The sequence below is a fragment of the Vigna unguiculata genome, chromosome 6 (assembly GCF_004118075.2).
Source record: "Vigna unguiculata cultivar IT97K-499-35 chromosome 6, ASM411807v1, whole genome shotgun sequence".
NCBI classification, from domain to species: Eukaryota; Viridiplantae; Streptophyta; class Magnoliopsida; order Fabales; family Fabaceae; genus Vigna; species Vigna unguiculata.
The window spans coordinates 17,368,078-17,512,256 of record NC_040284.1 but is presented as its reverse complement, the minus strand read 5'-3'; the positions used below and the strand labels follow the sequence as shown (position 1 = coordinate 17,512,256).

The 144,179-nt window shown below is 30.0% G+C and overlaps 12 protein-coding genes across 15 annotated transcripts in view; 6 read left to right on the top strand and 6 right to left on the bottom strand.

The window, feature by feature from the left end:
* Window positions 1-8,095: 8,095 nt before the first annotated feature.
* Window positions 8,096-9,809, top strand: LOC114188657 (UDP-glycosyltransferase 72E1-like). The gene has a single exon (XM_028077232.1). The coding sequence runs from the start codon at window positions 8,122-8,124 to the stop codon at window positions 9,673-9,675; it is 1,554 nt and encodes a 517-aa protein (XP_027933033.1). The 5' UTR covers window positions 8,096-8,121; the 3' UTR covers window positions 9,676-9,809.
* An 8,855-nt stretch (window positions 9,810-18,664) lies between these two features.
* LOC114188839 lies at window positions 18,665-19,455 on the bottom strand. The gene has a single exon (XM_028077496.1). It carries the CDS (start codon window positions 19,295-19,297, stop codon window positions 19,013-19,015), a length of 285 nt encoding a protein of 94 aa, XP_027933297.1. The 5' UTR covers window positions 19,298-19,455; the 3' UTR covers window positions 18,665-19,012.
* Window positions 19,456-42,828: 23,373 nt separating this feature from the next.
* LOC114188704 (peptide methionine sulfoxide reductase-like) lies at window positions 42,829-46,668 on the top strand. Its single transcript, XM_028077321.1, has 3 exons — window positions 42,829-43,036; window positions 45,165-45,691; window positions 46,131-46,668. The coding sequence occupies exons 2-3, from the start codon at window positions 45,332-45,334 to the stop codon at window positions 46,380-46,382; spliced, it is 612 nt and encodes a 203-aa protein (XP_027933122.1). The 5' UTR covers window positions 42,829-43,036; window positions 45,165-45,331; the 3' UTR covers window positions 46,383-46,668.
* A 12,073-nt stretch (window positions 46,669-58,741) lies between these two features.
* Window positions 58,742-63,932, top strand: LOC114188100. Its single transcript, XM_028076622.1, has 3 exons — window positions 58,742-59,326; window positions 60,720-60,848; window positions 61,760-63,932. The coding sequence occupies exons 1-3, from the start codon at window positions 58,928-58,930 to the stop codon at window positions 63,323-63,325; spliced, it is 2,094 nt and encodes a 697-aa protein (XP_027932423.1). The 5' UTR covers window positions 58,742-58,927; the 3' UTR covers window positions 63,326-63,932.
* Window positions 63,933-65,443: 1,511 nt separating this feature from the next.
* On the bottom strand, window positions 65,444-67,949 carry LOC114186670. The gene is made up of 4 exons (XM_028074647.1): window positions 67,517-67,949; window positions 67,310-67,408; window positions 65,880-66,052; window positions 65,444-65,773 (listed from the first exon to the last, which is right to left on the bottom strand). Exons 1-4 carry the CDS (start codon window positions 67,917-67,919, stop codon window positions 65,579-65,581), a joined length of 870 nt encoding a protein of 289 aa, XP_027930448.1. The 5' UTR covers window positions 67,920-67,949; the 3' UTR covers window positions 65,444-65,578.
* A 2,412-nt stretch (window positions 67,950-70,361) lies between these two features.
* Window positions 70,362-80,520, bottom strand: LOC114187079. Its single transcript, XM_028075206.1, has 18 exons — window positions 80,263-80,520; window positions 77,496-77,683; window positions 76,753-76,857; window positions 76,574-76,645; window positions 76,240-76,387; window positions 75,591-75,673; window positions 75,126-75,181; window positions 73,989-74,119; window positions 73,816-73,906; window positions 73,656-73,721; window positions 72,930-73,152; window positions 72,289-72,390; window positions 71,955-72,040; window positions 71,759-71,881; window positions 71,514-71,583; window positions 71,331-71,422; window positions 71,103-71,207; window positions 70,362-70,843 (listed from the first exon to the last, which is right to left on the bottom strand). The coding sequence occupies exons 1-18, from the start codon at window positions 80,421-80,423 to the stop codon at window positions 70,730-70,732; spliced, it is 2,016 nt and encodes a 671-aa protein (XP_027931007.1). The 5' UTR covers window positions 80,424-80,520; the 3' UTR covers window positions 70,362-70,729.
* Window positions 80,521-92,974: 12,454 nt separating this feature from the next.
* LOC114188480 (protein MAIN-LIKE 1-like) lies at window positions 92,975-93,678 on the top strand. The gene is made up of 2 exons (XM_028077052.1): window positions 92,975-93,493; window positions 93,565-93,678. The coding sequence occupies exons 1-2, from the start codon at window positions 92,975-92,977 to the stop codon at window positions 93,676-93,678; spliced, it is 633 nt and encodes a 210-aa protein (XP_027932853.1).
* Window positions 93,679-97,482: 3,804 nt separating this feature from the next.
* LOC114189008 (pentatricopeptide repeat-containing protein At1g06270-like) lies at window positions 97,483-99,887 on the top strand. Of its 3 annotated transcripts, none has more exons than XM_028077703.1 (3): window positions 97,483-97,703; window positions 97,984-98,230; window positions 98,685-99,887. In XM_028077703.1, the coding sequence occupies exon 3, from the start codon at window positions 98,739-98,741 to the stop codon at window positions 99,765-99,767; it is 1,029 nt and encodes a 342-aa protein (XP_027933504.1). In that variant the 5' UTR covers window positions 97,483-97,703; window positions 97,984-98,230; window positions 98,685-98,738; the 3' UTR covers window positions 99,768-99,887. The 3 variants fall into 3 exon arrangements, with proteins under 3 accessions (XP_027933504.1, XP_027933505.1, XP_027933503.1); XM_028077704.1 differs by having other exon boundaries at window positions 97,984-98,278; XM_028077702.1 differs by lacking the exon at window positions 97,984-98,230.
* Window positions 99,888-103,828: 3,941 nt separating this feature from the next.
* LOC114189107 (dipeptidyl-peptidase 5-like) lies at window positions 103,829-112,045 on the bottom strand. The gene is made up of 18 exons (XM_028077814.1): window positions 111,687-112,045; window positions 110,753-110,940; window positions 110,104-110,208; window positions 109,921-109,992; window positions 109,355-109,502; window positions 108,819-108,901; window positions 108,389-108,444; window positions 106,839-106,975; window positions 106,659-106,752; window positions 106,497-106,562; window positions 106,201-106,423; window positions 105,540-105,641; window positions 105,233-105,318; window positions 105,028-105,150; window positions 104,728-104,797; window positions 104,541-104,632; window positions 104,318-104,422; window positions 103,829-104,244 (listed from the first exon to the last, which is right to left on the bottom strand). Exons 1-18 carry the CDS (start codon window positions 112,043-112,045, stop codon window positions 104,128-104,130), a joined length of 2,226 nt encoding a protein of 741 aa, XP_027933615.1. The 3' UTR covers window positions 103,829-104,127.
* A 5,041-nt stretch (window positions 112,046-117,086) lies between these two features.
* Window positions 117,087-118,990, bottom strand: LOC114186867. Its single transcript, XM_028074911.1, has 3 exons — window positions 117,924-118,990; window positions 117,753-117,836; window positions 117,087-117,373 (listed from the first exon to the last, which is right to left on the bottom strand). Exons 1-3 carry the CDS (start codon window positions 118,576-118,578, stop codon window positions 117,267-117,269), a joined length of 846 nt encoding a protein of 281 aa, XP_027930712.1. The 5' UTR covers window positions 118,579-118,990; the 3' UTR covers window positions 117,087-117,266.
* Window positions 118,991-129,285: 10,295 nt separating this feature from the next.
* Window positions 129,286-135,024, bottom strand: LOC114188131 (heat shock 70 kDa protein 16-like). Its single transcript, XM_028076672.1, has 10 exons — window positions 134,870-135,024; window positions 133,191-134,497; window positions 132,676-132,888; window positions 131,892-131,987; window positions 131,658-131,804; window positions 131,128-131,328; window positions 130,669-130,815; window positions 130,459-130,587; window positions 130,235-130,365; window positions 129,286-129,759 (listed from the first exon to the last, which is right to left on the bottom strand). Exons 2-10 carry the CDS (start codon window positions 134,358-134,360, stop codon window positions 129,678-129,680), a joined length of 2,316 nt encoding a protein of 771 aa, XP_027932473.1. The 5' UTR covers window positions 134,361-134,497; window positions 134,870-135,024; the 3' UTR covers window positions 129,286-129,677.
* A 7,865-nt stretch (window positions 135,025-142,889) lies between these two features.
* The window catches only part of LOC114188824 (1-acyl-sn-glycerol-3-phosphate acyltransferase-like), a 2,720-nt gene continuing 1,430 nt past the window's right edge, over window positions 142,890-144,179 (top strand). The window contains exons 1-2 of one of the 2 annotated variants that reach the window (XM_028077472.1): window positions 142,890-143,132; window positions 143,715-144,053. In XM_028077472.1, coding sequence (XP_027933273.1) covers window positions 143,730-144,053 — 324 coding nt within the window. In that variant the 5' untranslated portion in view covers window positions 142,890-143,132; window positions 143,715-143,729. The remainder of the gene's footprint in view (window positions 143,133-143,714; window positions 144,054-144,179) is intronic. The other variant, XM_028077471.1, reaches the window with a different exon arrangement.

Here is a 144,179-nt window from a genome sequence, read left to right as displayed (position 1 = left end):
CCCAACTCAGACCTCGTATCAAAGATCCGACCGGTCAGAATGAAGAGCAATGAGTTCCGAACCTGCTGTAAAAATTTCAGCCCGATCCAACGGTGAACGAATCCGCAGCACCGAATTTACTGCAACAGCTCTATGAAAAACGTGAACAGAATTTCCCCTCTACCTCTCCCTCTATGTGTTAGGGCTTTCAGTGTATTCTGACTCTATTGTTCTGCCTCTCTCTTTATTTTATAGTCTCCTCTCCACTAGGTTTAAGTGAGACATGGGCTTCTCAAATTTTGGGCCTTTTCTCCACATAGGAAGGGAGCCCAATACCCAACAAATCTCCCCCTCACAACTATGTGGAGATAACCGCCAAACCGGCGATCTCACAACAAACTTCAAACTTTCCTCTTGGCAATGCTTTAGTCATCATATCAGCACCATTATCATCTGTATGAACTTTTTCCAACTCCAACAACTTAGCATCCAAAGCATCACGTATCCAATGATACCTCACATCAATATGTTTGGATCTAGAATGAAAGGTTGGATTCTTACCAAGATGGATAGCACTTTGGCTATCAACGAACAATGAATAGTTATCTTGCCTAAAACCAAGCTCCTGCAAGAATTTCTTCAACCATAATAACTCCTTGCATGCTTCAGTAATAGCAATGAACTTTGCCTCTTCAAAACACTCAGGTTCTCCACCGTCAGTTAATGTTATGTACTCATCACAAGAATACCTTGTAGAAGGTTGTTCCTGTCTATTAGACCTCCTGAGTTGGACTTGAGGTGATTCAGGTATATCACCAAGATCATCATCATCATGTTCCTCTTGAGCATCATCAATTGGAACCTCTACTCCACTTCCAACCTGTTGATCATCAACATCACCATGTTGCTCATTGTCTTGAGCTTCCGTTTCAACATTTTCCAAATTGTGAGCGGGCAACCTCATCGGATTACCATCAGTGAGATTATTGTCTTTCTCGGGTGTGGTCTTTTCCACCTTATCAATGTCTTCAATGGTCTGGTCTTCCATGAATTGTACATCACGGCTTCTAACAAGCTTCTTCTCAACAGGATCATAAAACCTGTAGCCAAATTCATCCTCACCATAGCCAATAAAGATACATTGCCTTGTCTTTTTATCTAACTTGGATCTTTTATCCTTAGGAACATGAACAAATGCCCTACAACCAAAGACACGCAAATGATCATAGTTAACATTCTTACCAAACCAAATTTTGTCTGGCACCTCAGTATTCAAAGCAACTGCGGGACTGAGATTAATAACATGCACAGCTGCAAGCAATGCCTCTCCCCAAAAGTGCTTAGGCAACTTTGCTTCTGAAAGCATACATGTAACCCTTTCAACCAAGGTCCTGTTCATCCTCTCCGCTAGACCATTCAACTGAGGAGTTTTAGGAGGAGTCTTCTCGTGTCTAATACCATGCTGCCTGCAATAAACATCAAAAGGTCCACGGTACTCACCACCATTATCACTACGGATGCATTTCAGCTTCTTGCCTGATTGCCTCTCAACCATAGCATGAAATTCCTTGAATTTTTCAAGTACTTGATCTTTCCGCTGAAGAGCATAGACCCATAGCTTCCTGGAATAATCATCAATAAAAGTAACAAAGTAAAGTGCACCACTAAATGACTTTACCTTTAATGGGCCACAAACGTCAGAATGCACCAATTCAAGCAATTCTGACTTCCTTGAGGGTGGATGCTTCTTAAAAGATACTCTGGTTTGTTTACCAGCCATGCAATGAGAACATTTCTCCAATTCTGCATTTCTCAATCCCATAAGCACATCCTTTTTAGTTAAGCGGTTAAGCCCTTTCTCACTTATATGACCAAGCCTCCGGTGCCACAAAGATGCCTCCATATACATAGCATTCACACTGTCTTTAGCAACCAAAGCTTTAGTCCAATACAATTTAGATTGTTTCTCCCCTCTGGCCATAACCAAGTTACCTTTAGTGAGCTTCCATTTACTAGAACCAAAGTGATTGTCATAACCACAATCATCAAGCAACTGCACAGAGATTAAATTAAAATGGACATCCGGAGCATGTTTGACTCCTTTAAGCAACAACTGCACTCCCATGTTGGTTTGCAGGCAAACATCACCAACACCAATCACTTTAGACTCACCATCATTACCCATCTTCAACACTCCAAAATCACCAGAAGTGTAAGATGTGAAGAACTCCTTCCTAGGTGTAACATGCAGTGTAGCACCACTATCAATAATCCACATGCTCTCATCAGATACAAGATTAACGGACTCAAAGTCACGAAGAAGAACAAGATCACCATCTGTAGCAGTAGTGACACGATCATCATCATCATGATCATTCTCTCTCTGTTTGCCCTTCTTGTCTTTGTTCTCCTTTTTCCACTTAAAACAGTATTTCTGAATGTGCCCAGTTTTATGACAAAAATGGCACTCTAAATTCTTGTATCTTGACTTGGACTTGCTCCTACTCTTCTCTCTACCACCTTTATGTTCCTTTTTCTGACTTCTCCCCCTAGCTTCTGTAACAAGCATCTCAGACTGAGATGAAGAACCATGTGCCTTCCTTCTCATCTCTTCATTAAGAGCACCGCTTTTTGCCATCTGAAAAGAAACAACACCATTCGAGGCAGAGTTTGTAATTGAAACCCGAAATACCTCCCAAGACTGTGGTAGAGTATTAAGCAACCATAATCCCATAACTTTGTCATCAAACTTTATGCCCATTCCTGACAATTGATCTAGGAGCCCTTGAAACTCATTTAAGTGATCAGAAATAGAAGAATTCTCCCTGTACCTCAAATTCATCAAGTAATTTAACAAATACAATTTATTATTGCCCGACTTAGAAGCATACAAAGACTCAATCTTCTCCCACAAAGCTCTGGCATGTGTCTCATTAGCAATATGATTATAAACATTATCTTCAACATATTGCCGAATAAAACCACATACCTGTTGGTGCTCAAAGTCCCATTCTTTTTCAGACATAGAATATGGCTTCTGTGTAGCAAAGACCGGAAGATGCAATTTCTTGACAAATAATAAATCTTTCATCTTGCCCTTCCACAAATGATAATTTGTACCATTCAAAGCAACCATCTTTGCATTTGCCTCCATCATTCAAGCAAGTAAATATAGCCCAACCAAGAGCTCTGATGCCACTCTGATGGGGAAAACAACAACAAACAATATACCAGAGAATGCAGTGGATATAATTTCCCCTAACTTGCAAGAATCTATGAGGAGCAATAATCAAAGAGCAGCAATAATAAATCACCAAAAGCACAAATAAAGGCACCAAGATTTTTAACGTGGAAAATCCCTCAAATCAAGGGTAAAAACCACGAGTCGTCCAGACCAAAGAAATAGCTTCACTATGATCAACAAGAGTACAAAAGAGTCTTAATCAATAGCACAAATTAGTGCCAGCACCCAACCAAATAACAAAGCAACAAAGCTTTCAAATAGAGAAGAACAAGAGAGGAAAACCTCTAAAAATCACTGCTGCAGTGCGAAATTAATATCTCCCAACTCAAACCTCGTATCAAAGATCCGACCGGTCAGAATGAAGAGCAATGAGTTCCGAACCTGCTGTAAAAATTTCAGCCCGATCCAACGGTGAACGAATCCGCAGCGCCGAATTTACTGCGACAGCTCTATGAAAAACGTGAACAGAATTTTCCCTCTACCTCTCCCTCTATGTGTTAGGGCTTTCAATGTATTCTGACTCTATTGTTCTGCCTCTCTCTTTATTTTATAGCCTCCTCTCCACTAGGTTTAAGTGAGACATGGGCTTCTCAAATTTTGGGCCTTTTCTCCACATAGGAAGGGAGTCCAATACCCAACATATATATATATATATATATATATATATATATATATATATATATATATATATATATATATATATATATGGAAGAAATTACGAATTCAAAGTGAAAACATGTTCTTGAACTTTGAAAACCACTACATGAAAAAAAAAATATTGAGTTAAATGATGTAGAATTAGAGCCAGTCAACAATTATGTTCTCTAAAACTGCAACGAACTCTCACCCTTTATTGAGCTGGTAATTTTATTAAAATATACATGCATATTATCGTGGCTATGTACAATTCATTATAACAATGTAACTTATCATCAGACTACACAAACATGAATTGGAGAAAGGAAATTCACATAAATGTGCAAGAGAGACATCAAAGAACATTTATATCGGTTGTTCAAACAATATGTAAGAATTAATTCATCCTTTGTGGATATTATTATATAGCTTAGACACATGTACCTCATATTTTTCCCTGACTTCCATTTTTGAAAAGGGGAAGTGACAAAAGACTAATTGAGTCATTATTCCAATCATAGGCCAAATTCATGGGTTTTTCGATGTTTAAGTTATTTGTTAAATGGTTGAAGGTTTAATGAATAGGATCTAGCCAAGTAGTGTATTATGTTAAAGACACCAAAGACCAAAATTTGGTAGTAGTAGAAGTAATAGCGAAAGCTAAGCCACATTAGTAGAGGAATTTATAAAATTAGTTGTGTAAAGATGACAAAGACGTTAACTCAATCTCGTTTATATCTAATTCTTGAGATAAAGACTATGGGTTTTCATTGGATAGAAATGACTTAGCTTAATGCTCAACTAATGGAAATACTTGATGTCTATGACAATTATTTATTACAACTACAGATAATAGAGTATTGTTGTATATTAATTTATATATGTGATGAATAATGTTTATTATTTTTAATGTCAGAAATTTAAATGAATCATGTGTATTTAATTAGAAGAAATAGTTGTCATAGTTGGTGGTGACTTTATCCTTCAAGTATTGGTTAAAAGTTTGAATTTGAACACTATTGTTTTAACTTATTTAGTTAAATTTACTTTTTGAATTGATACAATGGAATTGGCAGGGGTGTCAAAGTGAGCCAACCCGTCTCACAGAGGTCGGCTCACCACAGGTTGAGCTAAAAAAGGGTTAGTTCAACCTGGCTCACTTTTCTAGTAAGGCAGAAATTTTGTAACCCGGTCTGACCCATCACGGGTTGATGAGTTAGTGGGTTGACTCACTTACCATTTTTTTTTCAATTTATTTTATATATTTATTACATTATAATGAGTGAATTAACTCATTTTTTTTTGTAATAGTGGAATTAAAGTATTTACTTAATTATCGAAGTATAATTATAAAGACGGTAGTTAAATATTAAAGTATCTAAAATATCAATATATATAACTTTGCAAACAAATAAATCAAATATTCACACTATTTAAATATTATAGAACAACACATTATACTATTTAAAAATATGAAATTGTGAATCTGTATAATGAGAAGTAATAAATAACTATAACAATTTTTTTAAATTGTAAAAATTGTTGGTGGGTTAAGTGACCTTCAATCCGACTTGAACTCGTTTAATTCGTGGATTAAGTGAACCGAGATCAATTCAATCCACTTTTAAAAAATTAAAATTTTCTCAATCTAATCCCACTCAAATCTATGATGAGTCAAGTTAACTCACAGATTAAAACCGATTTTGATATTTCCATAAATTAGGAAGGACGGATTCGTGAGTGCTTATTATATTTTTATTCAAGGATTTAAAAGCAATTAATTAAAAGTATGAATAAGCGCAATCTCGACTGAAGATTTATGAAATGTAATTATGTCATTTTAAATGAGAGAAATGTAAATACGAAATGTAAAGATGTAAGTATGCAATCGGGATGTTATATATTATATGTAAATATATTTTAAACTAGAGAAATGTAAATATGAAATAAGAAAAATTATTAAATTTTCTTGTAAGAAAAAGTCAACGGTCGGTTCATTATTAATTATCAATGCTGATAAATGCCTTCATTGATTCATTCATTAATTTCCCTGCTCCTTGCTCGAATTAAATATTTTCAATTTCGAAAGTCAACTGTCTGTGAGGTCACACATTCAGAACGAATTAATTTAAAAAAAGTAATTTGGTAAAGAAAAAAAAACGTACACCTTTATTTCAATATCATATTTTAGACTTTTAATTAAATTAATATAGTATTTTGATTAACTTAGTATAATTATTAATTAATTTTTGTATATGAATTAATTATAACAATATTTTGATTAAATTAATATAATTATTGCTAATTTTATATATGAATCAATATGTCAATTATAGATATTAAATTGTCACCAATCTTGTGATAATATGAAAAAAAAAATTATCACTTATTTATGATAGAGACACATAATAATTTTTTTTCAAGATTACGATAATTTAGTTAAATCAGTTTAATCTTTTGGTTAAATTAGTATTAAAGCAATATAAGTTAATATATGCAATTTTAGTAATTTACACTATTTATTAAAAAAATTATTATATTTTATTAATTATACTTATACAAGATATATATATATATATATATATATATATATATATATATATATATTTTGACATGATTTGTCAATTATACTATTTTAATTTTTATCTATCTTTTCCATAGTAAAAAAAGTGAAGATGCGTGAGAGAAAAATCTTGTATATGTAAAAGAAATATGATTCATATACACCAAAAGAGTGTACTAACACTTGTGTTGTTTCGAGCGAGAGAAACACAACAAGCGAAAATTTGCAATGAAAGTTCAAATTTCAACGTAAATAAGCACATATAACAAGGCGATGTTTTAAATTTTCTCTGCATTCATGCGAAAACTTGTGAAGAAATCAAGTAAACATTATACATATATTATATTTTAGGTAATTAGTTTTTATTATTTTTTATAATAAAATAATATAACATAATAAAAATGATCAAATATAAATTATAATGATTTTAAATAATAGATGTAAATAAAATAAATAATAATAATTACAATATAAATAATAATAATAAAATAAATAATAATATCAATATTATTATTATTATTATTATTATTAATCATTTAAGTTTATCAATCAAAACATTTTTTTAATCTATTAAATTCATTACATCACTTTTAATAACTTCGATATTTCATTTCAAATCTCTTATTTCTTATAACTTTTGTCTTAATCTAGATATTATCACTCTCGACTCTCTTCTCCCTTAAACACATTATCTCAAGAATTTAAATTCTTCAGTGACTTTTTTTATGTTATTTTTCTATGTCTTCAAATTGATGTTTTAAAATATATTAATTCTTTTTTAAAGTTATAAAATAATGTGTTTTTAATACTTAGTAAGCAAAAGACAACAACAACAAAATCCAATAGAAAAATTGAACTTCTCTCTCAAATCCATCTTAAAAAACAAAAACACCCATGGACTTACATGTTTCAAGCTATTTTAATAGTGTTTAGAGGAAATTTAAAAGAATTCATCGTTCATATATTCGAAAAAAAAATTTCTTCTATTAGAGTACATTGTATTAAGAAGAATACTTTAAATTTAATTCAACCTTACAAATTCAGTTTAGTAAAATCATTACAAAAAAATTGAATAAGATATAAACCTTTTTTATATATATAAATTGATATTAGAACGCATTTAAGATGTTTCGAAATTCCAAATTCGTTGAGACATTGTTAGAGTCTATCGATGTACTTATGAGATTTGTTCGCTTTTGAGTTTGCTTTTGAGATTTTGTCGTTAAAAAGCACTTTAAAGGATTTAAAGAAAAAGAGATATTTAAATGATCCTTGACCTTAACTCCTAAACAATGTAGAACTATTAGGTGTCCTAAGTCGAGAATTAAGATAATTTTCGTCCCTATCAGTAGGATGAATCATTACATTATAAGGTATTATCCGGTTTTGAAAACTTCAATTCTGTCAAAAATTTATCTCTAGAAGTTTATCATTAGATAACTTTTCTAAAGATAAAAGGAGAAAAATATATTTAACTTAGGTTTGTACTTTTGTGTAAGGGAAATAGAAATGAAACAAGAACAATATTTCATTAAAGAAGTAATATTTATAATATTTTTATTTGACCAATGTCTCAAGAATACCATTATCATATTTAGAAGGGTTCATTTATATAATTTCCTAAAGTCTTGTATAAACTTAAAAAATGAAAACTTGTTGAATGAGTATACTGCAGTATTATGTATATAAATAATCTCTTATGAGAATTAAAAGACGAAGAAGAAAGATACCAGAGGTGAAACTGAGGAACCTTGAATCGATCGTAAGAGAGATGACAGCATCAAAGCCACATGCAGTTCTTCTGGCAAGTCCCGGCATGGGACACATAATTCCGATGGTGGAGCTAGGGAAGCGCCTCCTCACACACCACTCCTTCCACGTCACCATCTTCGTCGTCACCACCGATTCCGCAACCACAACCTCTCAGATTCTCCGACAAACATCCAACCTTAGTTCCCTCAACATTGTCCATGTTCCTCCCATCGATGTCTCCGACAAACTACCACCCAATGCTCCCGTAGAACTACGAATCGGGTTAACCATAGTCGAGTCTCTTCCATTTCTAAGCTCCTCCATCACATCCATCAACAACTTTCCTCCTCCTTCAGCTCTCATCGTTGACATCTTCGGTCTTCCAGCTTTGCCCATAGCACGTGACCTCGGCATGCTAACCTACGTTTACTTCGCCACCAGCGCCTGGTTCTCTGCGGTTACAGTTTATTTTTCGGATACCAACAAGAAAGTTATAGAAACACACGCCGAAAGCCGCCAACCGCTTTCGATTCCCGGCTGCACGCCGGTCCGGTTCGAGGACACGCTTGAATCGTTTTCATCTCCGGGAGGGATCATGTACGAGGGTCACCTTAGAGCGGCAAAGGAGATCGTAGCCGCTGATGGAATTCTGATGAACACGTGGCAAGATCTGGAGCCTGCCGCGACGAAGGCGCTGAGAGAGGATGGGGTTTTGGGACGGTTTACGAAGGGGGAGGTGTACGCGGTTGGACCGTTGGTGAGAAGCGTGGAGAAGATACCGGAGGGTGGAAAGAAAGGTGGGGTTTTGCAATGGTTGGACGAGCAACCGGCTGAGTCGGTAATCTACGTGTCGTTCGGGAGCGGTGGGACAATGTCGGCGAACCAAATGAGGGAGGTGGCGTTGGGGTTAGAGCTGAGCCGGCAGAGGTTTGTTTGGGTGGTGCGGCCACCTCGCGAAGGTGACGCGAGTGGCGCGTTTTTCAACGTGGCGAGTGGCGTTGACGCTGCAATGAGTTACTTGCCGGAAGGGTTTGTGGAAAGAACGGAGGGGGTGGGGGTTGTGGTCCCCATGTGGGCCCCGCAGGCGGAGATTCTGGAACATCCTGCGACGGGGGGTTTCGTGACGCACTGCGGTTGGAATTCTGTATTGGAGAGCGTGGAGAACGGCGTTCCCATGGTGGCGTGGCCGCTTTACGCTGAGCAGAAGATGAATGCTTTCATGCTGTCGGAGGAGCTTGGGGTGGCGGTGCGCGTGGCGGAGGAGGGCGGAGGAGTGGTGGGAAGGGAACAGGTAGCGGAGGTGGTGAGAAGAGTGATGGTGGAGGAAGAAGGTGCTGCCATGAGGAACAAAGTGAAGGAGCTGAAACTCAGCGGAGAAAAAGCATTGTGTATGTTTGGGTCTTCTCATCACTCGCTTTCTGAAATGAGGAAAGAGTGTGAAATTCATGTGCAAGCTTCTTCTTCTTCTTCATCTTCATCTTCAACATCATCACCATCTTAATTATCTACTTCACTTCGAGTCTTTTCCATTCTTCAATCTCTTTTGCCTGTTAATGGCTATGTGACACTGTTTCGCAATTATCTCAGTTTGGATTCAACATAAATATTACCTTATCAGAAACTTTTATGTTTTCACTGTCTTGTTCAAATTCCTGATTAACTTCTTTAATATTTTGCGAAAAATATACGTATAAACCTCTTTTTTTGTACATAATTAGTCTTTTCTATTTCTCCTCTTATCACGCATATATATCTCATAACTTTATCTAATTTTATCTCTTTTAACATATCTTATTTTCTCTTTCGATGGGTGAGATTAGGGATGTCAACGGGGCGGGTAGGGTACGAGTAGTACCCGTACCTTACCCGCTGGATAAATATCTGCCCTGTACCCGTATCTATATTCGTCGGGTATCCGTTATGCGAGTATTCGTCTATTTTTTTCATATCCGCGGGTATCCACGGATACCCGCGAGTATTTACAAAATTATTTAAAAAATAAATATTTAATCATAAATTTAAATAAAATAAAATACATCATTGTCATAAATTTTAAATAAAACTCAAATAAACTCAAGTCCAAATAATTATAAAAGTAAATATAAAATGACGTTCAACAAAATGAAAATTCTTTAATTAGTGTTTACATCAAAAAGTCAAATTGATTCCTAAAAAATAAACAAAATAAACAAATAATAAACCTCAATTACCACATCCTAAGTATTCTTATTTTGATTCCATCATTTGACAACAAACATACCATAAATGTCATTGTCCATTGTCTATATTGGATTTGATGTATATGCCCCATTTCAAATAAAGGAAAGAGAAGAATGTCAAGGGTGTACTTGGAAGAAGACAACCTACCAATACTTAGAAAAATGAAGACAGAATATTTTTTACTAATATATATATATATATATATATATAAGGGTATTTTTGTGAATTAAAGTTTAGCGGGTACGGGTATCCACGGGTACGGATACTATGATAACCGTACCCGCCCCGTTAACATGCGGGTATCAAAAATACCCATACTCGCGGGTAGCGGGTATCCATTTTTAATATCTATTTTCTATCCGTTATGGGTTTTATCCGCGGATACCCGCGGGTACGGATTTTTTTGACATTCCTAGGTGAGATATAAATATACATGAAATATATTTATCTATTTAAAAATATACTCCATTAGTCTACTTATAGAATTAAAAGATGTTAAATTCTCATATAAGGAAATTAAAACTTATTTATCGATTTGAAAATATAACAGCTACTAAAATGAAGATTTTTTTATACTATAAAACAAAATATATTTTTAAATTATTTTTTCTGTCACTTTTTTTGACCTATCGTGTAAAATGAGGTAATTAGTCGTGGGTTGAAAAACTTTTAAAACGAGTTTTTAGTTTGTTTGTTGTACACGAGAGACATGAGAATATTTCAAAATTTGAAAAAAAAATACTATGTAATCAAAGGAGGACAAATAAAATATGTTATAGTCCATGATAATGTTATTTTATGAAGTTTAAATAATCTTGTACAACTCTTTCATTTCATTAAGTCAATGATTATAATTTATAATTAAGAAGTTGATACAATATTCATACAGACTGTTCAACATACACTGAGTCATTATTACACAGATCAGCAGTTTTCTAATAAATAAGATATATTTTCTTATATCTTATGAATTATTTTCCTTTTATAATATGAAATATATATTTTAATTAACAGACTACTGTATAATTTTAGTTAACCAGATTTTGAATAAATGCAGTGAGAGATCTGGATTGATATCATCCTAGGATATAAAATAATATATCCAAAATTTATACATTTAATTATTATTACTAATACAATAAACATAAATACATAATTTAGGATAACATCGGAGAATACTCTAGCCAATAAAAAAAATTAAACCAACTAGATTAAAATCTCCTTGAATTTTTTTTTAGAAAAATGATAGTTTTCAAGTTGTATTTGATATGTACTCCATTTTAAATAAGCTCTTCAAATCTCATCTTGTGACTCGTGGCTCATTGGATATTTCCATATTTGAAGATGTTTTTTTTTTGGATTACGTTCCAAAGAATTAATATAGAAGAGTTGAATTTGTCATGTTTTCATCTTCACGAGTATATTCCCTTTTATCATTTTTAAAAAATGAATTTATTATTTTATTCTTCATCAATATACCTATTGAAAATAAAATAAGACTAAAAAATAATTTATCATAATCTAATAAAAGTAGTTTGAGAGACGTAAATACTAAAAAAAAATTCGATGATAATCAAACCACACTTAAAATCTAGTTATAAAAAACACACAGTACAATATTTTGTCTTCTATGTTCATAAAATAAAAAATTAATATACAAGAGGTTCATTAAATAAATAATAAATAATTAAACTAATATTTCACTATCAAGTGAGATTAGAGGGAATTACCTTCTTCGTTATTTCTTTGAAAATGGAAGACAACAACTTAGAGATGAGAGCAAAAATAGTAGATCTTTTTTATCTTCAGAAACAAAAGAAAATAGGTTAGAATGGGATATGTGAACAATTTGTGAGAAACTCAAGACATGTAATGGAACCACAACTAAAATCCAATTATAAAAAAAATACAGTACAATTTTTCTTCTATGTTCATAAAATAAAATATTAATATAAAAGAGGTTCATTAAATAAATTATTAAACTAATATTTTACTATTAAGTGAGATAAAATAATTAGCTTCTTATTTTCTTCTTCGAGAATGGAATAGATCGGAGGAGAAATAAGAACAAAAAAATAAATCTCTTTCTCTTCACAAATAAAAAAAAAAACATATGAGAATGAAAAATAAGAACAATTTGTGAAAAACTCAAGCCACAATAGAAAAAAAATCTTAATAAATCTTTTTATTCTTTATTTTTTATTATATTTGATTTTATATTTTACTATTTATTAACTTTAATTATTATATTTATAAAAGAAATAAAATATTTGATTTAATTATCATTAATTTGTAATATATTATCTAATATCTATAAATAAAAAAAATAAAAATACCTATAATATAAAAAAGTTTCAAAATCCTCCGCCACTGATATAAATAAGTGAATACAATAGAAAAAAAATGGTTAAAAACCACTGTATGGATATAATTTCTACATATGAAAACACCAAAAAAATATATAAAATGTAAAAGCATGAAAAAATTTAATTCACTTTTAGAAATCATCACAAGAAATTTTAGAAATTTATAAATAGAATTTGGTAAGTAAAATAAATATTTGAAATGTAGAAAAAATGGACAAAAATACTAAAAAAAAAGAAAAGAGATACTAAATAGTGAAATTTTGAATTTAGGATCCCTGACCTCATTTGGATGTTGGCCACCATAATAGAAATCCAATTTCCAAAACTTTGTAATTCTGTGCATCTTCATTCGAGATCCACAAAAATATATACAAGTAGAAGTTGCTACAAAATAAATTTGACTTAAAAATCATTTTTTACCTATGTGTTAGTCAATTTTCCGATATTAGTATTGGTAGTCAAAACTAATATAGGCCAAAGATAAAATGGAGTAAGCTGAAAATTTTGTGGTTAAGAAAAACTCTTAAATTAAAATGCAAATCAACAAACGCGAAATGCATTTAACAATGTCCAACAAAAACTAGTAGAAACGAGAATGCAATGAGCAATATCTAGCATACACATTTAGTATCTCCAAAACCAACGTTTTCCACAAACTACATTTTAAAATAGGTATCTCTTTATTCCTCTGTTAATTGTATTTCACAATCTCCCTTTTCAATTGCAACAAAATCATTAACTTTCTCATTTCTAGCCAATGTAGAACTTAGATTCACACTTTCTTTTACTGGAGAGATACAACACCAATGAGACTTTAGTCCAACCACATAAAACATTGACACCACTCTCAACCCAAAACCTTAAGGCGATAAATTTATGGGTCTTTATTCTTATATAGTGCTTTACTTTCTCCTTTCTAGCCAATATGAAATTTATACTCATACTTGCATTCCTAACAATTATGATTGATGGATTTAGGACTGTCGTAATAAATATTCATAATTTATTATAAAAAATGTCATGGAGTCACTTGTTATGACGGGAGGACTTAAAATCGATGTATTAAGTACTTTTAATTTATTACAAAAATTTCAATGTGTCACTTATTATGGTGGGTGGATATAAAACCGGGGACAGGTTTATTTGGCATTTATTGATTGCATATTTGTGAGTATCTTATCATTGAACATGATACTAGAATAGATAACTAATTGATTGTGCATCTAGATATAGAGTACATCATTGATCATTCATAACATAAAAATTTTTATCATTAAGGGTTCTTATTAAAGTTTGGACTTGCTGCTAAAGCATTAAGGCTTGTTACATAAGGTGTGAATGCTATAGTAGGAATTAGAAGACTATTTTTGGTGTTTTTGATTTGAATTGGATCATGAAACCCAACCTGAGTGAAGCTTTTATCTTATTTTCTTCTCAATCAAGTTCTTTGTTTTCATTTTACCAATTCCTTTTAGTCTTTACAATTGAACTATGAATTGATTTTATTTTATTTTTATCTCAACCTAAAATGTAAATGCTTGAGCTTGAGAAGCTTCTGGACCAGTGGGCTCATAAAACTCACTAGGATAAGCGGTATTATTAAACCAGACAAAGCAACAAGCAATAAAACCAAAAACAGATAAAGCTTCCCGCGTGCCATAAATGGCCTACAAATAGAAAGAATCCTAGAACAAAATGAGAAGTAGCTAACCAACTTCTAGGAGAAACATAATTGACTGCATTAATCTCTGTAGCTACGCCACCCACGAAATTTAATGAACCTAAAGGAGCATGAGTCATATATTCCGCAGAACGACGTTCCTTTATCAGAAACTAACCAATTAATTTAAATCACATTAGTCCTTATGGAATATGATATATAGATTTGTGCATTGTATTACTTGTGCGATTTGGTACACTTGTCTATTTTGTAACAAGTTTGTTTTTTAAAAAAAAAAAGGCTTAAAAATTAAGAGAAATAGTTTCGTTATCAGCTCCACGGTGGACATCAATGTTTCGATTCCAAGTCTGATGATAGAATCATTGTCAATCACCATACATCCGAAGTATTGTCCACTTTGAAGTATGTGTTTCGTCATGATTTTGTCATCAAAACACCTCTCAAAAAGTGAAAAAGTATTTAAACCATTTTAAACCTCAATTTCCGATACTAATACTAACAACATTTCATATAATTATAATAAAACTAAATTGTAATAACGAATTTTTTAAAGTTTGTTACAAATTAAAGTATAAATAAAAATTATAAAAGTGATAATCTTATGTGGTTTGATATTGTAGCAAACCTTGCAATAATTTTTATTTTCTTTTTACATAGTCAATGAACATTATTAAATAGAAACAACATTCAAGATGGAACCTAGTAACAATACCACGTCGCAGCCCATACACAGTTCACATGGCACTACAATGATTAGTCACACTAAAATAATGTTTAATTGCCAAATGTTATATAAGCTTTTCTAGCAAACAAATTTGAGTTATTCATCACACGTTTTACCTGAAATTAAGACATAGAATGCAAGGTTGACTAGGTCCAATCTAATCCGAGTACTCTTTCAATTCATAACAAAGCCCAACCCGAGTAAGCTCCCACGGCCCAATCACAATCCAGTAACTAATTAACGGTTTTTGCATTCTTAACCCCGTTATTACTACTACCTTCATCTTCACATTATTAATTGAAAGACTAAAATACCCTTCGTTAGTGTAGTATGTTATTGTCCTCACTTGTGTTACTGTGAATTCAAATCTTTTACTGATTTTTTTTGTGTGATTCTTTATTGAACATTAATGTTAATATATTATGATTTTTTAATGTATTTTAAAACATTAAAATCAGTATATTTTGGGGCCTTTAAAAAGCCTAAACCCTCCATCAGAACGATGGTAAAAAAAACTAGAAAATTTTAAAAAATGGGTACTCTTGAAGTTGCCATTGAAATATACTATAGAGGGTAGAAGGGTCACTTTCAAATTCGTGGAGTGACAATAGTAATATATGGGGTGCATGTAGTAAAATCTTGAATTAAGTTACCGATTGACCCAATCTTCTTTATTCTTTTTTATTCACATCCCTTTGACTAAGCAAGTAATTTATTTATTTTTTCTGTCAAGAATTTCTAGAGTTAATGTTCAGAGACTAATTCCTTTTAGAATAGTGAATGGTTATTAATTCAATAAACTTTCCAACACAATACAGATTAAACATAAATTTCTCCGCGGTTTATTGACATGTTCCCTTATATGTAAACTAATTTTTTGGACATGTTTTATATTTTACAAAGATTCTTTCTTCAGCTAAAGTTGTTGAAATTAAATGTAAGAGTTTGAAATGAAAATAATAATTGGATTTGAAAATAGCTTTCACATTTGTATATAATATAATTTTCTCAACCATAGTAACGAATTAAACTACGCTACTTCTATTATCATGAAGGAACAATGTTTATGAATATGTTTTTAAAGGAAGAGAATATTTTGTTACTTACAAGAACGATTAGTTTTGTATAAAATATTTTCATGAAGGAATAATATTATGAATATTGTTTTTAAAGGAAGAGGATATTTAGTTATTTAAAAGAATGTTCAGTTTTGTATAAAACTCCTCTAGGGAAATATTATGGGGACCTTAATCAAAGTTCATTTTGTTTCTTTGTGTTTTTACAATTTTTTATTTAGTTATAGACCTTAAATGATTATTAGTTAATATAAATATAAATAGATTAAGCCAATGAGAATATAAGTTTAAGTACAGAAATATAAGTAAAAATACATTTTGATTTTATAATTTTCATCTCTAATAAATTAATATTATTATCATCAACCTTATGAATGCACAGAAACTATTTTGACACCTACACATTAGGTGTGGGTAAAAATAATTTTATTTTGAAAATGTTTTTTTTTTCCTGAAAATGTTCAATTTAGGGTTAAAATAAGATTTATTCTCTAACTTGTTTTAAATTTTAAATAAGCAATTTTATTTTACCTTTCAACGTTTACAAAAATTTGCCCTTTAATCTTATTCGTTTCTCACATTAAAAAAAAATATATAATACATTTCTCTAACCATTATTATTTTAGGTGTTGATTACACTTCTTTCTCTTTCATTTGAGTCTTCTCATCGGTTAACAAATTAATTAATTAATTCTTTGATGGTTTTCATTTAGATTCGTTCAGAAGAACTTATCATATTATGAAGAATTTTATCATTTAAAAAACAACATCTACAAGGTGAATCATCTTATTATTTATCTTACCCATACTATTCAAAATGTTGTAGAATGTTTAATTAGTCCAAAGATAATGTGGATGGAAGTAATATCATATTATTTTTTTGAAGTGATAGGGTATGAGATGGTTATATATTTTTTTCTTCTAAACTATATAATTTTTAATGGAAAATCAGTTTTTTTTTTTATTTATCAAGAATGTAATTCTTGCATTTGACAAACTTATAATATAATTTACAATTTGATTATTCTATAAATTATTTATTACAATAATACGTTAACAACTACTTAAATAAAATCCAAGCATTTGAATATAGTATTTGATTACAAGAACCTCACATCCTTAAAAAGCTGAACAAAATATTTAATTTTTAATGAGAAAAATATAGCATTATTTACAATATAGTGAGACTAATTCCACCACCAGTTTTTTTTTTTTTCTTTCCATACACAAGGTTGAAATTGGAAAATCAAATAGGTGACATAAACCATCAGACAGCTAGCATTTGAAAAACATACAAAACAATACGTCATGTTATAAAATGATAATTAATTGAAGGATGTAATTTAAAATTAGGAATTTCATTTATATAATTAATTTATTATTTATGCATGTGTTCACTGTCATAAATCAATATAAAAAAATCATAATTTACAGGACTTAATTAGTGAACAATTAATAAACCAAACAATTAAGAAGGGTAATTAGAAATTGGAAACTAAGTTAAAAAAAAAAAAATAGGGTACTGAGATTTAGTATCGAAATCAAATTTGGGAAGTATATGGTCAAGTCAACAATTACAAGAACAAAAGTGAATACATCTTTATGTACCCTTTCTTTGCATACATCGCAAAACCTTTAAAACACTAACTTTGACAGATAATTATTAAAGAAAAGTGACCTAAGCGAAGGTGCTTTGCTAAAAATTTTTTATATTTTCTCTTAATTTTGTTTTGATATTATTTTTTTTAAAATACTTATAAATTTTGTTGAGAAAAAAAATTTACAAGAAATTATTACTAATTGTTTTGTAAAATGTTTTGTATAAAACATTTTCCGCAACAAATTTTATAAAAAATACTTATAAATTTTATAATTTCATAAAAAATAATATTCACGAATAAATTATCTATCAATTAAAATTTAAAATAAAAATGACAGAAAAAAAATATTACCTTACAACTTAAAAAAAAAAATCCTATATAATATAAAAATTTGTATTAAATGAGATTCATCAATCTAAATACCTAACATTTCAAATCAAAAGGCGCAGTTAACTCTTAGTTTGTAACAAATCTAAGTACTCTTAGAATGCTATAAGGCCAATTTGTCAAAGAAAATCCCAAAGGGTATCCATATATATATATATATATATATATATATATATATATATATATATATATATATATATATATATATATATATATATATATATATATATATATATATATATATATATATATATGCATTTTCCGTTCAATCTGATAATGATATGCAGATAACAGCTAACCACCCTGCAATCACAAGGTACTGACTGCATAATATATGCAGCAGATCATTCACCATAAGAAAAATAAAACAAAAAAAACTGAAGTTATGAGTACATTTTTAATCAAAATAGAAGTTTTTAAGTTGGAAGTAATGCAGATTAATAACAGTACAAATCAATTCTTATTAAAAAACAGTGCTATATCTTATCAAAGTGTTCAAGTATACTCCTTCCAAGAAACTCATGAAATATGAAGAACAAAAAAAGAGAAGCAGAAAAAGGGAAGAGAGGAAGAAAACTAAGCAACAATCCTCAAAAAGTATAGCAGAAAGGGCACTCCCTATAGTTTTTGTATGTACAAAGAACAAAATCTACAAGCACATGCAAGCACCCTTGTTTTCCCTTATATATATATAAACCTCAAAACTCTTGCATCATGATGATCACAATAAGAATCAGGATTGACCCAACAAGCCAATTCTCTTTTTCATCATCATCATCATCATCAGTCCTCAGGGATGCTCTGAAGTGCTGGTCTCCATGGCCGTTGAAGTGCTTGGAAGCCTCCACTGTGATCCATCAACTGAGACAAAACCTGCTCCACCTTCAAGTCCCTCACATCCACTTTACTCAACAACTCCTCAAGCTGCTTCTTACTGATCTTGATCTTCACCTCCATCGTGGTGGCGCTGACAGCACCAAAAGATCCCTTATCTGCTGAAAAATCCCAATCCTCATCATCATCACTGTCATATCTGCAAGACGATTGGCTTTTCAAGCAGTTTCCCATTTTGCAGAAAGCTCGAGAGTGTGCTTGTGCAAAAGGAGAGAATGAAAGAGAGAGAGAGAGAGAAGAAAGAGGAAGAATGAAGGTTTGTTTGTTATGTTATGTTATGATGAATGAAATGTTTGAAGAAAAATGTAAAGAAGGATAGAGGGTTACAGAGAGAGTTGGAGGATATATAAGAGATGGGTGGTGAAGGAGAGAGTCACATGAGAATGAGTCAAACCTAATATTTTCCACGTAAGGGGGTGTTTGGTTGTGTGTGTTTTTCTTTCTATCTTCTCTTACGTGGAAAAGTTTTGGTCAAATGGAACCCACCGTGGAAACTGGCGGCTTTTGGCTTTTGCGTTTGCCTTTTCTCTCCAATGGAAAAGGAGCTTTATAGAGTAGTAGTGTGCATGGGCATAACGTAATATTATGCTCTGAATTTTACCTACCAATTTAGTACTGTTTGATTTTTCAATAACCTATTATTCATATAATTGATTTGTACGTAAATCCCCTGAACCCCAAATGTTTAAATGGAATTTTTTTATATTTTAAATTTGAATTAAACTATTGTTTTAATAGACTTTTGTATATACTAGTGTTTTAAACTATTGTATATTTTTTGTTTAATTTATCATTATCTATATACAATTAAATATTATCTCACATATTGATTTTTTTTTAAATTTTAAATTTAATTTATAATTTTAAAGCAGTTGTAAAATGACCATTTGATACTTTATGGTCAATTTTTTGGTTGTCTTTTTCAATCAAAGAATTCACCGGAGAATTAAACAAAAAGCATATATGCATAACATGTATTTACGAATTAAAGAAAATCATATTTACAAATTTTTAAAATTTATTTAATTAAGGATTAAATTTATTAATATAAAAGCGTATAGCTATAAATTAAAGGAACTAAAAACAAATTGTTTTAAATAATTAATGTGTTCCTTAAATATACGAGATGATATTAATTCAACCATTAAGAATGAATATTTTAATTTAAACTCCATAGATGTAAAAAACAAATTAGTTTCCAATATTACAATCTAATAATAAAATAGTCTGTAGTTTATTATGTTAAATTGATTGGTAAAATTATATTTTAGTAACAAGATAATTTCACAAAAATAATTACAAGATGATTACACCTTTAATCATTTAAATAAATAATTTACTTATTTAAATACTATAATAATTTATTTTAGTACTGAATTAGAAAGCACGCCTATGTCAGCATAAGTTACTGTTTTTTACAACAATATATTCGTTATTCTTAGCCTTTTCCAACAAGGAAAATAATATTTGTCCTTAAAAAAAGTCAAATTGACTGCATAAAATTATTTTAAAATAAAATTATTAAAAGTTATATATTACCAAAATAATCACTAATATCTTCAATATTACATTTCTTTTTGTGTTTTAAACATGTCAGTCGTTATAATTTTAATATCTTCTGAATAACTAAATTTTAGTTTTTTCTTTTCTTTTAGAAAATAAAATTATATTTTTCAATAATTAATGCAACCCTTCTAAAAAATATAGAAACTAAAAATATTGTTGTACCCTACCAAACAAGTTTGCAGAGCACGTGATTCATGAAAAATATTCTCGCACGTCAATTTGGAAACATCATTTATTGTAATAGTTTATATTCAATTCGCTTTCTGTAAGAATTACTGATTTTTTTTAAAAAAAATATTTACAGTATTATTAAGAATGTTTTGCAGCATATACCAGTTTTATTTTTATTTTTCTTACAAAACAAGTAAAATTTTATAAATTAACTACCATTATAGTTATGTTTTCATACTTTCATTTCATCTGAACTCCATACGGTTTTACTCTCAGATGTTACATTATTCCACTCAAAACTGTCCTTGATGGTTCAAACATTTTTTTCCTTTTTTTTAAATTTTTTTATTGAATATTTAATTGATTGTACATGTTCATTATAAAAGTAAAATGAATGTTAATTTTTAGATTTAATTGTTTATAATTTTATTTTTTATTTAAATGATGTATGTTTATAAAAATAATCATTGAAAGTGATAAGAATGATATGAATTTGTAGTCATAATTTTTTATTATACATAAACAAATAATCGTTTAATTTGCAAATTAAGTATTGACACATATATTATAAACAAATATCCTGACTATTTTATTATATAAGTGATGAAGAAGTTCACGAACATTGATTCATTAGTGTTGGTTTCGTTTAGAAATTTAAATTTTGTATTGGATCAAATGTCGCTGAAACATTCATATGAGTATTCCAACAAGTGTCATTTAATATTTTGTTTTTGAATGAATGCATATTTTTAATATAGATATATTTATGATATGTATGGTTGTTGTATGTTAGTATTTGAATGAACTTTAATCTTTATAATTTGTTAATTAGTATTTTTTTCTATACATTTTCTTACACAGTGAAAACTTGTTTCAATAATACTTTTTGGCTTGTAGGTTACAATAACATTATACTGTGTATACAAGTAAATAAGTAAATATAAGTATATCGAAAAACATATGTTTATATATATATATATATATATATATATATATATATATATATATATATATATATATATTAAATAATTTATATCCATATATTTTTGTATACGTATAATATACACATCCATTATTGGCTTTAGACTAAAATAAATAGTTCTGTGAATTCTATAAAGTTTTAAATACATATGAAAACACTAAGAAGATAATTTTCTTAAAAATAGATAGGTATAAATACATATTTGGTACCCAAACTTTTTCGGAAAGTTCAATTTGGTACCCGAACTTTAGGAATGTTCAATTTGGTACCCCAATTTTCTAAAAAGATTCAATTTGGTCCTCTCCCTTAAGTTGGAGTTAACACCGTGTTCGTACAGGACACGTGTCAAGCCATGAAATTTTTATTTTTTTTATTTTTTTTTTCAAAAAAATTAATTTTTTCAAAAAAATTAATTTTTTTTTCCAAAAATTTAAAAACTGCCACGTGTCAGCTTATCATCGTGCCACGTGGCAGCTTACAATCATGACACGTGGCAGTGTAATATTTGTTTTCAATTTAGTACCCCAATTTAAATTTTTGGTTCAATTTAGTACCCCAATTTTTTAAAATCATCCAATTTTGTCATCTTCCATTTGAGACCAAATTAATAAATAAGCTTAATTACAACCTATATATACATGTTACAATAACTTTTTCTAATATATACATCAAATCATTTCACCTAAATACTTAAATTATTTTATTTTTTACATTTTAACGTTTGTAATTTTTTATACATGAAATTTTTTACACTTGTTATGATTAAAATAATTTGAATATTTAGGTGTAGTGATTTGATGTATAAATTCAAAACAATTATTTTAACATGTTTATATAAGTTATAATTAAGCTTATTTACTAATTTGGTCTCAAATAGGAAAGGACGAAATTGGATCATTTTAAAAAAATTGGGTACTAAATTGAACCAAAAATTTAAATTAGGGTACTAAATTGAAAATAACTATTACACTGCCACATGTCATGATTGTAAGCTGCCACGTGGCATGATGATAAACTGACACGTGGCAATTTTTAAATTTTTGGAAAAAAAAAATTAATTATTTTGAAAAAAAATTATTTTTTTTGAAAAAAAAAATAAAAAAAAATAAAAATTTCATGGCTTGACACGTGTCCTGTACGGACACGGTGTTAACTCCAACTTAACGGAGAGGACCAAATTGAATCTCTTTAGAAAATTGGGGTACCAAATTGAACATTCCTAAAGTTCGGGTACCAAATTGAACTTTCCGAAAAAGTTTGGGTACCAAATGTGTATTTATACCAAATAGATAGTCTCAATGTTCTTACGAGACTAAAACATTTCACAAATCACATGTGCCTAATTTTTAGTGGATTTAGAGGATAAAATGAGTGGATTTGGAGATGAATTTTGTGAAAGTTAGTGAGTGATGTAATAGATTAAAAAAGAAATTAATAGATAGAATTTGAAGATTACTAAGATACCCTTGATGATAAAAATATATGAAATGATTTGTTGATTAGTTAAAAATATTAAATTTTAAAAAATATTATTTACTAAATTTTAATAAAAAATAATAAAAATATAAATTACATTAAACTATTATAATTATTATTTTTATAATAATTACTATTATTTGAAATATTATTATATATATATATATATATATAATAAATATTATTACACACATACCACCGGTTATGTAACCGGTGTCATTCACAACACTGTACCAACACTGGTTATATAACCGATGCGCAACCACTCACAAAGCACTGGTGTCCTCCCGCTCACACACCACCCAATCTTCCCACCCCACACTGGTTCACTCACACACCCACACCCACACATCTTTCATTCTTGACACTCACACACTACTTCACTCACACTAGTGCATGTTACAACTTCATGTTATGTTCACCTTAAAATAACACCACCACTTACCTTTAAACTTGAATGAGAGGCAAGCATGGGAATGTCCAGCTCCAAACCCTTCGAGGAACATTCACAATCACACACGCACAAAGCTTCCCATTTAAAGGCAAACTTGAAACCTAACCAACTCAAGCAAATTCAAACGGAAAATCTTAAATATGGTTATATCAACAATCTTCAGGTGCAGCAGGAATCTTGGCAGTGGGAAAAGGAAGTTGGGAAAAGACGTAAGAACAGTTGATACACACTCACGTGTTTGGTCAAAATTATCCACCTGCAGGGTTAATTTAGTAAAATGAATGATAATACTCTCAAATCGTGGCATATCTGCGAATTCGCTCTTGCAAATTAATGCACATCCCCTAAAAAAAAAAACAACTATCCACAAATTCATCAGTGCAAATCAAGGCAGACAGTGTTATCCATGCATTGGAATCCTGCCTAAGTGTAGTCTAATCATAGATACATTACATGCTTTTAGTGTAAGTATCTTAAGATGCGTATTCATTTTGAGCTTTTTTTTTTTAATTATATACAAATTATATAATAAATTTTAATAATAATTATCATAAAGTTATAAAAGGAGTGAATCTAATACCTCTTATGCATAATTATTAAAGTCATAACATAAAGTTAGTCTTGGTTAATTGATCGACAAAATTAACACATAATTATTTATAATTATTTATAGAGAGCACATGTGCAAACTAAAAGATATAATAAAGGTCGAAATTGGGTGGTTTTAGGTGTGAAAAGTCAAATTAGGAATATAAAGACAAATAAGAAGTTGAGGTGTGAGTGTGAACACAAAGGAATCTTTGAAGGGAATTGTGGGTGTTAATTTGGTTGCTCAACTCTTTTCATTTAGCTCACCCAAAAGTACTTTTTTTCCTTCATCATAATCCTAATTTTCCATGAAGTCTCTATATGCTCTACTTAGGAAAATTTTATCTTAAAGTATAAATTTATACACATGACATGAAGATGAAATAACACTTTATAAACAATTTATGTAAGAATAATTATAATTATGCACTTCTATTATTTATTAAGTTAAATATGTTTTTCATCATAATTGTTTTAAAAAATTGTGTTTCATGCTTAAATTAAACTATATAAATATATTGTTATTACAATTTATAAAAATCATATAAAACAACATTTTTAGCAAATGATATGGAAAATATTATATTATTTCGTGGTTTATGTAAGAATATATTACAAACTTTTATAACTTTTATAAAGAATAAATATAAAATAGATATATGTTATTTCTTTCGGTATACTAATAGTGATACATTATTTAAAAAGTCGAGATAAATGAAAATTTAAATATTATTTTATTTTTCAATCCTTCAAGGCAAATGATATACAGTTTTTTAGAATAGTTTTTTGAAAAAGTATATATTAACCAAAATTTATTAAGTTGATTTAACGTGGCACACATTGATTTCGTGACGTTTTTTTTCCGACAAATTGATCGAAAAGAAGAACTTTTTTTTTTCCAATACGTGAATCATTTTATTTTTGTGTTTTTCATGTTATTATCTTATTGTTTATTATGTAAACTTTTGTATCAAAAAGAACTTATTTGCATTGTGGTGTATAGTATATTATTGAATATTGATAATGATGTAGACAATAAGATAAAAAGTATATATAAAGTAAAGCAATTTGATGTGCTTTCACTTTAATTAACATTCAAATATTCCACAAAGAACAAGTTGGTGAAAAGCAAAATCGAGCCAACATACATTGTCTTTTGACTCTAAAACATTCCTTCTATATATTTTATATTGCTACCACATGCTTCTTCAAGTGGCTCAGAAAAATAACTTTAATAAAATAATTGTCAAATTTATTTTCAAATTCAATTTATTTATATGAAAATAAAATATGGCATATAATTAAAATCCTTTCTTGCTTTTTCAGCGGAAAATATAATTAATGTAAACAGATATATTAGGAATATGTATATGAACAATTTTCTTTAAAAATATTTTAATCTAATATTTTTTTAATTAAAAATGATTTATAAGTAAGTTAATTTGTAAAAGTTTTTTCAAATATTTTTTTTCTATTTTTTATTTTAAGTTGCACATAAATTAATTTAATTTAATTCATAGAAAAAATCTCTTTCCATGTAGAAAAATTTAGACAGCTTTACAAGTATGCATTAAGTCATAATTGAACAATCAGCATTGGTTGAAGGAATTAATGGTATTTGCATGAGAATATTGTAACATGTGAGGAAGAACTTCCAAATTTTGATTTGACTTCTATGTTTCTTTTTCTCCTATATTTTCCCTTTAAAGAGTCAAATAAATATTTTTCTAAATTGTACCTCTTTGTTGATCAATCTTGTTTTCTTTATCTTCTTAATTTCCTCATCCCATTTTAATAAAAGGATAAACATTTACACTCTGAAAGTATAAAATATTGTCAAATTTAATATTTAAAATTAAAGAAATTCAGAAAAAGCCACATGAAGTTTTACTTTATTGTTATTAGAGTCCTTCAATATATATTTTTCATGCAATTTTTATTTAATGGCTCTATATTTCACAATTTTATGTCAATTTTTCTTACTTTTAGAAACTAATGCGGCAATGTGCTATCCATTTTCATTTACTAAAATGATGGATTGTCAAATAAAAAAATTAATAAATACATGTCTATTTTTCGATGATACATTTGGAATCATTGGCAAATATTTCCATAAAACTATAAAACTATAAGAAAAAGGATAAAATTTAATTATATAACTTAATTTTTGTTACCCTTATTTTGAAATGTACAATTACTGAAGCTGACGACTTTCTCAATTTTCTTCTTCCAAATACTCCACTTCGCAAGGAAACTAAAAACATATATATTAGAAAAAATACAGTTATATGTTTTATCAAACAATAAAGTTATTTTAATTTAATAAATACTAAAAATATCTAACTAAAAGTAATACTAGAATATAAAAATTATACACTACAAGTAAAAGTCTCACTAACAACCAATTTTAATATCAAAAGTAGTTAGTCACTATAATAACAAATTTAGATACCAATCTACAAAATAAAAAAAATATTAGTTACAAAAATAGTTACTGTTATGAATAAAAAAATATAATTAATTTTTAAATTGATTTCTAAAATTTGATAACCAAAGTTTTAACTACCAAAGTAAATTGGTCACTGAACATTAGCTACCAAAATTTTTGTTACCAAAGAAATTGATTTCTAAATTAGTCTCTAATTAATTAGTAACCGATAATAATTTTTTATTTATAATGACGACTATTTTAGTAACCAGTATTTCTTTATTTTGTAAATTGATATCTACTAATAACTTTTGGTCATTAAAATTAGTTATTATGAGATGTTTTCTTGTAATGATATCACATTTATATAATAGTATAAGTAAAATGAAAAAATATTTAATTAAAAATGACACAAAAATCAATTACAAAAACTTATATATTTTTATTATACACCAGTATATATTCTGAACAAATATGGATCAACAAATAAAAATAAATTATTTAATAAAATAAGTAGATTTAAAAATAGGGGTGATTGGGTCCAAGATGGCTCCTTCAGTCTAATTAAGTTTGCCAGTTGCCATTACAGAATACATGTCACCCAAAACCTCACACTCTTAATCTGCTCCAAATATTCGGTAACAATATTTATTCATTAACTCTAAATTCTCTTACACATTTTTAAAATAATATCATAAAAGGTAGTATTTTAAATTATATAACAGTTCACAGTAAAATATAGTCTAGAAAATATTTTATTATATATATTACTGTATTCCAATTAACATAATTATATACTTCTACCTTATCAAAAACTACAGCGGAAAGTGATGAATTATATTTCTTTTTAAAAAGGCAAATGTTCCGTCTCGGAGAAAGTATACAAGAATATATATATATATATATATATATATATATATATATATATATATATATATATATATATATATATATATATATATATATATATATATATATATATATAATTAAAAAGTTAGAGTGAACTGTGTTTACCTAGTTTTTAAGAATTATAATTAATTTTTGTGAATCCAGATTATCTATCATTAATCTTCCAGAATGGATTAATCCAGATAGATAAAAAATATATTTTTTTCTTAAGAATAAATTGTTATATAATGATGTTGACCATTAACTTTTACATCCACGACAGAATCAATTTTTATTATTTTTTCTTGAAACATTTAAAAGTTCAACTCAATTTTCTTTAATCTGATTTCAGAACACTGTATACATATACATATGTTGTACAATTTTTCTTTTTGAGATATGAGATTCATGCATAAAAAGGTAAAATTTAATAATTACATTTTAATTCATAGTTTATTTTATTATATATCATGTTATTATTCATGAAATTGAATCTCACATTCGATATATCCAATCTTCAACATTAAAGAATATATTGAAAATTCTATATTCACTAAAACTAAAATCAAATTACAAATTTATAAAAAGTTGATCTTTTGAAATTAACTTTCAAACTCCAATTCTTAATAATTTAATAACAAAAATTATGAATGGACCCACAAATAATTTTTGAATAGACTTAATTTAATTACATCATCATCACATATTGACCCAAGTGGCACCAACCTTTTTGTTTGGCAAGTGTAAATGGAGTATACGTGCAGCAATTTAGCATGAAAATGTGTGGCTTCTATTTGGCTTATAATTTATTGATGATGTAACATATTTTGGTTTTCAATTTGTCCAATGTTGACCACAATTTCATTACAATTGCATGCACTTCTATCTTCTGAGTCATGATTGAGCAGTTACCCGCAGTCTCTTCATAGCATAGGATCTTTTGGTTTTATTCGATAACTTTTGTTGACTCATCTTTGAATCAATGTATATTATATACTTTAGGTCAAGACTTTCGTTAAAAACTAATAATAGAGTGTATATTGGTTTGGTTACTACTTACCTTAGTTACTAATAAATAATAGCCGGCATTAGATTTTCTATATATTAATTAATCACTATTAAAAAAAATTGTTAGAATGATACTTGACTTGTTTCTCTTTTCAATATTTGGAATTCAAGATTAGGGTTGGGGAAAAAAATAAGGTGAAACCCAATGGGTGGATTTAAGTAATACAAATTGATTAATAATATATACATAACCTTCTCAAAATCAACAACTATATACAATAATTTAAAGGATTAAATAGGTTTGTAGTTTACAAATTTAGACGCAAAATTAAAATTTACCTCTTTCTCAAACTTTAATGTATTTTGGTCCCAAAGTTTAAAAATAAATGTATATAGCATTTTTTTAAATCAACTACTTTAATTTATTTGTTGCGTGTTAAACGGTGTTTCAAACTAACATTTAAGTGTCAAACAGTGTAAACAGTTTAAATGGTGTTTAACATGTTAAGAAAATTAACCTAGTTGAGTTAAGACAAAAATACTTATTTATTTTTAAAGTTCAAAGACGGATTCCACGCGTTAAAGTTTAAGGACTAAAAACATATTTAACCGTAATTTAAATTAGTATTATTGGTTAATTAGTGGATTAGAATATTAGTGACATGACAAAACATACGAGGAAACCTTGAATATATTGTTAACTAGGTTTTGTTTATGAAATCAATTTCATTGTCTATACAAGAATACTAATTAATTGCTTCAAGAAAGTGACAAATGTTTGATACCATTTTCAAAATTCAAACAAGGTCTTGCATATGCAAATGAACCAATGGTGGGGTTGATGTAAAGTTGAATGGTTCTACTTTGTTGTTAAACATTTAGCTTGATTGAATGAAATTTGAATAATCATAGTGAAGTTTCTTATTGGTAGGTGTAATAAACTATAAGAAGAAAATTGATAGTTTATAAGAAGAATGAAAGATGAAAACAAAATAGTGAAAGTTAGGGTTTGAATGAAAGGACGAAAGAGTGTTGGATTGTTGAGCATGCCGTTGAATATGCAATATTTTTGTGTTGATTATGTGAACATAGTTATTATTTTAGTGAAATATTGGTGTTGATGGAATTTGACTAATTCAATTGAGTGATATAACGTTATGTTGGAAAATATGTGCTAACACTACTCAAGAATGCAAGCTCCAAAAAATGCAAATGTTAACCATTCTACACTCCACGTAATTTCATGCAACAAAATTCAATGGTTTAGTGAGTTTAAATATGTAGGGTTTTTTTTTTTTTTCCTTCCATTTGCAATGTAATTTCATGCAATAACTATATCTTAATACTTTGTTTTATATAGTTGCACTTGCACTTATATTTAAGCTATAAAAATAAGAGATTTTTTTTCTTAAATACATATTAATTAAATAAATGTTACAAGGGAAATTCAGATTCCTACACTTTTTTTACCATAATGTTTTGGTTCTAACAAGCATTACCATACATGTGAAAAATTGAAGGTGTTGTTTTTATCCTTAGTCAATGTGTGTGATTCTTGAATTCAAATATTTCACTTGACCCAATGTTTCTTGTTAAAGTTAAACAGAGAAAAAGATGAGGGACAAATGTTCTAGATTGTCTGATGTCAAAAATAATATGTAAAATTTGAAAATTTTACTTAGCATTAAATTTACATACATATATTTTCCAAGCCTGTTATTTTATAAGAGGAAAATGTCGTGTTTCTTTGTGTTTTTTTTTTTAAAGTGAATTACAAGGAAGATATAATTTATTTTTTTTAAAATACAACGTGAAATTGTAAAATTATTTTTAATTTGGATTTATACACCATTGATAGGCAAATAATCTCAAAACACGGAGACAAAGATATAAACATAGGTTTTTTCTTTAAGGGTTAAATATGTTTTTGTCCCTTAACTTTCAGTAAATTTTAGAATTAGTCCATTTTAAAACTTTGGACCAATTTAGTCATTCATTTCTTAAAATACGTGGATTTAGTCATTTTAATCAAATTTTGTTAAATTTATTTGATATTTTAAGCGTATTTCATAATAGTATTTGACTTAACATTAAAGAAAAAATGTGTCGAACATTATAAACAACTCAAATATAATCTCAATTTAACTTCAAAATTCAAAAACTAAAAACATATTTAATTAGTAAAAAAAACATATTTAACCATTAAAGTTATAGTAATAAGATTGATTGTGCAAATGATTATATTAATGGATAAACAAAAATTATATATCCCTGAAACAATGATTACTTTATATCAATGTTTAACATATAAAATTAGTATTTTGTTATTGATTAAATTGAGTTTTTAAATTTAGTTGAATAGAGACATAAGTATTTTAATTTGTATGAAGCCAGAAATGTTTAGAGTTAAAACTGACTTAATGAAATTGGAATTCATATAATATATCTAACGAATCCTATTAAAATATACTCTTATATTATATTAGATAATAAATATAAGTCTATCAACTCATTTACAAAATAAAAATTGTTCATACTTATATATTACAAAGAGATTTAATCTCTAATTGTAATAGGACCTCCAACTATTTTATTATACTCTATTACCAATATCACATAAATTCTTTTAATATTATCAGAAATAACTCTTTAGAAATATATTTATTTTGGAAAGTAATTTTCAAAATCACATGTTAAAATATAATTTAAAAGATACTTAATTTTTTTCATAATCTTTTATACTTTTTATTTTTCACTAATGATCTGTCAAACATCTGAACTCGCTTCATATTCGTAGCATTAAAATAAATTATCATAAATAAATAAAAGCAATATTTAAGGGGGGGAAAAAAGAGGATTCAACCAACAAATAAATTAAAATGAAAAGAAATCACATTTCTATGTGAGTGAAGGAATGAATAAGACAAGATGTAGTAAAATGACTTGGATGCAAGAAAAATTATTTGAAAAAGAAATCGACATAAAATGCCATTTGCTATTTGATAAATAAAGCCCAGTGAACTTTAATGGGCTTCGCTCAAACCCATTATTAGAAGCCCAAATTTAAGCTTTATATAATTATCCTCTAATAGCTCTTTAATATTTATTAGAGTTAAATATATTTTTGTCCTTTAATTTTTTTGTAAATTTTGAAATTAATTTATTTTAAAATTTTAGTCCTTCATCTTTTAAAATACGTGAATTTAGTCCTTTTAATCAAATTTTGGATCAATACTATTATAATCATTATGGTCCATATATACCCTAACGAAAATAAATAAAATTGATTTAATAAATAAGATTAAATATGTTTTTTGTCCCTTATTTCCAATGAATTTTGGAATTAGTCAATTTTGAAACTTTAGATCAATTTAGTCCTTCATCTTTTAAAATACGTGGATTTAGTCATTTTAATCATTTTTTGTTCGGTTTTTATTTGATGTTTCGTACGTATTTCAGAATTGTATTTGAGTTGTTTATACTGTTTGACACATTTTTGCTTTAATATTAAGTAAAATACTATTATAAAACGCGCTTCAAATATCAACTAAACTTAACAAAATTTGATTAAAAAAATTAAATTCACGTATTTCGAAAGATAAAGGATTAAATTGGTCTAAAGTTTCGAAATGAATTAATTCCAAAATTCAAAGTTAAGAGACAAAAAATATATTTAACCTGTTTATTAAATCAATTTTATTTATTTTCGTTAGGGTATATATGGACCATAATGATTATAATAGTACTGATCCAAATAATTTTTATAATGGTATTTTAAGATTATATACTTATTTTGTTTAAAGATTTAACCTAGTGAAATAGGTATACATTTACGTATATTAATTTGTTTAATGCTGACATAGTTATTGTTTGAAAACACTACACAATTAATAAAAATCATACACGCACTGTTTAAATAATTATGAATGATATAATAATTATTTATAAAATAGTATTTCCAATAACTTCTAAACTATCTATGGTCACCTAGTTACCATCTATTATTCGTACAGTGGTCAAGAGAGAGGAAGATCAATAAAAATTAACAAAAAAATAAAATAAAATAAACAATTAATTTTATATGTAATAAAAACATGTTTTATGTGATACACCAAAACCCATAAATATATACTTTTTTTAGACTAATGGATTTGATATCTCAGTCACACGGATATTTTAAAACACTTCCATCATTCATACATAAAAAATATATGTTAGAAATATTTTAATATAATTTAAAAAATATAATTAAAATATTATTTTACGGTTATTTTTTATTTTTAATTTGATGGGTTAATGTTATTTATGATTTTAGCAATTATATTTTGTATTACAATTGACTTTTTGTCTCTCTTTTTTTTACCTATATAATTGTTTGTTATGAATTAATATGTTTGTTATGATTATTATTAAATCAGTCTCAACTAAACATAGAAATTTATGTGTATAATTGTTTTGACTTCTATTGGTAACAATAAATAAAATTATGGATAAATGAAATTCTAGCAATAAAATTTGTGTGATGTTTAAAGTTAATATTTTTTTCTATTTTATTAATTTATGGTTTAATATCTTATACTCTTGTAACTAATGAATATGTTATAGATCATGAATATATTTCAAGTGTTTTGTATGAAAACAATTATAAAATAATTTGTCATACTAAAACTACTATTGAATTATGAAACTATGCATTTTAAGGAAAAAAATTTATCTTGATATTTATATGAAAAAAATTGAGTGATAATAAATATATCTTTTACGAGATTTATGATTTTAAAAATATTGTTTATGACAAAATTAAAATAAATTATTTTAATTGACATCATGCTTATGATCATATGTGTGCTGAAAAAAAATCTTCATATAAGAAATCGATGATGGTCAAGTAAAATTAAACTTGTCTTCTAGATTTTTTTTTAATTAAAAAAGTTTTTCATGTTTATGAATTTAGAAACTTCTTTGCTGCTCAACAAGATTATGAAGTGGTTTTTGAGTGCAATATGATTATTATTTCTAGACATGTGTTTTGGTTAGTAAATGATATATTTGTGATGATTTGTTTGAGTTAAGTATTTTTATCTTGTAATAAAATATCTACTAGTTCTTATTTGATTATTACAGATGTTGAAAGTTGTGATATATGACATACTATTATAATAATTGTTAAGAAATTTGGTTAGAGACCATTCAAATTATAAAATTTTGAGGTACAAAATTAATTAAAAAGGGAAATAATGAATATAAGTCTTTGAAAATGAGAATACATGTCTAAATAAATGAGTGTTTTGTGTGAAACTCATGGTATTATTTATTAAGTAACATCTTCGTGTAGTAATAATCTAATGGTACAACGAAAGAAAAAAAAAATGTTTTTGCTTGATATGGTAAATGTTATGCTTCAAGTTCTAGCTTGTCTAACATTATATCAATGAAACTTTATATTCTGCTTGCTAGCTTTGTTTTTTAACATAAAAAGATTGTGATAAAACTTCTTATGAGTTATGAAAGAAAAAGGAACCACATTTAAAATATTTCAAGTGTGGGGTGTCTTGCAAAAACTAAATATACCTCTAGTACTATTTTTCCATCTAGTGTAATATTATTTGTGTTTCTTCTAGTTATTACAATATGTCCAATTTCTTCAGATGATTGAAGAATATATTAATGTAAATTGGATATTGATTTTGGTGACAAAATCAACTATTGGTTATGGTTATGTTTTAACCTTGGATGGATGTGCAATATCATGGAAATATGTTAAAAAGTTGTTGTTCTGTCATGGCCTACTATACGAGCATAAATTATTCATTTTTTTAATGCATTATGATAATCAAATTGTTATATTTAAAATTTCTAGTAAAAATGTCAATGAAGTTGACATATGAGAATGAAAGACAAATTTTTAGAAACTTAGTGACTCATGTTATTATCTGTATTGACTTTGTCAGGTCAGAAAGAGATATTGCATATCTGCTTATCAAAAGGTTGATGCATCAACAAGTATTTGAGTCATCGAGGGGAATGAGACTATAGTCCATAAATTAGTTGCAACAATGGACACTCATCTCCACATGAATGACGATCTCATGGAATGGAGTTCAATGGGTAACAACGAAGTTGTTGTTGACTAAAGTACACTACCTAATTTGGTTAAATTGTATGTCGCATTCCTATGGCGAGGTGTACTATAAATTGTGGCAATAATAAAGTTGAGGTATGTGCATTATTATGCTTATTTTATAAAATACCTCTTAATAAACCCAATGACAATTATTGTAGGGGTGCGAGTCACAAACCACCATTTGAGAGTTTACCTAGCGAGTGTGATGGTGGGGACGCCATTATGAGACATGGGCAAGTCTTTAAGTGACACTCATGAAACAAGATACATGCACAAGACCGTAACATGCACCCACCAATTAGAACCTAAAATGAACACCGATATTGTATGTGTTATTTACTAAAACTCGGTCGACGGTCACAAGGGATGTAGCTCAAGACAATCAAGTCTCTGCATTTTCTCGAATGAAAGTTTATAAGCACTAGGTGTAAGGCTCAAACCTGAAAGATTCTTTACACTAAACTATAATATTTTGTTTTAAAAGATAATATATTTTGTTTTATTTTATTTTTTAAATTATGTGGGGGATTGTTATAAATATTTTAATATAATTTAAAAAATATAATTAAAATATTATCATACAGTTACTAATATTTTTTTTGGACTTTTAATTTGATGGGTTAATATTATTTATGGTTTTAGTGACTATATTTTTTATTATAATTGACTCTTATGTCTCCCTTCTCTACCTATAAATACCACCTAGGTGCATGGGAAAAGACACAACAAATACTAGAGTCCTCTCAAAAGTGTTTTTCTTTTCTTCTCTATATTATCTTATAACAATGTATTCATAAAGTTTAGAGATCATTTGTTGCATTCGGTTGATCTGACGAATTGTTGTATGTTGGGAGAGGAGTACATAATATTGTGTATTGTCCTGTGCAGTAGGGACGTTTTCTCTATAAAAATAACGTTATGCGTGTTTCAACCCGAATTATTTCGATTCCTTTCCTCATTTATTTTTTATTTATTATGATTATAAGAATTATTTGATGTAATTAATATTCGTTGATTTATATATATATTTTAGTATTTTTATTGCTCTAATTATTATTATATTATTCATATATTTTTTAATCATTTTCTAATAATATAAAGTAATTTTTCTACCTTAATTTCTTGCAATTGTGTATTACAATGGTCGAATGCCACTAACGGTGAAGGGTACTCTTCAAATGTTATGTGCATCTCCTAAATTATTTAAGACTCCTTATGGTTACACCTTACTGAATTTGAATAAAAAGATTTGTGAAATTGTGAATGTTGGTGAAGAAAACGACATCAACAAACTCTATTATTATCATCACATAATCATGAAAAATAGTTCTCTTATGTATATTGGTATAAAGTATTTATTTCCTATTTACATATCTTTGAATTGTATATTATATTTTAAATGTCTACTCGTTGAAGTATGAAGCTGCCTACCCTAAAATAATAAGAAAAAGAATTACAAAAGGTTATATATTATAAGATGATATTTTAATTAATTGTTTACTTATATTATATGATTTTTTATATTGACTTTTCTTTTATTTATTTGGTAACTGTGTTTATTATTTTAGGGTTAAATATGTTTTTGGTCCCTTAACTTTTAGGGAATTTTGGAATTAGTCCATTTTGAAACTTTGGACCAATTTAGTCCTTCATATCTTGAAATGCGTGAATTTAGTCCTTTTAATCAAATTTTGTTAAGTTCATTTGACATTTTAAACGCGTTTCATAATAGTATTTAACTTAACATTAAAGCAAAAATATGTCAAACAGTATAAACAACTCAAATACAATTCTGAAATGCATACGAAACATCAAATAAACCTACCGAAATTTGATTAAAAGGACTAAATCCACATATTTCAAAAGATCAATGACTAAATTGGTCAAAAGCTTCAAAATGGACTAATTCCAAAATTTACTGAAAGTTAAGGAACCAAAAACATATTTAACCCATTATTTTATATACTCCAAAATTTGTTTGGTTACATATGATTTTATTTTCTATTACTTTTAAATGTTTGTACATTGTTAGATCGTAAACATATATCCTTTTAATCAACTAATCATCATGTTGAAACTAATGGACACTGATATACAAAACAAATATTATATTCATAAATAGATTTTTATTAAACCAGTTAAAGACTAAATTCTTTGTTTTTATGTTGTGGTTTTAATTATTATTTTTTATTTGATGTTATATTGTTTAATTTCATCGTGTTAATTATTATATATGATGAGGGATGAAAACGGGAAAGGACATACACAAATTTCGCTATCTCGTATCCAATTCCAGAGCAAAAAAATTGTCAAATCTCCACCGAGTAACGATATATACTTGTACCCGTATATGTATCGTACCCGCTTTTTTCCTCTTTCAATATCAATTAATTAACTTTTATAAAATAATAAAAAATTAGGTAAAGGGAAACATAATACAATCAAATTTTCAATATTAAAACGAGAATTGAGTCTTTAATATCACATATTTAGAAAGAAATTATAATTGTATAGATTTCAAATTAGGATACTAAATAAAATTTCATAAAAACCAAAATATTTATTAAATTTACATATATTAATGGTATATATTCGTACATGTACCCTTACATGTTTTCTTACCTTTTCAATATCAATTAATTAATTTTGTATAAAATATTAAAAAATTACGATAAAAGAAACATAATAATATCAAATATTCTATATCAAAAGGAGATTTTTTTTCTTTAATATTAAATATTTAGAAAAAAAAATAATTGTATACATTTTAAATTATAATACCAAATAAAATTTCATAAGAATGAAAATATTTATTAAATTTACAAACGGCAATGAAACTTAATAAAAATTTAAAATATTTTAAAAAAATATAAAAGAAAAACAAATATTCAAATTAAAAAATATTTTAAATGTCTATTTACTTCAATTTTTTAAATTTTAACAAAATCTAATTTTTATACACTAATAAAAGTTAGGGTTAAATATGTTTTTGGTCCCTCAAGTTTCAGTAAAATTTGGAATTAGTCCCTATTCAAAAATTTTGACAAATTTAGTCCTTTATCTTTAAAAATGCATGAATTTAGTCCTTTTAACCAAATTTTGTTAAGTTTATCTAACGTTTCAAACGTATTTCATGATAGTATTTGAATTGTTTACATCGTTTGATGCATTTTATAGCTTCAATGTTAACTCAAATATTATCATAAAATGCATTTAAAATGTCAAATAAACTTAACAAAATTTGATAAGAAAGACTAAATCCACGCATTTCTAAAGATGAAGGACTAAATTGGTATAAAGTTTCGAAGATGAACTAATTCCAAAATTCGCTGAAACTTGAGGGACCAAAAACATATTTAACCCTAAAAGTTATAATACATCACTTGATCAAAATCACACATAGAACAAAGATTGAACTAATAATAATAAAATTTTAACATAGATATTTGATCTTTTGAACTTCAATATATGTTGGATGATGATAAAGATATTATATATCTCCTGTTTTTTTGTTTATTGATAGAGATATCATATATTTGATTCTCTTTTATTATTATCAATATTCTATTTTATTTGGTTTTTTACTTTTTCTTCTATATGATGGGACATTGTATTCTATATATTGAACAAATGTTCTAATAAATCAATAAACAAACAAACTCTTTGAGTTGTTTTTCACCCAAACTTTTCTTGTGCACATTTTTTCTTATTTCTCTTATGGCTTATACATATCTAACAAATGATAATAAAAAATATTCAATAACAATTACATTAAATTATTATATTATAGTAAATAAAATTTATTTACAAAATTATAATGATAAAATTGCATGTATGATAATGAATTAAAAAATAAAAGTAATTATTAAAAATATCAAAATAAAACAAATAAAAATATTTTAAAAATTATTAGATTTGTCGTAGAAACTATTTGAGATACCATCGAATGAAATCGCACAAAAAATAAATAAATGTATAACTAAAGGTACGATGAGATGAAAAATACCTTAGAGATATAAAAAAAATTTCAAATATCAACCTAGTCAATGATTGAAAGATAACAAAAATTGTTTTAACGAAACAAAAAAATTCTTCAAATGAAAAAAAAATAAAAAATAAAGAAGATACATTTTTTATATTACCTAGTAAATTAAATTTTCATGTTATTAAATACTTAAATTAAGAGTGTTAAACATTTTAATGTGGAAAGAAAATATACAATGAATAAAAATATTAAAAAAGAGTAAAAATAAAAAATAGATAGTGTGTAATATATATATATATATATATATATATATATATATATATGTATATATATATATATAAGATTACTTAATAAACTATGAGTATTTTTAAGAATCTAAGGGGAAAATATTGAAGGGATGGGTATTATGATGGATACGAGGATGGGGACGGGGACGGGACGAATATGTACAATAGCGGACCTTAGGAGGTCCGCAAGGGAGCCATGGCCCCCTTAAGATTTTTTATTTTATTTTTTAAATATTTTAGATTAATTTTTGTATTGTTTTAGAACATATATATTTAATATTAATAAATAGTAAAATAAAAAATTAAACATAATAAAATTTATTGATGTATTTTTTTTGTTCTTTCTCATTTTAAGTTTCTCCCGTATTGTATTTATTTATTACTCTTGCATATCTTCTTTTATTCTTTGTTTTAAAGAAAAAATAGAAAGTTAGACATAAATTCATTATCTCGCTCTTAGTTCTCGTCCAATCTCTTCCAAGATAGTTTTCTTTCAAGATAAATAAAAAGAAGTAACTATGTCCTTACTCTTGGTAGGAAAAATATTAGTTAGATATTTAGTTTTTTTTTTTCAACTTATGAGTTTTTTGTATATTATTTTTTTTATGAATATAAAAAGAAAAGTTATATATACTATATGTTTTTTCATAACCATTTCTTAAATGTGACTTGATTAACATATTTTTTTTTTAATAATTACATCTCTCAATCTTTGATTAGATTTTGATAAATTATTTTTTAGTCTTAAATTTTTTAAATAGGTATATTAATGAAAAATAAAATAATAAATTCATTTTTTTTAAAGTGTTAAAAGGGGAGATACCTTTAAGATAAAAACCATACAAATTAACTTCTTCACCTATTTTCAAGCATGATACTAAGAATTCAATTGTTGAATTAGAGAATCATTTTTTAAGATTCAAAGAATTAGAAGTGAGAAGTTTCGTATTAATTCTTTTGAATTATAGGCAGAATGTTTTATATTAAATTTTTGGAATTTATTATAAGAAAAACATTTTCAAATATGGGAATATATCGGGAAATAGATCAAGTTAGAAAAACTTACTTAAGATGAGTTTTATATCAAATACAATTTCAAAACTATAATTTTTTTTAAGGAAAACATACAAAAATTTCAATACTAAATTATATACTTTTGTTATATTAGTAATAATAATTAAATATATAAAATTTGAATATATAATTTTGACCCCTTCAAACTTTTTGATCAAGATCCGCCACTGAATATATACATCATCATTTTCATCTTCATCTTCAGTGGCGGAGCTCTTTAGGAGCTGGCGGGGCCATGGCCCCCCCAGTTTTTTTTTCAATTTTTTTTTAGTTTTTTCAATTTTTTAAAATTATTTGTTTAAATTTTTTTAAATTATGTATATTATTAAATTTTTTAAATTATGTCTATCTTTTTAAATTAGGTAATAATATATTAAAAAATTAATAAAAGTTAAGTTAGATATTTTTTTTAAAGTATAATATTTAATGTTAATAAATAGTAAAATATAAAATCAAATATAATAAAAAAATTATTAAGATAATTTTCATTTTCTATTTTCATTGTTTACTAAGTTTTTTATATGTTGTACTTATCTCTCATTTTTATCTAACTTTTTGTTATCGAAAAAAAAAAAAAAACAAGTTAAACATAAACTCATTATTTTTATCCTCATTTTTTAATATTTTCTTCCATTTTTAAAGAAAAAAGAAGATAACTTTATCTTGTCTAACTTGGTAATAAAATACATGTTTAATATTTAGTACTAATTTTTATCTTATGACATTTTGTATAATATTTATTTTTCATGAATATAGAAAAGTAAGTAATGTATTATGTGATTTTTTATAGACAATTTTTAAGTGAATTTGATTATCATAATTTTTTGTAGTAGTTATGTCTCTTAATGTTTGATTAGATTATGATAAAGAAAAAGTTAATATTAAATTTGTTTTTTAAATAGGTATATTTATGAAAAATAAAAGAATAAATTCATTTTTTTAAAATTAATAAAAGAAAAGTGAAGATCAAAATAGGACAATATCGTTACTCATTGTATAACAATGAAATAGAATGCTTGTGATGACTTTTGAATAGATACATGCATATTGGTAAAAGGAAAAATGAATATTTTGTAGATAATATGGTTATTTATATTGGAAAAAAAATAGCTGAAAAATGTACTTATAATTGAATTATTTGATAAGTTCTAGAATATGAAAAAGTGGTGGATAATCTTTAGATATGTGAAATTTCTTTTATAGTTATAGTTATACTAAATTATATATTCATTTTATTGAATTAGTAGCAATAATATTAAATATATAAATTTTAAGTATATTATTTTGGCTCCCCATAAATTTTGATCAAGATCCGCCACTGTTCATTTTCATACCCAATTGAAAAAGTTAGGTATTTTCTATACCCATATCAAGTCAATAGAGGAATTTTCTATCAAAACAGATATGAGTTCAGATAATATCTATAAATTAATTTATCATCCCTAAACATGACAAAGTGAATATGTATTTTTCCAAAATTTAATGAATTGAGTTGTTGTTTTGAATTTATTATTTTGTTTTGATAATTTTGTTTGGTGTTTCGGTTCATTTTTTACTAAAAACTAAATTAAAAAATATTTGTAGAGATTAATTTTTTATATTATATTATTTGAAAAATAAAAACATATAATAATGTTACGAGTTAAGTTTCAAATTGTTTTAGTTATCAATTATAATATAATAATTTAAAATGTAAATAAAATAATTATTTTAAGTTATAAAATATTAATTACTCAATTAAAAAATATTTATATATTTTTTTAAATATATATATATATATATATATTAAAATAGAAAACTAAATTTAAAAAATTAATAAAAGTATTTTGAAGAAAATTGATAATAACAAGCCTATATCTTAGTCGGCCGAATCAAGGTGGACCAGCCCGTTCCACTTTGTTTTGTTTTGGACGTCTGTAGCCAAACGGGCCCAAAATAAGTCAAATCAAGAAAAGAAAAGTGGGCCAGTTAAAATGGTTATTGTTTCTTGCATTTTATAATAATTGGAAAGAAAAAGACGTAGGTAGCTTCTTCATGCACCCACTCAATTTTTCCTTTCAAATTTCTCCTTCTATCCCATCGTTTTGATTTTTTTTTCCAGAATACACTAACCCACTTTTGGAAGACACTCACCCACTCCTATTTCAGAAAAAAAAAAATCCGAAAACTTTGATAAGGTGCAGAAAGAAAATCGATAAGGTGCAGGAAGAAGCTGCCAAAGACTTAAACATACTTAGAGAGAAAATGTGAACAAAAATTCATTCGGAAAAACATTTTTTTAGAACATATTTTATGTAGGAATGTTTTCAAAAATTCATTCTAAAAATATTATATGTATTTTAAAAAGTTGGTTCTGGCAATTTTTTGTTGAAATGTCTATTTTAAAATGTATTTGATGTGTTCTAGAAATTCTGTTTTAAAAATTGTTTTGAAAATTTTATTCAGAAAATTATATTTCGGAAAATTTATTCTATTTTTTTAAACATGTAATTGGAAAGTTACTTTTACATAGAATAAAATAGTTATTTTGAAAATTTGGGTGGTGTGGAAGAAATTGTGAGGTACAGGAAGTAAAGGCCAGTGAAAATTCTGAGTGCCGTGAACGATTTGTGGGTGTAAACAGTAAAAATCATTCGAGAGATTTTTTTATTTGAATTTATCTGAGAAAAAAAAAAGTCGCACCAGAGAAAGTAGATTTTGAGTTGGGAATATCAACGAAACAACCTTGTTGGTCCCTTTTCACCAAACCACAACAACGTGGAAATCTCCTTTGGTTTGCTGTCACTCTTACCCAATTCCCAACTTTTTTCTTCCTCCTCCGCTTCTTCTACTTCTCATCCTTTCTCATTCTTCAACGCAATTCAATCTCTCTCTTTCACTGGGTATGTGTGATTCCTCTTCTTTTCTCTATTTCGCAGTTACCCTTTTTCTTTTTCCATTTCAATTTTCATTCTTTCCCCTTTGCATGCGATCGGCGAAAAATAGGATGAAAAGGGATTATGGTTTCTGTACTTGATTTTTTGTCTTTGTTTTCGTGGAGATTGATTGGAATAATTTGTTGGAGGGTTGGTGTTGGATTTGACTTTTATTTTTGCTTTGCCTCATTTTTCTCTCTGGAATTTTCAGCCAATCCCACTGTTAACATTCCTAGTTCTGATTTTTATTTTTTTTGTCTGGCGTTTCTTTTGCAATTTCCATTCAGTTTATGTCAGCTTGTGGGTATTTTATGAGTTAGAAAACTGAAAACCATCTATATGGGATGATAAAAGTTTGAGTAAATTAAATTTTCATATTTTTAGTTCATGAAATTGGCATAACTGGTTGATTTGGTTATTGGAATGGAAAAAAAAAAGAAGCTAATTTAGTCCTTGAATTTAACTATTAAATTTGTTTGTTCATGAGATTAAGAAAATATTTGGTAATTATAAACTGACTGCCTCTGAGAGACCAACAAAATAAGAATTTTATAATATAAATCCTTTGTGTTAACCTACTGAGTGCTTATAATTAAACGAAGAATAGATGACCTTTGTGGTCATATACAAAAGTCTGTTTGATTATGTCGTGTGATTACGTGCACAGGTATTCGGATGCATGTGTATCGGATACATATGTATAGGTCGGTACACTTATCTTGAAAATAATAAGATAGTATAAGTGATATGTGCATCATTGGTACATATGTGACTAGTAATACACGTGCATGTACATGCTAATTTATTCTTGCTTGTATATAGAACAGCATAATTCATTCATTTATTTAAAAATTGTCCTCAAGGTTTAGATTGATTTTACAACAACTAGCAATAGCTACATATAATTTTTTGGCTTACTCTTCATTCAGTTTATAATGTATTTATAGCATGAATTCTTTTTGTTAACCAGCTGAATCCTTGTAACTAAACTACAAATAGATTATAGATGAATTTGTGTCATATTTGAAAGGTTTGTCTTCTTATCTGTCTGTGCGTATCCTGTGACCATTAATGCATGCATATATGAGAAATACTATACAGTACAAACTTTTCGCATATGAATTTTGATGAAAATGAAGCTAACTAGTCAGGATTCAGGAACATACTTTTTACTTAACATTTGGAGAGACGAAACATGGCTACACAAAACAAGCAATTACATTTCATTTCATGGGTGGTATGAACTTGTATTTGTACTGTGGAGCATTTCATACAAATATGCATGTATATATTAATTCGCACATATATGTATATGAAAGCATAGTTTATTAACTTTAAACTTTCTAGGGCACTCAAGACTTAGATTGATTTTGCAACAATTAGTAATTGCTATATGTAATTTTGCTGCTTAGTGTCTCCATTTTTGTTTGACTGGGTTATGAATTTTAAATAGCTGGTTGGAGGATTTTTTATGGCTTTATGTATTCTGCAATTATTAGTGGACAAGTGATTAACCATTTTAGTGTGGACACATGGTCTACTTTCTTTTGTCAGAGAATTGAGATTTTAAATTTGGTTTCACTGCAATGCAAAAAACTTTTCTTCACCAACATTGCAGTAATTTAGGTTTCTTTTTTCATTTGCAGTAAAAGCTTTTTAATAGATTTCTGATAGGTCCATGATAAAGTGTATAGTATTAGTATAGTTGGCTAAAAGGGAGTGCGATAAAAAGCTGATGATGGACAGCACGTGTGAAGTTAGTGAGACAGTGCATATCATATTATGTTTATATGAACAAAGGCTCGAATATTTAATTGTAATTATTCATCCGGTATAAATCGCAGTGTTGTGTAGTTAGACAGACAGTCCAGTATCTCATGCCTGTTTTCTCTCTTTCAATTGTTGTTTCTTGTGTGTTCTTCTATGTTGAGAGAAAATTTCTTATATTATAAGGAGCTTGACATCGCTGTCTTGTATAGTCATGTATTGTGTACACTGGAGTAAAACTAAGTTCTTGTTTTTAGGCTTTTGGTTATTTGTTTAAGTTTGTCAATCTTGTAGAGAAGTGTGCTTATTCTATTCAAACTCCTTGCAGCCATAAGAAGCATCATACCTGCTCAATCAGTTCCTTCTGTGTTACTTTCTTCTACTCTCTCCAGCCTTTTCAAAACGAAGCTCCTTCCATCACTCTCAGGTTTTTCTGCAAAGTGTTGTTGCTGCTTCTGCAAAAATCATCCAAATATTGCTGGTAACAAGTCCTCCATGAACTTGTTGAGCAGACTCGTCGGGTTGGGTAGCCCAAGGGCAGCAGAAAACATTAACTCAGCAGCTGCTCAAGGACCAGATGATGACATACCCGAACCAGTTCAACAGTTTGCCCAGTTTGGTGCTGGCTGCTTTTGGGGTGTTGAGCTGGCCTTCCAGAGAGCAGCGGGGGTGACCAAGACAGAAGTTGGTTATAGCCAAGGGCTACTGCATAATCCAAGCTATGAGGATGTGTGTACAGGGACCACACACCACTCGGAGGTTGTCAGGGTCCAATATGACCCCAATGAATGTAGCTATGAGAGTTTGCTTGGTTTGTTCTGGGCTAGACATGATCCTACTGCACTGAATCGGCAGGTAAATTTTTATCTTTTAGTTGTGTTATAAACATAGTCTTGCTTAATTGAATGTATTGGTCTGGTTTGTTGTAAGTACCATGTCTACAAGTCAGGTTTATGGGTTAAGTTTATAAAGTTTCCACAAGTCTATGTAGACTTTCGAGTGATAACCTTGGTTTCAAGTTTGATGTCTACACTTTCCTGATCTGAATTACAAGTCTGGGCTTGTGGATTATTTATGTAAAGTTTCTTTAGAATTATTCACCAACTCTACTTGAAATAGTTCATCGTTTTGCATCATGATAAATTGTCTTGGGTGATGCTAATAATTTCTGTTTCCTAATTGATGCACTTATGTTTGAACATCCTGTGTTGTCTTGTTTTGTGATTTCTGTTTCCAATATGTTATCTGATGTGGCTGAAGTGCTAAGTAACAGTTTGTTCTTCCTCTGTGACAGGGTAATGATGTGGGAACACAATACAGGTCTGGAATATACTTTTACACACCTGAACAAGAGAAGGCAGCCACAGAGTCCTTGGAACAGCAACAGAAGAAGCTGAACAGGAAGATTGTTACTGAGATTCTTCCTGCCAAGAAGTTCTACAGGGCAGAAGAATACCATCAACAGTACCTCGAGAAAGGTGGCAGATTTGGCTCCAAGCAATCTGCTTCAAAGGGATGCAACGATCCAATTCGATGCTATGGTTAGATTATTCATATGGGAATTGCATCAAAGGTTCTAAATGGCATTTAGATGTTTAAACCATGGTTTTGTTGTAAAGTATTTTATCCACAAAGCTAAGTCACACTCTACCTACTCTCTGTATTGTATTTATATAGGGTGAAGATCACTATAGAACTAGAATCACTTTTCAGAGTTGTGTAGTAGTTTATATGTATAGTTTTCTGATAAACTGGTTTCATAAAATGCCTTTAATTAGTGTCACTTCTTGGCTTAAAATGTTATTTGTTTTGGGGTTTTCACCCTAGATTCATGTGGATAATTACTCAAACAATATTTATATGAACTGGAGGAGTAATAAACTAATCATGGTTTGCTATATTGAATTCAAGATTTTTGTGAATAGGATTTAAGAGGGGTTAGTTATACTAATAATAGATTTTAGATTTTGTTTCCAAGATAATGTATATAACCTTTTAAGTAAAGAGTTTTTTAGGGTCATAGGCGTTCTTAATCTATAGTATGATATGCACTTTTGAATTCATGAAATATAGTTTAATGATTAACACTTTGTTCTATTATTTCTAACTTCACAACTTTATAAGCATGCTTTTGTTCTCAGTACATTCGTCAACGTTTCTAACTTGTTTTCTAAATGCATACACAATTTATTTATCTTCATGTTTTCTTGGAGCCTTGCTATTAAGCTTTTTCAGCAAACTGTAGCAAACAAAAAGCATTTATTTTCATGAAATTCATCAAACATGGTTGTGTTGTTTCGGAAGTAGAAAATGATGTTAGAAAATTCTACATAAAAATTTGTAAAATTGCTAGAAGATTAGTCACAAACTCTGTTAGTTCACTTATTTCTGAACTATTCCTTGTTTTGATTCTTCGTGAGAATGAGATTCTTGTACACTGACTGTCAATGACAAAACTGCCATATGAAAAAAAAGTTCTAGTGTCAAATCATTAAACACATAAAAGTATTGCAGAGGAAAACAAATGCAAAGTGAAAAAAATAAGATAAGACTTAGAAAGAGAGATTCCAAGTGAGAGTAGGATAGTTGAATGCAAGAATTTATTTATTTTTTAAATAGGATGAGTCATATGAGTGAAAAAAGGAATCTAAAGTTTGAAAATATTGGCCAACTCATAATTTTAGTGTTTTAAAATAAATTTCTATTAAAATTGTTATATTGAGTACATAAAATGTATTTTATTTCATATAAATATTGTTATGTGATTTTTGTTGAGATGATGTGACTATTTTTATGTTATCTTGTCTTTAACATAATCGTTTTTTTCTCTCTTTTTTTTTTTTTTAATTTATCAGTCAAACTTGTTTATTTATTTTTTTCAAAAGTAAGTTGATCGACAAGATAAAAGATGTTAAAAGAGAAAGTACACAAATTGATCGATGAGTTGGAGAGAAGACAGAAATAATGACTATGTGGTAAATCAAATGGATAGAATTTTTAATAAAAATTTAATTAAAAAGATTTAAATCTATAAACTACTTATAATTTAATTAAACCTAAAAAATTCTTTTAATTGTAATTTTGTAGTTGTGGGCTCTAAAGTTAAGTAGAAATATTACAATTTTATGAAAAAAAATAGTTTATGAGAATAATGATGTAAATTTTCTAGAATAACTCACTATTTAAACTCATATAAACTAGTAAAAGATATATTAGAAGTGTAGGTATAATTTTAAGTTTCATATTGTGTAGAAAGGAAAAAAAATAATAAAATCTAATACCATAGAAGAAATAAAATCATAAATATACTTCTTTAAAAATTCATGTTAGGAATAGTGTTTGAAAATCAATTATCTCTTGGAAAAATCTACTAAAATATTATGGTACATACTACTCCCATACTTTTTGTTTTCAAATGTCATCCGGAAAATATGAAATTATTTTTCCTTGAATATAAAGTGATTTGTTTGTTATACCAATAATTGTAATCTACAATAAAAGTATTTACCATTCCATATTTTTTCATTCAAAATATTAAGTTTGATTCTACTTAATTATTTTACGTGAATCTCATTATTCAAAAAATATGTACATAAAATAAAATTAAAGATATGATTAAATTAAAATACATATAATAATAATCTCAAATAACTCTTAACCTATGAATGACCTTTTTTCTACGTTAAATTTCTAACCCAAATTTTAAAACAATCAATCAGGACTTATTGTTGGTATATATCTTTTAAAATACTTATTATAAAAATAAATAGAATTTTTTTTCTGCCACAAATTGCTATCTCAACAAATAGGGTATACTTTGCTTTTGTTATTTACTCTTAAACAAAAGCTATATTATTACCTATCGTTTCAACATATATTTGTTTAGTAGATGATACCATTTTTTTTTTTATGATGTATAATATTATAACTGGTTGGAAGATTATATTGTAAAGATTTAAAAGATGGATTTAAGGAAATGATAAAAAGATGAATTTGAAAAGAAAGAGAGTGAAAAATGTAATTGTTTGAATTAAGAGATAAAAGATAGAAAGTAAAGAAAAATAAAAGAAAATTTTATGAAAATTTTAATTAATGAGATAGTAAGATTATAATTTTACTCTGAATAAATTTGACATGCACACAAACATTCATGTCAAAGTCACAAATTGTGCAAAGGCAAAAAGATGAATGCATGATTGGATATGGGTTTAACAATGTTAGATTCAAATTGTGCTGGATTGGTTAGGTTGGGTCCGAATCTAACCCAACGCGACCGATGTTAAAGTTGTTCCAAATTGATTCATAAGTAGGTTGTTGGGTTTTCCTTTAAAACATTTAAATTAAATCAAATAAAACGAATCGATTCTCTTATCCACAATTGATTCTTTTCTCTATAGAATCGATTCTCTTTCATCAACCTCAACTCATGCTTACCAAATGGCATACCACAACCAGACCAAGTTTACCGGAACAATTTCACCTTTTCATCCATTGTCCATTGTTAGTTAGGGGTGGCAAAACGGTTTAGTCTGACCCGTTTTGGCCCGACCTGTCTGTGGCCCACCAAAAACAGGTCGGATTGAGCTGATCCTCCACCAACAAATGGGTTGAATATTGTAATCCGTCTCGTCTTAGGGCAGACTAGTCCGTGTGTTGGCCTGTTTTTTTTTAAAAAAAAAATTAAATTTTTTAAATTGTTTTTGAACTTTTTATAAATTTTTGTTTATAAATATTATATATATATATATATATTTATATAATATAAAAAAGTATTATTTTTTAATTATTTTTTATTTTAAACATAAAAAAATAAAATAAAAAAGTGGATTAGCGGGCTGGCCCATTTTGGCCCACTAAACTGGCGGGCTAAGCAGGCTGAAAATTTCAACTCGGCTCGCCCTTTTTTTGGCGGGCTGGCGAGCCTAACCCATTTTGACATTTTTATTGTTAACTATATTTTTTCTAGGTTAAAATACTATTTTTTGTTCGTATTTGTTGTTTTTATTCAATTTGTTTTTTTTTATAATTAAGTCAAATTTTTTGTTAAAATATTCAATTTAGGTCATTTTTGTATAAATAGTGTTAATGTCGTCTTTGTAAATATCATATGTCAATTTGAAGTATTTTTGTTTTTTATTTTATTTTTTAATTTTTTTTAAGTTTTTTTCATGAGTCAAGATTATGTCGTGTCACGTGGAATGACATTGTCACATGTCAACACCACATGACAATGATAATATCAAGTGTCATTATCTTGTTCTCAACTGAATTTTCATATTTAGTTTTTTATTCAATTAAGTCCCAATTTCTTTTTTCAAATTAAGCAATGTTGTTCATATTCAGAATATAATTGAATTCAATTTATTTACTACAAGAAATAAATAAATTACGAAACTTGTTTTACTATTCAAAATATTATTTAATTTATAAAATTGATTTAAGTAGGCAAATTAAGTTAAAAGATATAAAATATGTTAATAATTTAATTTAAATTTAATGTGAAAATTGATTTTTTTTAGAGAAATCAAATTTATAAATAAGCTAACAAAAGAAAATATCCTTTTTAATTATTTCAAATATTAAGCTTTAAAAAATTACACTAAAAAAAAATCCGTCTACACAATAGTAAATTAACATAAAAGCAAAGCTAGCCCATAGAAATTAGTATCTAAGTACATGTTTTGATAAGAAAGTTGCACACAAATGCAGAATAATATTTTTAGTATAGTCTCTTGTTCTTTAAATTAAGAAAGCAATGAGTATGAAAATATTGGTGTCCTTTTAAGTATTTTAATGATAAAATTAAATCAGAAACAATAAATATTCTGTCATGTTCTTGTTATCTACTGATTCTGCACATGCTGCCCCCACCAAATGTTTCTGCCATTTCCAAACCGTAATGCAAAAAAGCCATCACAATTTTTGGCCTCATCCAATTTCTTTTCCAATGGTATACACAAAGTTAATTAATTAATTAATTAATTAAAAAATTATGGATGAAAAAAAGGAACAAGTGGGTGCTGCAATAAGGGTTAGAAAAAGACTTTTGAACAAATTGTAGTTGCCATTAACACAAAAAAAAAGAAAATGATGTGCTAACCTTGTTTTAGAAAGAAGCATTAAAAAAAGTTTGTTGGTTGAATTAAAATAAAGTGTGAGCAACATGTGATCTACAGTGTTACGATGAAACTTTCACAATCCAATGCACCCTTCTTCCACCAACATTTATTACTTCAAATATATTATCTCAAGCCAAAAGCTCAATCTGTCATAGTGTTCTTTTTTTTCTAAATTAATGAGTTTTAATTACCTTTTCTTTATTGAAATCAAATTTAAAAATTCATTTAAAACAACTTTATAATAACATATTTTTTGTAAGATACATTAAATTTTGGGAAGTATATTACCATCCAAAATCATTCATCAACAAAATGTTCACAACGATCACAAAATTTGAATGCATATCTTATTATTAAGACATGAGTTTAATATAGAGACTTGGATTTGGAAAGATGATGAGGGTGTTTTCTCAATTAAGTCGGCTTATAATATTTTGTAGGAAAATATAAGTGGGAGGAGGGTAAACGATTTTAACAAGTTATGGATCGTTAAGGTTATTTTTAAGACATAATTATTAGGATGGAGGATACTCTTGAATAAGTTTCCAACAAAGATTAAACTATTCGCAAGAGGGATCCAATTGCAAAACACCTTATGTGACTTATGTTCATCATTTGAGGAGAGTGTAGAACACTTGTTCTTTTCATTGAGAGTAACTCAAAAGGTGTGGAACATGTGTGATAAATGGTTGGGAATAAATTCGATGCGTCACAATCAAGCTAGGACAAACTTTTTGCATTTTCACCTCAATGCTCTTAATAGTAAGAAAAATACAATTTAGAGAGGTATGTGGCTAGCAATAATTGGGAAAGTTTGGAAACATAGGAATTTAATAATCTTTAAAGAGGGAAATGTAGACCAGAGGAAATTTTTGGTCTAGCTCAAGTTATGACATGGTTTTGGATAAAACGTAAAATTCCTTTTGTCAACTTCTCTTATAGTGATTGGAATTTTTGTCCTGTTTTGTGCTTAAAATCTTTGTGAACTAGTAACTTTGTTTGTTTCAAGTGTTAAGGTGGTCAGGTTATGCTTTGGATATACAGCGGACGAGGCATGGCTACATGGGCAATGTGAAAACTACATGTTGGAACCCTTAAATGTATTAAGAGGAATCAGGGATGTGGTGATGATCTCTGGATGTGTTGGGCTCATTTATTCATTTATAATATCACTCTATCATCTTTGTACTTTGGAGATGTATGTGGTTATGCTATGTATTTAGGGTGGGTAATGGATTGGAATTCCTTGGATGGTTGTGATGTTAGCCTTTGCACTTAATATATTGTATCCAGGTTAGACAAGGGTTTGGTCGTTGTATTCCTTTTTATCAAGGCTCATGATGTTAGCCTTCTTGCATCTCTTGTATATAAAGTTATTTTTTAAAAAAGAGTTAGAACATCCTACAAGTGTTCTACTATATTAATTAATTACTTTTTTACTAATAAAAAATGAGTTTCATATACTTTTAGTTTTAATTTTCTTTATATTACATTAAAGTAAAATTATTTATTTATTTATTCTCTTTTACATAAAGAAATATTCTGAAATATTGAATTTTATAATAATTTTTTTCTCTATTTTCTTTTACGTAAACACTTTTTTTAGTTCTTCCTCTATTTTGATTTTGACTCCAACTTTAATTTCTTTCATATCTATTGACTTCATATTCATTTTGTGAGTATTAAATAAAGAACTTATAATATATCATAGTTTTACTAACTTCATTAATAATTTATATAAGGTAAATTAAGATATCAAGGAGAAATTGATTATGATTTTTTTTCATGTTGAGATAATGTAACAGATGTTATTGCATTGAATTAATTCAAATCTTAATTTTTTAGAATCCAATGATAATCAAGGTATTTAAGTGATAGTATGTGATAAGACATAATTAATATGAATATGTTAGAGACTTATATATTTTTTTTAAATACTTATGTTTTAAACACGACTTAGTAATATAAATGAGAAAAATAAGGAATTTGAATAATATATAAGGAAAAAAAGTCATACATTAAAAGTTTTGGATCGAACATAGTGTCATTGACATTCATATACGAGATATCATAAATATTCATAATCTATCATTTAAAAAAGAAATCCTAACATAGATATCGTACTAACATCGGAATATGTTTATAATAACATATTGTTTTGGTAATTGACTATGTGAAAACAAGTATATTCCATTATGATAAAAACTTAACATTTAGGATTATTTGGGAATGTCAAGATAATTGAAAGACGTTTTGAATGTGTTTTATGATAGTATTTTAGTTGTTTATACCATTTGATACATTTTTATTTCGATATTAACTAAGAAACGCATTTGAAATGTTAAAAAACTTAACAAAATTAAATCTACACATTTCAAAAATTGAAACTAGACGAGTTAAATTTTCAAAAATAGATTAATTCCAGTTTTAACTAAAAGTTAAAAGTTAAGAAACCAAAACACTAACTCACTGGATAAGAAAATAATTAAAATTTTAAATATGACTTGAAAGTCTTACATAAAATATTCAGATAAGAAAAAGTTAAATCGCATACAATGAAAAATATTTACAAACATTAACTCTTAAATTTCTAAATTAAAAATCTATGATCGTTTTTCTATACGAGTGAGTCATACCACAATTATAATACAAATAGTAAAGTACTGTCTTCATCCTCCCCTTGAGAATAAAAAATATTCCCTAAACATGTATCATACTTTAAATATCAAATTTCAAATACCAAATCAAATTCCCCATATAACTTCCATAATTAGAATTTATAGACAAAAATAAAAGTACCACACGCTCCTCACTTGAAAGAAAAAAAAAAAAGAAAAAGAATGATGACACAAACTTATGAAATGTGATGATGGTGACCCACACACAAAGTGTGGACCAAGAAGAACTTAGATTCCATTTCATGAATTTCATCAAAACCTTTTTCCTACTTCACTCTCCATCACTTATTATTAGCCTATAACCTACTATTAAATGATTAATTAATTTAACTTATTAAACTAAGCTATCATTAAAAAATTAAGTTAGGATTAGTAGCCGTTACATCCCTTTTCATAGTTTAATTAATTTAAACACCGCCTAGATCTAACTTGCAAAAATTTAACACCTACATCCAATTAAAAACTGTTATGTCAAATCTAATCTAATCATATACACACGCAAAATAAAATTGCTAAACGACAACGTTGTTTTTCTATATCACTCTTCCGAATTTCGAATACGATGTTCATGGGTTTTATTTAAATTTATCTTACAATGAAAAATAACGTAATAAAAGATGTGTGTTAAATACGTTTTTTTCATTATCACACAAATATAATAAAAAAATGTTTCTCTAAATTACGTTTCGAAAAAAGTTTTTTACGTATTTTTTTTCATGGATTTAGTTTGATTTCAATATTTTTTGTTATTATTGCTTTAAATAATATTTTATGAAATGTCATAATACATGATATTCAGTGATGTTTAATTTGAGTTTTATATATAAAAAATACTTTTTTCTTTTTATGGAATTCCATGGATTAAAGTATTGATTACACATTTTACCTTCATTAATCTTGAGTGTGATTTTGTACTACATAATATGTAGTTAACTCAATCGTGTACGAAAATTTGTTGGATAAACTATGATCTTGGTTACGAGAAGAATTATCGTTTAAAATTTATGAATTTAAGTGCCTGATTATGGAATTTATTTATAAACCATAAACAATTGTTAGTTAATAAATTAAGGAAAAAAAAGGTTTGAAAATATAAGAATCAAAGTTTATAAGAAAAATGTAGAAATTAAAGTCATATTTAATCCATGAATCATGGGATGAAGTAAAAAATGAAAGTGGGGATTTCCGTAAGAATTCATTGATGGAATTGTTAAATGGTTCCACGTGGCGTGTTTTGAGGAAAACCACGTGGAAGCTCCCTCGGATGCTTTGATAGATACTAATTATGAAAGAAAAGAAAGAAGAAAGAGATTCATAGATCTGTCTTTATTCATTTCTACTATGGTCAAAGTATTATATTTTTATTTTTCATAGTATATTATATATATATATATATATATATATATATATATATATATATATATTCATAATTTTTCACTTTATTATTGTGATTTTTTTAACTTTATGTTACTATTTTGTGTGTTATTAATTTGTTTTAAAACACTCATAGTAGTTATTTTTATTAAATTAATCGTTATAAGTTATATGTGTTATTTGTTGAAAGAACCAAAAGTTTTATATAATAATTAATTTTAATAATAAAATATTCTTTATCATTATAATGATCAAATTAATAAAAAAATTATTAATTATTAAAATAGTCATTAATATAAATAATATATTATAATTAATTCGTAAATTAATTATTATTTAATTAAAGAATAATTTATAAATTATTTCAGTTTAGTTAAAATTTTAGTAACTAATATTTAATAATTAATTTATAAATTAAATTTTTTTAATAAAAATTTGATAATTTTTTATTTATAGTAATAAATATTTTAATAATTAATAATATTTTATTTTATAAATTAATATTTAAATCAATTAATATAATAATTAATAATTTTTTATTATTAAAATTAGTTGTTAATGAAAAAAATTCATAATTTTTGTTGTTATATTTATATCATCATAAGTAAAATTATTCTGGTTAAATTTTAATTATAATTAGCTTAGGGTTAAGCTGGACTATTTATGTTTTCCTGTTTTTAGTTTTATTTATAAATCTTGAAAAGATCATTAATTCAGCTGATAAAAGTAATAAGGAAATATTTAATAATTCAATACGATAATAATCCGTTTTCGAGAAAAGTTAGTAAAGTAACTTTTCAAGGAATTGATATAAACATGCGACAAGTATAGATTATTAGATTAAATGAAGTTTTTTTTTTTTTTTTTGTGTGTGCGTAAAATGAGTTTTAAAATTTTGATTTAATTTTGTGAGATGCCTGGTACTTTAAACTTTCGAATAGATCTTAATCTAGTTTTTTATAATTGATTTTACTACTGTCCAAAGTATGATTTTTATTTTTATTTTTGAATTTTTTTTCTGAGAAAGAAAGAAAATGACAACATAAAAAACATAAAATGATGGTTGTATGTCAGTCCCGCATCCCTCATTTGCTTCTATTTATTCTTTCTTCCTTTTATTTTTTTTTTCACTTTTTTATTTCTTCGTTTTTTTCTTTACTTTTGTTTCTACGATCCATGTCATTTAGGAGTTGTTTAAAATTATTTAAATATTTATTCTTTTTTACTTTTTTAAATGTCTTTTAAAATCAAAATCGTGTTAAAATATATGTTTGAATATGGACAAAACCTTACATGCACATGCATGCTTATTTGATTCTAACACAAACTATCGATCCTTTATATGTCTTCCATCGAAAATGAATTTAATAATAAAATAAAAGTATGTATTTTAATAATTTGTTTGGGAAAAATATTGTGGAAGAAATGTCTTTCTTTTAACTTGACACAAATTTCTCCCCAGAAAATGATTTGGTTTAATTATTTTTCTTTTGTTATTATTTTTGTTTAAAAATATTAAATTAGTCTTCCAGTTTCTTTAAGTTATAATTTGGTCTTCAATTTAAAAAAATGGTATAATTTGGTCATTTTTATTAAATCTCTTGAAACGAATCAATGATTTTTTTTATCAAAATTGACACTATAATTATGTTAATTACATCAATAAAGCAAATTATCATTATTAACCACTTCAATTTTGATGAAAAATTTTTGATCCGTTTCGAGAAATTTAATGAAAAGAATCATGTTGCATCAATTTGACACTTTTAAACAAAACAATAACTAAAAAAGAGTAATTATACCAAATTATTTTATCTTATAATTACAAATAAAGTTAAAAAAAAAACATCTATTTGAATTTTTTTATGAAAGGTTAATTGTGCATCCACAACTTTCAATAGAAATAAAAAATCAAATAACATTAAAGCCTCGTTATTAGTTTATACTAATACATACAATTAGTCAATGGTGATGTTAAATGATATCACTCAATAACACATATCAATGTGACTGTGAGTGGATAATTTTTTCAAAACCTATTCAAGTTTGGTATGACTTACTAATACAAATCTTGGCATATCTATAGTAGTATCAATTTTGGTCACTTATTTAAAACAACAATTTTATGTTTAAGTTTAATTTATTCACTTGACAAGTATATAAATTTGTTTGAGTAAATTTTGAAATTTATTTTTAGTTTAAGATAGAGAGAGTTTTAAAATTAAATAGAAAGGTAATTTTGAAGTCTAATTTTAAGATTCTAAATAAAACAATAATAATGTTATTTATGTCTCTTACTTTATTTTATTTTTAAAGTTATTTTATCTTACTTTTTTTGTAAAGAGTTTAAAGAACTTTTTTTTTCATTCTTTTATGTTTCTAAGATAGTCAAGAACAAATTTGGGTTATGTAATGAAAATTTCATTTAAGGTAAGTTTTTCCCTCTTTCAAATTTTAATTTATATATATTTTCTCTAATTAACATCACGTGAGTTGTTTTTTGGTGCATACACAATCAATTGTGAAAAAGATGAATTAGTTGTATAGTGTTTATTTATTAGGTTTGATTCCTTTAAAAATTTAGTGGACTTTTGAGTACCATTGACTCATCATATTCTTACAACTCAATTATTTTGAATATTAATATAAGAAACTTTTTTTTTAATTTTAACTTAAGTTATGTATGATGATGATTTTATTTTGTATAGATGAAGACTATAGTATGTATAAAGTTGCAAATTTAGTTGGATTTTGTATGATGGTTTGAATATGTAGAGGTTTTTTGTTTTGAAAACTAGAACTAAGGTTTTAGTTTGGTTCTTTACTAAGCCTTGAGAATTGAGATAATGTGTGGAGTTGTAAAATGTTCACATATTGTTGTTTTATGTGACATGTTTTATTGTTTAAAAGAGCTTTCAAATATTATGATTTGTGATTAATTTTATTCTTAGATAATTTTTGTCTTTATTATTAAATTTGATATTTAGATATTGAATGTATGATACCACAACCCAAATCAAGTAATTTTCAAGATACGTATGTTTAAACTTTTTTATTGTTATTTCATAAGAAATCTAGTGCTTATACTTAACATTTTTAGCATTAGCCTTTGTATATATTTGAAAGTTTAAAGATTGAACCAAATATCATTAGAGAAAGAAAACTTTTAGATTAATTATTCTAAATATTCAATATAAAAAGTGGTGAAATTCTCACCTCCATTAACAACAAAAGTAAATAATTCACATATAACAACTATTTTAGAGTTCAATTTTGTGCCTTATCAATCAATTTCTTTTAATGTGATGAAAAATCATAATTCATTTTTATTAAAAATTCTAAGATAACAAATATTTAAAAAAAAACCAAAAAAGGAAACCATATTTAAAAAGAAAGGAAACCCTATATTTAAAAAATAAAATAAAATTTTCAATTCAAATGAAATAAATATTATATATATATATATATATATATATATATATATTTCTATTTCTGATTATTTTATAAACTCCAACAAAGGAATAGAAACTTTATTTATCATTAATACAAAAAATACAGTCTTAAGAAACTGAGATGACCATTCACCAAAAAGAAGTAGAAATCGTACAAAAGTGGTATTTGAGAGACATGTAAAGTAGTGTGTAGCAGAGATACGTTGACCGTATAAAAATATACGAAGACCAACACAATACCGTATACCTCTGTTTTTTCTTACTCTCTCTGTATACTTTCAGATTTTTGTTTTCATCACACAAAACACAAACATTAACCTCTTTCTCTCACGCTCTTTCTCTTTCTTTCAGAGTTCACAAATCTTCACCAAAACTTCAACCAACCCTTACTCTCTCACATTTTCTCTCCATTTTTGAAGCATTAGTTTCCTCAACACTTCATTTAATGGCCAACACTCGCCGGCGCCGATGAAGATCTCCGGCGAGACCACCCGCGCGCCGCGCCCATTCCCGTCGACCATTGCAACTCCCTCACCGGACTCCGATCTCCAGCCGCACCGCCGGCCATCCCGCCGGCATCCCCGAACTCCTGCTCGCCTAAAGCGGCTCGCCGGAGCTTCGGCTGGAAAACGGAGCAGGCCAGAAACCCCCTTGTCCAAGTGGAAGATCCACGGCGGCGTCAGCGGTGGCGGTGATCCGCTCGAGGAGCTCGACAGGGAAAAGGAACTTCCGCCTCCCGCTGCCGTGTCGGTGAGGAAGCTCGCTGCTGCACTGTGGCGGCTGCAGCTTCCGGAAACGGCAGCGGGTGATGGCGGAAGGCGAAGGGGTTTGAGAAAGATCGGTGAAGATCGTTTGGGAGTTGTTGAGGTAAAACATTATTTGATTTCAGTGATTGTTCTTTTGTTTTTTTCTTACTTGCATTTGCTGATTCTGATTGTTCTTTGGAATTTCAGAAAATGTTTTTTTTTTCTTAATTGCATTTTGCTGATTCTTATTGAACTTTGGAGTTTCAGAAAATGTTTGTTTTTTTCTTACTTGCATTTGCGGATTTTGGTTGAAAGTTTGATTTCAGAAAATGTCTTATTTTTTTCTTACTTGCATTTGCGGATTCTGATTGAAATTTTAAGTTCCAGAATTTTTTTCTATTGCTTACTGTTTTTGTTTTCATAAATTATTTACTCTGATTGAAATTTTAAGTTCCAGAATTTTTTTCTATTGCTTACTGTTTTTGTTTTCATAAATTATTTACTCGTTTACATCGTGATTCAATCAGGAATCTTTTAAAACATCTTTTATAGTAGATACTCATCAAATTTATGAATGTAAAAATTCTTGACTAGGGCATAGGTTATTTACTCTTGTTTTCTTATCTTACTTTTTATTGTTTTTTATGCCAGTTTTTGAAAATAAATAATAAAGTGAAATTGGGGTGATCGTATTTGTAATTAAATTTGGACTAAAAGGAAATCTTTTCTCACATCTTTTTTTTTTTATTTTGTTGTTGCTTAATTTTGAAGTTTTAGGTTTGACCTTTTTGTGAATCCATTTTTTTCATTATTCGGCATGTTCCTTTTTTGTGTGATGAAAGTCTTTTTAGTAGGCTTTTTGTTGAGATTCAAATGATTTACTCTCTCTCTCTCTCTCTCTGGTATTAGTACTTTGGATAATTTGTTAAAACTTTTATTGGTTGTTGAGTTTTGTGTTAAATGTTTGAAGTTCATTAAGTGCAACCAGTAATGAATAAATGATTGATAACTAATTGGGGACGTTATTCAAGAACGGAAAGATTGGTACTGGAGTAATTCATGACCTTAAATGAAAGGGAAAAGAAATTAATTTGAAGCCTAATGAATAAGTGTTGTGTAGTTGATGATGATTGATTTTTGGTCTACTGCAGATCTCATTATTGTCCTTGGTAATAATTGGAGAAATGACTTGACTGGGGTTTTTCTGTCAAGATGATTGGATTCATGTTATAAGTGTTGTTTATTATCTGTACTGTCCTGTAAATGTTTGCATTTTCAATTGATCTGTTCTCGATGCTTATTGTTATGTGAAATGTGCATTATACTAATTTGTATTCTTCATTTACTAGAAGTTGGTAATTATCTATGCATTGTTGTATTGTTAGAGAGTCCTTCTTCGTTGCATGCCACTGTTAGTAATTATTGTCTTTATTTTCAGAATTTGGCAGTTTGTTGTCCTTATAGTTTATATAGTTTTTCGCCTTCAGTTTAGAGCTGATATCACTTATCTGCAGCATGGAACTGGCCATGTAGACCATCAATTTCTCAGCCATCAAAATGGCATGATGCATGGTTCTGGTATGAAGAATCCATCACAAAGTCCTCGTACCATTTCAGGGACTAAGGGTGGACACTTTTGCGAGGTACTATGTTTTTTGTTTATTACTTACAAATATGATAATGGCTCTGGAAAACTGAAGATTATACAGCGAATACCTGATATATAGAGTGCAGACTGAATTGTTATTCCTTTTCCTGCGTCATGGTCTTGCTCATTTGTCAGTTCTTCAAATGCTTTAATTTCCAAAAACAATAGACAAATTGCCAGTGGTCTCATTACAATCATGTGTCAGAAGAGTATTAATAAAACACTAGGTTGATCATTGCAGATTTGAATTCTTCTGCCCGAATTTGCCATGTGCAAAAAACACTAGACTATCTGCAGATTTGCTTCTCTATAGTTAGCAGATATCCTCGACCCAATCCCTCTTTAAAAGCTCCTTAATCCTATATAATTTGGGAAGTGGAAGTATTTCTAGTAGAGCCCTTGATCATATTAGCAAATAAACTTGATTAGTCTATGTTTTGGTCTAAAGGTTTCTATGTCATTAAGTTATATAATATAGATACAAAACAAACTGAGAACATTACAGCAACATGCGTCATGAACTAATATCGTGAAAATTGAATATGTCCAGCACTCAGGTAACAGACATGTTCATCTAGGCTGCCATGACAGCCACCCCTTTGAACTTATTAACAAGTAAACAGATATGATATAGAAGATAGATCTATTGATAGTAGAGATTTATACATGAGATCAAGTGTTGTTGGTTAGATCTATGCTGTGTATATATGTAATTTTCTTTGTAAATATGCATGACGAAAACTTATGCATATTGTTGGACAAACCAGATTAGTGAAAGTGTCATTAAATCAGCCATGATAGTAAGCTTCTCTGATGGAGGAAAGAGTTTAAAAGTGTCTCACTTTTACTTTCCCGAAGTGGAAGAGTAAACAATTACATCTCTAACCTTTCTATTTTCTTCTTCAGCTCAAGTCGCCTTTCCAGTTTTCAAGTACTGCAATGGAGGGAGCAACAAAGTGGGACCCTGTTTGTTTAAAAACATCAGACGAGGTGCAAAATATCTACAGTCAAATGAAACTTCTTGACCAAAAGGTCAGTACTGCTGCTGTATCTGCTCTTGAAGCTGAACTAGAGCAGGCTCGTGCACAGATTCAGGAGCTTGAGACTGAGCGCCACTCCTCCAAAAAGAAACTTGAACATTTCTTGAAGAAAGTGGGTGAAGAGAGGGCCTCATGGCGAAGCAAAGAGCATGAAAAAATTCGTGCTTATGTTGATGACATTAAATCAGAGTTGAGTCGAGAAAGGAAAAGCCGCCAGAGGATTGAAATTGTCAATTCCAGGCTGGTTAACGAGTTAGCTGATACCAAGTTATTAGCAAAACGCTACATACAGGATTATGAGAAGGAAAGGAAGGCCAGAGAATTAATTGAGGAAATTTGTGATGAGCTTGCTAAGGAAATTGGAGAAGATAAGGCTGAAATTGAGGCACTGAAGAGGGAATCTATGAAACTTAGGGAAGAAGTGGAAGAGGAGAGGAAGATGTTGCAGATGGCTGAAGTATGGCGTGAAGAGCGTGTTCATATGAAATTGATTGATGCCAAAGTTGCACTTGATGAAAAGTACTCACAGATGAATAAATTGATTGCTGATATGGAAACCTTTGTCAAATCAATGAATGTGAACCCAAATGCAAAGGATATGAAAGAGGCACGTTCACTTCAACAGGCTGCATCTGCTGTAGACATTCAAGACATCAAGGAATTCTCGTATGAGCCAGCTAATCCAGATGACATTTTTTCCATATTTGAAGATTTAAATTTCGTTGAACCCAACGAGAAGGATATTGAATCATGTGTTGCTTACTCTCCAGTAAGTCATGCATCAAAGATTCACACAGTGAGTCCTGAAGGCAACTTGATTAGTAAGGATAATAACTTTCAAAGGTGTTCTAATTTATTTATTGATGACAATGGTGAGATTGAAGAAGATGAAAGTGGATGGGAAACGGTGAGCCATGTTGAGGATCAAGGATCAAGTTGTTCACCTGAAGGGAGTACCCTGTCAGTGACAAAGAATCGTGGAGAAAGTAATGCCTCAGGGAGGAGTGTGCTTGAATGGGAAGACAATGCTGGTGTAGAGACCCCAATAACTGAAATCAGTGAAGTTTCATCAGTACCAGCTAAGCAATCAAAGAAGGTATCCTCCATTGCAAGGCTTTGGAGGTCTGGTCCAAACAGTGGGGATAATTACAAGATAATCTCTGTGGAGGGAATGAATGGAAGGGTTTCAAATGGAAGGGTATCTAATGGGGGCGTAATGTCTCCTGATTGGGGACTTGACAAAGGTGGACTAAGCCCCCAAGACCTTCTGATCCAGTTTAGTTCTCCTGAGTCAGCAAATCTGCACAATCGAGGCATGAAAGGGTGCATTCCTCGCACTGTGCAGAAGAGTAGTTTGAAAGCCAGACTTTTGGAGGCTAGGATGGAAAGCCAGAAGGTTCAGTTGCGCCATGTTCTTAAACAGAAGATTTAGAATGTAATGTGAGCATAGCAGAGATTCCTCACCTGTATAACTGCAGAATGACCCAGAAGCAGCAGTTTTGTGTTGAATTGTAAGAGTACAAATCTACTGCTGCCAGAAAAAAACTGTTCAGAAATGATGGGGGGTCATGAATAAATGCACTTTTGCTGCCTCAGACTTTGACCATCACTCATATTTAAAGCATTCAAAAGATGATCTTTCACCCCCTTGTGCCACTGCCTCGCTTATATCTATCATGAACGGCCTTGCTTCATTTTGTGTAGAATTCTATTAAGTTACGAGAAGCATGTTGCTTGTAGTGCGTAATTTAAGTCTGAGGACAAAGATGCAGGGAAACCAAATCATTTTAAGGTATAGATGATAGCTTATCTTTTTAGCATTTTGATTTTCTGTCTTAGATGTGGCTTAGAATTTGTCATAGATTGTAGACCATGAGGATGATTTCTGGTCCCAGGACTGAAAATTCACAACTGATAAAAACTTCATACCATAAGTCTTGGATGGACCACTTCATCATCTCTGTCTGTGACTGTTTCTTTGGAATAATGAGGACCATTTATCTAAAAATAATGAAAATCAGATTAATTTTTTATGTTTTGACCTTTTGTTTTATGAGTAATAATTAATGTAAAATAAGGTTGAGATTGCAGAAGTATTTAGGTATAGAATGAAATTTAATGATGAGACAATAATCATTGATATTATGTTATGTGTAATAAATATAAGATGCGTTGGAATGTCACTAATTGTATTTTATAAACAATTGGAATTATATATTTTTATTGTCTTTACTTTGTAGACGAATATTAAATGAAAAGACAGAATTAGTAATCTATAGATGAAATGAAAATTTTCCTTGAAATTATAACACAATCCTTTTATTAAATTTAGCTCATTATGCATTTGCATTCAAGATTTTGCCTTCTTGTACTTCCCCATCGTGGAAATGATTTTAGGAAGTTTCTTTTCAAAAGTATCCTAAAAAAAGTACAAAAATAAATAAAGAAAAATGATTTGTTAATTATCAAATTGCTAGTGTCTAAGACTTATTTATGTAAAAGGTGATTCCGTTAATGGTTATAACAATTATGCTTTATATAAAGAAAAAAAAATGATAGAATGTATTTGTCATAATTTTTTTTTTATTTCTTCAAAATCAACTTACAAGTTGTTAATTCTTATTACTTAATTTTGACAAAAACAAACTTTAAAACTAATATGGTATACAAGTATATTTTTATTAGAGAACAGAGAAAACTCCTATTTGTGACCTTTTTATATAATAAATATTTTAATAAAAAAAGACACTTCTACTTGTTTAACAATGGTATTAATATTTACAATCAGAATAAAAAATGTCTTTAATTTTGATCCTGCATTTCTTTTTTTGTTTTCCGTTTTTATAAAATTTAAAAATAAATTGTTTAGTTCTTCTAAAACGAGTGAATTTTAGTTTACTTTTTATAAATTAAAAATCTTTAAAATCTATCACCTCAAAATCTGTAATCACTATTTTTAAGCTTTAACATTCATTGATAAATAAATATAAATAAATAACTTCCAATGTAGGTTTTTTGATTTTTTTTAGACGAGTAGGCTAGTGATTTCACATGATTAACTATTTTTTTGTTTAAAATATATGCAGGTAGTTGATGTTGCATGATAACATAAATAAAAAACAATAAATTTATGCTTTTCAACATGAGATTATTTAATAACATTATAAGAACAAAAATCCAAACTCCTTCATTTTTTATAAAAATTTAAAATATATAATCTTAAAAGTGTGTTGGGGAAAGAGGAGAAAAAAGATGGAAATAGAAATAGGTAGTAAGAATAAACAAGGAAAAAAACATGACAAATAAAATGAAAATATTGGTTATTCCGATTGATCAACAAATAAAATTGTGAGGGTTTGGCTTGAAAACTAATTATACAATATATTTAAATAACCTAATCCAAATATACAACCAAAATATGTTTACTATGTATCTATTCAAATTCTATTGAGAGGTAGAACCAATTGCATTAATTTCAATCAAATTTTGATTAGTAACCCTAAATATATGTTTCTATTATATATCTCAAAGACTAAAAAGGAATTGGTGCTATATGAAAATAAATACTCATATCTGATTTGTTACTATCATTCACTTCAAAATAAAATATTGAAGAGTTCAAAGCATAAAAATTGTTGTTTATCAGTATTTACAAGCTATGTACATGAAAACAACCTTAAAGACATCACACAGAAGGACTAGATCTCAGAGTCTTCTCAAGTTTCTCCGCTTTAATGTAATCCTTATCCGTAAGTGGTCCAGCAGGGAAAGGGGTGATTTCCACAATGATATGTGGAGTTGGAAGCTCATCAAAAAGAGCTCTCACATTGTTGCAACACACACTTTCTCCATGTGCACTCTCCCTTCGTATTTGGCAACCCTATTATGGTTGTTCATCACCAACATGTAAGTCAAGCATGTCTTACATCAAATTATGATAAAATAGAACATATCAAAAGAGGAGTTGATGAAAAATTAATTAAGACCTTGTGAGAAGTGGCATCAACAAAGTGGTCATCATCAGATAATAGAGATGCAATAGCTTTAAGAACTCGTCGCCCTTCTGACTTGGATGGAACTCTATAGTTTCTTCTAAGTGTACCCTTTGTGGTAGGATGCCATTTGCTAACCAATTTCCTTCCATTAGGAGCTTCCTTTGCTGATCATATACAAACACACATAACTAAAAACATGTACTTTGAACCAACATCATCCATCATCAATAATAAGCGGAGAGACAAAGATAAGGAAACACATTGGCTTGCAAAGTGAGGAGAATTACAGATTTAGAGAAATGGAGAATGAAAGCAAGGCAACTTGATTGATGAGCCTTGCTCAGATGTCAAGGTTCATGTTGATGCCTAACATGATTTTATTTGGGAAATAAGAAAACTAACAATACCACACAAGATATAATAGACTCAGTGGCAGGTGTTGGAATATTCTAATCCAGTAGTACTATTTATGTAGGTATTTATGCAGTTATTTAGGTTAAAGACTTGTATTACCCGTACAAGCCCAAAGCCACTAACAATGAGACCTATATCTCAAATGTTTTATACCCTCAAATGTTTTAACACCCTTCAAGCTTAAACATGTTAAAGTACCAGTCATATGAATATCTCCATCAACTTGGGACTTCTCCAAATGAATGAGGGTCATATGAATATCTCCATCAACTTGGGACTTCTCCAAATGAATGAGGATCAACAAATGGCCAAATCAAGCTCCCTTATGTCTCTTGCTTCCCCACCGGTGAATAAGGGAATAACAAAACATTGGAAACATCCTTAAACTCATCGCTTCTAGTGAGAACATGTCCCAAGCATACGAAATCGTTCTGAGTCCTCTACCTTTCTCCTCTTTGTCCCATTCCACTGGTCTGCAAAACACTGCATCAAGTATCATACAACCTAAAACCCACCAACATGGTGTGAAATGTTTGATGGATAGCCATAACTATTAAGCATGTGGTCAATGTCCGATCTTCAGATCTCTGTCTCTGAAAGCTCATTCGTTAAGTGATGTTAGTCTCTTGAATAGGTCTCAGTTAACCTTGAGATTAGTCTTTGACTGTTGAAAGAGAGATAAGATACCCTGAATTCGTCCAAAAAAATAGTATAAACCAAGTAATGACCTCCTACCAAGTCTCCAAAACACTCCCAATTATAATACCACTCAATAACCCAAATGGGGTCCTATACTACCTTCCAAAATATTCAAACCACAATCATTCCCATTAAACAATCATCACTAAATCAGAATAGCCTTCAACTCACTGATCAAATCACCCCATACGTTAACACACAGCACAATCAAACCAGCTTAAATCCATTAAAACATTCACACTTGAATGAGAAGCAATACCACTAAGGGATCAGGAGCAGCAAGTACATCAGACATGAATTGGACAAACCTGGTTTTCCTAGTATGGTTTGGGCCCATTTAGAGAAACCCAAGTCAGCAGCACCAGAAGGAACTCCAGATTCATCATTACTCTCCCCAATTTCCAAATCTGAAAGAAAGAAACAGACACCCAACACATAAAAATGAAGCCTTTTTCCAAATTAAGGGTGTAAAAAATGTAAGAAAATGTACTCAATTGATTAATTTGGTTTGGCACCTGAGACAAGTGGATTGGCTTGAGATCCAGCCAAGCCAGCTTTAAGAAGGGCATAGAAGATGCATATTCTTCCAACCCACAAAACTGGAGCCTCCACCAATGAAGCATTCACACGAACACTGACACTGTCACCACTCAATCTTCTTCTCCCAGACACTGAACTCCCATTGAGTTTGAGGGAAACACCACAACCAAAGAGGGATTTGGGGAGCCCAGAAAAAGGTAAAGGAAAGGGATTATTCAGATTACTGTGGAGAAGAGAGACGCAACTGAATCGCATAAGGGGTGCAGAAAAAGCCATTCTTTTTTCGCCTGAACAAATCGCAGTTCTTTCTGTGAGAGATGGAAATGATATTTTCTTTTTGATACTCGTTCCACTTCCTAAGCAGAAACGATGCCGCATGAACGCTCGTGGGGTCCAATCGAAGTTGTTTCGGATAAGATGAATTGATGTTGCAAGCAAATACAAAAAATACGTGTCTCCGAAGTACATATAAAACTTTCATTTTAAATGGATACATTTTATTTCGATCGAAAGTTTCACTTTATTATAAAAGAACTTTGCTTTGTGTATTGTTTTAATTAATTCTCTTTCAAAAAACATTATTAACATCGTTAACAGCGTGTCATGTTTGAGCTTTTGGTTTATTTCATTTTTTAATTTTCTTTTAAATTTTGTAAAAAATAATTTGTCACGTGTCAAATTCTTGGTGTGACACGTAGTATTGTCAGTGTCACGTGCTTGCCACGTGTAAGTGTCTTTGTCGAATATTTTTGTCTTATTTCAATTTAATCTCCACATATATCTATTTGTTTCAATTTAATATCTATATATGTTATTTTTGTTTCAATTTAGTCTTCATCCTATTTGTTTCAATTTAGTCCGAATATTTTTTTTCGAAATAGAGAAATATTATATCTCTTACAAGACAAAATTTATTATTTACAAAATTAAGTATTGATATTTATATTAAAGTTTAGTGGTAAAGTCATGAACAACAAAACATGAATTAACAATTAAAAAAAATGTAATATGTTATGAAGTCATTTTTAACAAAAGAAATATGAGTATTATTGAAATTATTATACTGATGTTTTGTTAATTATGACTTTTACTATTAAATTTTAATATAAATATGAGTAATTAATTTTATAAGTCATTTTTAATAACAAATATCACTATAACATTTATATAAATAATAAATTTGATCTTAAGGATGGACAATATTTCTTTATTTTTTAAAAACAATATTTGGACAAAATTTAAACAAATAGAGTAGACTCAATTGAAATATATATATATATATATATATATGAGAACTAAATTGAAACAAATAGACATATGTGGGAACTAAATTGAAATCAAAACATGACATTTGGCAAAGATACATGTGACGGTACCTTATCACATGACACTGACAATGTCATATGTCACACCAAGGATTTAGACGTGACAATTTTTTTTTAAAATTAACAAAAAAATTAAAAATTAAAAAAAAAATTCAGAGACTAACACGTGACGTAATTAATAGCTTTTTTTTTCTGAAAGAAACCTAATTGAAATATTTTTTCAAAAGTTATGACAAAATTGAAACTTGTTTAAAAGCAGGTACCAAACTCAAACTTCCAAACAAAAACGGGTATTATTCAACTAGTTAAAAGATGATTAGTTAATTAAGACATAGAATATATACACAACAACTTCAAAATTTGCATAGTACCACTTTTTTTTATGTTCATCGATCTTCGTAGTACTATTTGCTGCTGCATACCACAGTCTATATATCTATTTTTGTAACACCTAGATAATATATTTTATAAACAAATTATAAATAGGTATAAAATAGTTTTTTTTTCTTTTTAATATTTTAAGCACTCTCTAAAATTTTGGATTTTCCAATTAAATCACATATTGATCAAATTCTTTCTCTATTTGAGTTTATCATTTTTCTATAGATATTTTTTTTCTTATTCTCATTTTCTTAAATTTATACTCTATATGTCAGAATCAAATAAGAAAATAAGATATTTGAGTAGATGTGTTAATTTTATAAGTTTAAGTTTATAAACTTGTATTTAGAGATTTCCTTATTCTATTTCAGAAAGTGTGAGATTTGCTTTCATTGCAAGGTAAACTACCTTCATATTAGGAAATTAACTCATACAAGTGGGTTTGGTTGGTTTTAAATGCACTAGTAAATTTGATCATTTTAAAGTTATTAGTATTTTCATGAACATGGAAAACAAAGTTGTTAATAGTATTGTTCACTTTTGTTACAGTTAGATCTTTTACTTAATTGAAGTGTTGAGTAGTCAAAACTAGTTTGAGTTAGAATACTAATCAGTCGAAGTGAAAAATAGGTTTAATGTGTTGGTTAAAACATGAAAAAATTGATTGAATTTGATTTGTATATCATTGATAAAATTTAGTTTTTTCTTTTTCATATATTGTTTAATTATTGTACTGAGTTTTTTTTTTCATATATTGTATGTCATATATTGTTTAAATCTGTTGTCTTTGAAACTTTCTTTAGTCCATGCGAAATGTCGTCATTCAAGAAACAAGTGATTGTTTAATTGATAGAGAGTTAAAGTTTTGAGGGAGATTATGTAAGTTAGTGGTTTAATGCAAGAAGTCACATCTCTCAAGTGATAATGTAGTGTTTGACAAGAGAAAGTAATATCGATTATTTTTACTCTAGGACTATAGTTTGGATCCAAACATTCAAACCAAAAAATAATCAAGTCATGTTATAATGTATTACTGGATATTTCATATTGAATAAATAACTCTAATTTTTTCATATATATATATATATATTAGCATTACCTAAACACAACAAAGTTTAATATTATAAGGTGGTAAGGTTTATCATTACCCACTTTATCCATTCAAGACAGATATTGTAGAAAACAAACATATACAGCATCCTCAACACACTTTCAAAACATAAATTCATAAATAGAAAACAAGATACACTGCTAAATTGAACTCCAACATAAAATGTAGTAGAAACTCAGCACACTCTTCTTTCCAATGAGCATTAATATAGACTCTCTATAGAAGAAGCTCATTGGTGCAAGAATTTTCATCCAAGTTCCTCAGTTACTGCAGAGCACAATTTGGATTTGAGAAGAAACATCGCTTAGGACTTTCTTTTACATAGTTGCAGAGAAATTCAACATCAGTACCTTAAAAAAAGGTATTATCAATCAATCAAAGTTGTCAATTTTGACAGGAGTAATATCATCAGCAACATCAAAGTGCCCAATCAATCGTGCGAAGAAGACCATTTCTTGTTCAATTGTATTCTTAATGTTCTCAGCCTGCAAGTAACATCACATTACTGTATATAGTCAATGTTTCATTCTAAAAGATAACTAAATTAAAACGAGTCCAAATTCTCTAATAGTTTTTTTTTGCTGTCTTCTGCTGAACATTAAAAATACACTATATTATTACTTTAAAAATCTTTTTAAGATATTTTAAAATTTTAAAATCAATGACCATTAATGTATTTTGAAGACACAACAAAAAAACGGTATAAAAAACTCAGTAGAAAATCCAAATTCAATCAGAACACACCTTTCGGAAACCGTGTTGTTCTCCTTCATACTCAACAAGAGCAACTGGCACACCTTTCTCCTTCACTGCCTGGTATATTTTTTCAGCTTGATCCGGTGGCACAACCTGCAGAGTGCATAATAGATTGATCAACTTGGTTTTTGTAAAGGTGGCAATTTCCAATTTACATTCATGATCCTTCAAATGTTAGATATGGTAAGGGGAAATAATGATAACATTGTTACTAACCTTGTCCTCCAAGCCTTGAAATATTATAATGGGACAAGAAAAATCATCAACATGATTGATAGGGGATCTTTCATACATATCCTTATCATCTCCTGCAACCAGTTGAAATAAACTCAGCACCAAATGAAACAAATAATAAACCAACAAAATTAGAGGTACCTTAAATGGTCATTGTTGACTTACCAACTAGATTTTCAACATAATGGGATTCAAACTTATGTGTTTCTGCTCTCAACAAGTTCAAGTCAGCTATCTGTTCAATACACCCCCCCATTGCCAAATCAATTCCATAGTTAGGGATTTAAATGAATGGAATTGAAATATTCAATATCAACTTGTTCAAGTTTATTTGTTTGGTTAAATTAATAACACAAGGAATTGCTCGTGGGGAAGAAATGGGAAAAAGAAGTGTCAGAAGATGCACTCACTCCATACAAAGAAGCACCAGCCTGAAAAGTATTTCTGAAAGCAAGAACTGCCAAAGTGGTATACCCACCAGCAGAGCCACCCATTATACAAAGCCTCTCCTTATCCACCTTTCCACTCTCCACCTAGATGGTACAATTTATCATATACCCCTTTGCTTTAACAGATTCACCAACCAAAAAAGTAGGTAGCAATTACCAAATATGTAGCACAACTACAACAGTCATTAACATCAACTATTCCCCACTGTCTCAAAAGTCGTTCTCTGTATGCCCTGCCATAACCTTCCAAACGTATGAAAGACAGAAAAACTAAGTTTCATCTTCTAAACAAGTCAAAGTACTAAAACAGGCTACAAGTTTATACAAAAATGAATATTTTCCGGGGACTCAAATAAATCAAGGACCAAAACCAGAAAACAAATTTTATAGGGACTAAAACTAAAAGAGAAAAGGATGAAAAAAAAAATCCAGCACTTCCACTGTGAGAGATGGAGTTATAAGATTGGTAGTAGACAAGATGAGAAACAAACCAGTGCTTCCACCATAATTAACATCAACAACTGCCCAACCTCGGCTAGTCCAATACTGAACGCTCAAATTTAAAATTCCACGAGTTTCTTGAGTTGGGCCACCTGAAATATTCAAATTAAGTAATGTACATATAGGAGTTTCTGGTGGATGAAAGCCATTAGAGTGACAAAACTCACACACGACAACTTTGACAGAAATAATTAAGTGCAATGAAGCAGTGACCAGGTAAAACTGAATTCAATGAAGAAATTTTAGACAAAGTTGTTTTCAAACAACTGAATTAAATTAAGAATATGATGTCATAACTGTTAAAATGAGAAACTTAAAACATACTAATGCAGAGATGGACAAAATCATGAGTACTGTACTGTCGACAGATAGAATTGAACCAAAGATAATGTAATTAAAATAACTATTGTCACTGTCATTAAAATGCTCTCACGACCTAAGCAGCATTAGCATACACTTATAATTTTTAAAGGTAGTTCATACTCGATTACCAAGTAGATCACTAGAAATTAAGCTACATATACATGTTGGATGCAAAGGGAAGATCCCATTTTCAGCATCTAATTGATCAAACAAACAAATAAGAATATGAAATAGAAAGTGATAATCCCAGATTCAGGACCAGAATTACCGTGGCTCTTCAATAATAGTGGAGGCTTTTCTTCTTCACTAGCTTGGAAATCAGGATTAGATGGTGGATAAAAGTATGCATAAGCATTTTGACCAGGAACGTCAGTTGGGAATTCAATTAACTCTGGCTTACTGATGTATGAACTATACTTCAGACTATCTGGTGATGAGGACCAGATAATATTGAAATCCACTGCTTTTGATTTATCATCATCAAAAGTCACCTGGAAAGCAAGAGAGTTGTTATGGTGTGAATTGAAATAACAAAGAAATGGAATGATGGCTGAAACTCTAATTTGCAGTTGCTGTTGTGGTTAGGGAAATTGCAGTTGCGGTCATTGTGACGGCTGCATTTTGGAGTGATGTGAAATTATTATATGATGGCAGTTATTCTGATTATTATTATTAGTATGTCTTTTATTTATAAGACTGTACAAATTTTAAGATTTTTCATCGTTTTCCACTATGAAATACCTCTCAACACTCCTATAACAACCCATAACACAGCACCTCATCAATCATAGACACTTGAAATAGAAGATTGAAGTTTGAATCTCCTTTTTTTGACAAAAAAAAAAAAAAAACCAAGAATGGAGTTAAAGTTCTGTTGTGACCCTGTTGCAGCTATGTTGCAGATGCGTTGTGGCAATTCACATGATATAAAATCACACCACAATTTAGGTGTTGCAGTTGTCAATTTAAAACCCTTGGTGGAACAATAAAGTACCTTGGCCACTGATGATGGAAGAACCTCTGATGCTCCCTCCACGTACAAGCAATTATCACCAGACGTCTAACAAAATGATTCAATTCAACAACTAAGAATGCATTTCAAATATTTATTTAAAGCCACAAGAGAAAAACAATGAATCAATTTTGAAAGTTACTATGTTATTTATGTCTGTGCAAGGGAAATCAATCACAGTTAGCTCTGAGCCCTCTACATCAACAATACCCAGATATGACTTTCCATGCTGCCTACAAAATGCAAAACTTTGAATTAAATTACCAATTTGAACACACACGCACACAAATTTGTAAGTAGTAGATTTAGAAATACCTGTAACTACAAGCAATTAACTTTTTAGAACTTTGAACAAATTCATAAGAATTCACACCAAAAGTCCACAGCGGCCTTGTAAACTCAGCTTCCAAAGAATAAACTGACACGACCTTATTCTCAGACTCAATCTGCGGTCAATTATTATAGAAGTTAGAAAAGGAAAAGTAGAAATACAAGTAATTAATTAACTTTTAGTGGCTACAGCATGTCCAACCAGAAAAAGCAGACAAGCATGCTTGCAACTGAATTATTTGTCACAATCATCCTTTGCACAGGGAAATCCAAGCCAAACAGAGAGGGATAAGTGATCATAGGAAGAGCAAAATATCCACAGAAAGCATTTGTATAACTAATTTAACCTGAACCTCACTGCGTGGATCAAATCCCAACAGAAAGCATTTGTATAACCAGAAGAATGCTTAATACATTCCCTAATCAAATTTACCGAAGAGTTTAAACACTCTTATAGAACTTTACTTCAAGAACATTTAAATGTGTTAAATACTCTACCAAGATTTTAATTCTGGAATGTATAAAATGTTTCTTTCGGAAATTTTGTATATCAAAGATCATTTCCATTGTTAGATAGAAGTAATTGGAACAACAATTAGAAAATAAAGGATGGTGCAGTTAGCAGCAAAAGTGGCAGGAAAAGCAATTTCCTTTATGTAAATTTAGCAAATCAGAAAGATATTAAACATAGTTGTTCTAAAGAAACAATTCATATCAAATTCATAGGTTAGCTTTTGTAGTAGAAAATTTTTCAACACTTAATTTGGAAAATTAAAAGTTGACTCCATTGCAAAATGCACACACATAGACATCAAAATAAAAAACGTCATAGAAATTCTATTTTTTCAAAACCAGCAAATTTATATTTTATCAGCGGGAAATACAACTAGTCAACTACGAATCCTTCATCGAAATTTGTTGATGTTCAGTAAATTTCACAAATAGAGTAATGACTAAAATATCAATCTGTACCTACCAAGCATCCAAATCTATATATAAACAACATAATTTCAAAATTATTCAGTGCATTAAAGAGTATTTATTAATTAGAAAATCAGAAGTTCTTGGAAACTACCACAGAGAATTAATAGCTTGGAGAAATGATAGGTGAATGAAAATTACCCATTTGTGGAGATTCCAAAAACCATTTTCCCTATCTGTGATGAAAAACAACTCCCCTGCATAGTCATGCAAAATATAATAACCAGAATGCACAGAAAGATAAAAATATATGTCCGTATTGGAGTTAGTAGTAAGTTTAAAATCACGTCCATCAATGTGAATACAAACCAACGTGAGTAAAAACCATGAAAAGTAAAAACATAAAGTTTTAAACTATGGAACATTAAGAGGTCACAAATTGACATAGATCAAGGATCCTGAGCCTATCTCTGGAGTTATCATGATTTAATGATCTTAAGAAAACATTTACTCAACGAAATCTATCATGACTTGAGTATCTAAAGGAAACATCTACCAAACAAAAGCTAAATGATTGATGTTAATGTTACTATGTCAACTTTCGGTTGAATAAAACTACCAAGTATTGTTTGGGGTATGGAGTTACAAAAAGGCTAATTTATGTACCCTCAGAGGACCACTTGGGCTCTGTTGGAGATTCCACAAGTGAAGGATCATTCCCAGCAACACAAACACGTTTGTAGATCTCACTGCAGGAAACCATGAGATGATCAAGCTTTAAGTTGAAACATGAACTATGTATATACTAAAAACCATGTAATCCAATTATCATCTAGAACTTGAAAATGAGATCCAGGATACAAAGCAGGAAACAAAATAGAGGGTTAAGAGGAAAAACTTTTAGAGGGAAAAAAAAATCTGTGCATGACCCTGTATATAAATAGTGCATGGAGACAAGAGGGTAGATAAGTTGTGTTAATAGTTGACATTTGAAATGTGGATACAAACCAAGTGATCCTTGCATCCTTTTCTTAATTATGAAAAGGGCAACACCATATAGTGTTACATAATCGACAAAATATTAGAACTGAGGAAAAGAAAGAATATATCGCCAAAAGCACCAGCACTGCATACTCATATTTAAGCTCAGCATATCATAGATAGACTTGTAGGAAATTTGAAAACCAAAACACAAATAAGAAGTGAAAACGATTCTTCCTTGCCACAATTGGGAGATATACATGGCTACATGTTAAGCAAACTATCTTAATTCTTATAAGTTACTTGTACCATAATAACAGAGAGTTCTGCTCACCCATTTTCAGAAATATAGCCAACCCAAAGTTCTGTTTTATCCCATGGCATGTTGGGGTGATTCCACTGAATCCATGCTATTCTTTCACTTTTAGAGTCTAGACGTGGGTAAGCATAGAAGTCACTCCCACCAACTAGCACAACTGGTTCTGAATGTCACACAACCGAGTCAGACATCATATCAAACAATTGATGCACAGTGGAAGCAACCCTCAACCAACTGAAAATAACACAAACTTTCGAAAACCTTGGACGAGCAACAATGAAATACTCATCAGCGATATTCATTCAACCTCTCCACTAGTTAAACACACTAATAAGATGGAAAATTTTACCCTGAACATCTTTGCTGCCAAGTGCTATGGATACAATAGTTGTAGGTGGATTTAGACTGCTTTCACGACGATCTAGCAACATGATTAAGCATTTATGATCATATAAATGAATGATTTAACAACACTGTGGGAACAAGCTAACCTGAGCCTTGAAGATAAACTTATAGTGGATTTCTTACCTTCCCTAACACAAAGAAAACGGTTAAATCGTACATCCAATATTCCATCGGCATAGCTGACTACAGGTCCACCATAATCCGGAGTGACAGGTACAGGAGGATCATCTACAAGGCAATGAACCATAAAATTCAAACAATGAAATACAAAAAATGCTTCACATACACCTTTTGATAGTAACATAATACAAATTCAATATTCCTAGATTAATCAAATGAGATGTAACCTAAGTTAAATTTACAATGGAGAAAATTTTTTAACTCATGACTCTGAAATCATATTAATAGATAAATTTTAAGTCTAACCGAAACTTATAAAATCAGCTTGAGCTTGAAAAATAAAGTTTGCATTTAGTTATATACAATCAGCTTGAGCTTGAAAAATAAAGTTTGCATTTAGTTATATACTTACTTTGTAAATTAGTCTTATATTTAGGCGATGTGACAACCGTTGTTAACTGAATTACTGATTAAAGAATTAAAATAAGAAAGCTTCGTTGAAATTCATACTAGAGTGTATTAAAAAATCAGAGGAAAACACATTTTTACACATCTCAATATAAAACTTCCCACTTTCAAAACATTTGTCTTTGTTTATAGAGAAAACAAAACAAGATGCAACTAACATAGATTGAACTACACATCAGATGAAAGGGGCACCAACAAACATGTCATTTCATGTCAAAGTGCAATAAAATTGGAAAATATGGCATTGGATGATGAAAATTTACGCTTGCAATACTGACCCAGAGAAGTGATGGACTGCGTGTACAACCTCTGATCATTGTAATTTGCAAAGAAGACAACATCCCCTGAAACAGTAAAAGCAGCACCTCCATATTCCTGAGCCAATGTTCTCACTCCAAACTCCTTAGGAGTAATATCCACAGCCTCACCTCCTGTTTTTTCTGGCTCAAGAACAAGAACTCCACGCCTGAACCAAGAAAGAGTGCCAAACCAAAAGGCTGAACATGCAAACTCAAAAAATAAAAGCATTTATATGAAAGAGTGAATGTTTAGGATTTATTATATAAAAATATAACAATTATTTAATATTTTATTAGGTGATCAGAAATATTTAGGTGTTGTACTTTAAAAATTTATTTCAGAAAATATAGATAAAACTATTTTGCACCCCCATTAAAATTGTTTGGATGAAAGAGAATACACAATTAAGGTTCGGAGATGTTTTTAGATATAAGTTTCAAAACTTTTAAATATTAAAATTAGTTTTTAATTTGTTTAAATAGTTTAGGATGTTTTTAGTTCTACTTTTATTTTGAATTTTTAGTCTAAAAATAAATTAATTTAAAAATATCTATCATATAAAAATGAGGTTAAAGAAGTATATATTTATATGATGACAGTGATGGTAATTACACTGACATTGTTAGTTGGTTCGGGTGGTAATAATCTTGACAATTACAAAAATTCAACAGTAATTACCAAAATAAGGAGCGTGTGACATTAATAATAATGGTAATAGTTGAAATAAATAGTGCTAGTGAAAATAGTAATAAAAACAATTATTAGTAAAATTATATATTTATGTAGGGAAAGATGAATTCTATTTCATAACTTAAATATGAAATACCAAACTAATTGATGAAATCAGACTTTTAAAAAGATAAATAAAGTCAAGTCTCAAAAATAAGTCAAAAACAAATAACATGCTTTTTAATAAAATAAGTTAGTTTTGGGGCTATTTATAAAATAGTGTTGATCGACTTTTTCTTTTACATAAAAGTTAAATTACATGACTCGATAATTATAAAAAAAATAAAGATTAAATTAATAATAATAAAATTTTAATATATATATATATATATATATATATAATTTTTTAAACTTTAATATATATGTTTAATAGTGATAAAAAAAAATTAAAATGATTACATTAAATTATTATATTATAAAAAATAAAACTTGTTTATACAATTATAGTAATAAATTTGTAAAATAATAAATTAGAAAATAAAAATAATTTTATAAAAAATATCAAAATAGTATTCTACATGATAAAAATAAATAATAAATAAAAAAATTAAGAAAAATATTAAATGTGTGTTTTAGAAACAATTTGAGAGATCATCAAAAGACATCACACAAAGAAGGATAAATGTATAATTAAGGATATGACAAAATGAAAAATACTTTAGATACCTAAGAAAACTTTTCAAATATCAACTTAATTGATGATTGATAGATTACGAAAATTGTTTTAGAGAAATAAAATATTTCTTTAAATGAAACAAAAATTAATAATAATAGACTAAAGAAGATAATTTTTTTATATGACCTAGTAAATGAAAGTTTTATGCTATTGAATACTTAAATTGATATTGTTAAAAAAGTGTTGAAATATTCAAATGTTAGACATAAAAAATATTTAATTGACATACATCGTTTGAACATAATTGCATAAAAGTTGTGATAAGACGAGAAATATATTGGAGAAGTGAATGGATTTTATAATAAACTAAACAATAAGAAAAAAATAAAAAAATAGAAAGTGTGTAGTATATATATAATTTTACAATAAATAAAAATATTATAAAAAAGTATAAATATTTAAATGTGAGACATAAAAATATTTAATTGACATACATCATTTGAACATAATTATATAAATGTTTAGATGAGACAAGAAATATACTGGAGAAGTGAATAAATTTCATAATAAATTAAACAATAAAAAGAAATAAGAAATATAGAGTGTTTAGTATATATACATATATAAAATTACTTAGCAGACGATGAGTATTCTTAGTTTAAGGAGAGGATGAGATATGACGGAAATAAGTATTATAACGGAGTATGAAGACGAAAACAGAACAGATATATAGGTTCCTATCCCATCTTCGTAACATGTTGAAAAAGTTTTATATTTTTCATTTTTATACTCATACTTAATTAATGTCAAAATTGTTCATCAAAACATATACTAGTTAAGATAATACCAATCAAATATATTTATTCATCATCTCTACTTAAAATATTATTTATAAAATTCAAGAGATAGTCAAAGTTAAGTTTGAAATAACTTTTGAGAGAAAAATTAATAATACACCATCAAACCCGCTGTTTTAAACTCGTCCTTCAATATTCACTGAATTTTACTCAAATTTACATATTTTATATTAGTACCATTTTTTCGATTTTGTAACAAAATTAACCTATGATAAAGCATATATTATAAATATACGTGTTACTCTTTTAAGTTTGTAGTCATCAATAAATAAATAAAAAAATATATATATATATATATGAATCATATTTAATAAAAAAATACAGACAAGAAAAACGCGTATATCGAGAGCAATCAAAATGTAAAAAAGAAAGATAGACAAATGTAGAACATTTAAGCTTCTTCATGCGTTGCGAACCATGTTGCTTTGACTTTTTTGTAATTCTAATTAACTTCTCCAAAAGTGCTTTTCACTCTCTTTTTCTCTTTTATACCGAAAAATAAATAAATACATAAATAACAGAGAACTGAAAGACCTTACTTACCCTGATTCTAATGGACGGAATTCTAGCCAGATGAGGCGGCCATGGCCATCCACGGCGGTGCCGCCGAGGTCCTTGGTGGCGCCGGAGACAGCATCGCCTGTGATGGGGGACTTCCAAGAGCCATATGGAGCAGTGGTGAAGCTGGCTGTGGAGAACGCCATTTCCCGTATGTTGTCTCAGTGAAACAATTAAAATTAAGTGATTTTGAGTTTGAAGGAACACAACACAAACGTGCTTATTTTAATGGTTGGATGGAATATGTGACTATCAAAAAGCGAGTGCTCTAACCTTAAAAATAAAAATAGAAATAATTCTCATCGTACAAAAATAAACCATATTCATATTCCTAGTGAAAGACATTCACATTTTTTTAATATTTATATCGTATAAGTTAATAATATATATAAATTATTTAAGTTAATATATAAAGAAAATAATAAAAAATATATGAATATTTACAGTTTAAAATAACGATCTTTTCTATAAAAAAATAGTTAACAACTATATTTTTTAAGAAAATTTAATAATTATATTATAAAGAATAAAATAAATTTAAAATTATATATACATAAAAATAAATATTTCTTTTATATATAGATGTAAATTATGAGTAAAATTAACATAAAACGAAGAAATTGATGGTAAGAAAATTAAAAAAATATATATTTATTTTAGGTCCTGTACTTTAACTGTTAATAAAATATTCTTTATTATTTTTTAAGTGAAACTATAACCTAATTAGAAGTCGATTATTATTAACACGTAAATATTAATAATTTTAATTTATATATAATATAATCTATAATCAACCATCAATGAGACATTCTCAATTTCATCTTTTTTTAAGTACATGAATATATATATACTGTGGTATAAAATTAAAATAGTTATTAAAATGATAGAAAAGTTTATTAAACCTGAAACTTAATAATGCAAATTTATCTGATTTTTATATATTTTCAAAATTAAAATCTTGATTTATGAATAAACGATGAAATTAATTCCAATAAATAAACAACCGTGTTAAAAGAAATAAAAAAGAAAACCCTTAATAATGAGAGCAATAGATGAGAAATGTGATTTTGAACGATGAATATCGTGAAGGTATCGTCATTTTCAATATTCAGAACTGAAAGATACTTGATAATATTGGGACCATGGGTGCTACAAATTTTGTAAATTACACTACAATTTTGTAACACGTGTAAAGCATGCCCTTCAATACTTTCTTTGGCTAATATTTTGCATTATCATATTGTCCTCTTCTCCATTTTCTCTCCAATATTCTATTTTAATGTAACATTTATCTTATATTATTTTAGTGTAACATTCATCTTATATATGAATAATGTTAAAGATATTAAGAACATTAGGATATCTTTATTTGTAATGATAAATGGGAATATTAAAAGAGAATTTTATTTATTAATAAATAGGTTAAATTTTCAAATCACATTATTATTTTTCAAATTACACTCTCTTTTTTTCTTATAGAGAATTAGTTAAAAGATGTTTTCGAGAAGGAAAATAATATGACCACTATTTTTTACTACTTCTCTTATCACATTATGTACCGTATTTTAATTTCTTTTTTTAATCTAGTTAAAAGTTGAAAGCGGTGGCATATTAAAGTGGAATATCACTCTGTGCATTTGGGAGAAATTCTCACTCTCTTACCCTTTCCCCATTCTTTGAAACAGAACCCCTTCCTCTTCCACTTTGAAAAATTTCCAAACCTCAAAAAGTTACCATTAAAGAACCTCAACCCCATTTCAGGTTTCCACTGATTCTGCGCGTTTGGGGAGGTTTAATTTGTTTTCTCCTCACCTTTCGATGACACGCCATCCATATTTGACAATCCTCATCTTTCCAATAACCAATTACACAATGCAAGAGGAGACAACCAAACAATGGGTGCACACAAAAGCCCAAAATGTTATAATTAATTGACGAATTAATTCTATTATGTGACTCATTTGAAATATTATGATGGACTCAGTTGTAATTTAATAAAATATAAGAACCTATTTGTTATTATGGGAAGTCGTAATAAAATAAAATAAAGCTCAGTCCATCCAGAGAGAGGGTGTGAGAGGAGTAATGAAGGAAAAGAGATGGATTGGGAAAAGGAGGTTGAAGAACAGAGATTGAAGAACGCATTATTATTGGGTCTCTCATGGATCAAGGTTAGTATCCTAATATGATTTATGTACATAAATGTGTGATTATGTGCGTGAACATGTGAGAATCATGAATCTTAAGATCCTATAGTAGTTTTTTTAAAATGAAGTATTATTGCATGCAAACTACAACATAATTTACATATTTTTTTCCCAAATTGTGTTATCCTGAAATTATTATAAACCCTAATTATGAATTTAGGGAATTTATAAAAGTATGAATCCTAATTATGAATTTAGGAATTTTATGCTATAATAAACCCTAATTATGATTTAGGGATTTTAAGATATTATAAACTCTAATTATGTTTTTAATGTAACATCCCGCTCGGATATTACGGGATTTTAAATAAAATAGAATAAAATAATATTAAAACCTCATTTAATATAACTGTAGTTCCCAAAACACGGGAAATTTAAAACTTTCATTCATCATAAGATAAACTTTAAAACCATAATTATAAGCTTCATTACAATCATCAAAGTCTAGTAATATAAAATATTACAATTTATTTAGAAACACAAAACATAAAACTCAGAAAACTCTTTTCTCCCATACTAGCCCCGCTTCGGCTCTATGCCTCACTAGATCCACCTGCAACATCATTTGCTCTCGTGTACCACGTACACGATCATCGCCAAACACAAGCAGATAGAGTGAGCTAACAATTAAATAATCATATATATATATATATATATATATACACACACACACACACATACATACATACAAACACACAAAATGAATTCCATCCTTTGATTCTATATCACATGGCCACCACCATGTTACCCGTGTTCTACGTCTTCTGACAAGTACTACCTCAAGATGTTTTGCTGCCACACCTACTAGCCACAACTGGTAGAGCATGTGCCGGAAACCACACTACGGACCACACTCCGTAACGCCAGGTTGAGTTTCCAATACGAATAACATTCGTAATGTTCCAAGACTACCAAACTCGTTGGTCTCATGCCAAGGAGGGCAATCTATCTGGACCCGCCATATGCGTCACAACACGCACACTCACACCGATAACACTCACCAACCCGAGCCACAACTCAAGAGTTCATCGTATTCATCTGCCATCCCGAGCCACAACTCAAGAGATGTCATTCCGAGCTACAACTCAAGGAATGCCACGTGCTTAATCCCTATCTCGAGCCATAACTCAAGGAATACGTTCTAAGCCACAACTCAAGGAACCCAGTAAGCCGACCTTGAGGTATCACCAAAGCTTTGTAGATCACGCACATCCAAAGCAAACAAAGCTTATGCCTTTGCATCATCGCTTGACGCTACTCTAGAGCCGCCATGTGAAACTCATTTCCAGACCGCTTGGCGGGGGACACATGCCGCCAGGCGCCAAGCGCCTCTGATGCTATTGTTTTTGCAAGTATCGCCTAGCGGGACAACCCTTACCACCAAGCGCCACACGCTTCAATACTCCACTGGTTTTGTAGCTATCGCTTGGCGGTCAAACACCACCGCTAGGCGCTACACCAGTACTTGCGCAGTACTGGTTTTTAAGCACCCAAAACAAAGTAAAATCAATCATACTCTTATAATTATGCATATCCACAATGAAGAATATAGGCTTCTAGAAATCAACATGACTCCCATGCACAATCTCAATTTAGATGGCTTCATCATACGCATACACAAGTATCACCATATATCATATACATCAATCCTCATATATATATATATATATATATATATATATATATATATATATATATATATATTTCACCCTTTAAATCCATGCTAGCATTTAATTCCAACTTACGAATAACGTATGCTCAAACAAATATAAAGCAGCATCACTCTGACAATTTAAGCACATAATCCTATGCACCAATGTAAATTAATATAGCATTATTGCCTCTCCTATGCAACAAGTTAATTTATATTGACACACATGCATTCACCAATAAACCAATTCTAAACATGTGACTAACCAAAGGAACATTCAAATTCATAGAGACTTACAACATAACCCAATCATGCTTCATTAGAAGTTACTTAAAATTGTCAAGAGCTTATTTATGCATTGTAAAGACTTCAAAACCAGCAATAATGAGTAACATATATCTCTAGCTACTGAACTCCAAATCAAATCTCCATCGTTCAAAGTGAAGAACTACACATTATGGACCACCTGTCAAAATTTCACCTAAATCGGACGGTTAACGAATTGAGAAATGTAGTTTTACTAAAACTGCACAAACTAGAAAAATGGTGGCGCCTAGCGCCTAGCGCCTAGAAGTTAGGAAGGTGGCGACTGGCGGTTCCTGATGTGCGAAAAGTACAAAAAATAGTATTTTTTGTAAACAGAACATCACGTGCATCGCCTGACGACAACTCTTCACCATCAGACGATTTTTATGACAGTAATCCAGAAATTGTGTTACTTTAACATGAGTCGCCTGGCGACACTGCCAAACGGATTATCATATTCTGGGTAGAACCAATATTATTTTCCGCACTCGTGAAGAACCCTAATATGTCTTTTTTACATAAATAAAATCTTTAAGTAAATTATTAGTTTAAAAATCTTATAGAATTCAATTCAAGCTATTGGTTTATTTATTTTTTTAATATTTTATCAATTATGTTCATTTGTATTAATGTTTTATTTTATTTTTGTTATATTCAAATTTTGTTGTCACGTTAATTTGCGATTTCAATATTGTAATAGTAAATCACTTGATACAGTAAATATTATAAACGAATTTGAATTAAATATTTGTAGAGATATTATATTTCCTAAAACAAAGCATATTATGAACATTATTTTTCTTCAAGATTATTCAATAGTATATTTTAAATATATTATTTTTACAATAGATTAAATTATATAAATATAAAATCTTTCTCTTATTTTATATATTTTTTAAAATACATTTAATTAATTCGGTGTGATATTTTTTTCTTACTTATTGTATATTTAATTTTTTTTCATAAAACTATATATAAAATAAAATGTGTTTTATTATTATTATTATTATTATTATTATAGTTTTAATCTATATTAATGAACTTAAATATTTTTAGAATATCATTTTAAATGAATAAATAAATTTATAAAAGTAAAAGTAAATTTTGATTTAGTTTACCAGACAAAATACATTATTCCCACACAAATATTGAAGTTATTTAAATAGGAACTTTTAATCAAGAATAATGATATGTTAGACAACTATATTTTGACAACTTTATTTTATAATCTGAGATGACATATTTTAATTAATTTAAAAATATAAAAAATTAAAAACTGTAAGACCGTTTAAAAAATAATACATCAAATTATAAAAAAAATTGTTGAAAAATAATTTTCCTTTAAGTAAATACATTACTTCTGCAAAAATATCAAAATTATTTTCATAATTGTTAAATATTTTTGTGAATAAATGTTAAACTAATTTTTATGCAACTAATATATTTTAATTATCTATAAAATTTAAATATGAGTATCAATTAAAGAATATTAGTTTTAAATATAATATAAATAAATATTAATTTAATTTAATTTTGGGTATAAATATTTTCATTAGTATCTCATTTATAATGTTTATTAACAACTTTAAATATTTGAAAAAAGTCATCATTTTTATATAATTTAAATAATACAAGTTTTTTACTAAAATTATAAATCAAAATATATAAAAATCCTAATTTATTGCACATTTTTTTCTAACTTTAAATATTATTATTATTTATAATAACAAAAAACATTATATTTTAAATAGTCCCGTGTATTTGTACGGGTAAAAACTTTATATATATATATATATATATATATATATATATATATATATATATATATATATATATATATATATAACAGCAGCAAATAAAAGTCAGAAAAATAAAAAAAATGAAATGAAAAAATAAAAGCAAGATATAATGTTTAGTAAAAGGAGAAGGATAATGATACTTTAACCCATTTTTTTGACCCACTTTTAACTCACCACTCTCATCATCTTTAGATCATTACATCACTACAAAAAATTAAAATAGATAATCTAAGGGTGATGAGAGTGATGGGTTAAAAATGGATAAAAAAATGGATTAAAATATCATTTTCCAAAAGGAGAAAGAGAAGAAGAAGGAAATGCATGATTTTTTTACCCCAGTACGGTTTTGCTTTTTAATTTCCCAAACAGCACACTGTTCCCATTATTTACCTCAATAGCATGGTTTTATTTGTAAGTGAGAATTCGGTCCCCAGGGATCCGAATTCTGAACTGGGTTTTTTATTTTTTTTTTCATTTTTTTAAATAAATAAGAATTAAGATTTTTGATTTTTTTGAATAAAATATTTTTAAGAGTTAATTTTCTTTTGTGAAAAATTAGAGGTTAAAATTATTTAAAAAAAAAAGATTTAATAATGTGTTTTTAGTTATTTTAGGTACTATTTGAAACAATGAAAAAATAAATAATTTTTTTTGTCTTTTTGAAATTTGTTGATTTTAAAATAGATTTTGTATTGTGTAGTAAGTTATTTTATGTGTAATTTGAAAATATTAAAGTAAATTTAATTTAGTTTTTTTATAATTTGTGTAGTGTTAATTATTTTTAATTGATGTTTATAAATATTGAAATTATAGTTATCTTTTAGTTTTGGATAATTTTTAAAATTTGTATATTATAAACATTGAAAATTTGTAAAAAATAATTTAAAAATGAAGGAAATAACTAAAATAATTTAAAATCATTTCATTATTGTATTTTAAATAATTTTGTTACTTGTTTTTGGTTTATGTAAAATAAGTAACAATAAAAGATAATAAGAAAAGATGTAGCATTGAATTGAATCAAGTATAAATTTATTGAACACAATTAAAAGTACAACATAAACTAAGTGGTTGATGTGGATCATCTAAGTGCAGGGTTATTAGGACAATGATTTCTTGTGTGTCCTTCAGTTTTATAATAGGAACAGTTCTAGATTGTCTCCTTCCTTAATGTCCATCTCAGTCCTAATTCTACTTGATTTAGGACGACCCCTCTCGCTTCTTTTTGTGGCAGGATGAGGCCAAACCTGTGGCCCTTGGTATGGTGGCCAATATTCTTCGTGTCTTAACTCGTCAAATAAATTTTCATATACTTTCATGACGACATCCAGCCTATAATGGGGACTTATGTACATGCTGAAGTCGTGATGTGCATGCTTGCAAGCTACAATAACATGTGAACATGGTAGATGTATTTTTTGAAACTTTCCACAATTGCACCACCTTTCATCTAATCTGACTACAAATTTTCCTGCAGGACGTATTTCTCTAGGATTCACCATCTCCTCCACTCTGAATCTTGTGGTATTTCTATCAAATTCAACAACGTGGTGCGTGTTTGACTTGGAGTCCACATCTTGTAGGAAGTTGGTCGCATATTCAGAGTACACATGACCAACATTGACCATTGTAGTTATTTGCCTACCTCTTTTCGTGAAGTATGTGTTGCACCTGGTGTACGTGGCCAATACTATGGATGAAATTGGCAAATTTCTTGTCTTCTTTAGGACAAAATTTATTGCTTCCGCCATATTTGTTGTTACATGACCCCACCTTCTTCCTTGATCATATGCAAGACACCACTGCTCCCTTGGTATTTGGTCTACCCAAGCTACTGCTTCTGGGTTGTCTTCTCTAATGATGTTGTAATAGTAGTTACAACGTGGCTCCGTCAATGCGTACGCTACAAATATAATTATAAGAATAATTTATTTTCTAATAATGGGTGTGAATAATTAACAGCCAAAGAAATGAAAAATAAAAATTTACATGTAATAACTTACCCATGTTGACGAGGTCCTTTTTCAGAGTTGTATTCTTGAATCTTTTTGTAAAATTTTGTGCAATGTGTCGAATACAAAACACCTGTATGCAGTTCCCTTCAGTCCAGCCACTACTAGGTCTGTTGAATGCTGCACTGATTGAATTGTGGCGGTCTGACATTAAGCATAAATTTTGTTGAGGCGTAACATGTGTCCTTAGGTTTTTAAGGAAAAAAAAACAAACTTCGGCGGTTTCACCCTCTACTATAGCAAATGCAATGGGGAAAATGTTATTTCTCCCATCTTGTGCAACAGCTACTAGAAGGGTGCCCCTATACCTTCCGTAAAGGAAGGTTCCCTCCACTTGCACTATTGGTTTGCAAAATGGGAAGCCATCAATGCATGGTTTGAATGTCCATAACACTCTTCGAAAGTGTTGTTGGTTTTGTAGGACCTCCTCCCCATTTGTAATTGGACTGGTTTTCAACTTGTATACAAATCCAGACAAATAAGTTTGCATGGCTTGTAATAGGCACGACAATCGGTTATAAGACTGTTCCCAGTTTCCGTACACATCTTCAATTACTTGTTGTTTCGCCAATCATGCCTTTCTGTAGGTTGTGTTATATCCCATAGAGGTCTGGATGGAAGAAATTATTGTTGCAATTGGTGTGGATGAGTCTGACTCCACCATTTGTCTTACATGTTGAGATATTATTCTTGAGCCAAAGTGTCTGTGATCTTGCGTTATGAGTTGTATGGCACATGTGTGCATACCTTCAACCTTTCTAATTTTCCACACTTGGTCCCTTGTACGTAATATTGCCTGACATTTCCAAGGACATACGTGTTGCACACATTGCACCCTCAACCTTGTTGTGTTTGAGTGTGTGGTTTTGTAGGTGCAATGGTTTGTTATGTAGTACCTATTTAAAGCATCTAGAAGTTGTTCCTTTGTTTAGAACCTCATTCCTTGGGTTAGTGTACCAACATCGTGCTCAAAGTTGTCATGCAACATTGTGTGGTGGTCATATGCGTTTGGAAAATCCTGGTGTGGGGTCTGGTTGTATTCTTCATATAATTCAAAGTGTTGTGGTGGGTTATAGGGGACATGTGTCTGAGGGTTAGGGTGTTGTTGTGGTATGGGGTGGACATGTAAGGTTTGGTCATGGTCATCATGTTGATCAAAAAGTATATTGTCCTCATCTTCACTAAACGCGTCTAAGGATGATGTAGGTAGACATAGGTTTTCAACTTCTACGATAACTGGAGGAGAGAACCTTTGGGTGTTGTGATGTGCGGGAGTTTGAAAAATATTTGAGGTAGAAGGACCGGTTAGTAGTTCGGTATATGATTGTATATCATTTCCCCAATCCCCTAATCCCCTAAGTAGGTAGTGTTAAGGTCAAATAGTTGTTGTTGTGGTTCAGTGTTTGGATGTGGATGATGTGCATCAAAATGTGTTAAAGAAATATTTTCAGAAGGTCTCGTACCTGAGTTGTAGGTGGTGCAGAGTTCAATAGATGTAACAGTTGGGGTGGCATGTATCATGTCGAAAGCGCCATCTAAGTCGTCGTCATCTTGGATCTGAGTGGTTGTGTACATGTTGGCCACAAACTTTAGTCGGAAATTTAAAGTGAATAATTGGAACTCCATCCCTTGGATCTCTATTTGCCTTCTCCATGATTATGCGAATAAGTTTGGATAAGTCGAAACCTCTATGGATGCAGATCATGTTTGTCTTTGCAGATGCAAAGTAGGCACCAATTTGAGCGTCACTAGCGATTTCTCCATCGTCGTATACACAGACAAACATTGACCCTTCCATCTTAGGTTGTGGTTGAACCTGACTTTCGATGATTTTTCACAGTGAAGAGAAATTGCAATATTAAGATTGTGACTTTAGAAAGTGATGGTAGTCTTTTATACCGAAATTAAAGTTATCATGTGACTTTTTACTATGTGAATATGTGACTTGCACGAGAATTAATGTTATCATGTGAGTGGCATGAGCTTTTATGTACTCATGTGATTCACACGACTTCTTATGTACCCATGTGAGTGGCACAAATTATTATGAACTCATGTGACAGACACGACCTCTAATGTTAGCATGTGACTTGACAACATTTTATAAGAGATTAGCATTTCACCATCCCCATTATGTAAGTTCAAATTCATTAAAATTAAAAGTTGCATAAACATTTGATGAAGAAGAACGTCATAAATAAAATTACATACTTTAAATAAGAAAATATAAACCTCAATCTAAGTTGAGGGACATGTTGAAGTTATTAGAAAATTCAAAATAAACTTCCTCAGGGATTGCATTTCTATGCCTTGCTGTAATAAAGGCCATTATCTCAACTGGAAGGTGACATGCTTTTGTCGTTCCCATGTAAAAAATGGACTCAACATCATCATCTCCACACATCGTACAAGATCGATAGTGTGTAATGTCGCCCGATATGAAGATCGGTAACCTGTAACGTAAGTCGACTTCATAGTCGTCCAACGTTGCACCATTGAATTCGTTGAGGATTTCCTGCTTAAGTTGGGACATCGTCATAGTATTTGTTATGGTCACCCATGCCGTGTTGGAGCTAATGTATGTATCTGAATAGTTATCTTCAGCATAGATGCTGCCATTGAAGTACACCAACACAATGAATACTGTAGATGTCATTGAGGGGTAGGAGTGATATCGCAATGACTTGATTAGATTGATGAATGAATTTATGAAGGGCATTATTTATAGCTTGATTGGCTTAATGTGGGATACAATAATGACAATTTTTGTTTGTTTATGTTAATGGTTTAGATTCAAAGTAGACAAATCGAACGCATAAGATTTAGATCCACTTTGCTGATCAACCAATGACATTTTGACAGTGATTTGTTTTGTAGTGATTTTTATTATGTGTTGCAGCTTTAATTATTTCGCATGTGATATGTCAGGTTAAAATAAAAAGCACTACACCTGATGAGTTATATGCTCTAGTCAATGTCATCACGTGAAAGCAACATCACAGACACAGTTGATATACACACTGCACGATGAATTCCAATCAGGCTTTATCCCACTTTACTTTGTCATGTGAACCCACTTTAATCTAGGGGTCAACATTTTTTTTTGACCATCAAGTAACCAATCCGCTTATAAATTATTAGGTCGTTCAGTTCACAACCATAACTACTTATTACCGAAACAAGGATGGTGCTCTATCACAAAAATAACATTCACAATAGTTTTCTTGTTGCTGTTAACTACGAAGGTCGCATTAATTGTGCTTTTTATGTGTCAAATACTATGAATTTGCAAATGTTGAAAGAAGAAATTGCAAGCTATCGTTGTTGCAGTCAAGGAAGAAGAGTCAAAGATGTATGGTTTCACAAGCCAGTGTTAGGACGTTGGGACCAATATGAAACAATTAAGCTCCTTACGGATGATGATGTTCGAGACATGGTTGCCTTCTTCCTTCCACTCCCACATGATCTCCCAATGAAACTTTCTATGACCCTATATCCTGCTGAAGGTGACAATTTGGATGCAACAACCTCAGCTTCAACCAGTAATGTCGATGACTAAGGCTTAGTTCGTTATGTGTTTATGGAAGTCCTAAAATTATGTATAGTAATGTTTGTCATTAGTACTTAATTTCCAATAAAGACTTAAGTGTGTGCAATGTAAACAAAGTATTTGTGTGTAATGGAACTTTTATTGAAGTACTAAGTACCTATTTTTCAAGGACATTATTTATGGTTTAATATTTGTTGTTGTATCTTAAACTTCTGTCATTGGTTCAATCCCATAAAACACTATTGTCATTAACACAACAAAAAAATTTTAAAAAAGTCATTCACTTGAATTCGGTGTACACCCTCTTTTACAACTAAGCACCTATTGTCTTTGCACATTAATCCCTAATCAGATTCACATTAATGACCCTTTATTAGTACTGAGCACCTATTCTGAACCTAATTTATGTAAAATTAAATAAAATATGTTGGTATTGACAAATATTTCGTTGTTTGGGCCATAATTCTGAAAAGGTCTCTGCATTGTGTAGTCACCATCATGCAGGCTTTAGTCAACCTCATGCAGGATTTAGTCAACCTCATGCAGACTTTAGTTACCATCATGCATGCTTTAGTCACCAACATCGGCAGACTTTAGTCACCATCATGTTGTGCAATAAACGTGTAAGGAATGTGATTCGTTTGTGTAATCCAACGACTAACTTTTCCCTTGGCAAGTGTTGAGTCGTCTATAAATGTTGAATGTTGTTGTTTTCAATTCAAGCTATCGTCACCAAATCTACAAAGATTTAATCAAGATGTTGCTGTGGAAACAACAACAACACATGGCTACATACATTTTTGCTCGGGTATGTTAATTGCATTTTTAATTTACAAATGTAATTATTAAAAATAATCACATCTTTTATTTATTTGGTTTAGGACACAGAAGGGAGCATTGTGTCGTCTTACTGTCACTTAATGTCTGAACCTCATCCAAGTATTGTGCCTGTAATACAAGAAGCAGGGTTTGGCGGTGTGGCTAAATTGCGACATCTAAAGGTTGACCATGGTTTAGTCACTGCCTTGGTTGAAAGATGGAGGCCTGAAACACACACATTTCATTTTCCAACTGGATAATGCACCATAACCTTGGAAGATGTGTCACTTCAATTGGGTCTTTGTGTTAACGGACACCCTATCATTGGTCCAACTATGTTAGATTGAGACGAGATGTGTGATACCTTATTATGTTTAACACCAGTAAAGGGGGAATCCATTGTCGGTTCTATGATAAAACTGAAATGGTTAAAGGATAATTTGTTGCCTATAGATGAAAATTCTAGTATTGAGGTCATTCATGCACATGCTAGAGCTTATATATTAGGAATGATAGGTGGTGTTTTAATGCCCGATAAAACTGGGAATAAAGTACATTTAATGTATTTGAACTACTTGAGTAATCTTCGAAGAACCTGTAGATATAGTTGGAGTTCAGCGTGTTTGGCTGTCTTGTACAGGGAGATGTGCAGAGCAACCGATGCACGTGCAAGGACTATGGGTGGATGTGCTTCGTTGTTACAATCATGGGCATGGTTTCACATGCCTTTTCTTGCACCCATTTCAAGAGTTCCACCAACTTTCCCGCTAGTTTGCCAATGGAGCGGCGGTCAAGTACTGAACTACAGAAATGTCCCCCACAATGATTTAGTCGGATACCGAGCAAGGATAGATCACATGCAACAAAATCAGGTAACATTTTAGATTTGTATACCGATAAATGGTTGTAACTTAATGAGTGACATTTTCAATGATTGTTGTAGTTTATTTGGGTTCCTTATGAGGGATTGGGCTCTATCATTGATGTTGGAGTATATCGCGACCAAGCAATATGGACGTCATGCACAAGTTTAATTTGTTTTGCCATTGTCGAATGACACCAGTCCGATAGGGTCAAGTTACAATTTCGCCTATCACAGGAGATCCATGAAGAACCCAACAACCTTGATCATTTACATAAATTAGACATGAGGGGGCGGCAAGATGAGAACTGGGTTACTAGACAGGCGTAATGGATACAGGTATGGAATAACAGGCGTGACCTTACATTGAATGGAGTACGGATGTTTGGGCCACTTCAACACACAATGGAGTACATGTCATGGTATACTTCAAACTTATGTTTATATTTGTCAGTTCCACAAATGTTAAATGATCCTAGAATGCATCGTCAATCAACATCGACAAATGTCCCACCACCACCACAAACTACGCATGACTTAAACACTCCTCCTCCACCACAAGGTATGGAGGGAACAAGGAATTCAGTTTCACTAAACTCAGAACTAGGCATACCAAGTATGTTTGCAACTTATGCTGAAACATCACCTTCTGCACAACCGTGGTTGCATACATATCCCCAAAGTCCAAATTTCTTTGAAGGTCTGCATCAGCCACAACAAGACTCAGTTTACTATGTCCACAATCCTTACACACAAGCATCATCATCTGCTGTAAATGATGATCATGAACCTGATGAGGAACATGAACGATAACCTTCACAGGTTGAAGAACCTAGACTTGAAGTGCATAGGAGGAACCCCACTAGAAACAGGCGTCGACCTCGGTGTGGAACTAGACACCACTACGGTGATTAAAAGGACAAATATGTACTTTAATATTGTATTACATATGTATTAGGTCATCTTTATGTGTTTGTAATAGTTTGCCATGTTTAACACAAATTCGCATATTAGTAATGCAAGAACTTAATCATTCCAAATGCTTCATTGCTAAATAGTGAACAACAACTTCTGTAGATAAAGTGAACAAGTTCAACCATCTTAAAGTATAATGTTAAAACATATAAAAGAAAACTTAATATGAACAAAGTTGTCACACTTCTCAACTTTCATGAAGTTAACATAAAAAGATATTGTCGTTGTCGGGACCATCATTGCGTGCCACTGAATGGCATGTTGAAGATCTTCGTCATTCCTTATAAAAAGGAACTCATAATGCCTTGTGCAACAAATTCAGGAGGGACATGGTACCAAAGATGGCTGAGTGGGGGCTCAGATGGTCCCATCAAATGACTTCTTATGATAATGCACATATAGTTAAGAGTAACGCCATTTGGAAATCTACATAAAGAGAATCTTCCATCTTCGAAATCAATAGCAGCATTAAAGGAATTATATGCGTTCAACTCCTCAAATAAAACCAGTTTTACTTATTATACTAGAGCGCTCCACAACTTTCAAACCAAGGAACAACAACCTTAAATAGAATTGACTACCTTCACCTAGATAGGGTGTCAAGAAAGATATTTACTCTCACCACTGTAAAAGGTGGCCTCACTTGCACCTTCTAATTATGACAAGACTGGTCAATTTTATTGGGAAGTGCCAAAACTGATAAATTATATTACTCCTCTAAAAGGTGATAGATACTTCAATTGAGATAACGTGCCAATTCAAAAATTTACTGTCACCATTGTAAAAGCTGGCACATATTTGAAATAAATGGTCTCACTTGCACCTTCTAATTATGACAACACTTGTCAACTTTATTAGGAGATGCTAAAGCTGATTTATTATATTACTTTTGTAAAATGTGACATATACTTCAATTGAGATAACGTGCCAATTAAGAAATTTAGTTTGACCACTGTAAAAGCTAACGCATATTTGAAATAAATGGTCTCACTTCACCTTCTAATTATGACAACACTTGTCAACTTTATTGGGAGGTGCCAAGGCTGATTTATTATATTACCCTTGTCATAATGTGCCAAGGAAGATGTTTAATTCAGAAATTTCCTCTCACCCTGCAATTTGGACAACACTTGTCAATTCTTCGACATGGAACACTTTGGCATCAACACCCAAGAGAACTATTCAAATTCCTATCTTGTACATCCTTAATCACATGTTCAAAATGTATACCATAGGTTAGCACTTATGTAGCCATGTGTAAGCAAAAATATTGCGTAGTGGTAGTGAACAAGAAATATATACACCTTTATTTTTCTTTTCCAAACAACAAATAGGGGCAAACTAGACTCACTTGAAGGAATATGAGTCTGAAGATTTAACTTTATCATACGAACTCAAGGCATGAAAGTGCCACTATTGAAGTTATTGAAGAAAGAAAAACTTCATGTGCAAAACATTGCCCCTGGGTTACCATTTATTAAGTCACGGGTTGGCACATAGGGAATGAATTCATATGTTGTTAATTAAATTACAAAAAATTTATTCTTTGACTCACCAACATATACTCCCCACTGGTAATGACAAGAGTGAAGATTGAAATAAGTTTTGTACATCCTTTCACACATGTTCAAAATGTATACCACAGGTTAACACTTATGTAACAATGGGTAACCAAAAATACTGCACACTAGTAGTGAAGAATAAATATATACACCTTTATTTTCCTTTTCCAAACAACAAATAGGGGCAAACTAGACTCACTTGAAGGAATATGAGTATGAAGGTTTAACTTTATCATATGAACTCAAGGCATGAAAGTGTCACTATTGAAGTTATTGAAGAAAGAAAAACTTCACGTGCAAAACATTGCACCTGAGTTACCATTTATTAAGTCACGGGTTGACACATAGGGAATGAATTCATATGTTGTTAATTAAATTACAAAAATTTTATTCCTTGACTCACCAACATATACTCTCCACTGGTAATGAAGAGAGTGAAGATTGAAATAAGTTTTGTACATCCTTTCACACATGTTCAAAATGTATACCATAGGTTAGCACTTATGTAGCCATGGGTAAACAAAAATACTGCCCAGTGGTTTCACACATCCTTTCACACTTTTTGCTTTTTCTCTTCCAATTTGCATTTCCACCTTTTGTTTTTTCTCTTTTCGCTTCCTTCCAAAGAAAACCAACATGAAAATTGAAAAAAATTAAAAAAAATAGAAAGTGACAATAAAACGTCAAGTTGTGAGTGAAGTTATCAATAAATGGATGTTAATATATCATTTTCCTTAAACTTAATACCTACTATAAATTCTAATAATAAATTTTACATTATTTATTTTTGTGTAAAAATAAATATTTTATCAATAAAATTCTTATAAACAAATCAAAATATAAATATATAAATAAAAAATAATTCGTACTTCAAACAATTTTTTTTAATTTAACATATTTAATAAACATTAAAAAAATAAATAATACAACACCACATTAAACATTATATATTAATTATTTTTACTTTAGTTACCTTTATTATAATTCATATTTTTTTTCTAAAATCACTATTATAAAAAGAAAATTAATCAACAAAGTAAAAAAAATTAAATTAAATTGACTTTTATATTTTTAAATTGCACATAAAATAACTTACTACACAATACAAAATCTATTTTAAAATCAACAAATTTAAAAAAATAATTTTTTTTTATTTTTTATTGTTTCAAATAATACCTAAAATAACTAAAAACATATTATTAAATAATTTTTTTAAAAAAATAATTTTAACCTCTAATGTAACATTTTTCAAAAAAAATAACTTTCAAAAATATTTTATTAAAAAAATCAAAAATCTTAATTCTTACTTATTTTAAAAAAATGAAAAAAATAATGAAAAACCCAGTTCAGATGGAATAAAAAAAAATTAAATTTTGTAAAATAGAATTCGTATACCACGATACTGAATTCTCACCAAGAAATAAAACTATATTATTGAAGTAAATAATGGAACACTGTGCTGTTTTAGAAATTAAAAAGCAAAACCGTGGTGCTGCATAAAAGAATCGGAAATGCATACGCAAAAGGAAACAACGTAAGAGGAAAAAGAAAAGAAGGGAACAGTGATGCCGCTGAACCAGAGACCCGACGGAGCTGCGACGCGAGGCGACCGGAACTGTGACGTGGACGAGCGGAGCTACGGCGTCGAAGGCGATGAAGCTCAAACTCGAGATCACGAAATAGGTCAGCGTTCGATTAGGGTTTTCGATTTGGGATTTGGGCTTCTATCTCTGCTTACAATTGGATTTTCGATTTGGGTCGTTGGGGTTTAAAATCCTAATGCCAACGACATGTTTTTCTGTCATTTCATCCCGTTTTCGAACTCGGTGACTCGGTCTCAAACTCGCGAGTCTGGAACGAGTCAGCGAGTTAACTCCGAGTTAACTCGTCAACAGTGTCATGACTCGTTGACTCGTTGGGATTTACTTGTATACCAACTCTTTTGTGCATTTTACATTACAAGATAAAAACACCAGCAATAAACAAGAAATTGGAAGATGACAGCAAAACCGTCTTAAGCAAATCATATACAAGTACAGAACTCAAGACAGTTGCCAGAGCAAATATGCTGCAAAAGAAAATACAAAAGAAACCCAATAAAAAAATCAACACACCATTCAACACAGAAAACAGCATGCATGCTCAAAAAGCAATTACCGATCATCATATACATTGGACTTCCCCACACTTTCAAATCCTTCGGTGTCAAGGTAAAAGACAGAAGTTCTTACTCCATTAATATTAAGGCACAGAATAAGGTATATGTACATATAATATGATACTGTTTTTCATTCATTATTATATTTGAATCATGATTTGCACTGTCTTATTATATGCACAGAATAAGGTAAATGTACACACATTTATGTATTACTAATAATAATCCAGTGACTCCTCAATTTATAGAAGAAGCTATATAAGATGGTCATAATTCAAACACACTACCTCTTGGCTATGGATTGAAAAACAAGGGCTTTCAGCTGCGATCACCTAAATAATGCATGATTATGTCCATGTAAAACATCCAGAAACCATAATTGTAAAAAAAAAAGATATTTATATTTTATTTTGTGAATGCTTGGCCATATCTATCAATTTGTTTTTTTTTTCTCACACCCTTTTGCCCTATTAATGCACTAAGTTATTTTCTGCAAATTTCCTCAGGTTTCATTTCTCTCATGCCAGAAGGCGCTCCAATACAATATTAGCTGATCAAGAATGGTAATAGGAGCAACATTGCAGCATAGATTTCTTCTTCATTTCCGGCCTTTTTTGAGCCGATGTCCTTCAGCTCGCTCAGTGTCTTCATTGCAAAAGCTTGAGCATGCTGTAAGAGAGGAAGTAGAAGTGAAAAACTATGTTAAACTTCCTGACCTTTTCATTTCCTTGGAGTCGTGCCAAAATTCAAATCCTTTCTCTTTCTTTTCTTCATTGCCTCATAACTTACGAGTGCAAATTGTTGATGAAATTTTGCAATCTTTTATACCTATCAGACCACGTTCCAAGCCTCAGCTAGCTTATTCCTATCTTCTTTCTTACACTCTTCAAAGCTCTCATCCTTTCCCCCTTGCACTTGCTGTCCTACAACGGACTCTACGGTCTGGTTGCCTTCCGGTTCCTCAGACTCGTGTTCTCCTCTCATCGGCTTGGTTGGAGAGGCGATGCCTCTCCCAATCTGTTGCTGATATTTTACTTGAGATGCAAACAATTGGATATACTCCTGACTGTGGGACTTGTAATTATCTATTATCATCTCTCTGTGCTGTTGACCAACTAGTGGAAGCCGTTAAAGTCCTTCGGGGCATGGGAGGGGCTGGATGTATACCAGACTCAAATAGTTATGGCACTGTAATTGGTGCCATGAGCAGAGTGAGAAAGACTACTGAGGCACAGGATTTGATGAAGCAAATGGTGGTGCAATATGGTTTAACCCCAGGGCAGGGAACACTGGTGAAATTGTTGGCAGCATTACGGGCAAACAGGGAAATATGGAATGCTGTTGAGATTATTGAATTCATGGAGAAAGAGGGTAACTCTGTCGGATTTGAAAGTTATGAGTTAGTGATCGAAGGGTGTTTGGAGAAATGTGAGTATGTTTTGGCTGCAAAGGTTGCAACAGGGATGACAGAAAGAGGGTTTATACCATATATAAGGGTCAGACAGAAGATTATTGAAGGTTTGGCCAGTATCAAGGAGTGGAAGATAGCTTGTGCTATGAGACATAGATTTGCAGCACTTAAATCTTAGTTGCTAAGTGACTTTTCTATTAGGGTGTCCTACCATTCATATTAATTGTTAAGGTTAGCGTCAGCTGGCACTACCTTATTTATTTTTTAATAATTTTTTAGTTATCATTTGCAACCGACACTAACTTATTTATTTTTAATATTTATTTGAATTAACCGATGATTTCATAAAAACATTATAACGTGGCAAAAAATATAAAATAATGAGAAGAATGTGAATGAAAAAAAAAAGTATGAATAAAAAAATTGAGTAAAAAACGATAGAAAAAATATAATTGATGAAGAAGATAAGTGTAGATGAAGAAGATAAGTGTAGATGAAGAAGAGAAATTTAGATGAAGGAGATGATGGAATGAATGTAGATTAAAGATATGTGTGGATAGAAAAAAAAATAGTAAAGATGAAAGAGATTAATCTAGATGAAGAAAATGAGTATAGATGAGTAAGAGGATGAATATGAATGAAAAAAACAAAATATATATATATATATATATATATATATATATATATATATATATATATATATATATATATATATATATATATATATATATATATATAAAAGGAAATTAAGGATGAGGAGATTTGTCTTATTTAAATTTATAGGTTTTAGATATAAAATAATATATAGTTCGTATTAATTGTGAAAAATACATACAAATTTAAAAGTAATATATAACTTAGCATTGGCAATACTAATTTAAATAAAATTAAATATTAAAAACAAATAAGATTAATGTCAATATTAATGGCAATTTTATTTACTTTTAATATATTTTTAGTTAGTATTTACTAAGTCAATTTGACTTATTTAGTTTTAATACTTATTTTAGTTAATATATGCTAAGTCAAAGTTAGTTAGGGATAACAAGAATGGTGGAGATGAGTTTCATTATTTCATACCCATCTCTAAAGAAAAAAATTCATTTTCATCATTATATTTAACTCCAATCGGTATCAAGTTTTTGTTTCATCCCCATTCCTACCGCTTAACATGTATATATTTGTATATGTGTCTGCACTCATTTTCTTGAAATATCAATTAATTAATTTTTATAAAATAGTAAAACATTATGGTTACAAAAACATAATATTATCAAATATTCAATATCAAAAGGAGGTATACATTATTAAATATTTATAAAGAAATTATAATTGTATATATTTTAAATTAGAGCACCAACTAAAAATGTATGACAACCAAATCATTAATTAAATTTTCAAACGTTAATGAAATCTAGATGATAAAATTTAAAAATATTTTAAAAAAATTATAAATGAAAAATAGATGTTCAAATTAAAAATAATTTAAATGTCTCTTTACTCCCATTCTTTAAATTCTAAGGAAATATCTTTTCTTATACATTAATAAAAGTTAAAATAAACTAATTGAACAAAATCATTCAAAAGAAGTAAGAATAAATTAATAATAATTTAAATTTAACATTTATCTATGATCTTTTGAACTTCAATATATGTTAGATAGTGATAAAAAAATTCATGCCAATCACATTAAATTTTTATATTATAGGAAAAATTTCTTTATAACATTGCACAATTAATTAGAAAATAAAAATGATTATATAAAAAACATAAAAATATAATATTCTAATTGATGAAAATAAATAGCAAATAACAATATTAAAAAATAAATAAAAATAATCAAACGTGTCTTAGAAACAATTTGATAGAGCATTAAAAAAATCGCACAAAGAAAAACAGATGTATAATTAAGAGTATGATAAGATAAAAAATAAGAAAATTTTTCAAATATCAATCTAGTTGAATTATTGATAGATATTGAATTTTTTTTTACCAAAACAAGAGTTATTCAAATGAAACAAAAATTAAATCAGAGGAATAAAGAAGATTTGTTGTTTCATATTATCTAGAAAATGAAAGGTTTAAATTATTGAACACTTAAATTGAGAGTTAAACATTCTCATGTGATAAAAGAAACACAGTAAATAAAAATATTAAAAAGGAGTAAAAATATTCAAATTTGCGACATAAAATAAATAATTGACATGGTATACATAATTTGAACATAACTGCAGAATCGTTGTGTTAAGAGGAAATGTATATTGAAGATGTGATTAAGTTTCATGATAAGCAGTGGTGAAACTTGGACAAAAATTTAAGGGGGTCAAGTTATATTTTTTATTTATAAATTATTTTTTCTAATTAAAAAAAAGTTTTCATTTTTTCTCATCATTTTCTCTACTCAAAACAAACACATGTAATAATAGAATCTAACAAAAAGGACAATAATATATACGAAAGTGAAACATAAAGTTTATCATCAATAGTAATATATTAAAAAAAAAGAGAAAATTACCTTTAGTCAAAATGTTGATATACGTTCGTTCAATGACTTAAAATCTTCAAAAATTGAATGAGAACTAAAGCTTGTTGCCTACTTTTCCCTTACACAACTCCAAAGCCTAAAATAACACCATTTACACAAAGAATAGTTCGATCGATAATTAGATTATGATTTTATTATATGTGTTAGAAGTGAAGTTTAAGTCTAATGCAACCCCACAAAACCGGTTGTAAGATGATGTTTACACCCCACTTATATATAGAGAATTGTCCTTATCTCTAGTCGATTTGGGACTTCCAACAATTTGTAACAAATAGAGATATGCCTATAATGTAGAAAAATCACATACAAGAGAAAAATGTATTGCTTCTAACAAAAGAATGAGTAAAAAATAAACTTATTCAAAAGAAGAAATTGTTCGATCCAAAACATTTCTTAACTCATTAATTTTGTCTTAGTGCAATTTGATTTTGGAAATAATGAGAGATTGAGGGTGAAAATTAAGATAAAAAGAAGAGGTAAGAAAAAGAGGTTTGAAAAAGAAAAAAGCCAAATAAAGGAGAAGAAAAAAATAAAGAAAAGGAAGAAAACGTAATTTTATAATTCTAAAAGACTTTTCTAGACTAAATCAATATAAATAATAAAATAATATAAAAAGTATTTTTTAAATATATATAAATAAAAAAAGAAAAAAAGAAAACATGAGGAGTCGTAACTCCCTTCGTTCTTTAAAAGGATCGTCTTTGATAATAAGCCAAACAATCAGAAGAGAAAAAAAAGAAAGAAAGTGTGTATTATATATATATATATATATATATATATATATATATATATATATATATATATATATATATATATATATATATATATATATATATATATATCATTCAAAGCAACTCTCTTTAACACAACCAATTTATTTTTGGATGTCGTTGTTCTTCGTCGGACCACCATCAATTTTGTCTCATGCTAGCTGTTCATTTTCATCCTTTGATGCTGTTCGTGGCACCACCACTGCCATTTTTCTGGCGCACCACCGTTTTTCGTGGCTGCTCTTTGTCGTTATTTTTGCTCCCTGCACCACCATTTTTCCTTGTTGTTCTTGGTCGTTAATTTTGCTTCCTACGCCACTTTTCGAGGCTGTTCTTGGTCGGTTTTGGACATCACCTTTAGGCTTTATGTTTCAATCATTTGCACCCCTTCTTTCTGCCGCCGACGTCGCCTCTCCAATCCCTCTTTGCTTGCCATTTCGTGACGCAAAGCAACACTCCATAGACTCGTGAATCTCACATTCTTCTCTATGGTATTCTCCTTCTAGATTAGTTTTAGATGTTTTAATTTTTATTTGATTTAATTTATTTATTTTTTTATAAAATGTAATAATATTAAATTGGATTAAATATATTTTTAATGCCTGAACGTAACCTAAATTGGAATTCATCATGTTTGAAATTTCAAATAGCTTTTTAAATTTAGCGGATATTAAAAGATCATAAGTTAAATTACTCTTAGGTTAAATTACTCTTAGCGGATAACAATTGTTTTTCACTCACTTTGATATCTTGGAGTCTGTCTATAATGGATACAATTCGTATTCACGTCAATACATTTATTTAAAAAATTAATAAAATAAAATACATACATAGTTATAAATTAATACCATCGTAAAAGTATTACTACATTAGATGCTTCCATTGATATTGGATACGAAAATTGTGTGGTACTGGTGGATCAGATAAAACCAATGCAGAATAGTATAGTATTATTAAGCTCGTAAGTTAATAACATCACAGTTTACGCAGAGCATATATTATCGAGAACAAACTTGTCAGTAACTTTCAGTAAAGGTCTAAAATATAAACTCAAAACTGTATTACAAGATTATAGACTAAATTGAACCCCAATGAAAATTTGATGCAGTAGAAACTCTGCAAATTGCAAACTTTTGGCAAAGAGAATTAAAAACAGACCTGCAAAAGAAGACTTGGTTCAACATGGATGCAAGAAAGCGAAGATCAGTACCCTAAATATGTTATTATCGATCAAAGTTGTCAATTTTGATGGGAGTAATATCATCAGCAACATTGAAGTGTCCAACCAATCGTGCAAAGAAGACCATTTGTTGTTCAAGTGTAAACTTAATGTTCTCAGCCTGTGCATCAAACCCGTTAATGGTTATAATCACTGTGTCAGTTTAAAAGGTAAATACTTGAAGTGGTGCATACCTTTCGGAAACCATGTTGTTCTCCTTCATACTCAACAAGAGCAACTGGCACACCTTTTTCCTTTAGAGCCTGGTAAATTTTGCGAGCTTGTTCTGGTGGTACAACCTGCATTGTACACCAAAAGATATATATTTATCACATTAAATTCTAACAATTTCCACCCCGAAATCCTTTAAGCAATAAATATGTCAAAGAGAACATTTTTAACTGTATTGTTACCAACCTTGTCCTCCAACCCTTGAAATAAAATTATGGGACAAGAAAATTTGTCAACATGATTGATTGGTGATCTTTCATAGCACCCTTTCTCACCTCCTACAATCAGTTAAGACAGATTGAGCATCAAATCAAATTAAAGAAAACAAACCAAAGAAATTATAAGTACATTAAATGGTTCATTGCTAACTTACCACCCAGTCTATCGATATAATGAGATTCAAATTTATGAGTTTCCGCTCTCAACATGTTCACGTCAGCTACCTGTTTGAGAGACCAGTTCACAAATAAATTCCATTGTAAGCACAATTGTTAAAACTTTTATTCTTTGTTAAACTTGTAACAATTGTTAAACTTCATTTTGATTAAAAGCTGGCTGAGAAAGGTACATGTTTAGTATCTTAGCTGTAAGAAATTAAAGGGATTATTATAATTTAGAAGTAATGACTTAGAAGAATATTGTAGCAGAAAAGCATATCAGAAGTTTCACTCACACCATACAGAGAAGCACCAGCTTTAAAAGTTTCCTTAAAAGCAAGAGCAGCTAAGGTGGTATACCCACCAGCAGAGCCCCCTGTAATACAAAGGCGGTCCCCATCTACCTTTCCACTGTTAACCTACATAAGAGATTGTATTGTACTACCCATCTTACAACAGATTCTTCAATTACAGAATGTAGGGAAAAAATTACAGAAATACCAAGTATGTAGTACAACTACAACAGTCATTGACATCAACTATTCCCCAACGTCCCAAAAGCCGTTCACGGAACTCCCTGCCATAACCTTCCAAAGAACATTCTAGTCAGACAAATTGAGTTCCGTGTTTTCAGTGAGTGAAATGATTAACACACGCAACAGATGATACAAATTAAAATAGTGAATACTGAATAACCTTAAGTATAAAAAATTTCCAGTTCTAACTACATAAAATAAAAATATGGGAGAGAAAGAATAGGTAATTAAGAAATCAGAATATAATTTTGTAGGCAAGGTGAGAAACAAACCAGTGCTTCCACCATAATTAACATCAACAAAAGCCCAACCCCGACTAGTCCAGTACTGAATGCTCAAATTTAAAATTCCACGTGCTTCAGCAGTTGGTCCTCCTGAAATATCCAAACACAATGAGCCTATAAAAGTGTGCTGTGTGAAATCATTAGACTAAGAACCCATGCATGTGTAACAATGTTTTTAAGGCAATGGACATCACAATTTAGAGAGTTCAAAAGATTGTGTCCGAGAAAAAGTTAAGAAACTAGACACTACAAGATTTAGACTTCGGCATACAGGAAAAGTTAGAGGAAGAATGGTTTGGGCATATTATTGTGGGCATCAATTTCTCATTAACATTTCTTGACGAACAGAGCTAAACCAAAGTCAGTATGTATTCAACAATGTAAAATAAAAATTAGTACTGCCAGTTTCATTACAATCCATCCATAACCTCCATAATGTTCAGCCATATTAGCATACAGTTTTAACATTTTAAAGGTCATCCTTTCTCAATTTTCAAGTACATAGATCATGAGATAACAAACTACACATAAATTATGGTTGCAGAGGAAAGACCCCACTCCACAGATTTTCAGCATCTAATTAGCCAAATAAATTAGATTATGAAATAGAACGTGATCAGTCCGTATAGTATACAAGATCAAGATTTACCATGGCTCTTCAATAATAATGGAGGCTTTTCTTCAGCACTAGCTTGGAAATCAGGATTAGATGGTTTGTAAAAGTATGCATAAGCATTTTGACCAGGAACTTCAGTTGGGAATTCAATCAACTCAGGTTTACTGAAGTAAGGACTATACTTCAAACTATCCGGTGAGGAGGACCAAATAACGTAGAAGTTAACTACTTTAGATTTATCATTATCTAAAGTCACCTGAAAAGTAAGACAGCTATCAGGGGATGCATTGAAATAACTGACGTGAATAATAGGGGGAAGAAGGAAGCACCTTGGCCACTGATGATGGATGAACAGCAGACGCTCCCTCCACATAAAGGCAATCATTACCAGAAGTCTGCAATAGCGTGATTGCACAATAAGACTGATAATGCATTTCAAGAATTGATTTAGACCATAAAAACAAGAACAAGGAAACAATTTTAAAAATTACAATGTTTTCTATATCTGTAAAAGGGATATCCAGCAGAGTTAGTTTTGAGCCTGGCACATCATCAATAATTCCAAGATATGACTTCCCCTGTTGTCTGCAAACACAACCAAAACCTTGATTGAATGCCCGAGATTGGACCCAAGAGTGCAAGATATTTTCAAGTAGCAGACACAGAATTACCTGTAACTGCAAGCAATTAAGTTCTTCTGTGTATGACTTTGAAGAAATTCATAAGAATTCATGCCAAAAACCCACAATGGCCTTGCAAACTCGGCCTCCAAAGAATAAACAGGCAAAACCTTGTTCTCAGACTCAATCTGTAATCAGTTAGAAAAAGAAAAAGAAAAGCAGTCAACTAAATACTTAGATCATATCGCATCTCCAACTAAAACAGTTCAAGGATGAACAGGTTGTTGAACAAGGGAATCCAAGACAAACCAAAGGAACAGATTATCATATACAAAGTGAATTATTAAAAAGCAAGAATTTATTCTATTGTGACAAAAGAATAATATAGATATTTAACCTCAGTGATTGGATAATGCCCAAAAAAAGCCAACTAGAACACCTCTACTGTTTTTCACAACATGGTTTTGTTAGGAGTTTGCTTTAGGACTCCACGAGTGTTCTCTGTTTTTTATTTGTTTCACTTTTTAAAGTATTATTTCAGTTTCAAGAAACAGTTAGGAGTTATATGCTGACTCATAGAAAGTTGGTTAATTGGAAGTTATGTTTTCTGTTTTTTGGAGAAGTTGTAATATTGTAATTATGTGTTGTAAGAGTTAATTGAACTTCTTCTCTTTTGCTGAAGATCAGTTTCTGTAATTGTTGCAATACTGTGCAATGTTGAAAGTCTTTTGCTAACAGGTTTTACGTAAATGTTGAGGCAGAAAGATATTCAAAGCCTGACTAATTCCAGGAAAAAAATCATGAAATTCATACACTAGCTTTCTGTAAAATCTGATTACTATCCATTATATAGGATTCTCTTTGACATCAGCCTCAAAGAAGTCAAATATAAATTGTGAAATTCACCCAGTCAGGAACCTATATTACAAAACATAAACTTGTTCAATGAACTTTATGACAAAGTGAGTCAACCCGGCTCATACAGATTGGCTCATCACAGGTTGGGTTAAAAATAAGTGAACCTGACTTGACTCACTTTATAGTGAGTCAGAAATTTTACAACCCAACTCAACTCATCACAGGTTGGTGGGTTAAGTAGGTTGGCTCACTAACCCATATAAAAATAAAATATTTTTTTAATTATTTTTAAATATTTAAATTTGTAAGATGGAAAACAATTTTGTCCTTGTTCGGCTATTGAAATTTGCAGTGTCTCAAATATATCAAGAAATAAAAATAAATACAATGATTAGGGTTTCTTTTGCTGGTTCAAAGATAAAAATAGGTTATTTAAAATAAGTGGATTGTGGGTTAAGTGAGCCTGACACGAAAAATTTCAATTTCTCAACCCGACCTGGCTTGAGCCCGTAGTAAGTCAGGTTGGCTAATGAGTTTTGACCTGTTTTGACATGTCCATTTACAATTAACACAATAACAATTTGCATCCATCAAGCCACCAAAAATATACATCTGAGCCTTCCATGTAAAATTATCCAGAGTATAATGTGTATTTATCAGCGTAGAAATTAGAGAATCAAAAGTCAATCAAAGCCCACTATAGACACAAATGATTTTGTGGGAATAAAAAGTAAAAGAATTACCCATTTATGGAGATTCCAAAAACCATTTCCCCTATCCGTGATGAAAAACAGCTCCCCTGTTCAATTAAAAGTAAAATAAACCACAATGCACACATAGATCATAACAAAGCTTCCCATTCAAATCAATGGGTAAACTCTGAATTAATAACATTCAATGATAACAGAACCCATAAATTATTTGAAAAACAAAAACTAAAAATAACACTTTTATTTCTCCCTTTCCTGTACAAATATTTGAAAACAGATTCAAACAAGTAAAAAAAAGAAAAGAAAAGGAAAAATAAAACGCAAGTAAATGCCCCAAGATATCATAAATTAATCAGATGAAGGATCCTATCCCATTATCTGCGATTACCATGACTTGATGATATTAAGAGAACACAAAAATTAAAATCTTGAGAACTACTATTACAAAGTCATGTTTATGTACCATCAGAAGACCACTTGGGCTCAGTTGGGGACTCCACAAGTGCAGGATCATTCCCCGCAACACACACCTGCTTGTAGATCTCTCTGCATAAGACCGTAACATGATTATGCTTCAAGTTGAAACATGGCATATAATACAAAAACAGCCACTCCAACTATAATATGGAACTAGGAAACTAGATCCAGAACAAGTGTCGGAAATAGATGGAAACAGGAAAAATCTTCCGGAAGAAACAAAATCTGTGAATCATCATAACAGAAAAAATTCCATGAAAATTATGAAGAGTATCAATTTAATCAACGAGTGATAAATTAGCATTGTGTGATTCAGAAAAGAACTGAATATCTGCAAAAAATATAAGCTGTTCATATTAAAAGAAACTGTATCATGAATAGATTAGTAATCAATACAAAGAAAATAAAAGCTCACACAATACATGAACTTAAATAATATTTCATTGTGACTTCAATTACATGACCAACATGATAAGAAAACTTAACTTTTTCAAGTTTCAATTTTATTAGAGTTCTACTCACCCTTTTTCAGAAATATAGCCAACCCAAAGTTCTGATTTATCCCATGGCATATATGGATGACTCCACTGAATCCAAGCTATTCTTTCACTTTTTGGATCAAGACGTGGGAAAGCATAGAAGTCACTTCCACTAACTAGTACCTGCGGTTCTGAATGTCACACAATCTAGTTAGACATAATAATGATGAAACAGTCATCAAGAAAGGGAAACTACCCAATATATGAAAACTTTTAACAAGCAATAACGAAATATTTACCCCCTGTTTGGTTTGGTTTGGGACAGTGCTTTTTGTTTTCATTTATCATTTTCAAAAATAATGACTAAAAATGACACCTTATTTCACTTTATTTCATGTTTTCAAATACTTGTATACGAAATGGCAATAAGAAAGAAAAAAAATGCTTTCAACATTTCCTATATAAATCACTGACAACAGGAAACAAAGAAAACTTTGAAATATTTTTAGCAGTTTTAAAATAAAAAATGTTTTCTCATCAAACAGGCCATCGTTAAGGATTCATTAAATCTCTTCACAGAATAAACTCACTAGAACAAAGAATTATTACCCTGAACATTTTTGCTTCCAAGTGCTACAGATACAATTGTTGTAGATGGATTTTGAGTGCTCTCTCGACGATCTAGCAACATGCTCAAACATTTAGGACCAAATAAATAAACGGTTTAACAAATAAAAACATCAGGAACATTCTGACATAAGACTACGAGATGATTTTTTCTGGACTGCTTACCTTCCATTACAGTGACAAAACGGTTAAAGCGTCCATCATATATACCATCAGCATAGCTGACTACTGGGCTACCATAATCCGGAGTAAGAGGTATGGGAGGCAGATCTGTTAGAGAACAACGCATAAAATACCGGCCCTTATAAGAAGATTGTTTTATATATGCCTTTGATGATAACATGACATGACACTAAATCAATATTTCGAGATAATCTCTGATGAACCAAAGTTAAATAGAACACAAATAAATTAAAAAAAATTAATGACAATATATAACAGACATATAAGAGTAAGCCTACATATTAATCCAAAGGGCACAAACACAGATGCCATTTATGTTTACTGAAAGTGGTGGATTGGAGGAATTTGAGATGGTTACATTAACTGTTGATGTTTGGATCATTTAAAATAGGAAGAAATGGAATAAAACCAGTAAGAATCTATTCAATCACATTCCATCCAATTCTTCTATTTGCTTTTTTCTCCAAATAGGCCAATATGAAATGGAAACAACTAAATATACTCTAATATCCTTATCATTCCAGTCCACACTACTCAGCTATATTGCATTCCACCAGTCAAATAACATGCCATAACATTGTTTTGGAAAATATGGCATTAGATAATGAAAATTTATGCTTGCAATACTGACCCAGAGAACTGATGGACTGCTTGTATAATCTCTGATCTTTGTAATTTGCAAAGAAGACAGCATCCCCTGAAACAGTAAAAGCACCACCTCCATATTCCTGAGCCAATGTTCTCACTCCAAACTCCTTAGGTGTAATGTCCACAGCCTCACCTTCCAGATTTTCCGCCTCAACCACAAGAACTCCCCGTCTGAAAAACAGGAAATAGCCAAAACAAATGGGTAAATTTGCAAACTCCAAGAGTTTAAAATTTTCACCTTTTCACACTCCAAACTCCAAATGGTAAAATGCTTGGGTATTTTTGTGCAACTATTCAATTAGAACTAGAGCTCTAAACGTAATCAGCGTGTAATAAGGTTTGCAAATTACATCACTTCGATATAAAACTTTATTGGTAAAACATCACCAAAAACACCTAAAACTTTATCAGGGTTTTGTCCAAGCTAATAAGCCAAAGGGGCACTTGGTGTTTGTCAGTTAGTTTGTTTGTCTGTTTGGACGACTATTTGCAGAACTAATTTTCAATGAAATTAAATGTATAAAACTGAGTTTAGTTACAAATAATTTTGAAACAAAGTAATTTATGTGTAATTATTTATTCTAAAAACAAGTTAACATTAGTCAATAAATACAAGTTGTTCTATTCAACACAAAAAGCAACTACTTTTTTTTTTCTCAAAATCAATTTTAAATCCTAAATCAATTTCTGCTAACGAAACTAAGGACATATCATGCTAAAACCAAGAACATGTTTAGGTGCAAGTTACAAGTGTTTTGAGAACATTTGTCATAAAAATACAGTGTTTTTTTTATAGTAATAAAGCTCTCAAAAACATTATTAGGTTTGTATCAAACAGACCCCAAACATTTATCTAAAATCACTTTAGCGTCTACTCCAACGTGATTTTAGATCATCCAAACAGCAGTCAAACATACCCTGATTCCGCCGGACGTGATTCCAGCCAGACGAGGCGGCCACGGGCGTCTACGGCCGTGCCTCCGAGTCTCTTGGCGGCGCCGGAAACGACGTCCGTGGTGATGGGGGACTTCCACGAACCATAGGGTGCGGTCATTCTTTCGGAAATGGAAGGGGTGGTGACTGGTGAAGATGCTATTCCCCTTTTGGAGTTGCAACAGAAGAAACGACGTCGTTGATGTGGGGTTTTGAAAGATACGAACTTTGTAGTGAAATGATTGAAGGTGCGAGAGAAGAAGTTGGAAGAAGAAGAAGAAGAAGAAGAAGAAGAAGAAGAAGTGCGAGTGAGAGTGAGAACAGCAATGGCTAACGTGGCCATTCTACGTTATTTTCTTACGGTTTCCTTTAAATATTATATATAATAATTAAAAAAAGTGTTTTTCATTCTCATTTATAAAAAAAATTAACTTCACATTTTAGTTATGTTAAATTTTACAAATTGCATAATATCCTTTTGTTAAAAAAAAACAGTAAACAAAATGACATATTTCAGTGATTGAACTAAATAGCATATATTAATTAAAAGTGAGGTATTTAAAAAATTATAAAAATAAGTAAAAATAATTCAATTTTATGTATGCTTGATAAAAAAAAAAGATTGTGATTTCTTTTGCTTGTAAATGACTACAGTGACAGTGTGATACATATATTACGCTTAGAGAAAGATAATAAATATTTTACACGATTATATCATCTAATACTAGAGTGTGGTTAATGATAAAATTGTTAATTTTGTGATAATTGCTTTTAAAATTCAATTAAAATGTGCTCACACTTATTAGCTAGTTAGAAATTCTTTTATACCAGAAAATGATCACATATCATAAAATTGTAAATTTTGTAACAATTAATTTGTTAAACTATGTCTAACATATTTTTAAATGATTAAAAGTTTTATTAATACATAATTATTTATTCTTGTTGTTGTTGTGTCTCTCTTCTAAAATATGTTCTAAAATTTTAATATTATTTTTTGAAACCATTTTACACATTCTTTATTTAATTATCTTTATAAAGAGTTTATAAGAATTTATAGAGAAATATTAGGATGGAGCGCCTCTAGCACGAAGAACAATGCTTACAAGATCTACTCGGTGACTCGGTGGCATCTGTAACCGGTCTTGGACTACTTAGGAATGCTACTACTCAATAAACTTCATGTTCGGCTTGTCAACTTTAATATTGTCGAGAAAACGTGAGTCTTCACCTGAGCACACCCACATGTTAGCTAGAAAGTCATGCATTATATAGCTAGAAAGTTGAGCAGACTTAGTCCTTGACCAAAGTTCGAGCCTAGTCAGCTTAAACCAAAGGTTTAGCCAAGTCAGCCCTGACCGAAAGTTGAGCTGAATCGGCTAGATCGAAAGTCAAGTCGAGTTGGTCTCGGTTAAAGGGCGAGTTGAGTCAGTCTCGGTAGAAAGTCCAGCCTAGTCGATCGGGCTAAATGTCAAGCTGAGTTGGTTTTAGCTGAAGGTCAGTCGAGTCAACCCTAGTTGAAGGTCAAGTTGAGTTGACTCAATCTGAAGGTTTAGGTAAGGCAGTCTCGACCGATAGTTAAGCCGATTCGGCCTCAACCTTAGGCTAAGCCGAGTCAACTCAAGTCAAAGGTTAAAAGTCAGCCCCTTTCGAAGGTTGAGTCAGCTCCAACTGAATGTTGAGCCGAGTAAACTGAACCTAGGTGGGACGAGTTAGCTTGACGCATGTATTAAATTGTTCTCATTGGACTTAATCTAACTAACAAAGTGAATTGTATCTAGATTTAATCCAATTGAAATTGGATTGATAAAAATTCCAACTTTGGTGTATGGAGTTAATATGGATATATTTAATCTATTTTATTGGCTTTGGAATGAATTTTGAAAAATTCAATCCATATCCACCCTTAGCGATAGGTCTCACAAGTTAATATTAACAAACTACATGTATGTAGTTGTCAAAGATAAATAAATAAAGTTGTACCATAGTGGGTCGACCATCCCTAGCCAATGGCTAGACCTGAGGTCAGAAACTTGTCCATCCCTCCAAGGAAGATCAATCATAATCCTTTAACATAATAACCCCATAAGAAAATGGGAACCCTAATACACCTATGAGGACCACCTAGTTATCGGTTATGTCTAAGAATCCAGACCGAGCACTTAACAACCTTGATTAGACAAACACTGAAACTAAGTGACCATACAAAGTAAGTCATCAATAATAGGACACTTATCGACAAACGATAGATATGCAACCCCTCCTCATAGACATAACTTAGAAGAATTTGTTAAAGATTAAGTAGACTTTTCAGCAAATTAGGCCTCCAACATCATGCTCATGAAGCCCATAATTGGGTCCAAGCCTATAACCAAGTCAGAATACACGTAAGGCTGCAAAATGCCAAGTAATGATCCTTAGAAAAATAGTATGAATACACATGGACCTAAGTAATTAGACTCACTTTAATCATTAGTTGTTAATCCTAGATATTTGACATTGAAAACAAAAACTCTTTGTTGACTTGAGGGTTAGCGTATCTTTTGCATGTATCTCTCCACACTTTGACCTACAAAAGGACGAAAGCTAAAAGGATGACTAACACTTACAAGAGAGAATTTCATTAAGAAGTCTTGAGATGTTTATAAGGTACTATCTCAGTCCTATAATAACAAAAGTAATGTCTAAAATAATTCAAATAATAATTAATAAATAAATATACATAAGAAAAATTTTAAAACATATTTAAAAAAATTAACGAAAGAACAATAATTTATATAGACTATTATATATAAGGTTTTAGTTCAAACCTTATTATTTGAAATAAATGTTAGAAAAAATGACTTAAGTGTGAGTAGTATAGGATGGATCATTATTTTAAATCCTTAAATCTATTTTGTTATTGTAGGTTTTTCAATAATAGATTATTCAACCATATGTAAACACAATCATTCTCATTTTTTTTTAGTTTTGTAAGAAATTATTTTAAGAAAGAAATTAGTGTTAAGAGCGATTGTGGGAGGTTAGAAAGAAAATTAATCTCTAATTAGGTTAGTTTTATTTGAAATACATTAATATTTAAAATAATTAAGTGCATGTTTGGTCTTTAATAAAAATTACATGTATTTATTAAAGAAAAAGTTATCCCTAATATGCAATTAGCTTTAAAAAAACTACTAAAAGTGTTAAATTAAAAAAAAATGATAAAAACTTCCAAAGTTAATTACACAATAATAGGTGTGAGAATTACTAAATACAAACATATTTTTAATTACCTTAACTATTGACATAACTTAAATAAAACTAACGAATTAAAATATTTATAGTAAAGCTATATTATTTTTTCTTATTATACTATAAATAAAATTATGGCATTATTCATTCTACTAAACTAGTTCTTTACATCTTCTAACACTAAGATTATGGATGACAATTGATCGGTTCAAACATAAATAGTATATACTCGCAATCTGACCCACACAAAAAATCTTTTTGTTATTCATCTGTTTACCTATTGAGTACCCATTTAAAAATATCAGTAAATTTTTTGAAGATCTGCGATTACTCGTGGATTTTCTTAAAACCTGGGAGTACCTATGGATACCCGCATACCAGCAAATATTTAAAATTGATATATAATTTATAAAAAATAATTAAATTTCAATTTTAATTAAATTTAATCTAATAAAATATAATTATAATTTTAGTTAAATTTAAATTAATAAAATATATATTAAATTTTAATTTTAATTTTTGTACAGGTAATAGATATTCGTGAATACAGATACTCATATTCGACCCATTTATAAACGAATTTTAAAATACCTGTTATCCATTACCCGTAGATAGTAAATATTTGCGGACACTAACTATTTGTCGCAAATTTTTTATCTAGAAATACCTACATGTGTTAGTAATTTTACCATCATAAGGAAGATGGTATGATTAAATTATACATCATTTGATCAATGGTTGGGTGTAATTGTAAATGGTTCGGTGTAATCGTGATCAAATTTGGATAATATTATTATGAGGAAATGTTTGACTTATCCTTTTCATTCCCTTAAAAGTTATTCTTCAATTGTAAATGAGAGGGAAACAAATAATTTATTTTCCTAAATTTCACTCCCTTGTAAATACATATTCAGAACTCAGTTTTGTCTTTGTTACAATTGGTCTTTAATTTTTGTAATATCTACCTATAAATTTAATTTTATTATAATTTTTTCTTAAAACTTATTAATTTTTATAAATAATTTTTTAAATAACTTTGGATTGGCATAATTTTCATTGAACCATTACTACAATTATTACTACTATTAATATTTAGCTAAAAAATGCATGGAAAAGATTATTTATAAAAATGATTTAATTCAAAAAAATAATTATAATAAAATTAATTGACTAAATTTCTTCGAAGCACACGAGACTAGATTTGTTTTCTTAATATATATATATATATATATATATATATATAAGTTTTAAGTCTATATAAATTTAAGTTTTTTTAATTTAATCTTATTAATTTGTTTCTATAAAATACTAAAAAAAATTATATTTTTCAATTAAATTATTATCATTTAATTTTTATATTTATTAAATGATGTAAATGTTATTTTTTTTTATTTCTATTCATGTATTAAAAAATGTAAGATTTTATGATAAATATAAATTAATATTACAAATATGGTAAAACTACAAATGATTTTATTGTTTTCATTGAATTTTTTTTGGTGCCGATGTCATTATACTCCCCAATTACTTCTACATCATCACATACAACAACTAACAAAACTACCCTTTTAATTTACTAGTCATCTTTCATCAACCACTATTATTTTTAATTACACGTTGTTGTATGGATTATTATATGTATAGTCCATTATCAACTATGAGAATGTTTTTCAACTGTAAGAAAATATTAGGTCAACAAAGCTTACATTACATTTCCACTTACACTGAATCAAACCAATAACCTTCTGTTCCCTTTTTCTTCTTTGTTTACAATAGTACATCACTCATAACAAACTAAGTGTAACAGTTAGAGGACTTGACCTTTAAAGAGCTCCAGATATCAATTTTGCCTTCATGATGAAGGCCAATTGGAGACTTTACAACTACTTCAGAAAATTTTGATCAGAAATATCCTTAGATATTCTGATTCCTGAGGTTGTTACTAACATTCACACACCAGTATGTGGTGAACAAGTAATTTTATTGTCAAATGTTTAATTTCACAGAAGTTCTTATGGAAATACATTTAGTGAAAAAAATTATGGTTCTTATGAAAATACATATGAAATTTAATCATTCAAGCGAATAGCTTAAATAATTTTTTTTGTAAGCTATGTAAGAAGAGCAGAAAGAAAGAAGGGTATCCAATCTATACAAGAAGCACAAACTGCAATAGATAACCATTTTCAATTTTCGTGGACAAGGTGTTGGATAATTTCTGTCAACTAGAAGATTTTAAGAGAATCAGCATAAACTCTAAGCAAAACAAAAAGTCAGAAAGATTCCACTGCCCGTGGAAATTTACAGCAGCCCAAATAGAAAGATCATGATCACGTCTTCAACTTGTCTGAACACTCGTCGTGATCAACTGGCGCTTTGAAGTTCTTCACTGATTTACCCAACACATTTAAAGCAGCAACACGCTGTAATTCTTTGGCTGTCATCATAGAAAAATCATCAGCTTCACACAGTTGATGAAAGTATTATGCAGGTTGGGGATTCTAACAGCTACAACTCCAACAAAATGCAAATGTATAATTTCTCTGTTCTATATAAAATAATGGATTTGAGAAAAAAGAAAAAGAAAACATGGCAAAGTAAGAGATTGCATCATGGACAGATGAGTTCCCAAGCATAACAGCTATGGAAGATATCAAAGTAATTCACAGACTCGTATTGATTGAAACTAGCACAAGCATGATATAAAGGGAATAATCATAAAGAGTTCATTTAATGCCTAATTCAACACCCCACATTCAGTATACATTCAGAATGAACTCTAAGAAAGGAAACAAACGAAACAGCAATTCCATTACCTTCCTCTAATGAAAGCTGAATTGATCTCTTCTCTAACTCAACAGCATGTTTGCTAAGTTCAACTGAGGACAGGGAGCGAAGCACTGGCAAAGGATAATATCAGCTAAACAAAATATCATGAACTTCATAAGAAAACATTTGAGTTACTATTCTACGGTTCCTGGACATACTTTGGATATATTCTTCTTGGTCTGATTGGTCCAATTTCTTCAAAAACATCTGCAATTGTTGGTATCGCTCTTCCCAGTGCAGATTTTTTAATCCCTTTGGATTACCAGTGGTGGGAGTAGCGCCAGAAGAAGCTGTCACGTAATTGGACTCAACTGGTGCTAACTTGATTGAAGATTTCCCAAGAGAAACAGGAACTGAAGGCTTTCCAGATGAGTTCATCGAAGAAGCCACGGGAAAAGGTGCAAATGCAGGGAAAGAAGAAACCTTTGGTTCCTTTATCTGAGATTTTGGTTGAGCATTCTCCTCTTCACAACAAAGTTGCTTCGAATGTGAACAATAAGCATTAACACTTGGATTTTCAAAAGCAGTGCCCTTGCCCATTTCTGCTTCTGATTTTCTACGGACATACACAAGATGTCCATTTGCAGCATTATTTCCCGGAGATTGCTGGAGATTTTGGTTCACTGGGTGGTCAGAAAAGGGTCTCTTTGTACCGGAAACCCTATTCGATTCAGTACCAGGATCCTTATCCTTTAAAAGCGAAGAGCTTCCAACAGAGGTTGGCACCATGATTTTATTATCATTCTGCAGATCTCTCAGTGCTGTCTTCTTCACAGCAACACTCTGCTGGTTATCACGATTAGGCAAGTCCATTTTAGGATTGCCAGACTATAGCCACCAAATTTAGAATTTGTAAGTGTAGTTAGAATCGTACGATTGGAACCCCTATTAGTTACAAGATTCTTCCTCCGCGATACTTATGGTTTGAAGAATCGTTTTGTAACCTGAATCGTGACATAAACAGGATCTGAATCGTGTGATTGGCGATTCAGTTTCCGTTACAGACTATGGGTGAGGGAGGAACAAGAAAAGAAAAATCAGCACGAAACACAGAAGAAGAAACTCAGGGATGAAAAAACGACGGAGAAGATGAACATCAGAGTGAGGACCAATGCAGAAGATAAACAGTGAAAAGAAAACAGGAGAAGATGAACATAGAGGGAAGAAGATGAACGGAAGGAAGAGAAAAGATCAAAGATAGCAGTGAATAGGGTTTTGGACATTAAAGTAATATTTTAAGATGTCAAATGCTTTTTGAGATGTTTTTTATTTTTTAATTACTGATACTCACTTTGATACAAGGGTATTAATTTGGTACCGTTTTAATAAAAGTATCAATTACATCCCAATTTTTAACTTTTAAATAAGTGTTTCAATTAGGTCTTTCTTAGATGAAGTTGACTATAGTCAACTTGTCACATGGTCAGTATGTGATTTTTTTTTTCATTTTTTTAAAATTTTTCATATATATATATATATATATTTTTTTTTCTTTTTTTTATTTCAAGTTAGTATCTATTTATTTGTATCTGATTCAATTTTGTTCCAATTTTTTTAATAAGTAAAATATTTTTGTAATCCATTTTTTATAAGATTAAAACTAATTAAGTGTAAATATTTTTATAAAATTAAGTACTAATATTTATCTTGTTTCTCTCAATTTCATACCAAATTTATCATTTGTATAAATGTTTTACTAATATTTTTTATTAAAAATGACTTTTTAACATATTACTTTATTAATTACTTTTTTATTAAGTACTCATATTTTGTTAATTATTACTTTTTTCCAAAATAGAACAATATTATCTCTTACTAATTTTAAACCAAAATTTCTAATGTCTAAATGTTATACTAATTTTTTTATATTAAAAATGACTTTCACCACTAAATTTTAATATAAATATCAAATACTTAATTTTTGTAAAAATTTTATACTTAATTACTTTTAACTTTATAAAAAATGTATTTTAAATATTAAAAAAAATTAAGTCAAGATTGAATCAGATACACATAAGTATGTATTAAATTGAAACAAAAAGACATATATGAGGACTAAATCGAAATCAACACATTGACATCTGATAGTGACACTGACACGTGGCATTGCAATGCCACGTGACACTGACAATGCCACGTGTCACACACAGGGACCTGACACGTGGCATTTTTATTTTTTTTCAAAAAATTTTAAAAATTTTTAATTTTTTTTTAAAAAGATTCAAAAAAACCACAGACTGACACGTGGCACGTTGAGTAACGACGTTAGTCAACTCCGTCTGAAAGGGACCTAATTGAAACACTTTTTCAAAAGTTGTGATGCAATTGACACTTTTTTAAAAGCGGGTACCAGATTGACACACTTGTATCAAAGTGGATACCATCCAAGTAATTAAACCTTTTTTCTTTTCTTCACCTTATAATCTTAATCATACTAACTTTTATTTTGTTTTGGTTTAATCATACACAAAAGTCCCTCTTCTCTTGGTTAAGAAATCTTAATTGAGTCCTCGACTTTTGAGTCGTCCAATTGTTTTTTTTTTAAATATGTATTAAATACGCCCAAATTGTTAACATTGTTAAAATTTTTAACAACGACGTACAATAGGTAATGTTTGGTAATCTAGTTTTTTGACGTAAAATATAATATATGGTATACGTTAAATAAGGAAAAAACAAAAAGGGTCAATTTGGGCTTAGGTTACAAATTAGGGATTGGTCATTCGATTTTCGAGCAAAATGATGAGTGGAACGAGCAAGGAAGGATAAGGGACGAAGAATTGGGCACGTCGATCGTTTATCGAAGTAGTTTGTAGGGCATTTGGGGGTGTTTGTTGTTGATCGAAACTGTAGTTCATGGAGGTATCACCAGCGAAGGTGAGTTTGTTTTCGTTGTTGGGTTTTGGTGTTTTATTTGACTTCACTCCATAAATGTTGTGATTGTTGGTTTATGCGTATGATTTGGTTGGTGGATTTTGTTCTTTAAGTACAATTCATTTTATATTTGGTTTGTTTGTTGTGCTATGAGATTAATTGGGTGGGTGGGTTATATTTTAGTTCATTGCATATTTGGTGTGGCAGTGGGGTTATGCTTTTTTGTTTTTGTCACTCATGTAGGTGTCGTCTAAATATTTGAACAACTTGTGGTCCCCCATTTGGGTGTGTGGGTGGTAGGGACCGTAATTTGTTAATTAATTTATGGGCATATATGTATATATAGGGTGAGATGTGTGATGGCCATTTTGAAGTGTTGGTCCATCAAAGTGGAAGCTTTGTATCTGATGATAATGGGAAACTACAATTTCATGGAGAAACTACATGATGGTTCTGTGACCCGGACAAATGAAGTTATTTTGAGGTTGTAGATGGATTGGAATAGTTATGACATGTTCATATTAAGGACACATGGTACTCTTTAGGAGGTGGGTCAGTGTTGGAAGATAGATTGGAACTTTTGACAGATGATAAGGGTGTTATGCATATGGTTAACTTAGTCAGGCTAAACGGTGTAGTGCATCTGTATGTGGTACATAAGATGACTGAACCAGAGATAATAGAGGCCATTGAGAGGGCTTAACCTAGTTTAGAAGAGATACAATAGGGTACTGAGTTTGGGTGTGTTGGTGAAGGGGAGCAATAGTTAGAGGTTGAAGCTAACCTGGGTTAGAAGATATACAAGAGGGTGGTCAGTTTCACTATGGTGGTGAAGTTGAAAAAGAAGTGGAGGATTGTAATGGTTTGGGTGAACATCACGTGGAGGAAGAGGTGGAGGATGGTAATGGTGTGTGTGAACATCACGTGGAGGATGGTAATGGTGTGGATTAATGTGACGTGGAGGAAGAGGTGCATGATGGTGGTGTAGGTTGAAAAGAGGATGAAGATGGTTGTGAAGATGACCACGAAGATGATCTTAAACTTATAATGATAAAGGACTACTTGATATTAGCATTGAATGTGAAGTAGATAGTAATATGGAAAACAAGTGAGATGGTGATGTTGAATGTGAAGTGCAAAATGTTTCAGAAGACGTTGTTGGGACTTCAAAGGCAAAAGTTAGACAAAAACGACAACAGTCTTCTAGGCCAGATGTGACAGTACAAGACAATGATTTAGATAGTGGGGGAGTAGAAGCTGAAGATAATCCTATTTTAGATGAGTGGCATTCTGATGAGTTGGTTAGTGCATTAGATAGTCAGGAGGATACTTTTGATAAAGAGAGTTATGGTAGGTTTCCTACATTTTCAAAGCCAAAAAAAATGGATGAATTCGAATGGGAAGTAGGAACTTGTTTTACTGAGAAGAAGGAATTCATAGATGTTATGCGAACTTATTCCCTTCAAAATGGGAAGAATTTGAAATTTGTTAAGAATGATAAGAAGGGAGTTTCAATGAAATGTGTGGGTACAACTAGAAAATGCAAATTGTATGCTTATTGTGCTTATTGTGCAACTTGAAATGTGTGACGTTCATACATGTAGCAGAGATTTCAACCTAAAATTAATGAATTCAAAATGGTTAAGTAAGCACATGGAGAAAACTGTTAGAGAAAACCCACATATGAAAGTAACTGACATGCGTGAGAAAGTAAGTAGGAAATGGAATATAGGAATATCTAGGAATATGACTTATAGGGCAAAAGCCATGGCAATAAAAAATGTGGAGGGTTCATTTAAAGAACAATTCAAAAGAATCTATGATTATGTACACGAGCTTCTGAGAACAATCTAGGCTCAACAATGAAGGTCAAAGTTGAGGAAGTTCAAGGTGACCTAATTTTCAAGAGATTTTGTGCATGTTTGAAGGCATGCATGGATAGTTTCACAAGTTGTAGGCCTATCATTGGGTTGGATGGATGCTTCTTAAAGGTAGATTTGGAGGGGAGTTATTAACAATATTTGGAAGAGACATGAATGAACAAATATTACCTATAGCATATGGTGTTGTAGAAGTTGAGAGCAACGACTCTTAAACATGGTTCTTGGAGCTACTCATGAAGACCTAGGTGGGGAAACAGTGGTTGTAGCATGCAGCTTGATTTCAGACCAATAGAAGGTGAATTTCACGTGTAACTCTCATGTTATTTACCTCATTTTCATTTCAATTTGACATTATCTGACTTTCACTACTTTCATTTGACATGTAAGGGTCTTTTGCCTACACTACAAGAGCTTTTACCTAGAGTGGACCAACAATTTTGTGTGAGGCACTTATACTCCAATTTTTGAAAGAAATTCCCTGGAAAAAAGTTGCATCAACTAATGCGGAAGGTTGCAAGAACAACATATCCACAAGCTTGGGAGATCGAGATGAGGAACATCAAGGAGGTTAATGTGGATGCTTTCAAACATTTGATTGCAATTTCACCAAGTCACACTTTTGGATTTTATTTATTGAATCTTGAATTCATTTCCTTTTTTTTATCTAATGTGCATTTTTACAAGGATTTAAATTCACTATATCAAGTTTTGGTCAAGGTCAAGGTTCACTTCAAGAGCTCATTGTGACATATTAGTCAACAATATGTGTGAGAGATTAAATAGTGCAATAGTGTAGAAGAGGAGTAAGCCCATAATTAGCATGTTGGAGGATATTATGGTTTACATAATGAAAAGATTGGTAAAAAATAGAACAAAGTTGAACTCACATCAAGGCTCAATCTGTCCCAAAGTTCAAAATAGACTAGTTAACTAGATATTGGATACCAATGTCAGTTTTACTTTGTGCTCCACATTTTATTTTAAGTATCTTACTTTGATCATTTTTTGTCTTGAAATAGTCTCAATTAGGTTCTCAATTGTAAATAACATTTTTTTATTCCAAACTAGGTGGTCATCAGAAAAGTTATTCGAAGTTTGGCACATATCTCAAATTGAAGAGCAGTTTGCTGCCAACATTGACAAAATGGACTGCACATGCAAAAAGTGGACCATTGGTAGAATTCCTTGAATCACGCCTTTGCTGCAATGAGATTTCTTAATTTAAGTGGAAAGGACTTCATTTCCCAATGGTTAGAAAGTCAACATATGAAGAAACCTACACTTCTATCATCTAACCAATCAATGGTCAACAAGCCTGGGAAAGAATTCCATATCCAAATCTATTGACCCCACACAAAAGAGTCGTACCATGAAGGCCTAAAAAAAAGGAGACTAGAGGCTTGAGAGATTAAGAAGGACGATACTGAATTAAGAAAGGGAGGTTACAAAAAAAATATGTATTATCTACAAGGTTGTTGGACACAACCGAAGTTCCTGCCCACATAACACTCAACCAAACTAGTCTAAATTAACACCATGTGCAACAAAGGAAACTAATGCTACATTATCTGGACCGTAATAAACTGCATCAACAGAAGCACAACCCTCAACCCAAGCAGGACGATCACTTCAGCCAGCACCATCAACAGATCCAGTACCATCAACCTCAACACCCATACCACAAATGAGGGAAAAACTGAAGCCTATAAGGGGTCCTGTTTGAATCACATGAACTGTAACTGCCTTTATTTTGATGCATCTCTTAAGACAGTTATTTTATGAATCTCTTACGACGTTTTGTGGACATTTACTATCACGAATGTCATTTATTTGGCGTAGTTTCATGTTTAAATTTCTGCCTTTCTTAAAGGATTGAAGAACCTTTACTATTATATAATTAAGTACAATGGCTTGAAAGCCCTTTTATTTTGGCAGGATGAATAAACTAAATTTATATTTAAGACTGTTAATTTAAACATGCACTTTCTTGGCTTACTTTATGGCTCTATTAATGGAGTCAAGAACCTTTTGTAGTGATGCACAATGGTTGGAATGCCCTTTAGTTTTGGTAGTCAAGAAACAAACTTTATGTTGATGCCCTTACTTTATGTGTACTCGTTTTTTATATACAACACTAAAATTAATGACCATAAGCACTAAAATTGTCTCATTCATTTCGAAACATTACATTTCATGAAGTAAATCAACCCATTACAACACGTCAAGGGTTTACAACAACATTGATATAACTATCACATTCAAAACACATACAATAATCTTCATTCATATTAGGCTTGAGCATCGGTTGGGTTAGGCCGAATTTAACTTATCATAAACCAAATCCGACTCTTTTCAATTGGGGTTAATCAGGGTTCGAGTGGTTTCAAATATGGTCAACAATGGATGTGTATGGGTTATCCGATGGCCACAACCATCGGAAGCATATCTGTGCATCCTCTTTTAGCTCTCCCTTTGCACTGCCTTTGTCGCCTAAGACGTCCTTCGCATGCATCTTCAACAGATCCAAAGACCACATGCCCCATGAACAAATCTACACTCATGTAACAGATCCACCATTGTCGGCATTGGGACTGAACAAATTTATAATGGTGTTGTGAGACCCAATTTTTGTAATGTCTGATTTGTCAAGTTGCTACAGGTGTGGAGGGTCGTTGTTTCACACGATGGTGAATGCCGATAAGGTGCAACGACTTTTTGAGTAAGCTGACAGTGAGGCGTTTTTAGAGAGGTGCAACTTTTCCTCCATGTAGATGAAGAAGAATGAAAAAAAAAAGTTTCGTGTTGGTAAAAAAGAAGGAAAAAGAATGGCTCATTCATATTAAAATGTTGGACTAAACATTGACTAAAAAAACCTGCAAGGTTAGGGTTTGTGAATGTTTAAAAAATATTAGAAGAAAACTATAAATAAGGGGTCAGATCGGGTATTTGGAGATATTGAATTTTAGATCTAGACCGACCACTTTTACTCATCGCTTATGTTTGACCAAAGTTACATGAAATAAATATAGACGTGACATTAATAACATGCATATTAATAGTATAATTAATGATCATCCACTTTTATCATATTAATATTTTGGGTACGTGGTCCATAATTCAATTTTTGTCGTGTGCATTGATTACAATGTTATATAATTGGCATGGGTTGATGGAATTTGCTATATAATATAATTTTTTAAAGAGTATGTTCTAAACACGTGTTTTGCAATATAATGGATATTTTGTCAACTCAAACAAAAGAACTCGTGTCAAAAAAAACTTGCCAGTACCAAAAGACCCAAAATTGATTCTTTTTACCTACTTAGATTGACCATTTCGGCCACCGATACTGGTTCTTATTACGTGCCCGATCTCAACACCCACACCATCCATGATGTTTGGCTCACTATCCTGTAAAAATAAAAGCAGGGGTAATTAAAACACACTGAAACAGAAACAATAAATGTGTTGGACATTGATAGAATGAAGTTGTAATGGGCCTACATCCTCAACTTCATCCATTTTTACAAATTACCTACAGTCTTCTCTAATTTCTCATTATTCATCCATTCACAATCTTTTTCTCCTATGTTGACCACACCTCATTCTTCCATCATCACCACATGTCTTTCTTACATCTTCACCACATATGCATCAATTAGGTTTTTCATCAGACTCTCTTCTTTTTCTTCTTCTTCATCATCTTCTTCTTCAATTTCTTGTTCAATGAACCATTGGAAAAAATTAGAGCCACCCACTTTTATCATATTCATGTTTTGGGTACGTGGTCCAGAATTCAATTCCCGTCATGTGCATTGATTACAATGCTATATAATTGTCATGGGTTGGTGGTCCTTGCTATATAATGATAATTGTTTAAAGAGCATGTTCCAGCCACGAGTTCTGCAATATAACTGACATTTTGTCAACTCAAACAAAAGAACTCATGTTAGAAAGAACTTGCCAATACCAAAAGACCTTGAATTGATTATGTTTACCTGCATAGATTGACCATTTATGCCACCGATACTGGTTCTTATCACGTGCCTGGTCTCGATACCCACACATCAATGATGTCTGAGTCACTATCCTACAAAAATTATAAAAAAAAGGCAATTGAAATCTATTGAAACAAAAATAATAAATGAGTTTGAGACATTGATATAATGAAGTTCTAATGGACCCTTCTTGTCAATTTCATCCATTTTCGTAAATTACCTACGACCTTCTTTAATTTCTTAGCTTTCATCCTTTCACCATCTCTTTCTCCTATATTGACCACATCTCTTTCTTAAATCTACTCTAATTTTTGAACTTTAATCCCTCCATCATCTCTTTCTTCCATCTTCACCACATGTCTTTCTTCCATCTTCACCACAGATGCATCAATTAGGTGTTTTTTTAGACTCTCTTCTTCTTCTTTTTCAATTTCTTGTTCAATGAACCATTGGAAAATTTGCAACCATCTACTTTTATCATATTAATGTTTAGGGTACGTGGTCCATAACTCAATTCCTGTCATATGCATTGATTACAATGCTATATAATTGTCATGTTTGGTGGTTCTCGCTATATAATGATAATTATTGATAGAGCTTGTTCCAACCATGTGTTTCGCAATATAACTAACATTATGTCAACTCAAACAGAAAAAATTGTGTCTGAAAGAACTTGTCGGTACCAAAAGACCTAAAATTTATTCTTTTGACCTGCTTAGATTGACTATTTCAGCCACCGATACTAGTTCTTTTCATGTGCCCGGTCTCAGCAGCCACATAATCAATGATTTCCAACTCACTATCCTACAAAAATAAAAGGTAGGGCCATTGAAACCTACTAAAACAGAAACAATAAATGGGTTGTAGACATTGATATAATGAAGTTGCATTGGGCCCCTATCATCAACTTCATCCATTTTTGCAAACTACCTACAACCTTTTATAATTTCTCAACCTTCCTTCATTCATCATCTCTTTCTCATATATTGACCACATCTCTTTCTTCAATCCTCTCTAAATTCTGAACTTTAATCTCTCCACCATCTCTTTCTTCCATCGTCACGACATGTCTTTCTTCCATCTTCACCACAAATGCATCAATTAAGTTTTTCTCCAGACTCTCTTATTCTTCTTCCTTAATTTCTTTTTCAATGAACCATTGGAAAAAATTGCAACCACCTAATTCTTGACACCTACTCTATTCAACAAAATACCAGAATCACACTATCATATTTTGCAGCCATAAAAGAAATTTTGAACAAAAACTGAATTTTTCCCACATCTCACCTTAAACTTAGGGCAACCTCAAAATTGTTTGCTCATATTCTTAAAGGTTCTTGTCATTCTCAAGACAACAATCTCACCATAGTAGCAAATGAGTTTAACACCAAACATCCTCGCGCCACCACAATAAGAAGACCCATCACCATGAGAAGAACCACCACCATAAGAAGACACGCCACTACGTTACTTCCCCCACATGTACAAGACAAAGACGAAAGAGAGCCAGACATAGCTTACCTTAATATTGCACAACGTCAAAACATTGCACTTCTTCTTTCTTCAAAGGTTAGGGCAAAGTGATAATCACTGAACTAGGTCTTATATACACGTAAATAACACTCAAATTTGAAAATAAATCACACATGCACGGTTCAATATTACATTACAGCAACAACAAACGTCGTTTCGCAGTACATAACGTAAATGGCGTATTTAGTACAAATTTCAAAAAAGATTGACTCAATTGGAACGACTCAAGAGCTGAAGACCTAATTGAGAATTTTTATTGAAAATAGAGACTATTTATTAATCTTATCATATATTTTAAATGTGTTTTTAGTTCCTAATATACAAAATTAGAATTTATCATTTTTTCAAACTTTAATACATTTTGATCTTTAAACTCAAAAGATGAATATGTATGAATCTTTTTGACCCAATTAATAAAATATTTTGTGTTAACGATATTTTAGACTATTGTGTTCCGGCGTAATATCAACCTAAAACATTATTTAACACGTAAAAAATAATAATTTATTATTGAATTAAAAAAACTGTATCCCTTAATTTTTTGAAAAATAGGAATCAAAATTTATCATAATTTGAAACAAGAATTGTTGAGTTAAAAAAGTTATATCCCTTAAATTTTATAAAATTTAGAAACTAAAAAAAATCATTGGAGAGAAGACATAAACAAATTCCTTCAACCTCACAGGTTCCAAGGCAAATAATTATGAAACTATTCTCAACATACGGATCGGAATAAAAACATTCAAATTTAATTAAATATAATTTTAATCCTAATTTTTTATTTTTCATTTTCTTTAATACAATAGTTCTAAAAAATATACCGAACCATTAGATTAATGAATAACTCTGTATTAAAGTTAATCATGGAAAAAATAGCTTAGTTTCTCCCTGCTCTCGTATTCAATAATACATAACTTTGATGCACTAGTTAGCATTTGCCATCTCTTAATTATACAGTCGGGAATGTGTCCAAACAGTTAATAAAATATGAAAACCATTCACTTGTTTAGTGCTAAAAGAATTTGGAAGTAATATGCAATACAAGTCAAAATGCTTATTAAAGTAGCTAAGTGAGTCTAAACTATCATACATCAAATAATACAACAAATAAATAGCTCTAATGTTAGGCACCACTTCAGAACATAGCAGTCTTCATAGAAGAACATCATAATAAAGAAAAATTAATAAAGTAAAAGAACAAATTAGAAAAAAAAAAAAAGGAGAAACTTGTGCAGAGTAAAATGTGACCAGTCTAGTATTAATCATAATGATTTAATTTCATCCAATATCACAAAGCCGCATAAAAACTTATTATATGCTAAAAGTTTCACGACAGACTCCAACATCAATAGAGGCTGACCAATCAATTCTGTAAGAATTTCTGAGCACGATGGATGAACAAGGGCCACTAACACTCCACACAATCTTTTCTCCCCTAAAAGTGGAATCTATTTGATTCATTTGAAGAACTATATCATATCATAATAGATTAGAAAAATTATGAAAATAAAAAAAACGCTGCAAAACAAAAATGCAAGGAATTCTTTTGCTATATTTGTCAGATGGTATCAGTAAAAACTTGGGTCTTCAGCTCATGTGGGGTATAATAATAACATCAACGTATTCATGGATCATTGGAAGAATCTGGCATGTCTTTGTCTTCTGGAAATGGAGAAGCCTTGGATCCCAATATGTGTTGGCATGTTCTAAAAACCATCAAAAAGGGACATTTGTTAATGATGTGATAAAATCAGAAGAGAAAAGACAAACATGTTTACAAGACCATATGAACAGTGTTATGCACAAGCTAGTGTATAATCAAAAGGACAAAACTTAGATTTAGTTACATAGGCATTTGTGTTGTTCTACAATCAAAATTAAAATTCACCTCAATAATCTGCCTAATAAATATTTTTTATTAAATGTTAGCACAAATTACTAAGGTAAAAACTCTAATTTGGAGTAGAAAAAACATTAAAAGGACTGAATCTAAGTTTTGTCCTAGCTCAAAATTATCATAACATAACTATGAGGAACTTTATTACACATGAATCAAAAGATTTGGTTGCCTAATACTACTACAATTTAATTAATACTTATTCCCAGACTCTTTTAAGTTGTGTCCCATGGACTCAGAAAACTATAAGTATACAGTTTTGAAAAGGAAAACAGAAATCATACAAGTTAAACTCTTCTGTCTTGCTCCTAATCTCACTTGACCATACTATTGGTTCAGTATTCTTAGGAGATGATTCTTGTTGCTGGTTTTTCTCTTCCAACCACTGCTCTGCTTTATTGCACTCGTTGATGATCTGAAACAATAAAGTCATCACTTAAAGCTGATCTAAACGATAAAATCACCATCATAATCGCAATAGTATATATTAGCCTAATTTTTACTGTACCAGTTCTTTATCCTGGGGTGGAAGGGAATCTGCAGATGTGCGATGCTTTAAAATGCACTTCAATAAATCCCCTTTAGCTTTCCCTCTTTCTTTTTCATCTTTGAACCGATTCTCAATTGGATCTACCAGCTACAACATGACACAGATTGTAAACAATAAGCCCGAAAAGGGATTCAGTAACCAAAAAAAAAAAAAAGAGAAAAAAATAACCTTTTTCAAATCTTCTAGTTTTGAAGAATAAGCATGCTCAGTTTCATCAACACCATCCTCATAAAGCCATTCCTCAGTCTCTTGAAGACTCCTAGATATGTCATCCCTCTCTTGTTCACTCGCAAAGCTTCGATATGTGTGGAAGAGCTATTTAAATATGCAAATAAATTTAAATTTCAGTTCATAAAGAACAATAAACCAAAAACATAATCTTCAAATGCAAGTATAGAATCAATGGCCATTAAAAGGGATACAGATTTAATATTTACAACCCCGTGCAGATAAGACTACAAAGAAACCAATTTTTTTAGACTTACATTTACAAACGAATCACCACAGAAAGCCATGAAAATCAATTTTCAATAACTACACGCAATCAAGTTTCTCAATATGACACTTAAGACTTTTAATTAACTCTACAAAGGTTAAGCCTCTAATGTTGAGACACTGAATGTGTACCTTGCTCCTCATATCATAGACATAAGACTCCAAGCTATTCTTCTTTTCTTTGGTTTGCTCTATAATTCTGTCCTGTTGGGCCAACTGGAGTTCTTTTTCACGAGCTTCGGCGATTTCTGCCTTTGTCATTCCACCATAGATATTCTCATTCACTGGCACATCAACCCTTCTGTTACCCTTATCTTTTCTTATACCATCAACCTGTAAAAAGGTATTATTAAAATATTTTAACTTAATCCAAACACTGAAATAAATCACATCTGCAATCATAATTATCACCATAATCACAACAATCACAATCAACATGTAAAATGCCATAATAGTAAAACTAAAATTTACTCCTAACACCAACAATTCATGATAAATATGCCCCTACAGAATTCATTATCAGAAATTATTGCAATTGCCTCGTATATTTGACTTATAAAATTACATAGGATAAAATTAAAAGCAATCTCTAACATCCGAGATTTCCCAGTAAGTTAACGAGAAAGTGAGAAACAACAAAGGGGGAAAATATGAGCACTTACAGAACTACATGGAGATTCCAACTTCTTATTGGTAATATCTTCAAACCCATTGGCAACTGTGTCAGGAATGGGATCAATATCCATTGCATCAGAATTTGAATTATGATTACCAGACATAACCAAATCATCCGTGTCATCCTTGATCAGCTGGAACCAAAGAAATTATTATGACCAAAGATCTCTTTGAAAAACTAAAAACAAAATATGGAAAGATAAAAGAGACTTCTTACTTACTGTAGCTGATTCAATATTGAGAATTCCATGCAGATCAAGTGAAACTCTAACTTTAATTCTGCTCTTACGACCATGGGATCCATGGAAAGGGCCAATCTGAAAAGAAGTGTTGATCAAATGGATAAGCACATTTCAGGGTTAGGGCATGCAGATAATGCATGCTGAACTACCAGCACATGGAATGATGCTAGATCTACCACATACACTTCCTCTTTTTCCTAACAATGATTTAGTCAAGTGCGTGCATATCCACAGAAAACTGAGTCTGACTTTCGTATTGTTAAACCTAGTTAGGTTTACATTACAACAAACCATGGTTTCCTTTTATGTCAGAACAAGTCACAGTCACAGGCCATTTGGTAACGAAGTTTATCTATCATTGGGAAATAGGGTGACGGTCTATTTCAATAGCTCTGGATCCATTAAAGTAACTTTTTTCACTTCATGCCAATAACTGACAGCAGTCATACAAAGTTTGGAGATATTTGCATATATTGACATTAGCAACTGCAAAATATTAGAATATTACAGCTCCCACAAAAAAGTATTGATAGTAGTAATGATAAATAACTACCAAAACCACTGTGAAATTTAAATTTAAAACATATATATGAATCATTGAGTACCTAAAAAGTAAAATAAAGATCATCTAAAAGTTCAAATGATAACTACTCCGAAAGAATGTGGTCCAGGACAAAATATAAAATACATAAAAATGAGCACAAGACAATATAATTTCAAGTTTAACTGATTTACACCAGCAGAATGGTCTAAAGTAGTATACCGTGACACAACTAATTTTAGGAGATGTCCCAGGTGGTAATTCATCTGGATTAACGTAGAAAGCTTCCAAATGAAACAAATTACTTCGCTGAAAGGCTATGACTTTAACACTTGGAAAGGATTGGCCTTTTGGGAAAAATACACCATTTGTCCTCACAGCAATTGGACCTTCATCTGATGAAAGTCCAATTGAAAAGGGAATAACATCCTGAACCTGAACAAACATTAGAAATCACATTAATTATATGCAGAGCAATACAAGAAACAGAGGCAGACGACTCTATAATTATGAGAAATTGAAGTAAAGGAAGTGTCATTTGAAATCAGAAAAGGAGAAAATGGAACTACGAAAAACAAGAAAAAGGCTGAAACTAAACTTTGTTAGAATAAATCTAGCAAATAACTTGGTTCGTTCACAATTACTACATACCTTAGAGTCCATAAACTCAATTCTAATCAGCAATATATAACATAAAGATAGGATGAGGATATATGTGAAAAAATGTGTATACAAACCTCGTATTCTCTCACACGGTAAACAGGACTGAGCATTGCACACTGTAGAGCACAACCACGAGCTACACACTCACTTGCATTCAGCTGTCGACTGGGTTCTCTCTTGAATAAGGAAATTAGTAATGTACTTATAGCTGGAATCCTAGATCCCGAACCAACTAGCTCTACAGAAGAAATCTTCTCCACTGTCAAGTTTGCATCAGTTAATGCTCTGAGGCAAGGAATAGAAACTCTCTCCAATAATCCTGATGCGAGCTTCTCAAATTCTTCCCTTGAGATAAAGCCCTTCACATCCTTCTCATCCATCAAGCACTCGATATTTAGTGGTGCCTCTAGATTTGCACTCAAAACTTTCTTCAATTTCTCACATGCTGCACGTAGCCTAAAGCACGCCTTGGTATTAGAATACACATCAATACGGTACTCTTCCTTGAATTTTGCTGCAAAATGACTAAAAAGAACCTCATCAAAGTCCCTTCCTCCCAAGCTCCTGTCAAATGCCTGCGAAAGTATCTTCATTTTCCCAAACTCAAATGATGCAATGGAGACCTGAGTGTCACAATGACCAACGTCAATAAATGCAACATAAACCGGACCTGTACCACTAAAATCTGTTTTATACATTCCATAACTAAGGGCAGTTGCAGTACAATCATGGATCAATCTCAGAGGCTTCAACCCTGCAATTTTCGCTGCATCAAGATATGCCCGTCTCTGCAAGTCCGTAAAGTATGATGGGATCCCAATAACACAATCCGAAATGGGCATCTCCAAATCTTTTTCAGTCATAGTCTTCAAGTGAGCAAAGAGCATGGACATTATTTGAACAGGTGTAAATACATGAATCTCCCCCAAGTACTTCAAGTGGATCAAAATGCCTCCATCTTGACCCTCAGAAGTTTCAAGAGGAAGCATTTTCAGCTCTTTAACCACATCAGGATCTGCAAATTTCCTTCCTATTAGTGTCTTTATTTGAGATACAGTGGACTTGATGTGCATCATAGCCGAAGCAGCACCAGCAGACCCCAAAAGCCGCTGCTTCTCGCTGAAGCAGACCACAGCCGGGGTTTCGCGTTTGGATTCATAATTCAACAAAACATCAATCCCACGTTGCCTGACTACAGCAATGACACAGTTCTCATTACCAATGTCAAACCCCACCACACTCATCTCAACTCACTTGCACCACACTTCAACCAACTAGTCCAATCCAATTCACCCACTCTACTCAACCAACACACCCCAAATACAAAAATTCACCAAATTCCACAAAACCAGCCCAGAAACCTAGGCTCCGCCACAAATCACTATAAAAGAAAACACAAGTAAAGAATCAGAATTTGTTACCATAAAAAATGAAAGCACTAACAAACTAAACACCATCTATTCTTGCTAATAATTCCTTAGATTGACCATCAGGTCCAACAAGCAGGAACAAAAGTGAAAAAAAAAAAAAATGGGGGGAAAGGAAAATGATGAAGCGGGGGAGGGGAACCAACAATTTAAGACAAACCCATCAGTAAAAATCCTACTTTCAGTTGAATTTTTGTCCACTATAAGAAAAACAAATCGAGGAGGTGAAAGAGGGCAATGCTATGAATGTAACAAAAAGCAACATAAGCAAACAAAAAGTGGATTGAGACAATCTGAATTAAAGAGAAACGAAGAAAGGAATATACCTTACGGATGGCAGAATCAAGAGGAATTTGGGATTGCATAGTGCGAGTAGTGACGAAGATGGAATACAGAGAGTGAGAGAGAGAAATCTTCTCTTTATTTCAATGGCACGAAGCAGGGGTTTTTACAGAATGGAACAAGGACGCCAAATGTGAGAAAAAATTATTTGGGGCCAAATTTGTAAAAAAGGGTTTTGCATATATACCCTCTGATTCAAGAAAGAAGATAAAAGGGTGGGCTGGAAATAAAGTCTGGGTGGCCTGCACTTAATATCTTAAGTCCAGTGATAAATTATTTTAATGAAAGTATTAATATTTAATATATATATATATATATATATATATATATATAATGATATGTACTAATCTTATGTCTCTAACTCGAATTGATTTTAATATTTATTAAATATTTTGTATCTCTTTAATATATTCCAATAAGAGTGTTTAAATTCAAACTAGTCCAAAAATAATTGAAATCCAAAAGCTAAATGTTTTATTAAATACAATTCAACTCGTTTTCTTTGGTTTAATATCCGAACAGAATCAAATAAAAATATACTATTATGATTTGTTACATGCTTTACATAATGTTACCATTTATATCTATACTATTATACAATTATGATTTGTTACATGCTTCACATACTATTATACAATTATACTATTGTGATTTATTACATGTTTTACATAATGATACCATTTATATCTATATTATTATACAATGGATATTTATCTTTAATAATAATTTTTAGATTAAAATAGTTATTTTATCAATTTTATTTTTTAAATGATCGTTTTTATAAAATTTAACTATTACATAAGCAAACTCATATAGCATACAAATTATTGTATTCTGATTTGACACACTCTCTCGTCAACATAATAAATCATTAGGACTTAATGAGAAAAGAAAAATAGAAAGGAAAAGCACAAATATCCCATTATATATTAATCTTCTTTATCAGTGACATTGTTGCAAAGAAAATGATATAGTAATAATAATATAATAAAAATTATGATAATAATGATGGTGGATACACTACTTTTACAAATTTTAATAACCAATGTGAATGTAGAGATAATTGTTAAGATGAGGATGATAATATATTGGATGTCATACATGTTGTAGTATTTCATAAATACCATCATTTCAAAATAAATTCTATACATTTTTATATCCAAGATAAAACTTCACTCTATTGGAATATATTTAAATTAGTGTCGTGTATATGGGATGAAAACTCTCTTAGTCTTCAATTAGAGGATTTATTTTGGCACATATTATAGTTATAGGTCCTTAAGCATCAAAGTCAATAACAATTTAAATACATCATCCACCTTTAATCATTATGAGATGTATTTTAAGGACAAAACAATAACAAAAGTTCCAAACATCAAAGCAAACAAAACTTCGAATGCAATTATTGACCTTAACAATATTATCTTAAAGGACTTAAGTCCAAAGACAATAAATATAAAATCACAAATTAAATCAATATACCCTCCCAATGTCTAGTTTTTATCTAAGTTAAGAAATCACAAAAACTAATCAAATTTCCACACACAAGTTATATGGCGTACACTGTCCATTCATTATACTACTCAAAGTTATTAACACATTATTTCATAATCACATCAATCACCCACATTATTTTCAATATACATAATGATTTTCATAATTTTAATGGTAGTAGAAAATGATAAGTGCACCGGTCGCACATAACAAGTAATAAATATTGTTATTTCCACATGGACTTGTGCAACAGAACACAACTCTCAATCTATATCTCAAATAGACAACGAAGATCGCAAAAACACAAAGAAACTTTTTTGTATTTTTATTAAACAATTGGTGTGCAACAAAAAATAATAAAGATTATTTACGATTGTCAAGACTAAATTTCATTTACTTCAATCTCAGACATATACAAACATCTCAATTCCAATTTCATGTTAAAATCAACTTGTTATAATACTTATCCTATTCCTAGTGACTTTGAGCCTATGATAATTTATCAAGTTCCAATTCCTTGAATCTTGAACAAGCAACCATGCATTAAGTTCAATAGTTTTAAAATTACTAATGAATCATGTTCTATCCTATATACAAGTTTCATTAGGTATTTAGTTTTAGTTATAGGTTCAAAAGACCTTTTCCACACTTCAAGAACTAGCAATCAAGCTATGGGTGGCCAACTAAAACAAGCATTAAGCAAAATGACCAAATGCTAACATATATTTATTAATATTATAAAATACACAATAAATTTGTTCATTATATCTAATATCAACAAATGGGTATAACTCTCAATGGCGAAGAACCTAGGATTTACAAAATAAAAGAGACAAGGAAGAAATTGGAACCAAAGAGAAGTCCTTTTCCAAGGTACTAAGCTTCGAACTCCATTTACGCTCCCTATTTGCATCCATATCTCCTATTCATATGCCATCTTTCTCTCCAACCCCAATAGGAGAAAACCTCCATGGATGAAAGAAATGATCCAAGGAGGAGTGAGAGACTTCTCAACACCCCTAGTACCTCCAAGAAGCTCCCCAAGCACCTAAAGTGTTTCTCTATCATGCAAAATGAGAAATGCCCAAAACTTTCACAGAAAACATGTATAAATACCCTTTTTAGACATGTCAGCACTACTACTGCCTGACGCCATATCAGTATCGCCCAACGCCATATGAGTACCGTCCAACACAACCAAATAAAACATAGAATAATGACATTTGCAAAACCACCACCCAACGCCACTTATGTATCGCTCGACACTGCCAACTTCTCTTGTATGTGGCGCCCGACACCATGTATCCACCGCCCGACACTAGGCTTCCCTGCGATCACTTTAAAGTGAGTTAAAACATGTTTAAAAAAGCATGGCACTTAACAAATATCATCTTGCTTAAGTAATATTTTCCAATAAAGTAAAAATTGTTCTCATGTCTCTCATCGCTTTAGTTGTTGTTCGTCAATCAAGCTATGTGCTCTAACAACTTTTGATTCATGTATCATTTGATTAAAGATATTCTGCTTCAGTAAGAATTGCATAAACAACAAACATAAAAAATTCATAAATGATGCATGAAAGTACTTATATATTTTCTTAATCCCTCTAGCATGTTTTAAATGGGATAAAGAAATAATTTTACACTCATACTAACCATCATATCCACAATATTCACAATGAAATAAACTATTAAAAGTATATAACACCAACCAAAACTAACACTCTCCATTCATAAAAACATTGACCCATATTCGGTCTTAATCGATGCAATCATCCTAACAAGTTTAAATAAAGATTTAGATTCAACAAAAAAAAAACACAATTACTCCATATAAATAATAATACTCATTTTAACCTTTGAAAGTTATTCCCTAATTCAAAAGTCAATATAAATTCTCACACACATAACATTTCTAATTCTACACATTAATAATCAATTCAAAGATAATTCAATTCTACACCTTATTTATGTACTTTTTTTGTATCTTTAAGTCAATGTTTGATTGTTCTTTAATAATCTGAGGGGTTGTAATTTGGTTTGTTGGGTGAAAAATGGAGGTTTCTTAAAAGGTTTACCCTAGACTCCTTTTTACTCAAATGGAGTTTTTTCTTTTTTATTAAATAAACTAGCATGAGACTCGTGCGTACGCACGGATCGTGTTTTTGTTTTTTAAAATTTTTGTTTAGAAAACAGATTTTAATATTATTATCAATAAATCGATAATTTAATTTAAAAGTTATAGATGTTTTAATTGTGAATTTAAAAATATTCAAACAATAAATTCATCTAACAATGATATAATTATATATTTACGTATAATTAATTATTGGTATGTATTATGTGTTATATGTTATGTATTTTTGAGTAATTTGGAATAATTTATTTGTGATGATATAGATTGTTATTTTGTTTGGATTAAGAAATGTCAGTATCATTTTTTTAGAAGTTTAATTACAAAACATTGTTTGTGATAATAAGTTTAGAGTTTTGGTCAAGATTAAAGAGTAAAAAGCAGATGTTAATTTATTTATTTTGGATTTTCTTGTCAGATTTAAAAGTTATTTTTTATAAACAAATTACTATTTATATTTACATGATTATAAAGAATATGTAATAATTATATTCCTTAAATAAATATAATTTTGATATAATTTCCTAGAATTAATTACAATTATATATTAGTGTTGTTATATTTGTAATATTATTCTCTTATTGATTTATTAATTTGACAATTAATTTGAATTTAAGGTCAATTTTGGTTAATTGTTTTATGTTTTGGTATTTTGGTTTCTTGTTTAACCTAACAGTACATTATTAAAGTGGTATGGTAAACGTTTTTACTACTAATTTAATATCATTAAAATAAATGTAATATTTCTATCAGAATACGAAAAGATGGCGGCAAAATCAACTTATTACATGTCTTGTCGTGGGGATATTTTTTTTGCACGTTGATTGGTTTCGTGGGCAAAATCAACTCATTACATGTTTTGTTCCTTTAAATGGTAAGTTGGATCAGTGTGCTTGTGTTTGGTCAGAACGAAGAAAGAAACCATCATCCCTGTGTTTGGTCAGAAACAAAGAAAGAAACCATTATCCCTGTCGCAGTTGCAGCAACCTCCAAACGTTAAAATGTCTTCATCAAGGGCCATCAGCTTCACAAACTTTTACCAGAACTCAGTGACGGTGATGGAGCCCGCAGAGGTTGGTGCATTATTTTGTTTCGTTTATTTAAAGTTTCATTTTTTGGATAGGAATACCTAGGTTCTGGCGTAAAGTTAATATTTTTTTGTACGATGGTGTTGTGGTTGAAGTGTTTGTACAATTTTGTGTTCAAAGTTTTCATTTTTATGAATGCTTCTGGTTTCGTATATGTTAGGAATGTTTGGAGTTCGAAGTTGGTTTTTATGAGCAATGGGGTAAAATGCTACTGTTTGGGACCAACTTCTTTAGTGATCCGAAAGGAAATACAATAAATATAGAGTTTGAGCACGTTCTTTTGGGTCAGAGACAGTTTCGTGGTGTTCAGAGTATTCGGTCTTTTTATAACCTCAACGATGTTTATTATGTGTGTACTGTTTACTATGGAGACCAGTATTTTCGTATAAGGCTTTTTGATTTGGACTGGACCGAGTTTGAGTACCTTGGTAAAGCAAAAAATTCTCTTGGATGTAACCCTTTGTCTTCAATAAGGTTTTTCTAAGCGTTTACGGTGCAGTTTATCCCAGCCACGGTATGCAATATTAATCCATTTTTATTACATTTACAATTGCATTTGTATGGCATTGATTCTAATATAGTTCATGTCTTGATTGTTGTCCTAGATGTTGATTACTGTCCCAGATTACTTCCAAATATTCTGTCGGGATAAACTTGTGTTTAATTACGCGGTCAAGTTGTATGACCCTCTGTCAAAGATGTTTGAAATATATGTCGATACAGATGAGTCTTTGAGGATGGTTCTGTTTGGTTTTAGTAGGTACATTCCATATTATGGGTTGACTGGTCCGTGTTACTTACATTTAAACTATGTAGGAAACAATGTATTTCTTCATAGGATATTCTCGGTCGAAGAAGTAGAAATGGATTATAACAGAGATTCGGGCAATGCTGCAAACAGCCAAGTTCCAGTTGCTACTCCTGATTTTGAGAAAGTATTAAGCAATTATGATGTTAAAGCATCTTCTTTGGTAAGACTGATATGTATAGTCCCGCTTTTATACTTGAATTCATATCTATGATGCCTTAACATGTTTTTTTCGAATGTAGTATTTGGATTCCAAATTTGCAAAAGAATGCTTGATCAAGGGACGCAAGAGCTACACACTGACGAATGACCAATCTCACACACATAACATTTCTAATTCTACACATTAATAATCAATTCAAAGATAACTCAATTCTACACTTTATTTATGTAATTTTTTTTGTATCTTTAAGTCAATGTTTGATTGTTCTTTAATAATTTGAGGGGTTGTAATTTGGTTTGTTGGGGTGAAAAATGGAGGTTTCTTACAAGGTTTACCCTAGACTCCTTTTTACTCAAATGAAGTTTTTTCTTTTTTTTATTAAATAAAAGAGGTGTTGATATAACCCAAAATGATGCAAATTTTGTTTCAGCAACGAAACTTATGCTCAAACAAAACTAAAGTAAATTACTTTACTCTTAAATCTATTTATGCTCAAAGATAATGTATCCCTCACTAAAGTTAAATAGAAAAAAAAAAAAAAACTGTCCCTAAGTTCCAAAAAAAGGCCATGTAAAGGGTGATAAAAGTCAAAGTATCAGAAGCAAAAGCCAAATCAGAAGACTTGTTGCCAATCCAACGTAGACAAAACAGCATTATTTTATATATATATATATATATATATATATATATATATATATATATATATATATATATATATATATTAACGTATAGAAATAGTAATTTTAATATACGGTTTCTTTATTTTATTCCTTATATATAAGTTTTAAAGTTTATAATTTTAAACTGTTTGTTAATAATATAGTGAATGGTTTTCCAAAATGTTCTATCTTTTCTTAAATTTTTACACAATCACACATAATTTATATATTCTTTATTTTGAGATATTTTTTAATTTTAAATTAATAAACTATAAATAATATTTTTGATATATTTTGAAATTTTTAGATTAGTTTATTATTAAAAATTATTTATTTAAATAAATAAATATCTATATTTTTAATTTTAATTTACTTATCAAATTATTAAGTAAATATTATTATATGATTTTAATAATATATAAAATTATTCATTAAATTATTAATAAATCTGAAATTAAAATTTATATTATTTAAATTATATAATGATACTTTTTTGATTTAATTTTATTAATATATTAAAACTAAAAATATTTATTCTCCTATGAAAAAAATCTCATAATTACATCTTTCACGTTTAGTTTTATGATAACATCTTATTTTTAAAATTAATTTTAAAAAATAATTTCCCATCAAATAAAAAAATATTTTATCACCAAACTATACTATAAATCAATTTGTACTAAGCATTCAGAAATTAAATTAAATCTAATTTTTCATTCTTCTAAAGACTAAAATTTCATCACATATTTAAGGATTAACTTAATTATTTATTCTGATTTTAATTAATAAAATATAAACAAGTTATATTAAATTTTTCAAAATGAAAAAATATCCAATAAATTTTTAAATATATACTTAGCGGATACAGTGATATAGTTAATTAAGAAATTACAAAAAGTAATAAATATTTATTTTAAGAATTTGATAGTTTACATTATTAAGTAATTGGTATGATCAAAGTTATACCTTTTAACTGCTAACTTTGGTTAAAGAGGCGTTTATAAATATCTCTCTGATTAGCAAGAAAAGTATTAAATGAATAATAATAAAAACAGTTTTTACAAAGAATATACTTTTGGAATTTCTTTTTTATATTTTAGAGCATTTAAAATAATTATTTAATGCCACTTAATAAAAAAATTTAATGACATTTATTAACCCACTTTAATTAACACATTTTTTTATTAGTAATATAAATATGGGTAAATGATAATTTGGTCACTGAAAATATACATCAATATCAAACTTGTATATAAATAAAAAATTATTATTTAATATTTACATATTTTTGACTTTCTAAAAAAATATTATTATTTTAAAATAGTTGTATACTTTTTTATTTTATCAAATTTTCTTTTGATCTAATACAATAACTTTATGTATAAATTACTTAAAAGTTATTGTAAAGATAAGGTTTTAATAAAAAAATGATAAATATATAATTAAATTCTAAAAAGATAATTTTTTTAAAAATTTTGACAAATAAAGAATGAGAGAAAATATATTTTTATAGTTTTTAAGTATTTAAAATAATTATTAAATGTCACTTAATAAAAAAGTTTAATAGATGTGAGGAAAAGTATGTGGTTTTTGTCTGTATTCTGCCTTTTACAATTGTCATGTCTGTTATTCCCAATGACATACTGTCATTCATCAAAATCTTGGCACTGACCATTGTTCTGTCTTCACTCTGCTTCGTCTCTCATTTGCTACAATTCCCTAACATCCAAATCAGTGTTCAACTTTTCACTTCTCTTCCTCAATTTTCTTTCTCTCTGTTGTTTTTCCACACTTTCCCCCACAAAGTCACAAGCTTGGTAAGGATTAAGGAGTGTTTGGTTTGAGGGGTTTCTTGAAAACAAAAAACATGGTTTTGGTTTCTCTGTTTGCTCAGAAAACTGGGTAGGAAAAAGACAACACCTTTGCCTTCACACTGTCATAAATTAAAAAATAAAAATAAAAAAGTTGTAGTTTGAACCGCTTTTGACATTTGTTATTGTTTTTCTACTTCTGGGGATTGAAGATAAAAGTTTAAGGTTACCATCTTCTTCATTTAGTTTCCTGAGAAAAGAGAACATAACTTTATTTGTTTTTTGTGTTCTTTTCTTTCTGTCTCTCTCTCTGACTGTGTCTTTTTCTGTGATCATGGAGCTGATTGGGTGTGTACTTGCTTCCTACTGAGTTGAAAGGGACAAAGTCTTTTTGTATGATTGAACTATGTCGAGGTTGTTCAGGAAACTCAAGAAATAACAATGAAAATAAAAAATGTTTGGATCAAAGGTTATTTGGTTGCTTACAACAATCTAGTAGAACAAAGAAACGGATTTTAGTGTATGAAATGTGAAATAGTTGGTTTTTCTTGACCATGATCGATTATTCTTTTCCTATTGGGTAATTTTTGTCAGTGAGATTTTCCAAACAACCAAACAGAATGTGATACTTGAAGTGAATTTTTATCTGATCTGCTTTCTTTGCACTCTTCAGGGATTTTGAGCACTCATGGAGAATTCCAGGTTTGGTGCTTTTTTGAGGAGTAGAAGAATGGATAGCTTTTTTAGCACAAGTTCTGAGAAGAGGGTGGTAGATAATCCAAACGTTTCAATAAAAGATGAATCTGAAAGAGGGTCTAAGATGGGTGTTTTTGTTGATGATGATGATGGATGGGTTCCTGTGATCATATCTTGGATCAGAATTGTGACTTGTTTTGTTTCTATGATGATCACAACATTTATCTGGGCATTGATCATGCTTGTGCTTATACCATGGCCCTATGAGAGGATTAGGCAAGGAAACATATATGGCCATGTGACTGGCAGAATGCTGGTAAGCTGCATTCATTTTGGAAATTGTTTCAACTTTCTTGATGCTGCTGCATATTTTGGAGTGAATTGATGTTCTAATAATTTTCTTGAGTTTTTTTATGTTTACTTGTTGTTATATATGACTCAC

Excerpts from the sequence above, each read along its gene's own strand:
- LOC114186670 (XM_028074647.1), bottom strand. The coding sequence starts at position 67,919 with ATGCGGCATCGTTTCTGCTTAGGAAGTGGAACGAGTATCAAAAAGAAA. Across the intron at positions 67,409-67,516 it reads AGCCAATCCACTTGTCTCAG|ATTTGGAAATTGGGGAGAGT; the intron begins GTGCCAAACCAA and ends TCTTTCTTTCAG. Across the intron at positions 66,053-67,309 it reads AACCATACTAGGAAAACCAG|CAAAGGAAGCTCCTAATGGA; the intron begins GTTTGTCCAATT and ends GTATATGATCAG.
- LOC114187079 (XM_028075206.1), bottom strand. The coding sequence starts at position 80,423 with ATGGCGTTCTCCACAGCCAGCTTCACCACTGCTCCATATGGCTCTTGG. Across the intron at positions 73,907-73,988 it reads TTAATTGCTTGTAGTTACAG|GCAGCATGGAAAGTCATATC; the intron begins GTATTTCTAAAT and ends TGCATTTTGTAG. Across the intron at positions 71,584-71,758 it reads CTGGTGCTTCTTTGTATGGA|ATAGCTGACTTGAACTTGTT; the intron begins GTGAGTGCATCT and ends TGTATTGAACAG.
- LOC114189008 (XM_028077702.1), top strand. The coding sequence starts at position 98,739 with ATGGTAATAGGAGCAACATTGCAGCATAGATTTCTTCTTCATTTCCGG.
- LOC114188131 (XM_028076672.1), bottom strand. The coding sequence starts at position 134,360 with ATGAGTGTGGTGGGGTTTGACATTGGTAATGAGAACTGTGTCATTGCT. Across the intron at positions 131,329-131,657 it reads TGGAATCTCCATGTAGTTCT|GTTGATGGTATAAGAAAAGA; the intron begins GTAAGTGCTCAT and ends ACCTTTTTACAG. Across the intron at positions 130,588-130,668 it reads AACTAGAAGATTTGAAAAAG|CTGGTAGATCCAATTGAGAA; the intron begins GTTATTTTTTTC and ends GTCATGTTGTAG.
- LOC114188657 (XM_028077232.1), top strand. The coding sequence starts at position 8,122 with ATGAGAATTAAAAGACGAAGAAGAAAGATACCAGAGGTGAAACTGAGG.
- LOC114188704 (XM_028077321.1), top strand. The coding sequence starts at position 45,332 with ATGAACTTGTTGAGCAGACTCGTCGGGTTGGGTAGCCCAAGGGCAGCA. Across the intron at positions 45,692-46,130 it reads CTACTGCACTGAATCGGCAG|GGTAATGATGTGGGAACACA; the intron begins GTAAATTTTTAT and ends CCTCTGTGACAG.
- LOC114188839 (XM_028077496.1), bottom strand. The coding sequence starts at position 19,297 with ATGGGAAACTGCTTGAAAAGCCAATCGTCTTGCAGATATGACAGTGAT.
- LOC114186867 (XM_028074911.1), bottom strand. The coding sequence starts at position 118,578 with ATGGACTTGCCTAATCGTGATAACCAGCAGAGTGTTGCTGTGAAGAAG. Across the intron at positions 117,837-117,923 it reads CCAAGAAGAATATATCCAAA|TGCTTCGCTCCCTGTCCTCA; the intron begins GTATGTCCAGGA and ends ATCCTTTGCCAG. Across the intron at positions 117,374-117,752 it reads TCAGCTTTCATTAGAGGAAG|CCAAAGAATTACAGCGTGTT; the intron begins GTAATGGAATTG and ends CTATGATGACAG.
- LOC114189107 (XM_028077814.1), bottom strand. The coding sequence starts at position 112,045 with ATGGCCACGTTAGCCATTGCTGTTCTCACTCTCACTCGCACTTCTTCT. Across the intron at positions 110,209-110,752 it reads GCAGTCCATCAGTTCTCTGG|ATCTGCCTCCCATACCTCTT; the intron begins GTCAGTATTGCA and ends GTTCTCTAACAG. Across the intron at positions 108,902-109,354 it reads GGCTATATTTCTGAAAAAGG|AGAGATCTACAAGCAGGTGT; the intron begins GTGAGTAGAACT and ends GGTCTTATGCAG.
- LOC114188100 (XM_028076622.1), top strand. The coding sequence starts at position 58,928 with ATGAAGATCTCCGGCGAGACCACCCGCGCGCCGCGCCCATTCCCGTCG. Across the intron at positions 59,327-60,719 it reads ATCGTTTGGGAGTTGTTGAG|CATGGAACTGGCCATGTAGA; the intron begins GTAAAACATTAT and ends ACTTATCTGCAG. Across the intron at positions 60,849-61,759 it reads AGGGTGGACACTTTTGCGAG|CTCAAGTCGCCTTTCCAGTT; the intron begins GTACTATGTTTT and ends TTTCTTCTTCAG.
- LOC114188480 (XM_028077052.1), top strand. The coding sequence starts at position 92,975 with ATGTGTGATACCTTATTATGTTTAACACCAGTAAAGGGGGAATCCATT. Across the intron at positions 93,494-93,564 it reads ATCACATGCAACAAAATCAG|TTTATTTGGGTTCCTTATGA; the intron begins GTAACATTTTAG and ends TGATTGTTGTAG.